Source organism: Sturnira hondurensis, unplaced genomic scaffold (assembly GCF_014824575.4).
Source record: "Sturnira hondurensis isolate 20B ecotype Veracruz unplaced genomic scaffold, ASM1482457v3 Scaffold0004136, whole genome shotgun sequence".
Lineage (NCBI taxonomy): Eukaryota > Metazoa > Chordata > Mammalia > Chiroptera > Phyllostomidae > Sturnira > Sturnira hondurensis.
The window spans coordinates 20145261-20260583 of NW_028076767.1; the positions used below are offsets into that span (position 1 = coordinate 20145261).

The following is a 115323-nucleotide window of genomic DNA, read 5'->3' on the forward strand; positions in this document are numbered from 1 at the left end:
ATTTCTGCTCTTCATTATTACGTTTCTTCACTTTCTTTGGATTTACACTGTTTTTCCTTTTAAAAATTCTTTGACACTGTTCGTACATTTTCCATATTTCTTCTTACCTAATAAGGCTATACATTTTGTAAATGCAACTTTAATTATCCCCTTATCCCACCTGGAGTTTTTGTATGTATTCTCATCCTTGGTTTGATGCACAGTTTTCGTTTCTATGTGATTTTTGTCTTTGAGTAATAGGTTATTTAGAAGAATATGTAAATGTCCAAACATTTGGAGATTACTTGGCTTGTGTCCATAGTCAGGAAGCATGGTTTGTATGAAATTGACTAACTGGTATCTATTAACATGTGTCTTGGGGTCTAGTTGTTAGGTTGGTTTTGGTAAATGTTTCTTGTGTGCTTGCAAGTAACACACTGGGTTCCGCATTCTATCAGGGTCCATTGATTGGGATAATATTTTTAAAATTTTTGAAAGATTTTATTTATTTATTTTTAGAGAAAGGGGAAGGGAAGGAGAAAGAGAGGAGAAGAAATGTTGATCGGTTTCCTCTTGCACGCCCCCAACCCGGGACCTGTCCTGCAACCTAGGCATGTGCTGTGACCGGGAATGGAACCTGCAACCTTTCAGTTCGCAGGCCGGCCCTCAATAGACTGAGCCACACCAACCAGGGCTGACTAGGATTACTAATAGTATTAAGATATTCTATGTATTTTTTGGCTGTTTGGTCTATCATTTACTACTGAAAGAGGTCTTAAATCTCCTACCATGCTGGAGAATTTGGCGGTTTTTCCTTATGTCCTGTCACTTTTGCATTATGTATTTCCAACCTTTAAAAAAAATCCTCTAACATGCAAGCTGAAACTTACATCTTTCTTGAAACCTGGTCTCTTAATCATAGAGGTGGTCCTCTATATCCCTAATAACGACTTTACCTTCAAGCCAATTTGTCTGATTTTCTGATAGATTTATATCTTTTGGTTAGTTTTTATCAAGTATACCTTTTGGTTAGTTTTTTTTAACAAGTATACCTTTCCCCCCATCTTTTTGCTTTGGTGCCCCTAAGCTCTTAAGTGTCTTCTTGTAAATAGCATCGAGCTACATTACATTTTTCTTGGCCAATCATCTGTTTTCCAGTCCGACTTTTCAGCGTGTCCCATGCTCCTTGTTTTGCATCCACAAGTTAATCATCACTATTCACGTCCCAATTAAGTGCTTGTTTAGATGACTTACATGCTTGTCAGTTTAGTTGCTCACCATTTCCTGACCTAATTTCTTGTCTTTGGAGTTCTGCAAATTCACTACAAAGTGCCTAGATGCTGACTTTATTTGTATTTATCCTTCTCTGGATTTTATGTGAGGATCTTCCTGGTATTTGATGAATTTTGGAAACTCTTCTTAAGGAACTGCCTCTACCATATTCTTCCTTTTCTCTCCTTCTGGAATTCTGATTGGACATAGGAGTCTTTCTCACTATACCACTCCGGTCACTTCATTTTTTATGTTTCTTCACTTTGTTTCTCCAGTTAATTGCTTCTGGTTATTCTCCAATTCAGAGGTTCTCATCTGCTGTGTCCAACCTGCTTTCTTGCCTCACCTTTTAGACCTGCATATTAATAGCTCTATTTTTCCAACTCTTGGAATTTCTTTTAAAACCCGTGTTCCTTTTCAGTGACTTGCTCTTTCATGTTTCAGTCTCGCCCAGCCCACCTTTTTCCTTCTCTAATCAGAAGCCGCGAGGGGACTTTCTGGTTCACTGCTGTCTTCCTCAGCACCTCATTCTGTCCCTGGAATTAACAAACTGTAGTGTCAGTGACAGCAGGTACAGAGGATGCTGAGCCTCTGCCAGAGCGAGTCCGCTCCAGCAACAGCCTCTGAGCTTCCCAGTCTCTGACAGCCTGGGCTGGGGGGAGAGGAACCCTGCGTAGGCCATGACGTCACAACACTGTGACGTGCCCTGGGAGCCACCGCCCCTTCCTGGAGCCGGTCGGGAATCCAGGCTCTGGGTGCCCTGACGTCACGGTCCGGGCGGGCGGGTTTTGCGTCGGCCCAATGGGAACCGCGCGCCGGCCTCCCCTTTAAGGACTGTTGTGACCTGACGTCACCCGGGCGAGTTACCTCCCGGAGCCTCCGCCGCTGGGCTCAGCGTGAGCCCCAGAGCCCTTGAGCGAGAGGTGCAGACCGCTTGGCGCCCCTGTACCGCGGCCACATCCCCGCCCCAGAGCTCCGGCCTGTGTGCCCCACCGGGCCAGCGAGATGCCCTCCGACCGGCCTTTCAAGCAGCGGCGGAGCTTCGGTGAGGCCCAGCGGGCGGTCTGCGAGTGTGTCTGTGGGTTAGGGTGGGGGGCGCGACCCACCTACTGCCGCAGGTGACGTCAGTCCGGTGACGTCAGGCTTCAGCTTGACCTGGGGCTGGGAGGCAGGTTCGGGCCGAGGTCCGACCTCCCAACCCTATTCTGCGGCCAGGCCTGCCGGACGGCCCCGGGGGCGGAGGCTCCGGGGAGGTGGGGCGTGCCGTCCTCGGAGACAGGGGGCAGACCCTGAGGACCACCCCGGCCTGGTCTCACTGCCGACCTCTTCCCGCAGCCGATCGCTGTAAGGAGGTGCAGCAGATCCGCGAACAGCACCCGAGCAAGATCCCGGTGAGTCCCACTGTCTCCCTGTTGTCCCCGCCCGGCCCAGGCTCCGCCCCGGCTCACAAGTCCCCGCCCTGCCCTGTTCCCAGGTGATCATCGAGCGCTACAAGGGGGAAAAGCAGCTACCAGTCCTGGACAAGACCAAATTCCTGGTCCCGGACCATGTCAACATGAGCGAGCTGGTCAAGATAATCCGGTGCGTGGGCAGCAGCTTTCAGAGGGGGACTTCGGTCCTGCTGGGCCTGGGCAGCAAGCCAGGTCCTTTTGGGGCGGGGACACTGAGTCCCTATGCTGTGGAGGTTGGGGAAGTTCAAGGGCAGGGCTGTCTGGTCAGGTCAGAGGTGAGCTCTAAAAGGCTGGGATGGATGTGAAGCCGGTGGTAGGACAGCATTTCGGGGAGGGAGTCGGAGCTGCGCCAGCCCGCCAGCAGCGAGGCCCCCTCACTGTGGGCATGCCCTCCTGTCCACCTCAGGCGCCGCCTGCAGCTGAACCCCACGCAGGCCTTCTTCCTGCTGGTGAACCAGCACAGCATGGTGAGCGTGTCCACGCCCATCGCGGACATCTATGAGCAGGAGAAAGATGATGACGGCTTCCTCTACATGGTCTACGCCTCCCAGGAAACCTTCGGCTTCTGAGCCAGCAGTAGGGGGTGGGGGTGGTTGGCCTGGGAGTGGGAGACCCTGACAGGCTCTGCCCAGGGAGTTCTTGGCTCCTGAACTGAGCTGCCCCAGCTCCTGGGGGACTGGGCCAGGGTGCACCTCTTAGTTCCGGGGCACCAACCACTCTGACTCGGTCCTGGGTAGAGCCTGCCTGTCATGTTTCGGTTGCCCATCTGGGTAGCTGGGGGATGGTGGGAACAGCCCCCAGCACCCCTGCTCTGTCTGGTCTGTCTTTTTTATTTTAGGCCCCTGCCCGCCTGCCCCTCCCCCACCTGAGGCGCTGCTTCCTGCCTGGACCCACCCACCCCTGAAGGACTGGCCCCCTGGCTCACCCGGTCTTGACATGGTGTATGGATCTGTGGTCATTGTCCCTCTGCAGAATAAAGACTGCACAGGCCTGCCTGGCCCTTTGCCTCCAGCTGCTTGGGGAGTGGGGTGGGATGCTGGTGGGGTTGTCCCACACCAATATCTGCTTACCAGTATGTATCTTGGATTCTGTGGACTTAAGGTTCGTTCTGGAAACCCACACCCTTGTGTAGTGTATCATGTATTAGGGGCCCACATCATCCAGGAATGTAATGGGAATCCAGAATTGACTTCATACCAAAAAATTTATTAAGTCACCACAACCTAACAAACCCTGCTTAAGTCCCCTTTTCCTGCCAGGGAAAGGGCTCCTTTGTGTGCAGAGCCAAAAACTGGGTGTCCAGGTGGAGGTGCTCCTGGCAGCGCCCCACAGGCCTTGCTGCCAGTCTTGGCTCTCCTCTGCTGCCAAGATTGTGGCCCTGGACTTGAACCTCATCTGCCTGAGGACTTGCCTGCTGGCAAGTCTAGCTAGAGGGCTTGGCCTAGCTTCTGGCCTGTCCGCCCTCTGAAGTCCGTGCTGCCTTGTGCCCAGCCAGGCCTACTTGAGCAAGAGCATGGCCTCCGTGCCATCTTTGGCCGTCAAGTAAAGACCATGCGTGAGGTAGTACTCCCGCCGCAGGAAGGCGTAGAAGTAATCGGAGATCAACAGGATCTGGGAGGAGGGAGGGGGAGAGAGGAGAGAGTGTGAGAAGCTTGGAGGTACCACCTCCCCCTGAACCTTGGGTGTTGGGGAGCCCCTACCCAGGGACCTACACTTGACTCTGCAAGGTCTCAGTGGCACCTGAGAAGTACTGGTATGACCCTCCCTCCCTGCACCATTGTCTACACCTCTTTCTCAAGCTTTGACCTTTGAACTCCAGATTGGTGCTTCTGCAACCAGAGGCCCCTCCACCTCACCTCTTGGGTGCCCGCAGGCCTCTCATGTGACCCTGGCCACACTCCCTGTCAAACTGGCTTCTCCCACTGGGAAGCCAGGCTCCACGCCTCCAGGTTCTCAGACCACGGAATCACCTGATATGTGTCCCATACACAGCCGCTAAGTCCTATCAGTTCTTCATCCTAAATCAAATCCACCAATTTCTACCTATCTTAACAGCTACTGCCCTGGACAAAGGCACTGTCATCTCAACAGCAGTCTCGTCTCTGGGCTCCCTAAACTCAAACTCCCTCCAATCTATTTTCTGTAGCTGCCAGAGGTTGCTTTTCAAAACAAATCTGGTCATGTTAAAATAGACTTCTAAATAGACTTCCTCTAAATAGACTTCCTATGGCTTGTAGGATGAAGATCAAGCTCCCTGGGGCGCCGAGGCCTTGCACCTGGTCCCTGCCCGTGACCCTTTCCCCCTTTCTACCTCGCTCTGCTCTAGCTACACTGGCGTCCCCTCCCACTGTAGGATCTTTGCTGTTTCCTTGGCCTGGAATGTTCTGTGCCCTTTCATCTAGTTAACCAACATCTGCTTGCCCTTCAGATCTCGGGAAGGACCATCCTCAGAAAAGCCCTTCCACACCCCGCAGGCTGGGTCCTGGCCCCGTTTGCCTCTCCTTGGTAGCACAGACTCATCCAAACTGTAGTGGTGCCTTCGTTTCTGTGACTGCCTGACCACTCTGCTCCTTCCTCCCTGCACTGGGCAGGATGTGAGTGGTCCTGCCACCGTGGTGTGTGTGCCAGCTCAGTCTGTCCCGTTTGGACCACAGAATCAGGAGAGCCCTGGAAGCAGAGCCTACCATCCCCTCAGAGGCCCAGAGCAGAGCAGGTATTTGGCACGGTCACCCACGTGCATGACCTACAATCTTAGAATCCATTAATCCCAAGACCTCCAATGCCTGGAGCAGGAGGGACGGGGCCCTGCCCCCTAGAAGGATGAGGGGAGAGGGTCTCACTGCTGCTGACACCACCAGCTCCCAGGCACTGAGAGGCCTCTCAGACCATCAGCACCAACCACCCCTGGGCACTCAGACAGGGAGGCCAGACCCGAGCAGGGGGAGTCTTGGAGCAGGTCTGAGGTTCAGCTGGCCAGGGACCCCAGCCTCTGACCCTGAGACCCCAGGCCTGGGCAGCCTCTCTCACACTGTGGGTAGAAAGGAGGGCCTAGAGTGGCCCACAGGGGAAGCTCAGGGCTAACACCAGTGATGGTTTCAGGACAATGACACCACTGGAGCCCATCTGGAAGGATGATGGCAATGAAGGCACAAAGGGTTCAATTGCTGGTCTAAGGCTATATACAGGGAGAGCTGGACTCACGGCCATGACGCTGCGAGGCCATGTACTAGGGCCCAGTCCGCCAGAGGACAGAGAACTCAGCCGCTGGGTGTGGCCCCACGGCAGCCCCAAGCTGCCCTGCGGGGGTGGTTGTCGCAGCACAGGCTGGCCTCACACCCTGCTGCCCCTTCTCACCCAGGCCCAGGGTTCCCGGTCTGGGCGCTGGGGGGGCCTAGGGCTGTGGTTGAGCCAGTGGGGTCTAACCCCCAGGCCAGGTCAGATGAGGGGCCGGTGCAAAGTCACAATTCACAAAAGAAAAGGAGCCAACTCCAATGTCGCACAGTAGGAAGTTAACCATATGAAGTCATTTTTTGCAGATCAGAAACAGTTGGATATTGCCAATTCCATGTAGTTCAATCAAATATAAAGGGGGAAAGAACCAAGAAATACAAATAGAGTAAGATGTTATTCAGAAGTACTAGAATAAGTAACTTAAGACCTTAGGGAGTTATTCTTTTTCCTTATAAACCTCAACATTTTCTATACGGGGAGAGCATGTATACGTATGTATTACTGTATTTTTCAGACTATAAGACGTAGTTTTTACCACATTTTTTGCTTCAAAAATTTCTTCCTATTTTCCTCCTCTGAAACCTAGGTGCATCTTATGGTGCAGGTTTTACAGGAAGAAAATAGGGGGAAAAACTTTGAAGCAAAAATGCAGTTAAAAAGTGCATCTTATAGTCTGAAAAAAACATGGTACATTTATGATGTTCATAAAAACAAAAATCCAATCAGTAACAATCAACCAATACGAGAAGGAATGACAGACAGATGGGGGAGATTCCTTTTGATGTCCTTGAAGAATTCCAGATAATATATGTAGATACCCCGCCCCCCACCCACGAGAGGTAGAGCTTCATTTTTGCCCACTCCCCACCCCCTGCCTCCGAGGGTGGGTTACACTTGGTGACTCACCCCAAAAAACAGAGCAGGGAAAGAGAAGATGGCAACCTCACCCTGCAGGAGCCTGGAAACAGTCCTGACCAGGAGACGAGGGGAGCAGCAGGAAATCGTGCGGCTGGCACGGACTCCCTGCCTGGGTGTGTCAGAAACCCCAGACCTGGTCTGACAGCAGAGCATCAGACAAACCCGAAGTGGGGACATTCGACAGGCTACCTGGCCAGTGTCCAAGACTGTCCGGGTCATGAGGAGCTAGGAGAGTGAGCAGAGGACACAGGGGAGACATGCCAACGAGATGTGAAGCAGTCCTCGGCCTGGATCCCACGAGGACGTGACAGGGAAGACAGGTAAATCCACGCCGAGTCTGGAGGTTACTTAGTAAGAACGATGAGCGTCAGTTTTCTGTCACTTTCGACAGGTGTGTCGTGGTGACGCAAGACATTGCCGACGTGGGAGACTTTGCTGGTGCGGGCATGTGAGGACCCTGCACCATCTACGATTATTCCAAAACTTAAAAAATGTGCTATTGTTATGTGCAACAAGATAGATGAGCCACAAAAATATTTTGCAGGGTGAAAGAAGGCTTTGGAAAATGTGCATTTAAGATCTGTGTTTTTCACTGTATGCAAATTTCACGTCAGAAAAATGTGAACAGGTGTTGAGCTCTGCTAATGATATGTATGTTGAAATATTTAGCAGGAATGTACTGAAGCCTGAATTTCACTTTGAAATACATTTTACTGAGAGAGAGACTGAGAGATAGATAATTACCAGTAACACACAGAGGAAAACGTTAATGATCAGTCTAGTGGTCTCTATGGGGGTGTTCAATATTCAACCTTTCAACTCTGCTACACGTGAACATCTTCGTAATGAAGTGTTGGGGAAGGGTGGCGTGGAGGCGAAGAGCCCTGTGTGCTGGCCTCGTCTGTCTGGAACAGAAGGTCCCTAGCCCTGAGTGGGTGCCCTGCTCCTGCCCCAGGGAGAGGGCATCTCATGGACACCAGGCTGGCACGGAGGCCTGGCTCTTTCCGAGGGAAGCCCCTGCCTGGTCGCAGGCTGGCTGAGACAACCTGGTCTGACGTTTAAGTTCTGCACTTGGGCTGAGGAGAAGGGATTTCCCAGAAGGCCTGGGATTCAGCCCACGCAGCAGCTGCAGACCCAGGGCCCCTTTGCCCAGTCTGGGCAGGGGACGGTGGGAAGTCAGTGGCTGTGTGACCCTGTGCAAGTCATTCTGTCTTCCCTGAGCTGCCTTTTCCTCATCTATTATGTAGATGACAAACTCCAGTTTATTACCCGCAGTGGTGGCCCCCCGGTCCTTGCTCTGTCCCTCTGTGCTGGCGGAGACCCGCAGAGCAGTGTTCTCGAAAGCTGCCCTCACTGACTGGGGCTGAGTTCCCTCCTGCCATCTGCCACCAAGTCCTGCCAGTCCCCTTCCTCAGACTTCCGACTCAGCCCCCTTCTCCCTTCCACTGCCTCCCTCGTCCTCCTGGCCGCCAGCGGGCCTTTAACACACACGTGCACACACGTGCGGGCGCACACAAGCCCTTCACTTGCCTGCGCAGAAGCCAAAGGCTCCTACTTACCCTCTGAGAGGCATCGTCGCCATCTCCTGCCCTCAGAGTCTCCCCTAACCCACACTCGGTTATGTGACCCCCAAAGTGCAGTCTCTTCCTGTTGCCCTCCCCACCAGATGGGATGCCACCTGCTCCAGGCCCAGACCCGGCTCAGGGCTGGTGCCCCAGGAGTGGTTTGCTGGTCCCCATCCCCTCAGCACTGTCCCCGGACATTCCTCTTGGCAGCCATGAGGGCTCCAGGCTCCCCTTGGGGCTACGACGAGGAATTAATGGGGCAGCTGATAAACCGGTGATCAGAGACAGAAGGGGTGGGTCAGAAGTCAGAACATGCTCCGTTACAGGGTGGCAGAGAGGAGAGACGGGGAACCAACCCGTCCTGCGCATCTGCTGTGGGCCAGGCCCTTTATAAGAAGCGCATCGCTGACTCTTCCTGGGGCTCTGGGCTGGGGCTTACGGGCCCCCGTAGAGGTGAGCACACTCCAAGGCCACCTACAGATCTTGCCTGGGGTCACAGAGGAGTAAGCGAAGCATTTAGGCTGCAGCGCCCCAGCCTGCCTGAGGCCCAAACCCTGGTTCTTCCCATGGCCCACAACCACCTTGATTTGGGGTGCCAGAGGGGCTGAGTCCTGCGATGGACTCATGTGAAACCCATGCTGACGTTTCACATGCACTGTCACTCTGGTGGAGGCTGTGCTCCCATTCCCAGCTGTCTCTTGGCCAAGGAGACAGTTTTTTTGGAAAAGGCACAAGTGTCTGGGACATCCGAGCCAGCAGAGGCCTTTAACAGAAGCGCAGGGCTCAGGAAAGCAGCCTTGGCCAACACTGACCCCTGGGAGGCAGCCTCCTGGAGGGGAGGTGCTGTCACCTCAAATGTCCCAGCTCCCCAGGTCTCTTGCTCCTGTGGGAGATGCTGACACTCGACAGCCAGCCACACCTGGGGGAGCTCACGGGGATTGTCACCACTGGCGATCAAAAGGCAGAGCCCTCCACCTGCACTGCCTGGGGATGTAGGAAACTGGGAGCAAGAGGGGCTGAGCCATCTTGCAGAGTGTGACCCCACAACGCAGACACGGCGGGGGGAGGGGGGGGAAGATGTGGTGGACAAACAGCTCCGCCCTCCAGCTCTAAAGATGCGAAATATCAGGGAAATCACTGGATCCCCGTCTTGGGGTCTGGAAGGTCACAGAGTAAGGTCAAAGCCAGCTGCGATGGCAATCGTTTTGTTTCACAAAAATTTATTTGAGCCAGACAGAGCAGGTACTCCTGGAAGCAAGATCTCAACAGAGAAAACTGCGTCCTGTGGCAATCACTTGCTCTGTGGCACTTCTCAGTTGACAAACGCTTTCCCTGTCCTGCTGTAGACTGACTGAGTCCTCACAGCGACCCTTCTGGGCTGGACAGGCTACCACCTCCCCTTGCCAGGTGTAAACAGCCTCCTTCCTCCCTGCGCTCAGATTCCAGCTCACATCCCTCACCTCTCTTCCCTTCCGGGGGGAGTGGTGTTTTCAGAGAGTCAATCTTACCACAGTTGCCCTCGGCTGAAAACCAAAAGCTAGCCTGGCCCCATGGCTCTGACTGCTGCTGTCCTGAAATGGTCTCGTTCCTATCAGGTAGCACTCGCCAGCCCTACAAAACTACCTCCCACCCTGGCTGGCCACCACCCCACCCCAAGCCCCACTCTGACCCCTATGCCACACACCCTGCGGGTCTCAGCACCTAGAGCCCGGTGAGACCCTCAGGAATCCACAAAGAGACGGTCTCCCTCCAGAAGCCTCCTTAACCGATCCAGCTGAGTGCCCCTGGCTGTGCTTGTCCCATCCACAGCACCGCCCACTGTCCGGGCCCTGCCCATTTCCTTTCCTCTCTCTCCTACTGACCGTGGGCTCCTTAGACGCAGGGCTGTGTCTCATTCACCCATAGTAGAGTGCCTGGCACATAGAGGGCATCTAGTATCTGCTAATAAATAAACTAGGCCCAAGGAGTTCTGAGACCCGTGTGAGTCCCGTGAGCCAGGATGGCTGCGCTGGGAGTCGCTGTGGAGTTCGGGCCTCCTAAAGCCCAGGCCGTCCGGCTGGCCGTGCCCCTGTATCTAAACCAGGCTTTTCCTGCCACTGTGGTCGTGGGCAGAGGATAGGAAGCCTGTGACAGAAAGGCTCAGGATGCTGGATGCTGAGCACTGAGCTAAGGCTGGATGATGGGAGGGACAAAGGAATGAACCAGGGCCCTCACAAATGCCACTGCGGAGGAAATCAAAGGAAACACGCACACCCAACTGACAAGGGCTCCAGCCCGCGCCACAAGCGCCCCATGTCCAGAGGAACAAATCTTCCCGCACACAGACCGGGATCAGCCAAGGCCATACACGACCCACAAGAATAAACTTGGGATGGGCCCCATCTGTCCACCAGTGGGGGCTACAGTCCACCCAGCCACTGCTGATCTCCCCCATCTGTCCCTCAACATTGCCTCACTGGCGCCCATCCCCAGAATGACACACCGGGGCAACTGAGAGGCAATTCCAGGAGACAGGACTGTGGTTTCACTGTCCTGGAATAAGTAAGTCTCCAGAGCAGGGCCCACGAATCAGAGGGCCGTGGTGCCCAGGCCCCAGGGCTCTAGGTCTCCTGGAGACAGAAAGTAGGGTGGCCAGAGCAGGCCCAGGGCGGCCTCCCACGGGGAGGCGGTAGCAGCTTGTGGCATGTTCCAGACCCTGCTGGGAACGGGGTGGGTGGGGTGAGACAGAGCAGGAGTAGGGTTCTTCAGAGGGAGGAGGGGAAGGGGGCTCTGGCTCGGACCCCCAGGAATCCAGCAGAGCCTGCCACAGGCCCAGCCTGGACCAAAACGGAGACTGGAGCTGGGAGGTTAGGGGGCACAAGACTGTGAGATCCATGGTCATAATGTGGTTTCTGATCCCACTGACTCTTCATCAATAAGCAGCCACTGAATACTCCTTGGTGCTGGGGGTACAGCCGTGAAGGAGACACAGTCTCCTGAGGGAACGTGGTACAGGGCAGCACCCTCTGGACTAAATGCACCCTCTGGAGTTTTGTGACTTCCAAGCCTCAGCTTCCCCTTCCTCAAGAGGGGATAAGAAGTGCCTCCCTCATAAGGTGAATTAAGTGAATTCCTTATCATAACAAAATCAAGGAAAACAACTTAAAGCAGTGTTAGTAGGGGAAGAGTTAGGTCAAGTGTGGCGAGTCCACGTGTGTGAAACTTAAAAAGGAGCTTCCTCTCTCAGGTAGGAACGAGGGAGATCACCAAGGTGTTTTATTTAAAGGGAAAAATCATACTTCCATCGTGTTGCTAACGGTAAGACACACAGACAAATAAAACCCCTCTCCACAAGCACCCGCGGAAACGCACAGGGAAACATCCAGAAGCCACACAGACACGTGATCCAAAGAGGTCATACGAGCCCCGCCCCCAGCAAGCTCTTTACACATGAGCCACTGTTATAATTTGGGGGGAAGAGTCCTATGTTCCCTGTTTTTACATTAAATTAGAGTGAATGGGACATCTTACCTTACTCTTTTTTAGAAGCTAAATGTTATCTTTTAAAAAAAGACTACTTATTTATTTTTAGAGAGAGGGGAGGGAAAAAGAGAAACATTGATGTGTGAGAGAAACATTGACTGGTTGCCTCTCTCACACCCCCAACTGGGGACCTGGCCAGCAACCCAGGTGTGTGCCCTGACCAGGAATCAAACCAGTGACCTTTCAGTTCATAGGCCGGCCCTCAATCCACTGAGCCACACCAGCCGGGGCTGTTTATTTTTTAAAGACAGATAGACACATCGATTTGTTGCCTCACTTTTACTCATGCATTCATTGGTTATGCTTCTTGCATGTGACCTGACCAGGGATTGAACCCACAACCTTGGTGTTATAAGGATGACACTCCAAGCAACTGAGCTACTTGTCTAGGGCTTTAAATGCTAAATTTAAGTACATTCCTTTTTATTTATATGTCATCCCTGAAGTCCATTCTTTTTTTGTAGGTCACTGATCTGCAGAAGAACAGAAGAGGGAGAGGGACCGCTTTCCTTCCCTGGGTTTCTGGGTCTGAATGGTTTCCTAGGAATTTGCTCGGGGTATTTGAAAATCATATTTGTGCTATTTCCCATGTCAACATACGAATAACGGCAACAGAACCCACACATTACATGTCCATCCTTTCAACACCCTGAGTTGGGAGAAAACTGCCACCAAGAGAAATTCAATCACTTGCTGAAGGTCACACAGAAAGGAAGTGGAGGGGGACCTCAATTACCCTGTCTATCTTGGTCCTTACACATACATACATACATACATACATACACACGTAAACACACACACCCTATGGATAGTTTGCTGTTGTCATTTCCTGGTTACTGACTCTGAGGCACATATTAGCAAATGATCCGTGCCACTGGCTGAAAAATACTTAATGGCCCCAGGGGAAAGGATGGGGCCTAAGTCATAGTGGCTCACCTACTGGTAAAACTAATGACCGACCAGTAATTGTTGTATTACAGGGTATCGCAGGGACCGACTCAAACAGAGCAGGACTGCCGTCTCCCGGCCCAGGTGTTCTCCATACTCCTGATTTAGCACCAATGGGCCCGACCTGGCTGCCTGCCGAAAACCCACATTAGTCTGGTTCTCAGGACTTCCCTGGTCTGTCTTGCCCAGGGAGCGTGGAATGAGGACCAGGTGACTCAGGGGGAAACAGGGACCAGGTGCCCCAGCTAGAACTGAGAAGAGCCCGCTGTGGGACTGAGGACATGTCCCCGAATGCCATCCATTGCTATGGCAGTGCTGTGGGTCAGACGGAAGCAGAGGCTGGTGTCGGCTATGGAGGGAGGACATGCTGGGGTTTCACTGGCCAGAGATCAGACCCCCTCAGGTTCTGGCAGAAGCTGAGAAGGGTTGGGGCTAGAGAGGCCACTCACTGACCTTCGCCATCAGGGTGACTTGGCTCCCATCCTGCGCACCTCCTAGACCATCTCCCCTGCCCCTCCTTCTCCACATCTGAAAGGTCCAGTTCCTGCTCCTCATTCCCTGCAGCTCCCCCTGACCACTCACCAAAGGAAAGGTGATCTGTTCCCTCTAGATTCCTCTAGTGCTTGCTCTCTGCACATCTGGTCAGTAATCACATGGTGTTCCCCCTGGCTATCTTTGGTTCATTCATTCATTCAACAAATATTTGCTCAACAACTGCTCTGTGCCGAGCACTGGTGGCGGGGGATCCTGCAGTGGGCAGGACAGCAGACCTCTGCCTTTGTGAGGCTCACAGGCTAGTGGGGGAGACAGAGAGAGAAGAATATATAATATAAAATTACAGACTGGGTAAGTGCTCTGAAGGAAACAAACAGGAGGCTAAGAAAGACAGTGGGGCAGGGGTGCCGCGTGAAAGGCCTCTCTGAGGAGGTGACATTTAACACATACTTAAATTCCAAATGCCTCCTATTTGCATCCTCTGGCTCCCAGCAGGTGCGAGGGCAGGGGCAGGTATAACCCCCACGAGGAGGGCTACTCTTCTACCTTGGCTGATGCTCCAAGACAGTGATTCGACGCGAGGGCCTGCCTTGGTGAATCAGGGCCCCCATCTGACAGGCCCCTTTAGTGACCTGGCAGTGGCGCCACAAAGCCCACGGCCGGCAGTCCCAGAAAGCACTGACCCCACAGAGCTGTCTCTGGCTCAGAGCCACAGGACCCAGACCCCAGGAGGCCAATGGTGCTGGAAGCCCAAACAACCGCAACTGACAGGCACCTGGACCACTGCTGGGAAACCGGGAGGGTGGGCCTGACCTGTCCGACAGGCAAAGTGGCAATCCCTGCACTGACGTACAATGCACATGCCTCTGCCCTGCAACAGTATCTACCCTAAAAATACTGGCATGCGTGTACAAGAGTGTGTGGAGGGATATGCAAAGTTCCATTTACATCAAATGAAGCAGAAGCCACCTCAGTGCCCATCAGCAGAGGGCCTACACAGTCAGACACCTCATGGTACGCCACCATGGGATGTCGGAGCCATTACAGTAGTGACCTCAAGATGAGATCACTGAGTGAAAAACAGTAGTGTGGGATGTCATGTCTTTATATAAACAGAAAAGCTCTTTGTGTGCACATATGTAGCGTGTAAATGCAGAGGAGGGCTGCAGACACACACCAGACTGACCCCAGTGATTGCCTCTGCTCTGGGTGGGAAGGGAGGGGGCCCAGATGGACCTTTACTTTTCATCCTGTGTGCTTTTATTCTGTGTGATTTCTTTTCCCCAGCAGTAATAAATTCATATAGCATAAAACTACACTTCAAAAGCAAAATAAAAAACAGTAAAGGCAATGCCAAGAGTTCAGCCATTTTTTCCCTATAGCTCAGTCATTAACACACTCCATCTACCTGGCCTTTGGTTCCCACCCCCAGCCCCACCCTTCTCTCCGAACACTTCCGTTTTTCTCACCTTCCGTGGCACCTGACCACTTGCCAAGATCTCCCACGCCATTCAGAGACCCTTGTTCCATAAAGGCGCCAAAGGAGCCACGTGAAAAAACTGTTATCTGGCAAGTTCCACAGGTGCCTCATAATCACTGCAACTGCACTCCTGACCCACACTCGACACTCGTGACCTGGCAACAAGCCGTGGGCCTTTTCAGTGGCTCCCCCACGTCCGGGGCAGGCCCAATGCCCTTGCGTGCCAGTCATCACTCTAAAGGGACCAGTAGGGAGATTTCGGCAACACAGAAGAGCCAGACAGCCTTTGGATTCCTTCGAGGTATGAAGCTGGATCCTGCAGAACAAAGTGCGAGGTGCTGAGCACCCACCACCAATAACCACCGTGTGACAGGCAGAACGGAGCTCTGGCCTGGCCCCGCCCAGGCCCTCCATCTCTCTTCCTGCTCCTCACAGATGAAGATAAATAGCTGGGCTGGACATTAATTGTTCAGAAACGTCCACACAGGAAATACCAGGCCCATCACTCACAACCACTCACAGCAAAAGCCCTAACTCCCCTTTCCCAGCAGCTGACCTCGGAGACAAGACTCTCCCTGGGGACTATTCAGTGCCATCATCAGTCCCTCTGGCCAGCTCTGCTTCCCTCCCAGCCCATACGCACAGGAAACGCCTGGCTGTGCCAAACAACTGAAACGGTAAGCGGTTCAACTGATTCGCACAGGAACCTGCACAGTGAGGACAGAGCTGACCTGAGAACACAGCACAGGGGACAAGGTTCCTTTGGAGAAGTTTGCTAGACCACCGGCAACAGAATCTCTGGGACAGCTTGTTAAAATGCAAATTTCTGACCCTGCTTTCCACATCTTCTGAGTCGACATCTGTGGAAGTGGGATTAGAAAATCTGTTCTGTTTTATTTTCTGACGATCAAAGCCAGGTAATGGTAACAGTCATAGCATAACTATAGAATTTAAAACACGTTAACTAGGAATCTGCATTTTAAGCACGCCCAGTGATTCTGATGCTGAAAATTGTGTTCTATAGCACCAACCGGGCGCCCTGGGCCAGAGCGGGCGGGGCTCCTTGCCAGCGCTTCTCACTTGGTGACCCCCACGGGGCCTCCTCGCCCACTGTTCCCAGCCGCGCATTTTGCACTCCAGACGCACCCAACAGCTAGAACCACTTCTCGTCTCCCTGTCTTTGCTCCTGCTATCCCTGTCCCCAGAGTCTGAAAAGCCCCTCCTCCCCCCGCCTCCCCACCCTCACGCAGCCCAGGCACTGCTACAGGAAGGGGGTGGCCTCAGAAGCCAAGCCTTCCCTGAATTTTGTTCTAGGCTCCTCCAGTGACCTTGGGCAAGAGGCAACCCCTGTGAGCCTCGTTCCCCTTTGTAAAACAGCTGGTGAAACAAACAGGCTGTGAGAGTTGGGTGAGGCAGGAGCCCAGTACATGTTAGCCAGAGTCAGCCCCCCACCCCTCCCCCACTGCTCTACTCCTTATCTTCTCTACCAGACTGAGAGCTACTTGAGGGGAGGAAATGTCCCCTCACTCACACAGAAACTCAGGGCCTAGGTCAAAATGAACCCCTGTTCCCACACTGCCCTTAACTCTTACCTGACCAACGTTGAAGGTCAGTGTGATGGCGTAAAAGAAGTTGGAGTTGGCACTTCCTGCGTAAATCCAGAGGTGCCACAGGACAGGGAAGAGCAGGGAGCAGACAATAATGATGCAGCCGAGGACAAAGATATTTCGCAAGACTGCAAAGACAGACGGTCACAGTTATTAGCCCAGTGCCGATTCTCTGTGATGGTCCCGCAGGACAGAGGGGCCCAGGCGGCCCAGGGAGCACCCAGTAGAGCTCGAAGGCAGAACACCCTTATTCAGAGGCTCCTGGGTGCCAAACTAAGACCCCTGAGTCAATGGCTCCCAGTGCCCAGGGCTGGCAGGAGGTCCTCTGTGCCTTCCACTGCAGGCTGGCTAGCCTGCAATGCCGTTAGCAATGCCATGAGTACCTCGGGGCACTGGGCAGCAAGACCCTGCCCTCTACCCACTCCCTCTCCCTAAGCAGGGTGCTGTCCACATGAGATCACGGATGGCAAGGGCAGCACGCACCCCGATAGCCAGAGCCCCCAGGGGTGTAGCGCTAGAGCCGGAGTCTTAGAAACATGCTTTCCCTTCTCCCTAATTCACATCTTCAGTCTCTTGTCTTGCTCTTCAAATGTCCCTCACTCTCCTTTAGATGATGTAAAAACCTGGTTTTGCCACGCTCCCTCTCTACTACCGCCCTACCAGCCCCAGAGGGAATGGGGAAGGCCACCAGGCAGGCGGGCAGGTTCAGCGGCGGGAGAAAGAGGCAGGACAGTGGGGCCAGGCCCGGCCTTGGAGAGGCCTTGGCCAAAGTCCCTGCTCTGCTGGCGGGTTCCTCTGAGGCTCAGCCCCCCACTGCTAAAGCAGGACTAAAATGCCAATTTTGTAGGAGAGGTACATGAATTAAACAAGGAAACCTGGGAAAAACCTGGCACAGATGGATTACTGCGTTTTCTATTTCTGCTATACCACAAACTTAGTGGCTTAAACAATATAACTTAACTATCTTGCAGTTTTGGAGGCCAGAAGTCCAAAATGGGTCTCACAGGCCAAAAACCAGGGTATCCTTCGGGCTGCAACCCCTCTGGAGTCTCAGGGGAAAGTCCGTCTGCCTGCCTTTGCAACAGGCAGAGGCTGCCTGTTCTCGGCTCACGCACCACTTCCGTCTTCAGTCAGCGGCGCCGGAGTAATTCCCCTTCACATTTCAATGCTCTGAACTCCTCTTCGGCCTCCCTCACCACTTTTTTAAAAACTAAACTTTAGTTTTTAGAGCAGGTGTAGGTTTGCAGCAAAACCGAGAGGAAGGTACAGAGGTTTCCCATAAACCTCTGCTCCCTCCTCCTTCAAGGGCCTCTGTGATTGCACTGGAGCCACCTGGGTATCCAGGGCCCTCTCCCCACCTGAAGGCCCTCTGCCAGGTAAGGCGATGTGATCACAGGTTTGAGGATTACGGCATGAACACCACTGTGGGAGGGAGAGGGGGAATTATTCTGCCAACTACTGTGCTTTTTCCCCCTTTTAATTCAATAGGGGATATCTGAGAGTAGGGTTATATGCTATTTTCATTGCTTTCTTTACACCTTATTGTATTTTTAAGTAAACCAACAAATACTTATTTAATTTTTTTTAATTTTAGAGAGAGGGGGAGAGAGGGGGAGAAACACTGATGTGACAGAGAAACATCGATCGGTTGCCTCTTGCATGCACCCCGACTGGGGATCAAACCCACAACCCAGAATTAAACCTAAGACCTTTTGGTTTATGGGACGATGCTCCAACTAACTGAGCCACACTGGCCAGGGCCTAATAAATATTATTTTAAATAAATTAATTAAAAGAATGACTTGCCCTGGCTGGCATAGCTCAGTGGATTGAGCGCGGGCCTGCTAACCATACGATCGCGGTTCGATTCCCAGTCAGGGCACATGCCTGGGTTGCAGGCCAGTTCCTAGTAGGGGACTCACAAGAAGCAACCATACATTGATATTTCTCTCCTCTCCTTCCCTTCCCCTCTAAAGATAAATAAATAAAATCTTTAAAAAAAAAGAATGACTTAAAAAAACCTCAGCATGGGGTCTGGTTAACAGCAGGTATTTAATGAGCAGTTCCCTCCCCCAATGTGATCCTGAGCTGCAGGAAATTCCTTCTAACTCAAAATTCTGGGAGATCGAAGGAAGAGGGAAACTCCTGACCCTGAAGGCTGCACATATCAGCTATGCAAAGACTTGGTTTAAATCCTGTTCTGGGGGTTTCATACATTGGAAGGGAGACTGGATTACACACACGATTCTCAGTTTTGGTTGCAAAATGAAATCACCCGAGGAAGCCCACCCAGGCTCAGTAAATCAGTCTCTGTGGGGAGGCAGGGGCCAGAAATCCATACTACGCTCTATAAGCTTCCCCGGTGATTCCAATGTGCAGCCAAGGCCGTGAGCCACTGGATCCCAGCTGCAGACCCTTTCCAAATAGGAGGCCCACAGCAGTCTGCAAGAGATCTCAGTGTCACAGGGAGAAATATCAGGACAGGCAGTTAAAGCCGCATGTTTTCAATTTAAGGTTCATTCTTTATTGAGAAATGGCAGGTGTTATTCTGTTGCTTGTTGTTGCTGTTGCTAAAAAGTCCTTTCTTTCACGAAATGGAGATGAATGGCTGGTAGTTGACTGTTTTAATGTCTTCGGCAAAATGACAACTTGGCAACTCTTGTCATCAGAGTTTTCTGAAATTGTGAGGTCTGTGAAACCTCACAATTTAGAAACACTGGCCTGGAGGGCTTCCAAGGTCCTCTTTTTCTCATCTGACATTTCCACAGTTCAGTTCTGGGTTTTTAAAGCTAAGAGAGGTTAAAGCCTTGACCCAAGCCTTCCTGAGACCTCTCTTTTCTCATTTCTCCCAGAAACAGGAGTCTGGGAAAAGGGGTGTGTGCACTGAGAATTACTGCTGCTGCTGTTAAGCTATATCACAACCTCAAGATGTAACAAATCTATTAATCATTGCTTCATTCCAACATCACTATTTACATTTCTCAGTGGTTCTTTCTTATCCTCTGGAAGTTATTTTGCTGAAAAGAATATACACTATTCCTAAAATAAAAACTTCTGTGGCCTCACCGACCCATTGGATCTTTATTCCACGCCTCCACCACTCTGGATTTCCGACCAGGCGACAGGAGGTGAGCACGCGCACAGAGACCGAGAGAGGCTCACATGCGGCTCCTGGGTGCAATCTCGAAGAGCTACAAAGACACATTCCCCTGTGCCTGGAGGAAATGTCACCAGTATCCAGCTGGCTCCTGGCCTGTGGTGACCTTTGTAGGAGTGAGGAGCTGCTGCTCACTCTCACTGGCTGACAGGCGAGTGGATTCAAACTATATGCCAGAGCAGATGGAGCGAGGGACCCGGGGCACAGGACAGCTTGTTCCAGGCACCGGGAGGTGTCAGAGATGTCAGAGATGACCAGGGCCTAATGAGACGAAAGGGTTCACCCTTCTTCAGACTTGCTAGGCCAGATGGAATCAGACTCCCCACTATGTGCACTGGGAGGCTTATCTAATCTCTGGCTCTACTATTGACAAACTGAAACTTCAGGCAAGTCACTTTCCTCCCCTAAGCCTCAGACATTCAGAAATAAAACTGCACTTATGAACCCCATCCCAATGGGAGGAGCACAGAGGGGATTTAGGGACTTCAAAGGTCATAGTGTCACTTCTTTTCTTAAAGTGGGTGCTAGGTACATGGGAACTTATTATATTGTTAATCTTTATAATTTATATACATATTTTATCAATACCCTTTTATCTTTATACAATAGTAAAAAATAAAACACAAAATCCAGCCCTTTGGTAACCAGCTCTTTCAGCTGGACCACTGCAGGCGGGCAGCGGCCCAGCCAGCAGGCTGCTCCCTAACACTGCAATCGCGTGTCTGTGTGACTCATCCTGGCCACCACCACAGAGTCCTGGTGCCTGGGGCCTCCACTCCGGGGAGAGCCCATGTGCCTCTTTTCCCCAGTGAGCAGGACAGGACAACAAAAAGGTGAATGTGTGAGCAGGCATGTTATAAATGGCAACTAATGTTTAAACTGAATTCTTTTTTTTTTATAAAGATTTTATTTATTTATCTCTAGAGGGGAAGGAGAGAGGGAGAGAAACATCAATGCATGGTTGCCTTTTGTGCGTCCCTGCTGGGAGTTGGCCTGTAGGGAACTGGCCTGCAACCCAGGCATGTGCCCTGACTGGGAATCGAACCGCGATCCTCTGGTTCGCAGGCCCGCGCTCAATACACTGAGCTACACCAGCCAGGGCTTAAACTGAATTCTTAACCACTTTAAAAGTCTGAATATATTCACCCTAGCCTTAAAGACTTCTCAAAGCCTCCGCTCACAGGTTCTCAGGACCAGGCTGAAGACACGCCTCGCTGGATGTCCTGACTTGCAGTTGTCACGCCCCGACAGACACTCCAACAGGAGTGCTCTTTGCTGCGGGAGCTCGGCACCGAGGGAGAGCGGCCAAGGCGCTCTGCACGAGCTTCAGACCGGCTGACAGCACCCTGCCTGCCCGCCAGCTACAGCATCTATTAGATCATCCAGGTTTCCGGAAACTCATCCTTATTTTTTTGTGCCTCATCATCCCAGAGGGCAGAAAATAGCTTATTTCAAGTTTTGAAAAATATGTTTGTTCCAATGACTCTGAACAACTCTGGCTACCAAGCCTTGAAGCTTTGATCATGGAACTGTGCCGGAGTCCCCACCCCTACCCCTTCATCTTTATTACTTCTGAAAATAACTACAGTGCCATTCATATTTATAGTTTTTCAAACTTAAAACACTCATGAAAGATATTCTCCCCCCTTGCCACATGAAAAAAATGGGAGACTCAGGAAGGTTAAACGATCTGCCTAGAGACACGCAGCCGGCAGTGGGAAAGCCGGGTTCAGGCTCCAGGCAGTCTGGGTCCAGACCGTGTTCAGCGACACGGGATGGAGACATTACCTGAGGGAGAGAGAGACTGGGTGGGACAGACAGCTAAGAAAAAATGACTCCACTTTCAGGGAAAGAGGATCAAGGTCCCCAGGAGCCACAAACTGGGGTATGTTCATGTGTTTGGTGGCCTCGTTGACTTGTCATTAGCCACTCTCTGCCAAGGGGCCCCAAGCTGACCCTGAGCTCACTGTACTGGGTGACTCTTATCTGTGCAATGAGGATGTCACAGGCAGAAGATGCCACTTCCTCCTCCCAGTCAGGCAGGACCGGTCATCACCCGACCAGGCCACCACCTGCCGAAGCAGGCCTGCTTGGCCTACCCACTCAGTTGTTTACCGTGCTTAGAGGCCCACTCTTACAGGTAGGTTTCCTACTGGCAGCTGGTCAGTTTCACTTCCTGGTTGACACCCAGTCAGCCCCAAAACAACAATAAAGACTCACTTCCTCTGAAGCCTGCCCTCCTGAACTCATTGCTGACACCTTGCTGTACACCCACTGTAGACAAGGAAAAGTCCAACAGCTGCCTTTCCTTCTGGTTTCAAGAATCAAGTGGTAATGGGCCACTGACACTGCCTATTCATTAGAGGTTTCAAAACCCACCTGCAAACGTTTGCCGCATTATTCAGTGTGTCGGGTTTGATCCCGGGTGCTGGGGCCACAGAGGCGAGTGAGTCATGAGCTGCTCTAAGGGAGCCACAAATACTGAAAAGAACCCACACAGGGGCTGAAAGCCCAACAGAGGAAAACACGGGGGGCCTAGGAAGCACAACTAGGTCACCACTAAGTCACCTTCTGAGAAGGGGATGATCAGAGCTCAAAGGGGTCGTCAAGGTAGGTAGGCAATCTGGTGCTGCCCATGCGCTTTCTGTGGCCCTCTGGGTGCAGCTCTGGGAAATGGTTCAAAGCCCTCGGTCTAGCGTGGCACTGTCCAATACAACAGCCTTCCCCATGCGTGGCTTCTTAAATTGAAGTTACTCTGAGTTAAAAATTCAGTTTCTTAGTCACACCAGTGGCTACATTATTGGTCTGTGCAGGTACAGGACATTTCCAACATCACAGAAAGTCCTATTGGACAGCACCAGCTAGAGGCTCACAGATCTGGATTCCAATGCCCAGCCCTTCCACTAGCCAGACCTGCGACCTTGAACAAGTGGCTCTACCTTTCTGTACCTCAGTTTTCTCATCTGCAAAATGGGCTACTTTCCTCAAAGGCTGGTGTGAGGATAAAAAGAGCTCGCACATGTAATACTCTCAGAACTGCAGTGAGCAGGGACACAGGACACAGTACTCGGTAGGTGGTAGTTACTTCCATTTCCACCACCAGTCCCCAGCACCCGGAGGCAGTTATTGTGCCTCTCTCCTGCTGCGGCTAGCACAGCAGATGCCCAACAGCTGTCCACCAACCCCTTTCTCCTGGCTGTTTCACCCAGCGCACGGGCCGACACAGATCTGCCACTGGGGGTCAGAGGCGGCAATACTCACATCTGTAGAGATGGTTCCACACAGGGAAGAAGGCCATGTAGAGGGCCACGTCCCCCACAGTTGGGTAGGACTTGAAGATGGAGATGATGGCGATCTGGATGAACATGAAGAAGATAGGGTGCTCCCTGGGGTAGGGCAGGATAGAGAGACAGATCAGTCAGGAACCAGCCTACCCCTGAGATTCCTGACTATCCCTCAAACCCCAAAATACCCTCCAGGGAACTTCAGGAAGGGCTGTATTTCCTACTCGCAAGACAGTGGGGCCAGGCCAAGGAGCAGAGCTGCAAACTGTAGGGACTCAGCTGCCCAGAGGTGGTGAGGGGGGCCCAACAAACACAAGAGTAATAGCCCACAGAGACATTTCCCATCAACCTCCCCACAACCAGCTCCAGGCCTTCCCCTAGGAACCACCCAGGGAAAAAACAAATGAAGTCAGAGGCTCTTTATTACTGGGCTTCAGTGAGTGCTTGGCAGAGTGTAATTAGGCAGCCACCCTGGCCAGAAGCCCCTCTGACAACTGGACTCAGGACAGGAAGTACTTCCTTGCTGATGCTTTTTTCTCTGACAGTCGGGTCAGTGGGGTCTACAAAGCCTTTGCTACAATGAGCTCTTTTCCAGAAAGAGAACTGAGAGCTGTGCAGCTTTTCAGCTCTTAAAGGCTCGAAGTGGAGTTCTCATTACCTTCAACTAATAACAAAATAGTCACCATTTCCTGTCCCCTTGCTCTGCTAAGTTCTATGCCAGGCTCTTTTCTTGCAACATTGCATGTGGTCCTCACCACACCTCAGCAGTGCCTCCAGGCAGACAACGCTGACATCTGCACTGTGCAGATGTGGAAATGAGATTCAGAGAAGGTGAGTGAGCTAGTAAGCGATGGAGTGGTTTGTCTCCAGAACTCCTAAGCACCACCTCCTAAGCACTGCCTGCACAATGACAGCTCTGATGGCAGGGGGCAGGGGTGAGGAGGCAGCAAGGACAGGCTTAGTCTCCAGTGCTTCTGACCACATGCAGAGGGAAGCCAACAGAGGCCAGGCCTGCGCCCTCATCTACATTTACACAACACGCACGCAGCCTGCATGTGCACAGCTCCTGGACACCTGGCTCACAGAGATTTTCTTCAGAGGTTATGGGCACTCTGGCCTTGTCTTGTCAGAATGACTCAGTAGGTGCAAATCTGAGATAGGACAGAGGTATAGACACCCAAACAGTCCAGTCCTTCTACAGAGCAAATGCCTCAGTAACTCTGCTTGGCAAAGTCACACTGTCCTGCAGCTTCTGTGAAGGGTTCAGCTAGCTCAGCAAGCATCTTTCTAAAGACACTCCAAATCACTTGCTGCAGACTTTGTAGGTAGCTGGTAACATCTGAACATTTCTATGAAAAGGCCAGTGAAAATGTGGTGCCAAAATGCTTGGAGACCAGAACCTCCTGCAACATTGCTTGGGGACAGGTGGCCTGAAGGGCCCTGTTCCCACAAAGCTGGCACGAGAAACGAACACTGCAGAGAGCTTCATATCTGGGCACAGGAGGGCAGCAGAGGGGAAGGTCAGGAATCTTCATATCCTCTGTCCCCACAACCCTGAGGCCTGGTGGTGACTGGGGTAGGGGTGGGGGGTGTCACATGACGGTGGTGTTGTTGTCTACCCAGGAACTACCCACGGCCTTTCCCCTGCAGACAACAAAAGCTGCTGGAGAGCTGGCGACACAGTGAGGAAAGGTGCTCTGGGCTCCCTGCTTCTCTCAGCCCAGTGGCCAGGCCTGACAAGAACCAGGGCAGGGAATGTGGACCACAGACAGCTGGAGAGCTGGCCTGGGCAAGGCTGCCAGGATCCTGGAGACTGCCAGGCCAAGCAAGGATGGTTTTCTGTCAGATGCCAGGCCCAGGCTGTCATGAGAAGGAAGCATCAGCACTGAGCTTTTCCAGAATGGAAACCACGTGCTCTAGTCCACTGGCCATGAAAAATGGCAGAAAGATTAGACAACGCAGGCTCTTGAAATCTAAATCAAACTCCCCCCCGGCTTTCCTGGATCATCCAAGCATATCTGTGCCAGTTTTCCCTTCTGTGAAGCTAGGATAATAGAACCATTTCTAGGGTGAATGTAAATGAACTCTCTCAGGAGATCAGGGGGCTGAGGTACAGGGGGCTGAGCACAGGTTCTGGAGCCAGACAAACCTGAACCCTACCTCCATTCCTTACTAGCTATGTGACTCTGGGAAAATCACTCCACTTCTCTGAACGTCAGTTTTATCAACTATAAAATGGGAGTGATAATAAAATAATGCCTATGTCCATGAGTTGCTGGAAGGATTAAGTATGAATACTTTTCAGAAAGCTGAGGAAGATGCCTGGGAGGGAGCTGGGCTCAACATATGTCAGCTCTCTCACACTGCACAAGAGAGTCCCACGGACAAACCTCTTGAGAGAAGTTGGTCAGAAGATTAAACAGAGCTGCCGGTGGCCAGCCTCCCACTAACACATCCTGAGTTCCCTTGGGCTAACTGCTACTGGGCTGCTGGCACAGGACACCCAACAAGATTCACTTTTTCCAGACATCCCCTAGCCCCAACCTCTGGGGTTAGGGGATGTCTGGGCTCAGCAGCAGTGAGGGCTCATGTGCTGCCGAGTGAGCCTAGGAGAAACACTAGGGTGCTCCCTGCAGCCCGCACTCATGTCAGACTCTTGCTGGCCCCCAAGGTGACTGAGGGCAGGATTCCCTGGGTGAAGATGGCATAAACCTGGTAGCAGGTGCTCCCACTTTGAAGGGCACCTGCAAGGCTACAAATGGTTCTGTGAACAAAGAAGCAGCAGGTCCAACCACTTACTTCAGCTTTATGGCTAAGGGGATGGTGTAGAAGAAGACGTTGATCTGAAACACACACACAAAGAAGAGGCTGAAGTGCTCAAACATCTCCGCAAAGAAGTACCAAAAAAGACCGATGTTTGGAGTGAGATCTGGAACAGAAAGTCTAGAGTGAAAAACACAAGGGGAGAGAAAAAAGAGCAAAGTTATAAACAGTTTGCTTTGACCTGGTTTTCTCCTCAAGACTTTGGTCACTACTGGGCAATCAAGGGTGACTATCCCCATGGAGATCAGGATGTGAGGGGGTCTCTAGGCACCCTGGACATAGGTAATTAACAAAAGCCAGGGTCAGTGAATGACAGCCTACAATAAATACATTAGCTAAGCCAAACTCTGGCATGCACCAAAGATCTGAAACAAGGCAGGAATTCATGCTAGAACTCAAAAGACCAGCCCCTACTTAACTGCCAAGACATACATGTTTACAGTCAGGAGATACTCAGTAGTATAACAGAAGAGGAATGGTTTTCACGTAAATGATATCTATTTTGGGCATTCCAAAGACTTGCCTAGAGAAACAAGCCGAACCAGCTACTCCTCCTCATTCCTGCTCAGCATCCCCACAGCAGGAGCCACAGAACGAGCCCCCGCTACTGCAGGGAGACTTGTAGGGGCTGGAGGAACAACCAGTAGGTTCGAACAAGAACCCCAGACCTCACTGGACAAGGAAGAATTTAACTGGAAAACTTCTTGTCAAGTTATAGCAGATAAAAATTGGCTGCAATTTGGGCTCTTCTAAAAGTTTATTTGAAAAACTACAGACTTAAAACCGATGTCAATTCTCAATTTCAAAAGGGGAACAAATGGAGCATGAAGAAGGATAAACAGGCAGAGGCTCATGGTCAGATTTCACTAACACAGGTTCCACCCAGGGCAAGTCTTTGCCTCCTGCTGTGACTGCACTTCCTTGTCTGTGAAATGAAGTAAAGCACACAACCGTGGCCCAGCGGAACACTAGGAAACGCTTTTCGCTCCTACTCAAGGCATTACGGATGCGCTGCTCAAGGCAGATCCTGAAGAGCTGAAAGTTACTAAGTCACTGTTGTACTCAGCCAGGATTCAACACAAATTAGCAGTCCAGAATCCCAAAGGGGAGTCTGCCACTCCAGATCCCTTCCCGACCCTGGCAGGTTTGAGTATCTGTCACCTCACTGGGCTATGAGTTCCCTGAAGCTTGGGCAGTGGCTGCCCACTCCAGCATACCATACAGGCAGCGTTTAGAAATGCCTGCAGAATTCATACCGCAACCCCCTTTTGATTTCCTCTAAAAAGTATGACACATGGAAGGTGGCTTTAGTTTAAAGAGACCTTCTTTGCAGTAGAAGAATATATCCATCCCTGTTTGGGATTGAATCAAGACCTTCTGGACAGAAGCTGGTAGTTGCTTTCGGTGTTCCTAGAGGGTGCTCCTTAATCTCACTAGATCACACATATGCTCTAGACCAGTGGCTCTCAAAGGGTGTTCCCTGGACCAGCATCACCTGAAAACTTGCTAGAAATGCAAATTCTTGCTCCCTACCTCAGACTTACTTAATCAAAACCTCTAGCTAGAGGTGGGGACCAGCATGAGGTGGGTGTTACTAAGTCCTGAGGGTAATTCTGATGCACACTGAGGTTTGAAGACCACTGTGTCTAGGTGCTCCCTGGGGACACTCACAGTCTGATTCCAGCTGGACCTGTGAAAACTAAATAGCTTCCACAGTTTTCTAACACGGTCATTACTTACATGAAGCCATAGACTGCAGGGATGAAATCCCAGGAGCTGAGAAGGAAGAAGGAGAGGCAAATGATTACCACGAGGCTTCCCACATACATCATGGCATACTCCCAAAAGAAGATCCAGAAGGCTTTGCTCCTCACTTTCACGGGAATGTACTGCCGCTAGGAGAGAAGGCAGAACAGTGCATTCAGGGAGGTCAAGATTGGAGGGCAGTAATCAGCGTAAACTACAAGATCTCTCCTGCAAAACACTGGAAATAAAAAAGCTGAAAATTAAAGGATTGAAAAGATACACTATGTAAACAGTAACTAAAAAAAACTAGTATGGTTATACTATTAATAGATAAAATAAACTAATGTAAAAGTAGTACAGAAGATGCTCCATAACGGTAAGATTCAAGTCATCAGAAAGATGTAACAATTCTAAATGTGTATGTACCTTAACAACACAGTCTCAAAATATATAAAACAGACATGAACAGATCTACAAAGGAAAAACAGACAAATCCATCATCAGTAGATAATTGAACAGACCCAACAGAAAAAATTCAGTAACCAAGAAGCATATATGAATAGCACACTTAATAAATATGATCTCATAAGATCTTACAAAATATACTTATATAGGACAGTATATTCACATTCATTTTAAGTATTTGGGGGCATACATAAACATTTACCACTTCCCTGGCTGGTGTAGCTCAGTAGATTGAGCATGGGCTGGGAACCGAAGGGTCACCAGTTCGATTCCCAGTCAGGGCTCATGCCTGGGTTGCAGGCCAGGTCCCCACCAGGGGATGGATGAGAGGCAACCATACATTGATGTTTCTCTCCCTCCCTCCTTCCCTTCCCCTTTCTCTAAAAATAAATAAATATAATTAAAAAATGTCAAGGAATCTGTATCACACCGATACAATTCTGTGATCATAATGCAATTAATCAAAAACATTAATAAAAAGGTAATCCAAAATACCTTTGAAAAATTCTAATCCCTTTTCCAAATAACTCAGAGGTCAAATAAATGATAAAAAGTTGTGCCCTGGCTGGTGTAGCTCACTGGATTGAGCTCGGGCCTGCGAACCACACAATTGCGGTTCGGTTCCCGGTCAGGGCACATGCCTGGGTTGCAGGCCAGTTCCCAGCAGGGGACTTATGAGGGGCAACCATACATTGATATTTCTCTCCTTTTCTCCTTCCCTTCCCCTCTAAAGATAAATAAAATCTTAAAAAAAATAGATAAAAAGTTGTGATGTTAGAAATAGTTATAAAAATATCACATATCCTATTTGTATAATGTAGATAAAAGAGTACTCTGAGAAAAAAATACAGCCTTATATAACTATATTTGAATAAAAGGCTGAAAATTAATAAGCTAAACATCCATTTTAAGACATTAGAAACAGAATAACAAAATAAACCCCCGAAGAAGGAAGGAAATAATAAAGGTAAAAGTAGAATTTGTTGAAATTGAAAAGAAAGCCATAATATAAGGAAGTAAGAAAGCCAAAAGCCAGCTCTTAGAAATGACTGATGAGATTGATGGGGCTCTGATAAGACTGACCAAGAAAAAAAAGAGAGATCAAGTAACTTAGGCCAATGTGTTTAAAAAACTGAGGAAAAATGAACACAGTCTATGAAACATATAAATAATTTAAATGTTTCCATTAAAATGCCATTATTGCCCTGGCTGGTATGGCTCAGTGGATTGGGAGCTTGCCTAAGAACCAAAAGGTCGCTGGTTCAGTTCCCGGTCAGATCACACACCCACGTTGCAGGCCTGGTCCCCAGAAGATAGTTTATTCAATAAATGGTGTTGGGAAAATTGGGCAGATATGTGCAGAAAAATGAAACTGGACCATCTTTTTATACCACACATAAAAATAAATTCCAAATGGATCAAAGACTTGAATGTTAGACCAGAAACCATAAAAATCCTAGAAAACATATGCAGCAAAATCTCGGATATTGCTCATAGCAATTTTTTATTAGATACATCTCTCCAGGGCAAGGGAAACAAAAGAAAAAAATAAACAAATGGGGCTACAATGACAATGATATGGAAGCAGCCCAGGTGTTCATCAATAGATGAGTGGATAAAACAAATATGGGACATTTACACAATGGAATTCTATTTGGCCGTAAAAAAGAAGAAAATAACAGTATGGATGGACCTGGAGAACATTATGCTAAGTGAAATAAGCTAGTCAGGGTACAACAAATACCATATGATTTCACTCATATGTGGAATCTAATAAACAAACCAAACTAACAAGCAAAACAGACAGACTTAGATGAAGAGCAGGATGACCGCTATGGGGGGTGGGTTAGAGGGTGGAGGGATTGAGCAAAAAAAAAAAGGACTCATGGACATAGACAATAGTGTGGTGATCACTGGGGGGTGAACAATATAAGAGGACTAAATGGCAATGGGAAAAATACAATAAAGATTAAATTAAAAAAATAAAATGCCAGTATCATACAAACTAAATACATAAAAAGTGGAAGTCAAAGGAGATGACAATGACATGTTATAAATGATCCTTGAATGGATCCTGAATCTACCTCTCCCCAAAAGTGCTATAAAGGCCACGTACACACTTGAGAATTTGAATTTGGAGTGTATACATTAAATAATAAGAATCTATGAGAGTTCAACTTCTTGGGTATGCTAATAGTGTTGTGGTTATATAGTAGAATGCTTGAGTTCTTAACCGTTACCTGCTGAGTATTCAGAGTTGTTATGTCTTATTGTCTGTCACTTCCTGACAATAAGTCTGGGAAAAATGATATATCTAGCCCTGGCTCGTGTGACTCAGTGGATTGAGCACTTGCCTGCAAACCAAAGGGTTGCTGGTTCAATTCCAGTCAGGGCATATGCCTGGGTTGTGGGCCAGGTCCCCAGTAGGGGGTGCGCAAGAGGCAACCATACATTGATGTTTCTCTCCTTCTCTTTCTCTTTTCCCCTCCATCTAAAAATAAATAAATAAAATCTTTACAAAAAAGTGATATATCTACATTAAGATATAGAAAATGTGGCAAAATGGTAACTGGGGAGTCTACATAAAAGATATTTATTGTTCTAGTCTTTCAACTTTTCTAAAGCATGGAAAAAAATTAGGGGAAAAAATTTCAAGAAGAAACAGACAAATTTGAACGGCCCCACATTTAAGAAATTGAATTAGTAATGAAATTTTTTCCCATAGAGAAAAGAGCAGGCCTAGCCAGTTTTACAGGAAAGTTGTACCAACATTCAAGAAACAGGTGACTGTACTCTTACACTAACTCTTTCACAGCAAATACTATAAACTTGATACCAAAATCATTTAACCAACACAAATGCAAAAATACTAAATGAGATATCTAATATAATTCAGCAACATGAAAAAGATCATGGTAAAGTTGTATTATGACTAGGCTGAGTTAATTTCAAAAACTCAAAGTTAGTTCCACATAAGAAAAGCTATTAACATGTGTATCACCAACAGGTTGAAGATAAGAAATCACGTTAGTATCTAGATACATGCAACAACCACTTATGATAAAAACAAACAAATGGAGTCAGTGAAGTGGCAGGGTAAACAATTAACACACAAATAGACTTCAAGTGCAAAAATGTAAGCAATTAGAGGACACAATGGTAGAGAAAACCTCATTTATCATAACACCAAGGAAAATAAAACTTAGATTTAAATTTAACAGGAAATATGCAAAACTTATTCAAGGAAAATTTTAAAGCAATACTGAAAAACACGAACATCAACTTGAACCAATAGTTATCTCCTGTTCTTAATTAGGATGATTCAACATTATAAATATGTCAGTTCTCCTTAAATTAAGGAGAACAATTATTATTGTATGCAATAATGCAACCCCAATAAGAATACAAACCAGCTACTTTATTATACAAGACGATGTTTAAGTTCACATGGAAAAGCAGACATGAAAGAATAGCTGGGAAAACAAATAAGGAAAAATCATGAACTGTTGACTCGTCCTACCAGACGTTAAAATACACTATAAAACCTCTATAATTAAGATAGTACACTACTGACACATCAATTGACAAATAGACTGCTGGAATAGAATAGAAAATCTAGCATTAGACCAAAATATAGAAATTTAATATATGATAAAGGTGGTATACCACTGGGGTAGAGATGGACTTTTTCATAAATGGAGCCAGGAAAACTTAGGTAACCACTTGGAAAAAGAAAAAAGTGGACCTATATCTCAGTAGACTATTTACTGCAATAAACTCCAAGTAAATTAGGAATATAAGTATTTTTAATGAAACCATGAAATACTAGAAAAAACATGGTAAATTTGTCTTTAACCATGATGTAGGGGAGCTCAAAATCCAGAGGCAATAAAAAACTGATTAAGTTTGCTTACACAAAAACAGAAAGTTCTGCATAACAAAATCACCATAAATAAAATGAGAACATACGTCCATACAAAAACTCATACATGAATGTTCATAGAAGCATTATTCATAAATTGCCTAAAATTAGAAATAAGCCAAATACCTACCAACTGGTGAATGAATATTATAGTATATAATGGAATAATATTTGTCAATAAAAAGGAATAAAGTACTAGTAATACATGCTACAACAGAGATGAACCTTGAAAACATTATGCTAAGGGAAAGATCACATATTTTATGATTCCACTTACATGACATGTGCAGGCAGGATAGGGAAATCTATAAAGACAGAAAGCAAAACAGGGCTGGAGGTGAGAGGAACATTGGGGAAAACAGAGAGTGACTGCTCAAGGGCATGTAGTTTCTTTTGGAGTGATAAAAATGTTGTAGAGTTGGCCCTGGCCAGTGTAGCTCAGTGGATTGAGCGTGGACCTGTGAACCAAAGGATCGTGGTTTGATTCCCAGTCACATGCCTGGGTTGCAGGCCAGGTCCCAGCAGGGGACGCACCAGAGACAACCATACATTGATATTTCTCTCCCTCTCTCTTTCCCTACCTTTCTAAAGATAAATATATAAAATCTTTTTTAAAATGTTGTAGAATTGATTGTGGCGATATCTCCACAACTCTGTGAATATACAAAAAATAAACTATACACTTTAGGTAAATTGTATGGTATGTAAATTATATATTTTTTTAAATATTTATTTATTTATCTTTAGAGGGGAAGGGAAGGAGAGAGGAAGAGAAACATCACTGTATGGTTGCTTTTCGTGCATCCCTTGCTGGGAACTGGCCCCTGCCGGGAACTGGCCTGCAATCCAGGCATGTGCCCTGACTGGGAATCGAACCGCGATCGCGTGGTTCGCAGGCCTGCGCTCAATCCACTGAGCTACACCAGGCAGGGCTCTGTAAATTATATCTTGATAAAAAGTAAAAGCTGGTAGAAGAAAAACAGTATAAATAAAGTCGAAAGACTGAAAAACTGGGAGAAAATATCTGCAGAGTTAGTACTTTTAACACATGAAGGATTCTTAAAAATTGAGAGAAAAGGGAACTAAATCTAATAGAAAAATGAGAGGGGGGAAATGAACAGACAATCCACAAACATGAAAAAAATGTCCAAACGCACTCGTAGTTAAGAGAAATGCCAGTTAAGACAACACTGAGATATCATTTTTCAAGGTCAAACTGGCACAATTTTTACATGTGACGGCACATTCTGTTAGTGAGCCTGTGGGAAAACAGGCTCTCTCCTATGTTACTAGCGGGAATAGAAAGTTTGTACAATCCTGCTGGAAGGAAATGTGAAAAGGCCTAATAAAACTACCTATGCACTTATCTTTAGATCCAGTAATTCTACTTCCAGAAATCTATCTTTAAGATATACCTCCAACAATATGAAAGTACACATATGCAAGTTTACTCATTACAGCATTAATTGTAATTGCAAAATATTAGAAACAATCTAAATTCCCATACACTGGAGAGAAGTTAACACAATGGAGTACTATGCAGCTGTAAAGAAAAAAAAATCAGGAATATCTCTATGCTTCAATAATTTCAAGGAAATAATGTGAAGTGAAAAAAGCAAAGCACTAAAGGGTATCTAGAGTATGTTATCATTCATAGAAGAAAGAAGGGGATATAAGAAAATATACATGTATCTGTTCATTTGTGCATAAGCAATACAGAAAAGGTAAACCAGAAACTAAAGAGAAGCATCACTTGGGGTGACAGGGAAAGGAGAAAGCAAAGAACAAGATGGCAGGGATGAGGAAAAACAATACTCTGACTATGTCTTTTTGTATAGCTGACTCTTAGAATCATAGTAATATTCTGGTCTCTTCACATACCCCAAAATAAACAATAAAAAGTCAACCAGGATGTAAGAAAAATCCAAAATGAATATAAACAGTAATAAATATAACTATATTACAAATTAGTAACATAGCCACACTGAAGGGTCACATGGGAGTAGAAAAGAACTAAAGTTAGTGACCTGAGAAACAGTTACTTCACAGAATACTGTAAGGTTAAAGACAAAAAGAACTATATATATGATACACACACACACACACACACACACATATATAAACTGTCATATATACATATGACACACACATATATATGTGTTTTATAACAAGTCATCAAGTGTGTTTCCTGCAGGGGTATGTCTCACAGCACTCCCGAACTACTTTGTGTGCATACTAGAATTGAACAAACAAAAAATATGCTGCAGACAAGGAAAGTTAGGTTTCCACTGTTAAGAGAAAGAAGTTATAAATAAGGAAAAGGGAGAGACTAAAGTAAACCCTATAGTGTGGTACTGGAATGATAGGTATCAGTATAAACAGAGAGAAAGGTACAGAATTACAAAGGTGTGTATGTGTCCGTCAGTATCCATACATTGCTTCATAGCGTGCGTGCTAGAAGCAATGACTCCCTAACAACAAGAGGCACACCTCAACCTTTGGTTGCTAAACAGCATTCTCCAATAACAGGAATCAAGAGTCCTTAAAGTTGCACTGATTTCAGGGCTGAGGTTTGGAAAATATAAGATGAGCCTGGAACACCTTTTGGTACTAGGAAAAAGAGAAGGAAATGCTCAAAAATAGGTGGGCCTTGTTAAAAGAACATGAGACAGTCTGAAGGAGCACTTACTGGCCAAAAATAGAAAAATTGAGCAATAAGCTAATGATAGGATCCAATTTTTTTCTGAAATGAAATTCGTATAACATATAATTAACCATTTTTAAATGTGCAATTCGGTGACCGTTTTGGTCATGTATAACTCATCGGTTCTTTAACAACTGTTTTTGAAAGAAGTTTGAGGCAGGTGAGGTTAGCTCCTCTACAATCTCATCAAACAAAGCAAGTTCCAGAGTAGATTCTGGTATACTTTGCAACACTAATTAAACAAAAATTCATTAGCAAGCAGGCACAAAACAATTCACACACTCTATCCTAGAAGGTCAAGTAAGTCCCAGCCCTCTCCCCTTCTGACTGTTTAAATTGCCACTTGCAAGAAAGATCCACTCAAGGCAGAAGTGACAAAATCCCAGAGGCAGAGGTTCTGCTCTTGGAGTCACATTAGAAATGCTCCTAACTGAAGGCTAGACAAAGAATAGGTTAGGAATTAAGCCTCAGGCACCATCTCCAAGGGAAGAAGTTATAGGCCTTCCTAGAGTCTCTGTCTTCGTGCAAGTACAGAAAGTACCCACTTCTTTTGAATACTCCAATTTCACCAATGAGAGCCTACTTCTAAAATTTATTTTGCTAATTAGCAAGACACTCACCAATAAAAATCCAAAAGGTTTCTGGCAGTCACATGCTAATTAGCAAAGATATAGCTTAACCTATAGAGAGCAAAGCACTGAGGATAGCCACCTGTGGAGTGTGGCCTTTCTGATGCAAGTTAGATGACCTTACAGTAGAGTGAGATGATGCTTCATTAAAGCTACTCATTGCCATTTAAGTTGAAGCAGCTAATTGGCACACATATACTACCAGATGGTCTGTGCAGAACTATGTAAAAATTATAGACATCATAACTCCTTGGTAAACACTTTAAGGAGGATTGGAGGCTAGCCAAGAGATTTAAACTAGAGATACCATTACTGTTAACAGATATGAGGGGTAGGGGATCTGATCAACTGTTTCTAAGCTTGCATACTTCTAATATCTCTGCTCTTACCCCTCTTTAAAACTGTATGCTCCCCAAGCCATATGTGGCTATTTAAATTTAAATTAATGGTCCCCGCTAGTGTGGCTCAGTGGATTGAGTGCCAGCCTGTGAACCAAAGGGTCTCTGGTTCAAGTCCCAGTCAGGGCAGGTGCCTGGTTTGCAGGCCAGGTCCCCAGTATGGAGCATAAGAGAGACAACCACATACTGATGTTTCTCTCCCTCTCTTTCTCCCTCCCTTCCTCTCTCTCTAAAAATAAATAAATAAAAATTGTAAAAATAAATTTAAATTAAATGGCTCTGGCCCAAATAGCTCAGTTGATGAGAGCATCATCCCAATATGGAAAATAATTCTACAAAGTGGAGGCAATCACAGATAAATTCAAAGAAGGCATTCAGGTTCTGAGTCTCTTCTCAGAGTTCTACCTGCCTCTGGTCACCTACTTTGATCTACACACCCAGGACATGAGGTTCCATGCTTCACAAATCCCAGTAGCAACCCCCAAGTCTTGGTTTGCTACCATGTTCTCAGGGCTTATTGTACCTACAGTGTTACTGTTGATGTTTGGGTGGAAATGATTTATTTTTCCTGGCAAATCTGTGATTATAAAATGGGCAGTAGCGCCCTGGCTGGCATAGCTCAGTGGACTGAGCGGGGGCCTGCGAACCACACGATCGCGGTTCGATTCCCAGTCAGGGCACATGCCTGGGTTGCAGGCCAGTTCCCGGTTCCCAGTACCCAGCAGCGGACGCATGAGAGGCAACCATACATTGATATTTCTCTCTCTCCTTCGCTTCCTCTCTAAAGATAAATAAATAAAATCTTTAAAAAAAAGGGGGCAGTAAATTTTAAGTATAATTTTTGTTGGTTTTTTTTTATTTGTTCATTTTTAAAGATTTTACCCAGTGGCTTGCTCCTTCAGAGAAGTTGGGCCCACAGGCAGCAGCCACGGTGCCCAGATGAAACGACGGCATGATTCTAAAACCCCACTTCCACAAGGACTGGCAGTGGCATGTTGCCATATGGTTTAACCAGCTGGGTGTAGAAGATTCGCAGACACAAGTCCGGCAAGCCAAAGCACATGGCATGGCCCACAACCATCTGGCCCACAGTGAGATGCCCCATGTGAGATAGCACACCAAAGTGCAAGCGGGCAGGGCTTCAACTTAGGAGTTAAAGGCAACAGGCATCCACAAAAAGGCGGCCCGGACCATTTGGATCTCAGGGGATCCCAGGAGGCGAAACAAGTCCACTGAGTTCCTATAGGCCAGAGTGCAACAGCAGAAGGAATACCGCTTCAAGTTCATCTGCCCCCCAGAAGGGAGACAGCTCTGAAAAAGACCTCAAATTGGCCACCCAACTGACAGGACCAGTTATGCCCCTATGGAATGTCTACAAGAAGGAAAAAGCCAGGCTCATCACAGAGAAGAAATTCAAGGCCGTTGCCAGTCTTCGCATGGCCTGCACCAATGCTCTGCTCTTTGGCATCTGGGCAAAAAGAGACAAGGAAGCTGCAGAACAGGATGTTGAAAAGAAAATGAAAATGCTGTTGGCAATTTGTGATTTAGAAAATAAATAAATAAATAGATATTTTGTTATTTAGTTTTACAGAGAGGGGAAAGGAGAAAGAGAGGGAAATATCGATGAGAGAGAAACATTGATTAGTTGCCTCTTGTGTGGACCCCAACTCGCAACCAAACCTCTAGCCCAGGCAAGTGTCCTGATGGGGATCCAATGGGGAGCCCTTCACCTTGCCACACACGATGCCCAAGCAACTGAGCCACACTGGTCAGGGCTAGTTTTTGTTTTTAAGATTTGTTCTTCAAGGCCCTGGCTGGTGTAGCTCAGTGGATTGAGCTTGGGCCTGCGAACCAGAGGATCGTGGTTCGATTCCCAGTCAGGGCACATGCCTGGGTTGCAGGCCAGTTCCCAGCAAGGGCCAGTTCCCAGCAGGGGATGCACGAGAAGCAACCATACATTGATGTTTCTCTTCCTCTCTCCTCCCCTTCCCCTCTAAAGATAAATTAAAAAAAAAAAGACTTGTTTTTCAGAATCAGGTTTGCTTTGGGAAACAAAACCCTGAAAATATAAAATAATGTGGAATATTTACTGAGTCTACTTAGAGAAACAGAACTTGTACTTAATCTTCAAGGACTACTCCTGTTACATAAAGTGAGACACGTCTGAAATTCTTAAAAGAGAAACTCAAGCCCTGGCTGAGTGGCTCAGATGGCTCAGGTGGCTGGAGCATCATTTTGTACACCAAAAGGTTGCAGGTTCGATTCACAGTCAGGGCACATACCTAAGTTGCAGGTTTGATCCCTGGATGGGGTGCATATAGGCAAAAACCAATCAATGTCTCTGTCACATCAATGTTTCTCTCTCTCTTCTTTCCTCTCTGTCTCTAAACATCAATAAACATATCCTTGAATGAAGATTTTTTAAAATTTTAAAAAGAAAGAAAAAACCTCAATCCTTTGATGGTTTGTTATTTATAAACCCTAGAGCCAAACTTAGTCTACAGGTCCAGACTGCAAATTTCCCAATGAACAGATGAGAATTCATTTTACCTACCTCTTTTGCTCAATAGCAAATGCTGACTTAAAATGCGAAGTATGTAAGTAGAAGGGTTAAAAGAATGGTGCTTAAACATTCTGATCAGTTTTTAAACCTTTTTATTGTAAAATAAAACACAGAAAACCACATAAAACAAATATATAGCTTACTGAATGATTATAAGCAAACATCCTTACAACCCACTACCTAGATTAACAGAAGGACATTTCCAGCAATTCCCCAGGTCTCTCTCTGTGTACTGTCCCAACCACAATCTTCTCTTCCCTTCAAAGTAAACCCATATATCCTGGCTTTTATATTAACACATATCATTCCTTCCTTGCATTTTTCAAATGGTTTTCCACCGAAATGCACATGCCTTTACACTATAGTTTAGTGTTGGCCTTTTAAAAAAATTTGATTCAACTTTTATTTATTTTGAGAGAGAGGAAAAGGGAAGGAGACAGAGAGGGAGAAAAACATTGTATGCGAGAGAAACATTGCTCAGTTGCCTCTTGCACGCACCCAACCAGGTACCTGGCCTGCACCCCAGACATATGTCCTGACTGGGAATCAAACTGGTGACCTTTTGATTAGCAGGCCGGCACTCAATCCACTGAGCCACACCAGCCAGCACTCAATCAATTGTTAAATCTCTTCTAATTTACAGGTCCTCTCCCTCACCTCACTCCCACCCATGTCTTTTTTTTTTCCCTTCCTTACAATTCATCTGTTAAAAAACTTGGGGCATTTAACCTATTGAACATTCCACAATCTGTTTTTTGCTAATTACATACTTTGTCCTCAGTATATTTTACAAATGGCAGCTGTACCCAGAGGCTTGATCAATTTTGGATTTGATCACCTCAGCAAAACTTTGGCAGCAGTGTGTTATTTCACCAGGAGACATCATTTTTGTTTGTTTTATTTTATTTTATTTTTTGTCCTCACCCAAGGACATTTTTTTACTGCTTTTAGAGACAGAGGGTTTAGACACAAGGGAAGGGAAGGGAAGGAGAAAGAGAGGGAGGGAAACATCTATGTGAGAGAGAAACATTGACTGGTTGCCTTTTGTACACACCCCAACCAGGGACTGAACCTGCAACCTAGGCGCGTACTGTGGCTCTGAATCCAACCTGCACCCCTTTGGTCTGCAGAACAATGCCCAACCAACTGGGCCACACTGGCTAGGGTGATTTTTGTTTGTTTTTGTGATGTTAGTACACGTAAGGATTGGCAGTGCCTAGATCAACTAGGGTTACAAAATTACACTATCCTATCATTTTGTTTCCATTTATACGCTGGAGTAATTTCATAAAGAGAAATTTCCTCTCACTTACTATATGATTCCCTAGTGGTACAGAAAAGGCAAAATAAACGCTTAATTTTTTTCCCTTTTATTTATCCAGTCTTCAAGATAATAAATTTGTTCCCTGTCAATTCTCTTAATTTGACTAATTAGGTTTTCTTTTAAATATCATTATGAATGCCTGGACTGAAACATATTCATAGGTTGTGGTCCATTTCAATTATTTTCCTAAAGCTCAAATTGCCCACCTTTGGTCAGTGGCAGCCTCTTCAAGCTGGATCCTGAGTCCTTTTGAGATGGCCCCAGTAGCCAGCCTTTGTTAGCTTCCATGTTACCTGGCATGACAATGTTCCAGGATCATTTTGTGCATGACCCGCACTAAACCTACAATCAGCCATTCTTCTCAGAAGCCTTGGTTCCTTTCAATGGGTAAATGGTATTTTAGGATCACAATTGGGCCCCAGGGGTGCCTGTTGATACTGGGTTGGTCACTGTTTCCAGACCTTTTAACAGACATAAACAGATACACACACATACTCAAATACCTACAGGGACCAGGCAGGTGACCAACGAAGAGAGATGAAGCACAGGGATTGTGGTAAAAGACAGTGTGCTTTTTCTAAAGGAGATAGATCTTCAAATTGTTCAAAAGAACCTGAAAATATAAACTTTTAACATAAAATTTTAGAACACTGACAATTAATTTAAACATAAAACACTATGGTCAAATCCATGGCCAGATGTGATCCACAGTCCATGTGCACTCCTGACCTGAAAAATTCAACCAGTGTTATAGACTCAGAGTCACACTGTTGCTAACGTATGAAAATATCTGGGGAAGTAAGACGATTCTCAGATTCTTTCAGGAGAAAACAAACTATAATAAGGAAGGAGGAATGCATAATTATCTCCCTCTTCCCAATTCTCTAAATCACTAGGAAGAAAAGCCTTTTCTTTTTCTATACAGAAATCATTTTCTTTCTAGAGTAATGTTGTAAAAAGAAAAAAAATCAACTACTAGAATAAACTCAAAGAAATTCTGTAAATAAGGTCTTAACAAAGGGAACTCTTTCAAAGCACTAATTCAAAAAGATATAGGCATCCCTCTGTTCCTTGCAGCATTATATACAACAGCCAAGATATGGAAGCAACCCAAGTGTCTATTAACAGACAAGTAGATAAGAAAGTTGTGGTACATGTATGTACGAGAATACTACTTGGCCATAAAAAAGAACAAAATCTTACCATTTGTGACAGCACAAATGGACCTAGAGGGTATTATGAAATAAGCCAAGCAAAGAAAAACAAATACCACATGATTTCACTTACGTGGGGAACCTAAAGAACAAAATAAACAAACAAAACAGAAACAGAGTCATAGATACAGGGGACAAACTGATAGTTGCAAGAGGGGAAGGTGTTGGGGATCTGGGTGAAAAAGATGAAGGGATTAAGAAGTACAAATTGGTAGTTACAAAACAGTCATGGGTATGTAAAGTACAGCATAGGGAATTTAGTCAATAATATTGTAATAAGTACGCATGGTGCCAGGTAGGTATCTGAAATATCTGGGGGATGGGGGAAGTGGGAGAGGGAGGAATCATGTTGTAAATTATATGATTGTTGAACCACTACGCTGTATATCTGAAACTAATATAAAATAACACTGAATGTCAACTGTAATTAAAAAACAAAACTAAAAGGAAAAAAAAAAGAAAGAAACTCATCCTGGCTGGTATGGCTCAGTTGGTTGGGTGTCATACCACAAATTGAAGGATAGCAGGTTCGATTCCAGATCCAGGCACCTCCCCAGGTTTCAGGTTTGGTCCCTGGTCAGGAGGGTGTGTACAAAAGACAACCAATCGATGTTTTTCTCCCTCTCTTCCCCCTCCTTTCCCTCTCTCTAAGGTCAATAAGCATGTCCTTGGGTGAGGATAAAAAAATAATCTATTAAAAAAAAGAAACTCAACAAAGTTTTTTATACCTAAGCTCTTAGAGTCTAAGGATGAGACCCAGGATAAGTCTCATTGCAAATGCATGATCATGACCTTACCCTCATTTTTACTTGTTCTAAAAAGAAAAGAAGCTAACAGCATTGCCACATCACTTAGATCCCTTTTTGGAAGTAGCAGAGACAACAGAAAGCTGCTGGGGAAAGAGAAATATGATGTGAAAGTTTTAAATAGCCCCAAAGAATGTCTAGGGCTGGGCCTCATTATCAAGAAAGACTTGGCTGTGTTTGGCTCCTTTTGTAGTACCATGTAACCTACCCCAAACTCCAGAAAGTACAGAAATCACAGGATTGCCTTGGCTAGTGTGGCTCAGTGGACTGCGTGTGGGCCTGCAAACCAAATGGTTACAGGTTCAGTTCCCAGCCAGGGTACATGCCTGGGTTTCGGACCAGGTCCCCAGTGCGGGGTATGTGAGAAGCAATCACACACTGATATTTCTCTCCCTCTCTTTCTCCTTCCCTCCTCCTCAGCCTGGAAATAAATATATAAAATAAAAAAAAAAATCACAGGATTAACCTTTTCAGTTCAAAGACAAGAGAATGTCAGACTATATTAAAGCAAAAACCCTAACAGCACTCACAGGTATTTTCCCCTGGTTTCTATCACTTTCTTTCAAAGAAAATAAGAACCTCAAGCCATCTATGGGCATCCAAGGCTTTAGGGATCCCAAGCACAAGGAAGGAAGGAACTAGGAACTTCCCTGACTGCACCATGAGCCTCCCACTGCCAGCCTCACAGCTCGGTCTCAAGGTTCTGCGCACTCTAGGGCTATTTTATTCTGTATGCTTTCAGATCATAACATTTTAGGCTGATCTCTCATTTGGAAACTAGGCCCTAAGCCAAGGTCAGGAGAAGAGTAAAGTTGGGGGAGGAGACCAGTGGGCTCAAACTACCATTCTCACAGGTGACTCACTAGGGAGCCGGGTACAGCAGCCCCTGCCTTTGATCCTGAAGCCTTCCTGGGTGTGTCCCACTAGGGAAGAGAAAAACAGCTTTGTCTCTGGCACTGGCTGGACATTAGCTTGTCCATCTCCTACCCTCTAAAAATTCCACCTGTAGAATGGAGGCAGGTTTGTAGTGACAAAGAAGTAAGTACAAACTAACTTTTATAGTTCCTTTGACTATAGAAAATGAAAAAATTTTTTTCCCTCATTACCCCTTGTACCTTCAAACTGATGAGCCTGTACTTTCTATGAACGTTTGAACACTAATAAGCATAACTAGTATCTACTGAACTCTTATCATACTCTATTGTAAATATTTGACAGGTATTAACCCTTTGAAGTAGCTACTATTATATTATTCCCATTTCATACACGAGGAAACGGAGGCATAGAGTAGTCACTTGCCCAGAATCACAAAGCCAGTAAGTATCTAAACCAAGACAACCTCACAGCCTGTACTTCTATTTCCTTTTTACTATAAAATTTTCAAACACACAGGAAAGTTAAAAGAATATGCTAATCAACAACTTATCTGTCATCTAGATTAAATATTAACACCTTGCCACATTTTTATGTGTAAATAAATTTTTCTGTGTATACATTTGCTACATCATACCTCTCCCCAAAACACTTCTACTTGTAGCTCTTAAAAAATAAGGATGTTCTCCTATATACCACAATACTATTACCACATCCAAGAAATTACAATTCCCTATCATCATCTAATATCTAATGTATTGTTAACATATTCTAAAGGTCCCCCAAACATCCGTTTTAGCCAAACCAGAATCCAATCAAGATTCACCTATTCCTCTTAGTCATAATGTCTTCTTAGTCTAGAACAGTCCTCTCACCTTGTCTTTTTCATGACAATGACTTTCCTCACTGGAAGATTTTTTAAAATTAATTTTAGAGAGAGGAGAGGGGAGAGAGAGACACGTTGATTGGTTGCCTCCCATTCATGCCTGTCCGGGGATCGAACTCATAACCTTCTGGTGTACGACATTTCAACCAACTGAGCCACCTAGCTAGGAACTATAGTTCCTTTTAAAAGGCAAGGAACTACTTAGTTCTTTCCTTCTAATTATTAATATTCAGAGTAAGAAATTGGTAAAATAGCCACATCTAATGATGATGTATACTTTTTTCTCTCCTCACCCCTTTGTTGAACATAACTATGGACATGTGGACTTTCACTTACTCAGTGTTTTACAATTACGTGATGCTCAGAACATCCTACATATAAACAGCAGGAGCCCCTCTGAGCTGGTTGCACTGTTCTTTTGACATAGTACCATTAGTACTTGAGGATATTACATTGCTTTCCATCTTTTTTTAAAATATTTTATTTTTATTTATCTTTAGAGGGGAAGGGAAGGAGAGAGGAAGGAAACATCAATGTATGGTTGCATCTGGTGCATCCCCTGCAGGGAACTGGCCCCTGCCGGAAACTGGCCTGCAACCCAAGCATGTGCCCTGAACTGGGAATCGAACCGCGATCGTCTGGTTCACAGGCCCGCGCTCAATCCACTGAGCTACACCAACCAGGGCTACATTGCTTTCCATCTTAACAAGATGTCCCAGTCAGGCCTGCACACTTATGTGTGACATTACACAACCTTTCCTAGAGGAAAGCCTGTGCCTATGGAGGGCTCCAAAAAACTGTGAGAAAAATACAGTGTTAAGAGCAGATGTGTCACTTCCTTGTGGGTATCGAATTCATTTTAATCTGGGACTTAAAAGATTATCAGGTCCAGCTACCCATGCCCGACGAGTGGCCGTTGAACCTGTGGCCTAAACTTGGGATCCACAGGGAACTCACCTCCCTCGAGACATCTCAGGCTGTCACGGAACTGCTGCTTTACACTGAGTTGCTTATAGCTCCCACCCATTACTTCTTGAGTAGGAATCTCTAAAAACTCAGGCTAAAAGGGTCCACTTAATGGTCTCTGAGCAATTCAGCCCTAAAGAGTAATTTCCTCTTCCGTTCCCTCCCTTGTATTTAAACAGGTGGGTTTATTTCCTGGATATGACAAATGATTTTCCAAATGCCATGCTATGACTCACAAAGCCCTACTGCTTTTTAGGTCACTTCATATACTTACATAAAAACATGCAGCCCTGGTCAGGTAGGTCAGTTGATTGGAACACCACCCTGTACACCAAAAAGGTTACAAGATCCATCCCCAGCTGGGGTCCGTACGAGAGGCAACCAATCGATATTTGTCTTCCTCTCTCTCTCTTTTTAGCCCTTCCTTTCTCTCCACATCAATAAAACACATATCCTGGGTAAGGATTTTTTAAAAAGTTGAAATAAAAACACGTAGCCCTGGCTGGTGTGGATCAGTGGATTGAGCGCCAGCCTGTGAACCAAAGGGTCACAGGTTCAATTCCCAATCAGGGCACATGCCTGGGTTGTGGACCAGGTCCCCAGTATGTGGTGCACAAAAGGCAACCACACACTGATGTTTCTCTCCCTCTTTCCTCCTGTCTAAAAAAAAAATAAGTAAAAAAAAAATTTAATTAAAACATGTAAATATAGTATGAGCTGGGATTTTAATTTCTACATAAATAAGATCCTTAAGTTCATCCCAAACTCTGTCGCTCTCATATAGATGGCTGCCAAGCACTGCTCATTCCATCTTCTGGAATTTTGTATCCAGTCCCTCATCTCTTCATTTCTCTTAACACGAGTTTGGGACCCCAACTGACCCTCTGACTTGATCTGATGTGATGATCTAAACTTTCCCAGCCTCAGCCCCTCCTCACTCCAACCCACCACAAACCCTGCTGCCAGCACAGGTGCCCTGCGGCACTCCCCAGCTCAGCAAGCTCCGGCTGCTTTGTATCTGCAGAGGCTTAGTGTCCAGTGCACTGAAGGTGCTCAGTAAACATTGGTAGAGGGGGGAAATGAGGAAAATGACTGGCTGAGATGCTAGATTTCACTGATCACTGTTGTCAGGAGGAAATTTCCTTGAGTTTTAAACAAAAGGTATTTTACACAAAGCTTTAAATAGCCAACTTCTAAATATTTACACAAATATTTAGAAACAGGCTCAATAAACATTTAAAATTTTTTAGTCAGTACATGTGTATGAATAAATATATTTTAACAATATTTATTTGACAAATAGTTGCACAAAAATTCTGGCTGCATGCATCCCCCTTAGTGCTCAGACTTTCTGAAGTCTGAGCACTTCTTTCTGAAGAATAAACTGTAGGAAGGGAGGAAGGGAGGAAGGGAGGGAGGGAGGGAGGGAGGGAGGAAGGAGAGAGAGAGAGAAAGGTAAGAAAGAGAGAGAAATATAAACAACACACTGTTCTGTGGAAAATGCTTGGATTTAAAAAGCATCTAGAAAGAAAATCAAAGCGTAATACTTCACATCTGTTAAACTAACAATCATAAGTCACATTTAAAAAGTCAATGGCATCCTGGGAGGAAGTGGTTCACTTCACATTAGACATTCATGGTGGTGCTGTACACTGGCTCATGCTTTCTGTTAAACAATCTGGTCCTGCATAATAAGAACTATAAAACTTCTTACACCTGTGGGTCCAATGATTCAACTGGAAGGACATACCTTAAAAAATAATTTAAAGAAAAACAAAATGTCTATACTATTTAGATTAGTGACAACCAAGGCACATTGCAAAATACCCAAAGAGGAAAAAGACCAACCTAACCACGTATCATTATGTACATCAACACTTAAAATGACAACCATATGGTCTCTCTATACTTAAGAACAATGGCTCTGAAATGAAACATTTCTTGGTTTGAATCTTGACACTGCCCCTTCTATGCTTTCAAGAAATGTTTCTCTTCTAATAATGGACTTAGACCAGCCAGGACACACAAGCAGTTCCTTACTCTTGAGGAGACGTGTGTATTCTTGTTTGAGTAGAAAAGAGAGATGATTAGAGAGCAGTCTCTTGCGTCACACAGCCTGAGTTCACATCTTAGCACGGTCACTTGCTGCCCATATGACCTTGGGCAACAAGGTCACTTGCTGACTAAACCACTCAGCATTCCAGCTGCAACTCATGTGCCTAATATGGCTAATATTAGACCAACACATATCTAATAATATTGCCTACCCCATAATGTTCTTAGGAGGTTGAAATGAGATGATGCCTGTGGAGTGCTTAGTGTACTGCCTGACACGTAGTAAGCTCTCAGTAAGTGTTAGCAATCTGTATTCTTCCATTAATATTGATTGATCAACCACCATGGTCCAAGCATTGCATCGCATGTATTCACTACATTTACTCCCTACAAGAACCTTACAGGGTGAGTGTTGTTATACAGAAAGGTTAAATAAATGAGCTCAGAGAGGGATCTCTGTGTATAGGAAATGAAAAGAGAAATGGTTGGTAGGTCCCAACTACAGTACATAAAATGAAATTATATCCATAATTACAGCTTAGTAATCACCAGGTCCACTTTGTTTAAAGTTAGTCAAGTTTCTCTGTATTTTTAAGTAGAAGCAAGTAACTGAATTGGGGACCCAGTCCCATCACTTTCATTGAGCCATGCCCTGCTTTCTTCCAACCAGAGACCAGGCCATGTATTAAATGTCACTTGAGTGCTGGCTTCTGACCAGCAGGTGCTTACCTGGAGGAGATAAAGGAGTCCTGGAACAAACAAGGTGAGTGGGTACAGAGACTGGTATGTTGCTAAGGCAAGAAAAATAGCACTGAGGAAGGTACTACCTGTAAAGAGAAAGAAATGTGTGGCACAATCCAGTCTCATCAACTAGGAGTAGAGCCAAAGGGTCCCCCAAACATGATTAACTTGCCATAACTTTTCAAATAATTGCCTGCCAAATATCTCCTGATACACACGGTGCTATGGAAACTCACACAGAGAGCCTCTTGGCTTGAATTCCGATGAAAAGAAAATAAGGAAGTCAAAACCATTTACCTTCAGTAACCTGAGATACCGTAGGAATATTTTTGTCACATTTTCAGACCCAGGAAGACTTCACAAAACTTCAGCACAAAGGTGAATAAAGGAATCAAGTCTATTAACATCCATGTCCTATTTAAGTTACCAATTGATTAAGCCTACAGCCCATCATTATTTTTATTTTTATTTCTTATTTCAAGAGTACATTTATTAAAGCTGGGGACAGTGAAGCAAAGGAAGGGCTTAGGAGAGAAGCAACAGGGGAGAGCCTAGGTGGGGTGATTTGGCTCCCTACAAATGTCACAGGAAAGATGTGAGTCATGTGGGCTTGTATGGACTCACTGAGAAGTAAAAGTCTTTGTGACAGGAAGTGGGCCAACTCGAGGTTAGAGTTTAAGAGAAAGAGAGCAAAGCAAAAGAACATGCCCAAGAAAAGGAGGGGTGCAGGTATATTCTGAGGAAAGCACATCCCCATCACTATTTTTTTTTATTTTACTGTTTTATTTTTAGATAGAGGGTGAGAAGGAAGAAAGAGATGAAGCGAAACATCAATATGTGTGAGAAATATCAGTTGGTTGCCTCTCGCATGCACCTAACTGGGAACCTGGCACGTGCCCCTGACCGGGAATCCAACTGGCAACCTTTCAGTCTACAGGTCAGTGCTCAATCCACTGAGCCACACCAGCCAGGGCCCCAACACTATTTTTATAATACCCTTCCTTGCATGCTATCTTCAGGACATGTGTTTATTAATTTTTCAAATTTCATTAATTTTATTAATAATGTTCTCATTCCTTACATAAAATGGGCCACTATGGAAACATTAAACATGATGTTATAAAAAATTTGCAATGATATGGAAAATGCTTACAATTCTTTTAAATGAAGGTTATAAAGGAGATATATATGATGATTTCTTTAAAAATATGCATAAACAATTTTATTACCCAATGTCACCCCAATAAATTCAATAAAAAATAAAATTAAAAAAATACATGTATAAACATATTTTTAGAAACGCCTAGGCCACAAAGTTCACAGTGGTTATCTCTGTGTTATAGAATTATGGATGGTTTTTCATATTTTTGCTTTTCTATATTTCCTGCACTTTCTATAATGAACATGCTTTTTGTCATAAGAAAAAAACTGACTTCTTTCTTCAAAAACAAACAAACAAATAGCTATTCCCTTTCAGATGGTATAAGACAACACAGTACACTAAAGCCAAGGCTACAGAAGCCTAGTTTATAATAGAAGTTTAAAAGGAGCCTAGAAATCAGTAGAGTGTAATTGTCCAAGGCTAGTGTCCTATAATGACAATGTTTCATAAAATGACAGTATCCACAGTCACTCTTATTAGCAGTTGGGGTCAACTGTTCACTGGAGCTAACAGACATCCTCTTAACGGTGCTTCCTAAAAGGAGAAACTAGTTACCCCACTCAGTCTGAGCAGTTCCGCCCTTTCCTGACCCTGCTCCAGGGACAGACAGAAGGATTTTTTTGCCCGACAAAGTACTATATCTTCTTGAAACATCTAAGAGCCATCTGGAAGGGTGAGGGTTATAAATGTGACTACTTCATGGGAAAAGGGGTGGAAAGTAAAGAACTCTGAGTGTGGCATCCCTTAAACCAAAGAAACTCACCATCTAGGAACAACCCCTGGTGGAAATGAAATGGAAGGCAGGCAGAGAAAGGAGGAAGCTGGAAGCAGAAGACAAGGGACAGAATTCTAAGGGGTGGGCTGTCTTGCCAGGTTAATTAGTGCCGGACGTGGTATCCTGTACCCAGGGTACTTGTAAAGAGAATGAGCAAGGACAGGTTCACGCCCAGCAAAGCTGTGCCACCAGCAGAAGCCCCCAGAGATCCGTTCAGCCACAGACACCTAGAACTAGATCCAGGTCAAGTCTGAGATAGGAAGATGGCAGTGGTGGCACTCTAGAGCCCAACAGCTAGGACAGGGTCAGGACCCCTTGACTTGGCCAACAATCTGAATGACAGATTGTAGGAAACTGGCTAAGAGCAGGAAGAAAACTGGAAAAAATACTTTTCAATTAAACATGTTTTCTACAGAGATTGGGCGAGAAGAGGCCCATGCGTCTGTTACCACCAGAGGGAGGCTAATGTTCCAGCTGCATCCATTCTCACAAACATGGTGAAAACAAACACATGACTTTCACCTCCCTCTCTCCAAGATAACACCAGAGCGAAACAAACACGGCCACCTCCTGTCCTAATTGCCTGCAATCAGTAATTACTTGTCTCGAGCAGCTATGTGTTGTAAGGCCCAGGAGAAAAGAAAGGGCTCATAGCCTAAAAGAAAACGGACAGGCGAGTTTTAGAATACATATTCTCAAGATCAGGAAGCAGCAGCCTTCCTTCCTTGGAAGAAATAATTAGGAAAGAAAAATCTGTTCCTTCTGCTATTCTCTCTGCCAGTAAGTGACATCAGCAACTGCCAGACACCCCGGCTACTCCCCACCCCTCCAGGCCCACACTCCTTCCACCAGCCACCATGCCTGTGGATCCCCCTCTGGAACACCCACCACTGCAGCTCTTGCTCTCACTGTCTCTTGCCAGTTGTCAGCAGCCTCTTCTCCTGCTCAAAGGTCTCCCAACCCCCTCGCATCTAGTCCATCCTCCATAGAAGCACAGAAGGATTCTTTTAAAACACAGTTTAAATTGTGACAAGCCCTCTATAAAGACTTCTGATAGTTCCACTTCATCTACTGGGTTAAGTGCAAACACTAACAACAAACAAGACCAAAACCCTTCACCCTCTGAGTTTATTTCTCCAGTTTCACCCCTCACCACTCTCCTACACATACCCCTTCGTCCAGCTACGCTGGGCCACACCTCGATTTCTAAAAAATCATGCCCTTTCTTCTGTGTCGATTCTCAGGCTATTCCTTCTACTTAAGGTGTCCTTCTCTGCCCTTGTTCTGGTAGAGACCTATCCTCCAGAGGCCAGTTGAAATGTCACGTCCTCCATGAGGCCTAAGCAGAGATGGTAATTATGGTGATTATAGCTAACATTTATTCATCACTTGCTTGGTGCCAGGCACCTTCCTCTACATCCAGAACAGTGCCTGACTCTAACCAAAAAAAAAAATAGTAACAGTAGCCCTGAGTAAACATGACAAGAACCTTGTGAAAGCTCTATTTTTCTACTCATTTTATTCTACCCATTTTACAGGTAAAGAAACCAAGGTACAGAAACAGAAAGGTTAAGTCACATATCACTTTAAGTAATGGAATCACTCAGCTAATTTCAGGGCCCTTCCTCTTGGTTCATTCAATATTCTCATTCAATACTGACACAATTTTATAATAATTTGCTAATGTTTACTCCCCCCCCATTTGTCTGTGAGCTTCACAAGGGCAAAAAAACCTCTTTTAACTTTGAGTCTCCAGCACCTAGCACAATGCCTGGCCCGTGTGTTGAATAAATGAATGAATACGATCTAATGATACAAATGATATCCTTTTTAAAATGCAACCATATTAAATAAAACCAATGTTCTTTTTTAGAAATGAGATAAAATTGACATACAACATTATATTAGTTTCAGATATACAACATGTTTAATATTTGTAGTTGCTAAATGATCACTACAATAAGTCTAGCTGAAACCAATGTCCTTGAAGAAGGAAAACTCATGGGGAATGAAACATGGGCAAAACATAAAATAAACCTGACTCCTGATAAACCAGACTGCAGAATGGCAGTTGAAAACTTGCTTTGGCCGGGGACAGGGCACAGAGAACACTCTTGGTGGTGCAGATTACTGGATGGCTGAGACCTGCAGTTTGGGGATAGAAATGTGGTACTGCAACAGTCAGGAGCCTGGTGTGTAGGGCGCTGGGCAGATGTGGATGGGGCAGATGAACAGTCTGAGCAACAGTGAGCCCTGGCTGGTGTGGCTCAGGGGATTCCGTACTGGCCGGAGAACCAAAAGGTTACCAGTTCGATTCCCAGTCAGGGCATATGACCCGGTTACGGGCCAGGTCCCCAGTTGGGGGCCTCCAAGAGGCAACCAATTGATGTATGTCTCACACATCAGTGTTTCTCTCTCTCCATTACCATCTCTCTAAAAATAAACAAATACAGTCTTTTTTAAAAGGTGAGGGGAAGTATGCAGGCACACAAGAGACTCGCAGGGTTGCTGTTTTGCAAGAAGCTAGAAGGAGCGAGGAAAATGGGTTACGAAGGCAGAAGAAGGGTAATATGTGCTTGAAGTAAAAGATGATTTCAACCATTTTAGACAAACTGTGCAACGAGCAAACATTTCTGAGGTGCCAGCTCTATGCCAAGCCTGTGCTGAGTGCCAGAGGCTGGTGACTCAGACAGGCTCTATCTTCAGGGAGCTCCCAGTAAACAAGGACAAATACAGCAGGCAAGAATGAAGGAAGCATATACCTGGCCCATCAGGAAAAGCTGACACCTGAGTTTAGAACAGTGAGTAGGTGAAGCCAGCAGTCCAAGAGAACAGCATTTGCACAGGGCAAGAGAGCGTGGCGTGCTCAGGCTGGGAGGGTGGGGAGTGTAATCAGCTCAACAGGGCAAAAACAGGGTGAGAACTGGGAGGAGTAACTGGAATGGGGGCAGAGGGGGCCCTTGTGGATGTTGATAACATTCTGTTTCGTAATATGAGTGTTGGTTATATGTCATTTTGTGAACTTTCATTTAAGTGTACACTAATGATTTGTATTTTTCTGTATACTTTCCTGTATATGAGGGTATTTTTTCTTACATGTTTAAACTTCAGTCACCTTCAAAGTACTCTGCATTTGATACAATACACTTAGTAAGACTTTTTCCCCACAGCTCAAAACAGTTTTTTAACTCGTCGATTTCAATGCCTTTTAGTGCTTTTACTGTTTTTTTTTTTGTTTCACCTTTCCACATTCACAAAATGCTTCCCTTTGAGGATATTTTTTTCATCAGGGAAAGAAAAAAGGCTCTTGGGGAGAGATCCGGTGAACAGAGAGGGTGGGGCATGGGGTTCATGCCATTTTGGGTCAAAAACTGAACACTCGGAAAAAATAAAAACAACAACAAAAAACAAAAACGAAAATTTAAAAAAACTCTGAACACTCAGCAGGTGTGAGCAGGTACACTTGTGAATCGCCCACCATGAAATTGGCATTGAAAAGAGTCTTCAAGAAAAAGATTTCACTGAAGCCAAAGACAGACTCTCACAACCCCACCAGCTGGTACACTGGACACTGCCAGAACACCCACCCAGCAGGAGGAACCTGTACTACAAGGGGCCCACCCTCCAGAAATAATTCCAGGTTTTAGGGGGCCCCTCCTTGTGTATGCTATATTTCAATAAAAAGTTAATATCTAAAAAATCTCATTTCCTCACATCTTTCAGAATAGCTATCACCAATAAACCAACAACAAGCACTGACAAGGATGTGGAGAAAGGGGAGCCCTCCTGCACTGTTGGTGGGAATGCAGACTGGTGCAGCCACTACAGAAAGCAGTATGGAGTTACCTCAAAAACTTAAAAGCGGAACTGCCTTATGATCCACTTTGGGGAATATATCTGAAGAAACCTGGAACACTAATTTAAAAGAATATATGGACCCTTATGTTCATTGCAGCATTATCTACAATAGTAAAGATTTGGAAGCAGCCCATGTGTCCATCAGTGAGTGAGTGGATAAAAAGCTGTGGTACATTTACATGATGGAATACTACTCAGCCATAAAAAAGAAGGAAATTTTGCCCTAGCTGGTGCGGCTCAGTGGATTGAGAATCGACCAGCCTGCAAACCAAAGGGTTGCCAGTTCAATTTCCAGTCAGGGCACATGCCTGGGTTGTGGGTCACGTCCCCAGCTGGGGGTGCAGGAGAGGCACTCACACACTGATGTCTCTCTTCCTCTTTTCTCCCTCCCTTCCCCTCTCTCTAAAAATAAAATAAATAAATTTTTTTTAAAAAATAAGGAAATTTTACCTTTTGTGACAGTATGGATGGACCCGAAGAGCATTATGCTAAGGGAAATAAGCCAGTCAGAGAAAGACAAGTATCATATGATTTCACTTACATGTGGAATCTAATGAACAAATAAACTAATAAGGAAAACAGAGACAGGCTCACAGAGAGAGAGCAGGCTGACAGTTGTGGGGGTGGGATGGATCGGTGGAGGGTGAGTAGAGGGACTGAGCAAAAAAGAAAGAAGAGAAAGAAATCATGGACACAAATAACAATGCAGTGACTGCGGGAGTGGAGGAGGGTATAGGGGGGTTAAATGGTGACAGATGGAGGCTTGATTTGGGGTGGAGAACATACAATATAGTATACAGATGATGTATTGTAGAATTGTGTCCCTGAAACCTGTATAATTTTGTTAATCAGTGTCAGAAAAAATAAAAATAAAAATTGCAGTCGGCAAGTAGATAGGGGTCAGATCATGGAGAGCTTAGCTTGCACAATCATCTAAAAACATCTACCTACAGGCTAAGACAGCACATCTGAAATAATGCCTGAAATGGCAACCTCATCTGGGAAAGAGCTAGGGCATCCTACCTATCTACCAGGAGTGACCATGCCAAGGGGATTGTGAGATTTACCCAAAAAACAAAAACAAAAAACAAACATAATCAACTGTTTACTTGTTAGTACAGCCTAGATACCTAGACACTAAATTTTCTGTACAAGCCCTGGTCTTTGACCTTATCATAGGAATATAAACTAAATCAGTCAAATGTGTATGTACACTGGCCAGAGTACCAGGGAGTTTCATTATCCACCTAATCTAGATTTGAATATATTTCCTAACTCCCTGTTTGTGTCAGGGCAGGGGCCAAAACAAGCCTCAGCAAGACCTGGGGTAATGCTCTGCTTCCAGAGACTGCACCTTGAAGTGATCTGGGCCAAGGTGGGTGGCATAGCTGCAGGAGAGCACAGGAATGTAGGTGAGGTGGAGTTCTGGGGGCTGGCTCAGTGTCTAGACTTCAAGTGGAATGAGCAGAGACTGCGTTCTGTACCAGGATGGGCAGTGGGACAGACTGGAATGTGGTCAAGAGGGCTAAGGTCCCATAGGACATTCAGAAGAGGAAGTTGCACATGGGCCTGAGCACAAGCGAGACTGCTGGAAAGGAGGAGGTGATGATGGGGCTTGGCCCAACGCATGCCATTCCTTGCCAAGTGTGCTCTTTTAACAGGGCAAGCTCTCTCAGAGTTGTCCATTCATATCAGTGATGATGATAATTTATCCAGCACATACTCTGTTCCAGCCGAGACTGTAAGCACTTTAATTTAGTCCTTCCAATAACTCCATGAAGTGGGTACTATTACTATCCCCATTTTACAGAAAAAGATACTGAAGAACAGAGAGATTATATGCTCAGGTCACAACTCTAGTGAATAATATGAATAGGGTTTGAACACAGACAGTCTCGTTTCAGACCCCATATTCTTAAACTGCATCATTATGCTACCTTCTCCTTTTTTAAAAAAAAGATTTTACTTATTTATTTTTAGAAAGAGGGGAAGGGGGAGAAAGAGAGGGACAGAAACATGGATTGGTTGCCTCCTGTGCATGTTCCAACCAGAGACAAAATGCGCAATATGTGCTCTGACCAAGAATAGAACTGGTGACCTTTCGCTTTGTGGAATGGTGTCCAACCAACTGACCCACACTGGCCAGCACTGCATTCTTCTTGATCTCAATCTTGCTGTACCATAAAACTCCCAATAAGCAGAGCAACTATATGCTGAGCAGGTTCTGCCAAGGAAGCATGTTCGGCATTTTACAGTGCTCGCTTACTCCTCCACTAATCCAGGAAGCAGATAGTATCTCTGTGATCAACCTGAAGTTCTTCAGGCTGTGCGAGCTGCCTGAGGCAAAAGAGCTGGTGACTAGAAAGAGCAGGTTTTGAAGCAGGTTAAGGTGACAAACTCTACCCCAGCCTGCTTGGTCCTGGGGTCCTTGGCTTCTCTATGACTCTCTTCATGGGAAGGGCCTTACCCTAGAGCAGTGATTTTCAACCAGAGTGCTACAAGAATTTTTAAAACGTGCAATACCTACTTTGTAAAGGGCACTGACCTCTTTTTCCTTAGACTATCAAATAAAAAATATGACAACAGCCAATACAACTACAGCTGTCAGGTATGAATGTCCTATCTTGAACCATATATATATAGGTCATATAACAGAGTTGCACCTTATTAGTCATGTTGCATAATTAGGTTGCATCTGACTGGTTAATTCTTGGTACCAGAAATCCTCATATACAAAAACAGGCACCTGATTTTTTAAAAAGTCACTTTGGAAGCCCTGACCAGTGTGGCTTAGTTGGTTTGGTGTCTTCCCACAAGGGGAAAGGTCACCAGTTTGATTCCTGATCAAGGCACATGCCTGGGTTGAGGGTTCCGGGTTCCGGCCTGGGTCAGGGTGCCCAGGAGAGGCAACAGATAAATGTTTATCTCTCCCTTTGATTCTTCTCTCCCCGTCTCTCTCTCTAAAATAAATAAATAAAATCTTAAGAATAAAATAAAAAGTCACTTTTAAAAAAGGGGTAGGTAATTACTATTAATATTTTAAAATCAATTAAAATTACACCTATTTTTGACCAAAAATATGTATTTTTTCTTGGTGAGCCACAGAATTTTAGTAATTAGTTTATGTGTGCCAGGAGATGAGAAAGGTTGAAACTCTCTGCCCTAGAGGCACTGTAGAAGGAGATAATGGATGGGATCATCAGGCCTCAGGATCAGCACTCCGCCATTGTGCTTCCAGGCTGGGCTCCATGAAGAAAACCTCTCATTTTAACCTCTTCCCAGTGCTCCCCAGGAGGCTCAGGGACACTATCAATTCTGAGGGATCTTTTTAAAAGGAAGATACTAGCCCTGGCCCATTAGCTCAGTTGATTGGAGCATCATCAATATGCCAAGGTTTTGGGTTGATCCCTGGTAGGCACATGCAAGAGACAACCAATGAATGCAGAAATAACTGGAACAACAAATCGATGTCTCTCTCTCCTTCTCTCTCTCCTTCTCTCTCTCTTCCCCTTCTTCTCTCTTCCTGTCTGAGATCAGTAAATAAGAAAAACAAATAAATAAAAAGGAAGATATCATTTCATTTTTAAAGATTTTATTTACTGATTTTTAGAGATAGTGTAAGAGACAGAGAAAGAGAGGGAGAGAAATATTGATGTGAAGAAGAAACATTAGTCAGTTGCCTCTAATACATGCCCTGACAATACATGCCCTAATACATGCTCCTGTGGGTTCAGGAAACTGAACCCACAGCCCAGGCAAGTGCCCCAACCAGGAATCGAACCAATGACCTTTCACTTTGCAGAACCATGCCCAAACAACTGATCCATACTCATCAGGGCAAGGAGGATATTATTAAAAGTAACAACCAGACTTCCAGCCAAGATGGAGGCGTGGGTACACACACTGAGCCTCCTTGCACAACCAAAATTAAACACAACAAAAATTTAGAAACAAAAAAACAACCAGAACTGATAGAAAACTGAACTGTACGGAAGTCCAAAAACCATTCATCCAGACAGGTAAGAGGAGCGGGGGACAGCAGTGGTTGGCAGACCCCGGCATGGGAAGGCAATGAGCAGATCCTGTGACGCGTGCAAGGCAACTGGCCAACCATGGTCACACATTCACGCACAGATAAACCAGGCGAAAACAGGCAGTGAGAAAGACCTCGTAACTCAGGACCCCAGCAAAGGTAAATAAAGCCTAAAAGCACCAATTGAAAACACTTGCGAGGGTTGAGGTGCTAGGAGAGACTCCCAGCCTCAAAGGAGAGTTTGTTGGAGAGACCCACAGGGTCCTAGAACATATATAAGCCCACCCACCCGGGAACCAGCACCAGAAGGGCCCAATTTGCTTGTGGGAAATGGCAGAAGGGACTGAAATCCAACAGAGAGTGGAGCAAGTGCACTGTCCCCTCTCTGACCCCGCCCCCACATATAGCATCTAACCCAGCAACTGGGTTGCCCCGCCCTGGTGAACACCTAAGGCTCTGCCCCTCACTATATAACAAGCATGACCAGACCCCCCCAAAATGGCTCAAACAGAAGAAGAGATCAAAGCCCCAGAGCCAATACTTTCAAGCAACCAAGAGATAGCCAGCCTATCAGATGCACAGTTCAAAGCACTGGTGATCAGGATGCTCACAAAATTGGTTGAATTTGGTCACAAATTAGATGAAAAAATGAAGGCTACACTAAGTGAAATGAAGGAAAATGCACAGAAAACCAACAGTTATGGGAAGAAAACTGGGACTCAAATCAATAGAATGGACCAGAAGGAAGAAAAAATGACCAAACAGAAAAGAATGAAGAAATAAGAATTCAAAAAAAGGAAGAGAGGCTTAGAAACCTCCAGGACATCTTTAAATGTTCCAACATACAAATTATAGGGATACCAGAAGGGGAAGAGGAACAGCCACGAGTGGAAAACTTATTTGAACAAATAATAAAGGAGAACTTCCCCAGTCTGGCAAAGGAAATAGACTTCCAGGAAATCCAGAAAGCTCAGAAAGTCCCAAAGAAGGTGGACCCAAGGAAGAACACACCAAGGCAAATCATAATTACATTACTCAAGATTAAAATGAAGGAGAGAATTCTAGAAGCAGCAAGAGATAAGGGAAAATAGACAAGAGAAAGAGAAAATATTTTCTCTATTTCCAGCAAGAGAAAATAGACAGTCACTTACAAAGGAGTGCCCATCAGACTGTCAGCAGATTTCTCAAAAGAGACCTTACAGGCAAGAAGGGGCTGGAAAGAAGTATTCCAAGTCATGAAATCCAAAGACCTACAACCAAGATTGCTCTATCCAGCAAAGCTTTCATTTAGAATGGAAGGGCAGATAAAGTGCTTCTCAGATAAGGTCAAGTTCAAGGGGTTCATCATCACCAAACCCTTATTTTTTTAATATTTTATTCATTTTTATTTTTAGAGGGAAAGAGAAGGAAAGAGGGAGAGAAATATCAATGTATGGTTGCCTTTCATGTGTCCCCCACTGGGAACTGGCCTGCAACCCAGGCATGTGCCCTGACTGGGAATCGAACCTCGATCGTCTGGTTCGCAGGCCCGTGCTCAATCCACTGAGCTACACCAGCCAGGCTCACCAAACCCTTATTATATGAAATGTTAAAGGGACTTATATAAGAAAAAGAAGATAAAAAACATGAACAGTAAAAAGACAGCAAACTCACACTTAATTAACAACCACACCTAAAACAAAAGCAAACTAAGCAAACAACTAGAACAGGAACAGAACCACAGAAATGGAGATCGCAAGGAGGGTTAGCAACAGGGGAGTGGGAGGAGGAGAGAAGAGGAAAAGGTACAGAGAATAAGTAGCATAGATGGTAGGTAGAAAATAGACAGGGGGAGGGAAAGAGTAGTGTGGGAAATGTAGAAGCTAAAGAACTTATGACACATGGACATGAACTAAAGGGGAGGGAATATAAGTGGGAGGGGTGTGCAGGGTGGAGGGGAATGAAGGGGGGAAATGGAACAACTGTAATGGCATAATCAATAAAATATTTTTTTTTAAAAAGTAACTACCAGCACCACCATTTACTGAGCACTGAGCACACGCCCCCACACCATGCTAAGTGTTTCGTGTGCATTTACATTCTCATTCATTCTTTACATTCAATCCCCATGTTATAGATAAGGAAATGGAGGCCCAAAGACTTAAGTGACTGGCTCAAAGTGATGCAGCCAGGAAATGGCAGAGCTGGGATTAGCTACCTGATCTGTCTGACATCAGAGCAGCCTGAGCTCTTAATCTTGCTGGACTACCTCCGACACTACTGATTCTTCCTTTTCCTTGGGAAGCAAGTGCTGTCACAGAGGCCTCTTTTAGTGCAATAAGAAAGCTGGAAGGGTCCTTAGTGGCAAACCTCAGATTTCTAGTCTGGAACACTTCACTGTTGACAAATACCAACAGTGAACAGAAGCAGTTACCTATCAACATCTGTCTGTTTTCCTTTTTAAAGCCTGATGAAGACTACTTCACAGGGACAGAGCATTTTCATTAGATCACCGAGAGGCAGAGTAACCTAGACCAGAGCCCCAACCTTTGAGATGAAACCCAAGCTGCTCCACTAAACCAGCATCAACCCTGCCCCGCAGACCTGTGTCTCCCAGCCAACACCCCAACAAGGACATCACAATACAACGGTCTGAGCCTTGTCCCAGCCTGTGTCTTTCAGTGTGTCCCAGTCAACCCTGGGCTGCCACAAAAGAAGCCGAAAGACAGAAGGTAGAAGGAGTAAAGACAGCAAAAAAGGCCACTCTGTTCGGGGGGCACCTGCTATATGGGGAGAGAGTTGGGAAGTGTACTACCACTGTCCCTGTCTTCTTATCAGTCAAGTTAATGTGTTTTTACTCCTGTGCTCATAGAAGAAACTTTGGGGAAAAAAAGATATGAAAAAGAAATAAAAGCCACATACGAAGTAACTTTACAGAAACAAGTTATCTTTTGAAATCTATATTCTATTTTTGTTGCACTTTAACACAGTTGAGATATTTTATTAAAATATACAATTTTGTATTCTGCTTTAAAAATAAACATATTCTCACATAATCTACAACTATTTTTAAACATCATGTGCATGGGCACACTATATATGTTTAATTTTTAAAATTTATTTATTTTAGAGAAAGGGGGAGGGAGGGAGAAAGAGAAGGAGAGAAACATCAATGTGCAGTTGCCTCTTGCCCCCAACCAGGGACCTGGCCTGCAACCCAGGCATGTGCCCTGACTGGGCGTCGAACCCTGTGGTTCACAGACCAGTGCTCAAACCACCAGCCAGGGCTATATTTTTCTTAACTATACGAACAAAGCATGTTTACTTAGCCATTCCTCTCTCTATTCTAAAGAATTTTCCAATTTTTCCAGTCATCATAAATAATCCTGCATTTAATAACTTCACATCATAAAAGTCTGTTTGTATTTCTGCATTCCTTTAGAACAGAATCTTCAAAAGTTTAATAAATGAAAAGTACATTTTAAGACTATTGCCAAATTGCTTCCCAAGAGGACTAAACAAATTCACTACATGCTGCCTTGTGGGAGAATGCCTATTTGATAGCACCTTTGCCAGCTCTGAAAATTACCTTCTAAAATCTTTGTCAAGTTGACTACAGCCAAGAGTGCTTTATCCAGCAAAACTTTCATTTAGAATGGAAGGACAGATAAAGTGCTTCTCAGATAAGGGCAAGATCAAGGAGTTCACCATCACCAAGCCCTTATTATATGAAATGCTAAAGGGACTTATATAAGAAAAAGAAGATGAAAAATATTAACAGTGAAAGGACAGCAAACTCACAGTTATTAACAACCACACCTAAAACAAAAGCAGCTAGATCAGGAGTGGAACCATAGAAATGAACACATGGAGGGTTAGCAACAGGGGAGTTGGAGGAGGAGAAGGGGGGAGAAGGCACAGAAAATAGCATAGATGGTAGGTAGAAAATAGATGGGGGAAGGACAAGAATAGTGGGGGAAATATAGAATCTAAAGAACTTGAGACACGTGGTTATAAACTAAGGGGGGGAGAATGGTGGGGGAGGGAGTGTGTGGGTGGAGGGGAATGAAGGGGGGAATAGAACAACTGTAATGGTATAATCAATAAAATATATTTTTAAAAAATAATAAAAATAAAATCTTTGTCAAGTTGAAAGGGGAGAAAAAAGCCACTTCTTTGTTATTTCAATTTGCTTTTCTTTATTAATTATCTATGGAGTTGAATATTTTATCACATTTTTCAGTCATTCATATTCCTTTTGTGAATTCTCCCAACTGTTTTCTCCTTTAAATAGTGAGTTATTCCTTTATTAATGTTAAGTATGTGGTACAAGTGTAAAATGTAAAAATACAACTTGCAGATTTTATAAGTTAACTAACCTCCTGTATATACTGTTAGTAGGGATTACTACCAATATACGCAAAGAGTTAGAGTAATTCAGAGGCCTAACTAAAACAGAATTCTCCAAATATTTTAACAGATTAGAAATGTTATTTGTGGTGGTCTCTACAGCTGCCAACAATGGGAAATGACAAATGTCCAGCAAAAGGGAAGGCCTGGGACCCCATGACAAAAATACTTGAGGAACAGAGTGGAAGTAGGGGAGGGTGATAAAAGACCTGTACTTATCATTTTATACACTTCAATATCTTTTATCCTTTCTTAAAACTGTTTATGCAATTACAGTTGTTCCCACTTTTTCTCCCCTTCCCTGCCTCCACCCAGCGTCCCCCTTTCCCTAAGACAATAGCCGTGTCGTTGTCCATGTCCATAGTTATGCTTAAACGTTCTTTGGTTCACCCCACCACCATCTTTCATCCAGTCTTCCCACTCCCCTCCGGCCACTGTCAGTCTGTTCTATGTATTTATGTTGCTGTTTCTAATTTTGTTTGTTAATTTATCATGTTCATTAGATCCCACATATAAGCGAGATCATGTGGTACTTGTCTTTCACTGACTTGAACATCTTTTATTCTTACCAAGTACTTGAACTACTCCTAACATTTTTAAAAATTTAATTTAGATTGAAAGTAACTGACAAATATGTAACCAATGTCACATATGATTCATATGAAATAAATGCTTAAAAGTAAAACAAAATTGTGTGTATAAAATTGCAAAAATGTCTATAAATTCATCAGACAGTGATATGGAGTGACACAATAAAAACTTTTTTGTGTTTTGTGGGACCAAAAACAATACGCCTGCAAAAAGACACATATAACATTTATAGATGGTTCCCCCACAACAAAACCTTTTCCATTGACTTAAAAGGTCATAGGCAAGATGGTTTTTAAATGGCATAATTTCCCTTTTTGTGAGACATCTATTAAATGCAACTTCAGAGGGCATGTCTTTAGCTTTTCTATCTTTGTGCTTGCTATTTTAAAGGTGACATTTTCAAAGTCCAGAGCTCAGTCCCTTCTGCCAGGCTACAGCATATAGTCCTTATTTTAATGGGCACCAGAAACCTTGACGAATCAGACTGAGTCTGGTGCTCTGAAAACCGGGACTGACGCTCTGAGTATTCAAACAGTAAAGAGTCTTCACTATTTCAGAGTTGTTTCTGACAAAAAGACCACAATCTTCAGAACAAGATAATTCAGGTTATACAATATCCAGTCATTTTAAGTAATGATAAGTTAAATGATAAGTTAAAACCAGGTGGCCAACAGAGAGACTATCCACAACCACAACCATCCCAAGAGAGATGATGTCTTGTGAAGACCTAAGTCATTCCCATATGCTACCCTAGAAAAGATAAGTAAAAGCTTCTATATACAACTTTTTATTCTTATTTCCTGAGTGTGCAAACTGTTTAGCAACAATGTGTGAAAATAAGGACTCTCATACATTTCTTATGGAAGTGCAAATTGGTAAAACTCTTGAAGGCAATTTCAGTAATCCTACAGAAGGTACATACCCAGTGACACAATTTCTAGGACTTTACTGTAAGAAAATAGCTGAGCTCTGGCTGCATAGCTCAGTTGGGGGGAGCGTCGTCCCATACACCAAAAGGGTGCAGGTTCTATTCCCAGTCAGGGCACATTCTTGGGTTGCAGGATCAATCCCCAGTGATGACATGTACACAAGGCAACAGATCAATGTTTCTCTCTCTCTCTCTCTCTCCCCATCCTTCCCTCCCCTCGAAAATTCAACATATCCTCAGGTGAGGATTAAAAAAAATAAAGAAAATAAATGAACATGGATGTGAAAATTACTGTACATTAATTAGAAATTAATGTATAGTGGCCCTGGCTGGTGTAGCTCAGTGGATTGAGCACAGGCCTGTGAACCAGAGGATCGAGGTTCGATTCCCAGTCAGGGCACATGCCTGGGTTGCTGGTCAGTTCCCTGCAGGCCAACTCCCAGCAGGGGACGCATGACAAGCAACCATACATTGATGTTTCTCTTCCTCTCTCCTTCCCCTCTAAAGATAAATAAATAAAATCTTTAAAAAAAAGAAATTAATGTATAGTAATTATAGTAATGTACAGTAATGTATAGTATTATTTAAATAACTAAAAACTGGAACATGAACTAAAAATTTAATTAGTAGAAGTTGGTTAAAAGAATTTCTACGCATTCTTCCAAATAATGGAATAGTGTGTAGCCATTAAAAGTGACAGACTAGGTGTCTATTGACACATGTGGTAGACTGCATTGTTGGCCCCTATTCTCCACCCCTCCCTAGGTCCAGGCCCTTTGCCATGTAACTCTGAAGCGCCCTTCCCTGTGGGCAGGATGGATGTCTCCACCCCTGGGCTCAGATGTGTGTTATGTTTTGATCAATGGGATATTAGCACATGTGATATAACGAGAAACTTAGAAAGTGCATGCCTGACTGGGCTCGCTCACAGTTGTGCCTCTGCCGTCACTATGACAAGAACACACCTAAATTAATCCTTTGGTCCAGGAGGATGACAGACATATGGAGAAGAGTTCAGTCTAGATTAGCCCCTGATGCATAAATGAGCCCTGATGAAACCAACAAACTGCCTAGCCATGTCCAACCTAGATTAGCTGACCTGAACTGACTTACAGATGTATAAGCCAATGTTTTTGATGTTTTAAGCCACTGAGTTTGAAGTGTTTTTTTTTAAAGATTTTATTTATTTATTTATCTTTAGAGGGGAAGGAGAGGGAGAGAAACATCAATGTATGGTTGCTTTTCATGCATCCCCTGCTGGGAGTTGGCCTGCAGGGAACTGGCTTGCAACCCAGGCATGTGCCCTGACTGGGAATCGAACCGTGATCCTCTGGTTCGCAGGCCCGCGCTCAATCCACTGAGCTACACCAGCCAGGGCTGAAGTGGTTTGTTAAATAACATTTTTGTGGTGATAGTTAATAGACACATTATTTTAAAAGTCTGAAAAAATGGGGGGGATAGAATCTGGAGATGAACACCCCAAAGCTAGTAGACTTCTAGTTAAAAATGGTATATTGATCATGTGTATCGTCTTTCTTTCCAAAAACCTTGCCAAAATGGCAATAAAGGAATAAACTAGTCTTAAACCACAAAGAACAGGAGAGGAGATCATAGCAATGGAAATTTCATACAATAGTAAAAACATAAGGCAGATAGGAGAGGGATAAATGACTGAGCAACAGCTCAGGGGCTGGCAGGGAGGAATACCAGTAGAAATTAGGCCAACTCGCCCCACAGAACTTCTGAGAAATTCAGCACCTTGAAGGTACCAGATACTATGGAAGGTGGAGGTAAGGTAAAGAGATGAAAATCAAGCTAAAAGTTTGTATACAGACCAGGCAGAACCGCGGGTCTCATGTCGACTATGTGCAGCCAGGCAACTGCCCCTACATATTTCATTCTTCTAACTTTCTACTCCATCCCCAGACAGTACAGTACTGGAGAATGTTAACTAAAGAGGCACAGGTCTAGGGTATACTGAGCACAGAAATGTGCTGAGGGGACGTGTGGACTGAAGAGTAATGAGATTACACAAAGTCTATACATTGCAATCAGCCACCACCTCCTTTGTTGTTGAGCTCACAACCTCAGCAGTTGGTCACATGAAGCCCTGACCCTATAGCAACTCCAACTCTGTTATCCGCAGGCAGGAAACTGGAGAGCTCCTCTCTGGAACACTACATAGTTTCAGAGAAAAAGAAAACCTGTAAATAATGACATTTAGGGATACCTCCAACAAAAAGGCCAGCCCAATGCCCCGTGTCCCTACAGTGAGAATGGTCCATTAACAAGTCCTGCCCATGCAGAGTCTCCAATCAACATGTTAGTTCCTCATTCTTAAACATAAACAGACAACCAAGGACCACTATAGATAAGAGAAAACTCTACCACATGAAAAACAGAGCCCAAAAGAAACAGAAACAGGAAAACAAAGTGGTGGGGGGATGACCAGGAAGGCAAAAAGACCATGTTTGGAACTGATGAGAACTGGGGGGGAGGAGTCAGAGAGGTAAGGAGGAATATTGTGGTGATAAAAATAATAATAGACTGCTTCAAAAAGAAAATAAAACAAATGGAGAGCAAGAAAAAACTTAAAAATATAATAGAAAAAGAACAAATTCCATAAAAGAGTTGGAAGATAAAAAACAAAGACGTAACCCAGAAAAAGTTGGAGGAAGTAAAAAAGATGGAACTATTAATAGGAAATAAAATATGCAAATTAAATTAATCAAAAAAGTCCAATACCTAATAGACATTCCGAAGAAGGAGACAAGAGAAAACAAAGAATTTTAAAAACAGTATAGAAAAACCTTCTAGAACTAAAGGATACGAATTTCTATATTGATAGGATCTATCGAGAGCCCAGTATAATGAATGAAGACCTCTGTCAAGACATAGCATCATGAAATTTCAAAACACTAAGGATAAAGCAAAGTCCCTAAGTCTTTCAGAAAAAAAAATGGGCTACTTCATATAATGGCATCAAACTGATCAATAACAACCAGGAGGCTAGGAGACAGCATAGCAATGCCTCCAAAATTCTAAAGGAAAACTTTTTCCAATCTAGAATGCTATACTCTGCCTCAACTATTATTTGGTCCTGACTTAGAACAAAGACATTTTTCAGACATAAAAGAACTCAAAACATATATTTAACACACCTTTTCTTTTTAAAATTATTTTATTGTTGTTTAATTACAGTTGTCTGCGTTTACTCCCCAAACATACCTTTTCTTAGAGAACTGCTAGAGGAACTATCTCAGCAAAACAAATGGGAAAAATCAATGAAGAAGAGAAGAAATCCAGGAAAAAGGGATACAGTGGAGGAGAGTGATAAAAGTAAGTTACACTATGATGGCTTTGCACGAGGCCCAGATAACGACCAGGACAGATTGGAGCAGGATAGAAGGTGCACGAAAAAGGTCTCCGGACACATGGACAAACCTAAAGGGCGGTAGGATCCAGGGTGGGAGGTGGGGGGTGGGTGGGACAGGGTGGGGGAATAGGGGGGGCGGGCAGAAATGGAGACAACTGTACTTGAACAACAACAAAAAAATGAGGAGACTTCTGGCTAAGATGGAGGCATAGGTAGACACACTGTGCGTCCTTGCACAACCAAAAGAAGGACAACAACAAACTTCAAAACAAAAAACAATGAGAACTGCCAGAATATCAAACTATACTGAAGTCTGACAACCAAGGAGTTAAAGAAGAAACATTCATTCAGGCTGGTAGGAGGGGTGGAGTCAGGCAGCTGGGCTGAGAGGACTTGCAGGAAGGCTGTGGCTGGTGGACCAGGCGGGGCGGGGGGGGGGGGGCAGCTGGTGGACAGGGCGGTCCCACATTAGCGTGCAGATAAACTGGGAGAAACAACTAGGGAGTGAAACAGACTGTGCAACCCAGGGCTCCAGTGTGGTGAAATAAAGCCTCAAAGCCTCTGACTGAAAAAATCTGTGAGGGTTGAGGTAGTAGGAGAAACTCCCAGCCTCACAGGAAAGTGTACTGGAGAGAACCACAGGGTCCTAGAACATATACAAACCCCCGTCCCCCAGCGCCCGGGAATCAGCACCAGAAGGACCCAATTTGTTTGTGTGTAGCAGGGGAGGTGACTGAAAACCGGCAGAGAGCAGAGTAAGCACCATTGTTCCCTCTTGGAACCCTTCCCCACATACAGCATCACAACTCAGCAAAGTGGGTTGCCCCACCCTGGTGAACACCTAAGGCTCTGCCCCTTATCATGTAACAGGCACGCCGAGACAAACAAAATTGCCCAAATGAAAGAACAGATCAAAGCTCCAGAAAAAATACAACTAAGCAACAAAGACGTAGCCAACCTATCAGATGCCAGTTCAAAACATTGATAATCAGGGCCCTGGCTGGTGTAGCTCAGTGGATTGAGTGTGGGCCTGAGAACCAGAAGATCACGGTTCGATTCCCAGTCAGGGCACATGCCTGGGTTGCAGGCCAGTTCCCAGCAGGGTCCAGTTCCCAGCAGGGGATGCACCAAAAGCAACCATACATTGATATTTCTCTCCTTCTCTCCTTCCCTTCCCTTCTAAAGATAAATAAATAAAATTAAAAATTAAAATAAATAAAGGAACTTATCTAAGAAAAAGAAGATCAAAAATATGAACAGTAAAATGACAACAAACTCACAGCTATTAACCACCAAACCTAAAAAAAAAAAAAACTAAGCAAACAACTAGAATAGGAACAGAATCACAGAAATGGAGATCCCATGGAGGATTATCAGTGGGGGTATGGGATAAGAAGAGAGGGGGAAAGGGTATAGAGAATAAGTAGCATAAATGGTAGATAGAAAATAGATAAGAGGAGATTAAGAATATATAGAAAATGTAGAAGCCAAAGAACTTATATGTACAACCCATGGACTTGAACTAAAGGCAGGGAATGTGGGTGGGAGGGGATGTGCTGGGTGGAGGGGAATAAAGGAGGGAATGGGACAATTGTAATAGCATAATCGATGAAATATATTGAAAAAAAATGGTCTCCAGGAAAATAATAGAACCAATAGACTATTTGATGTTTTTAGGTATTTTTAAAAAATAAGGCTCTGGTTAGAGTGTCATCCTGATACGACAAGGATGCAGGTTCGATTCCTGGTCAGGACACATACAAGTCAACCAATGAGTGAACAGACAGGCGGAACAATGAGTCAATGTCTCTCTCTCTTTCTTTCTCCCTCTTCCTCTTTCCCTCAAATCAATAAATAAAAAATATAATATAGTTAGCCATTTGACAGATCTAACAAAGAAACTGGGGGAAAAAGTGATTGGTACAAAAAGACTAAGCAAAAACAACAAGCAAGCAAAAAAGAAAAAAAAGAAAGAATTACTGACCTGAGGAAAACTAATACAAGAGAAAAAAATAATCTTAGTTACTATTTTGCCTAGCAGTAAATAATACTACAGTGTCATAAAATATAGGTACCAACTACTGATTTAATCAAAAGAGTGACAAATTCCTTGAAGAAAATGAGGTAAAGGTAAAGTGGAGATACCGGTATAAAAGCTAAATCTTTATTTCCCATGAGAATGGAATAATGTCGAAAATTTATATTTCATTAAATAGCAATATGAAATCTTATTTAGAAATATGAAAGTAGCCCTGGTCAGGTAGCTCAGTTGATTAGAGCATTGTCCTAATATGCCAAGGTTGCAGGTTCAATCCCCAGTCAGGCTACATACAAGAATTAACTAATGAGTGCATAAATTAAGTGGAACAACAAACTGATATTTTTCTTTCTAAAATTAATAAATAAAAAATTTTAAAATATGGAAGTAAATACTAGCAAAACAAAAGTTAGAAGTAGATGATTTGAAGAAGTTGAACTACGGGTGAGAAGACAGAGGTGGAGGACTGCTATCTCACTATACACCATTAAAACACACTTTGAAAAAATAATGTTAACAGTAACTTTCTGAATAGTAGAATTTCAAGATATTTTAACTATTTTTTTTCTCTTGGCTTATCTAAATTTTCTATAATAATCTAGTATTGTGTGATTTTTTTTGGTAGTTCTTTTTCAAACTGAATTTATTAGGGTGACATTTGTTAATAAAACCATACAGGTTTCAAGTGTCAAACACTGTAACACATTACTGCATATTGCATTGTACACTCACCACCCAGTCAAGTCTCTTTCTCCCACCACTTATCCCCCTTTTGCCCTCTCCCGCCTCCCCCACCCTCTTTTTTTCCTGGCAACCACCATACTGTTGTCTATGTCTGTTTAGGTTTTTTTTTTTTTTTTTTTTTTACTTAATCCCTTCTACTTTTTTACTCAGTCGCTCAACTTCCTCTGTTTATGTATCTATGAGTCTGTTTCTATTTCGTTTGTTAGTGTGTCTTTTTTAAAGATTTCATTTATTTATTTTTAGAGAGAGGGGAAGGGAGGGAGAAAAAGAGGGAGAGAAATGTCAATGTGTGGTTGCCTTTCACGCACTCCCAACTGGGGACCTGGCCTGCAACACAGGCATGTGCCCCAACTGGGAATCGAACTGGTGATCCTTTGGCTAACAGGCCAGCACTCAATCCACTGAGCCACACCAGCCAGGGCTGTTTGTTACTTTCTTTTGTTCTTTAGATTCTACAGTGAAATCATATGGTATTTGTGTTTCTGTGACTGGCTTATTTCACTTGGCATAATACTCTCTAGGTCCATCCATGCTGTCACAGAAGGTGAGATCTCCTTCTTTCCTTATGACAGAGTAATCCACTGTGTACACCACAGATTTTTTTATCTGTTCACACTTTAGTAATTTTTAAAAAAGGTTTTTAAGTGTGGCAGTGTATTTTTTAAAAATCCACAGCATAAGTGTTACAAAACACTACACAAATCAGGGCTTTGTATTTTTGGTGGGGGTGGGGAGGGTGGTCTTACCTTTTATTGTGGTCAAAATGAAGAAAGCAATGAGGGTGTTGTTGATGGCACAAGTAGACTTGGCAACACAAGATAAGACCGTGTAGGGATTTAACAGATAGCTGGGGAAAAGCACATATATTTAGTATTAGTAATCCTGATCAACAGACCAGAAAATCTTGGCCACTAGAGCTAGAAAGTTAAAAAGATTTGCTAAAAGCATACTCAAGGGAAGGCATTATCTTAGAAACGAGTTCTCCTAAGTAAAAGAGAATGGAGTGGGATTGAGGCCAGTAGGTAAAAGGCACTGAACATGCACTCTCTATTCAGTACTATGGGGTCTATTGAAAACCCTCTTATTTAATCATTACAAGATCCTGCAAACTAGCAATAGCATTATTCCCGTTTTGCAGATGAGGAAGCTGGAACTCGGTGCTTACTTAATTCACATGCCCAAGATTTCCCCAACTGATAAATACATTCAAAATTAGGTCTTTCCAGTTTGAAAGCATATGGTCTTTCTACTACTTCAGACTTAAAATGAAAAAAATTTTACCCATTTCCCCACAACCATATATTTTAGGAATAGTTATACCCAGAAAAACACTTTTTATTCAGCCAGGTTCCTAAACTGTGCCACAGGCTAACAACCCCATTCGAGAGCAGCTTAGACTGAGCCCTCTTGGTAGTCAAGCAGTATCTGCCCAGCCAGACCCCAGGGCCAGAATAAGTTATCTGCTGACTTCAACAAGCTAGTTGCCATAGAGCTTCGCAGGATATTTTGAACTTCCACTGGGAAGAAATTAAGCTGAAACATGGAGTCTTTTCCTGAGACGAAAAGGAATGACTGAGAAAATGAATTTGAAATGTAAGTGGAGAAACCTTACATACTCATACTGGATTATTATTTTTATTTCTTTCTACCTGGCTTCCACAAAAGATGAGAGGCAGCTCAAATAAGAACAGATAATAAAAACAACAGTAAAATAAAAATAAAAGTAAAGAATCAAGACCAGGGAAGACATAAATGAAAAAGAAAGCAAAGGCCAGGGAGAGAAGACCCACTGGGCCCTCTACGGCACTGTAATAATCAGCTTCAAATCTGGCTCTGTGTTTCCTGGCAGACAAAGTGAAAAGAGAGACCAGTTACATAATTCTGATTATCAGATAGGAAGAAACATAACAGTGTCTCAGGGAGATTATAATTATTATTTAAAAATAAAGACCTTAAATCCAATACCTCCCAGGGCTGTAAGATTAGCAGTTCTAAACACAAAGGCCTAGAAATTGTTGGTGGGTTTTTTTTTCTCAGCAATTACAGATAGGTTTATTACACAACCTTTAAAGAAATGGCTGCTGCTATTATAAGACTACCCTCAGGAGACATATTAGTCCATAAGGGAGTCATAATGTTGTTAAACCTCTGGTTCTATTAAGTAGCTCCCACCAATATTTCTGAAATACAGAGATGAGAACCGACACCTCAAAACCGGTAGCGGGGATGCATTTCTAAGTAGAAGGTGATGTTCAAGAAGCAGCTACCTAGCCAACTGCCTTGAACACTGAACAGGAGATTCAAACACAAGGCAGAGGGCTGAATAACCTGTCCTCATAAGGCCCCTTCTAATTCTGAAGTTCTAAGGTCATGTTTTTGCATAAGGAAACTTGTCCATCTTGTTTACTATATAGTCCTAAAACTAGTATATTATTAATATTCGATATTATTATTATTAGTTGACTATTATATCTTAAGAACATGAACAGGAATAACCTGAAAGAATTAACCCTACTGGCTGCACTGAGCCCTCCCACGAATTCTTTTGCAGAGCCTCAGTAAGTTTCACTCTGCCCTTTTGGTTATCCATCTGGGCACATGGCATGGGTCCCTCTGGAACTCTACCTGTTTTCTGAACTGCAAATCTGGGACTATATTATACATAAAGGAGAGAAGCTACTCAAAACAACCACCACATAAAGATCAGAATTTACTCAACCTATATACCACAACTGAAGAACTCCTTCTTTCTTTTTTAAAGAAACAAACAGTGGTTATAAGTAGGCTGGAGCCCAGATCAGCATCGAGTGAAAAAGCATTTGTGAAGGGCTGATTGTGCACGTCCCTGTGTGAGGCTTTGTCCCAACAGAGACAGAATGGCTCTGTCTCTTTTGTTGGCCAGAACCCCAGTTGTGCAACAGAACTACAGCAAACACTTGATGACTAAGACTGCAAACCTCCAAAAATACAACAAACAACATGAGAAAGCCTCATCAGATTTTCCTCGCACTTGTTGGCACTGAGCCATGTTCTGTCAGGGAATACTTACAACAGGGCCACTTTCAGAGGGATGTAATGCATTTCCATAGGCGTTCGGATGAGTTCGGCCACATCTGGGGCATACTGGTCTAGTTCAAGGAGGAGTTTCTGCTTTTTAAACTGGGAGGAGGGGGGAGACAAAGCACATGAAACAAATTACTTCCCATTGCTTTCAGGATGAAGATGAAAGTCTTTCCATGACCCGCATGGCCCTCCCTCTCCAGGCTCATCACACACTCACTCCCCCTACTTCTCACTTTCTGGGTTCAAACACCATGAACCTGACATGCCCCTTCTTGCTCCCAAGCCTGTACATTTAACCTGGAACAACCTCTTCTTCTTTCCCTAGTGAACTCCCTCTCACACAGCCTTTAGATCTCAGTAGAATAATCACTTCCTCAGGAAGACACACTCACTCCCCCACCCTGACCAGGTAAAATCTCCCCCTTACACACATTTTTTACAGCACTGTTCAGTTGTAACTTTTTTGTTATCCAAACAACTTTTTTATTCTTTTAAGTTAAAATAGGTTCACAGCATGTATTATTCTTTACATATTTTTTACGTATCTTAGGTATTTAATAATGCAAAATTTCTCAAGTTAAAAAAAGAGCTTCAAGAGCCATCTTTTTGGTTTTTTAAGAATTGTTTTAAAGATTTCATTTATTTTTAGACAGGGGAAGGGAGGGAGAAAGAGAGGGAGAGAAACATAAATGTGTGGTTGCTTCTCGCATGCCCCCTACTGGGGACTTGGCCCAAAACCCAGGCCTGTGACCCAACTAGGAATCAAACTGTGACCGTTTGGTTTGCAGTTCAGCGCTCAATCCACTGAGCCACACCAGCCAAGGCAAGAGCCATCTCTCAAAAGGAAACCAAAGGGTCATCCCAGGAAAACCCCAGGTTTCTTCCAGGGTTTAAGGTAGAGGAGTAATCAGAAAAACCTGAACAAACTTTGAAACCCTCCCTTTAATCATCGCTGAGAGTCCAAGTTAAGTGGTGGGAATTATCATCAGTAAGATTTATGCTGCCATTCACAACTGGGTTATTTAATTAAAAGAACAAAATTTAAACCGAGGTGCTTTGACCAGAGAGAAGGTGGCTGGCTCAGCCAACAAAGAGGACAAGCTGCAGCAGCAGTGGCAGAAGGACAGAGGCCCCACCAGTTAAGGATTCTGGAGTCCTATTGTACAACGAAGGCCACCTGAAGGGAGTGAGGTCCACAAAGAAGGCTGTTAACAGGAAACAAGGGGGTTGTACAGGGGCAGCCAGAGACAGAGGGGAATGCAGACCCATTTCCCAGGCTGGAAGCTAGCCAGCAGGACTCCAGAGAGATGGAGGTGGCTAAACAGGCATAAGTACTCTGAGTAAAGGTGACAATGTGCCAACAACGAAAGCAAAGTAATTCCTTGTAACCCCAATCTTCTAAAATACTTTAAAATAGATTTTATGATAGGATAGTCTCCAGGAGAGAAGAGCGTCAGGCCAGCAGTCCCAGATTCTTTGCCACCTCTGTTTTTGTCCCCCTCAGTAGCACCAGCACAGCTGCCACTATGCCCAGGGCTTATAGGCTCAATATTGACTCAGTACCCCTAGGCAAAGACGAGATTTCTTTTACAAATCCCCACTGCACCCACTTAGAGACAGGAAACTGGCTAAAATTCTAAGAAAAGTTAGATACATTCACACAAAGAAAATATTTAAAATGTAAAAATAAATGAGATTAAGGAGTGCAATTTAAAACCTAAAGGTAAATATTTCTAGATATACTCAACAGCCTTGACAATGATGAGACTTAAAACTACCACGAGAGGCGAAAAGTGACCTAAAGGGTAATTACCTAAATCTGTTACCTCTGTGACCATTTATGCTTGTGCTATTTCAGTAGAAAATTTTTAATTAAAAAGAATCTCCAGGTGGAGCCTTCTTCCTTTCTCTCCTTATCTACTCCCCCATGCAGCCCTTTCCTGTTCCTTGAAAGATTTGATTTGTCTTTATTTGAAGGACATAATTTCCCTTCTTCAAATAAGGAGCTTTTTTCTAATCATCAAAGCTGTGCCTATACCCTTTTGCATCCCAAAACCTACGGGAGGGGGGTGAATACGCCACCCTCTGCTGCATTTCCAACTGTTAGCCTCAGCATGTTCCAAATTCAAGAGCCTATCCTCCAAATTCACAATGCTGTAATCACATTAAGCTTTTCATCTCTCTCTACCAAACCACATGCAGCTTTTTCACATGAATTCCGAGTTCCAAACAGGAAGCACACCTCAGCAAAAGACAACTAGACTAATGCTGCTTTTGTCATGTAAGGTAGATGTAAACTGTCACGAGAATTAACTGGTCACAATCAATCACATTCATGTTCACAGGCTAACAGCTGGAGGTGGGGAGCAGATGGAGTCCCCCATTTCTGCATCACATTTCTGGGAGGTATCCTGAGTACAGACACATCTACACTATCAGGGATTAAAGCCTCAGATTCCAGCAAGATTAAAATGCTTCCAGATTATATGATATAGGCCCATTTTGGAAAAGTGGGAAAGATTTGAAGGCATGTTCTGATATTCTACCCAAACCAACAACAGTTTATTAGCATCATCAAAACCTGCCATTTAGAATGAGTTAATTTTTAAATTGATTTCAGAGAGAGCAAGAAGGGAGAAAAATAGAGATGAACATCGCTTTGTTGTTCCACTTATTTATACGTCCATTGGTTGATTGTTGTATGTGCCCTGACTGGGGATTGAACCTACATGCTTGGCTTGGCATATTGGGACGACATTCTAACCAACTGGACTACTGGACCAGGGCTTAGAATGAGTTAATTTCTGACACAGCGTAAGTGAAACTCTTATTCTGACAAGAAACCAAATGTTCCAATAGGCTGAATTCTGAATGTGGAGAAATGAAACTATTCCAAATTTTAACTCTGTGTCAGTGATAACAGACGGTCTCAGTGTGCTAAAAAAAACAAGGTATCAACAACAGCTCATGTGGTTTTTGTCTCCCTCTTTAAATCACACAAAGAAAAAAACCTTGAAAATCTCTATATGTGTTCATATAAACTCAGAAATAACTATAAAATCAATTAAAATTATTTGTGCTCTAAATTAAAGGATGTCTCTCCTGTTGACATCAAATTCTGACTTTAAGAAACTAACTGAAACTTAGTTTCTTTACTTCTCCATAAGGTTCTCCCCTGCATTAAAAACTGTTTTAATTAAAATATGTGTGGTGTTTTTATGAAAGTTGAACAGAAACAAAAGGAATATGCACACTGTTAGCATCCGTAGTCAACTTTCATTAAAACACACCTTGGTTTTCTCTTTTGGTTGAAATCATCTGGCTGATTGTGGCTTGTTTTTTTTAAATACTCACCCGATGATATGTTTATTAATTTTAGAGAGAGAATAGGGGAGGGAGGGAAAGATCAGTTGGTTGCCTCCCATATGCACTCTGACCAGGGATCAAACCTGCAACCTTTCGGTGTATGGGACAGCGCTCCAACCAACTGAACCACCTGGCCAAGGGCTGACTGTGCTCTTAAATGAAAGCTACCAACCCTCCCTTAGATATTCATATATACCTCATATATACCCCTTATAGACATATGCATGCATATATGCGTACAAACACACACACAGGTGGGTATAGATTTTTTCTATTTTTTTCTCTAGTCTGTTACCTACAAAAATTTCAAACTAGAGGAAAGTTGAAAATTTAATTAAACACCTAGGTCCACCAATTGTTAATATTTTGTTACATTTCCTTTAGCTCTCTCTACAAACATGCACACATTTTTTTCTAAACCATTTGGAAGTTGTGGATATCATGACCCTTCACCCCTGAGTATTTTTAGCTTGTAACCTCAAAGAACAAAGATTATGGTTTACACAGACAATTTATCTTGGAGAGGAAAACAGCCACTGCTAATTTATCTCTGAATTCCTCTGCTTATGAATTTCATGCCTAGTTATATCATCTCTGACCTTCCAGGGAATCTTGTTAAAGCTTTTCACCTCAGCCCTAAATTTTCTTCTCCATCTTTTTGAAGTATAATTGATATATAACATTGTGTAAGTTTAAGGCATGCAACAAAATCATTTGATATTTATACATATATCTGGTGAGCAAAAGTGAGCTAAGGTTTACAGTTCTGAGTACAAGAGTTTGTCCTTTTTAAAAATATATATGATCATGCCCTGGCTGGTGTGGCTCAGTGGATTGAGCACGAGCCTACGAACCACACGATCGCAGTTCGATCCCCAGTCGGGGAGCATGCCTGGATTGCAGGCTAGTTGCCAGTGGGGGACTCATGAGAAGCAACCATACATTGATTGATATTTCCCTCCTTCTCTCCTTCCTTTCCCTTCTAAAGATAAATGAATAAAATCTTTAAAAAAAAAATAAAAATAGGCCCTGGCTGGCATAGCTCAGTGGATTGAGCGCGGGCCTGCGAACCAGAGGATCACGGTTCGATTCCCAGTCAGGGCACAAGCCTGGGTTGCAGGCCGGTTCCTTGCAGGCTAACTACCAGCAGGGGACGCACAAAAGGCAACCACACATTGATGTTTCTCTCCCTCTCTCCTTCCCCTCTAAAAATAAATAAATAAATAAAATCTTTAAAATAAAAAATAAAAATAAATAAAAATATATATGATCAATTATACTATTACAGTTGTCCCAATTACAACCCTTAACCCCCCTCCATCCAGTACCCTCCATTCGCTCAGGCAATCCCCTCCCTTAGTTCACGTGCATGGGTCATGCATACAAGTTCTCTAGCTACTCTATCTCCTATACTGTTCTTAATATCCCATCTATTCTGTACCTACCAATTTGTACTTCTTAATCCCTGCACCTTTTCCCCCATTCTTCCCTTTCTCTGTCCCTACTGATAATCCTCCAAATGATCTCCATATCTATGATTCTGTTCTGCTTGTTTGCTTAGTTTGTTTTTTGGATTTAGTCATTGATAGCTGTGAACTAATTGCTATTTTAACGTCTGTAGTTTTGATCATCTTCTTTTTCTTAAATAAATCCCCTTAACATTTCATTTAATAATAATAGCTTGGTGATGAACCCTTTAGCTTTAGATTTATTGGGAAGCACTTTATCTGCCCTTCATTTCTAAATGATAGCTTGTTGGATACAGTAAACTAGGTTGTAGGTCCCTGCTTTTCATCTCTTTGAATACTTCTTGCCAATCCCCTCTAGCTTGCAAAAGTTTCTTTTGGAAAAATCAGATGATAGTCTGTCTCATGGGTACTCCCCTGTAGGCCAGGTCCCCAGGCCAGGTCCCCAGTGTGTGGCGAGTGAGAGGCAACCACACATTGCTGTTTCTCTCCATCTCTTCCTCCCTCCCTTTCCTTCCCTAAAAATAAATAAATAAAATCTTTTTAAAAAACCCAAGCAGTTGGATCTTTTACATGCATGATCTTTGGTTCTTTATAAGAGACCAACGTGCTACAAATTCACCAAATTCCCCTGTAGGTAACTCTCTGCTTTTTTCTTGCTGCTTTTAAGACTCTCTCTTTACCTTTAACCTTTGGCATTTTAATTATGATGTGTCTTTATGTGGTCCTCTTTAGTCCATCTTAAGATTCTCTGTGCTTCCTGAACTTGTATGTCTAGTTCCTTCACCAAATTAGAGAAATTTTCTTTCATTATTTTTTCAAACAAGTTTTCAATTTCTTGCCCTTCCTCTTCTCCTTCCAGCACCCCTACAATTTGAATGTTGGTACATTTGAAGATGTCCCAGAGGCTGCTTAGCCTATCCTTGTTTTTTAAGATTCTTTTTTATTTCTTGCTTTTCTGATTGAATGTTTTCTTCTTCTTTATGTTCCAAATCATTCATTTGATCCTCAGCTTCATCCACTCTGCTGTTGGCTCCCTGTAAATTTTAAATTAAATTAAATTTTTCTTAATTTCCCTTAGTGTAACCTTCATTTCTGCCTGGGTCTTTTTCATGCTTTTGAAGTATCCAATGAGTTCCTTGAGCATCCTGATAACCAGTGCCTTGAACTCTGCATCTGTTTGATTGCTTATCTTCATTTTGTTTAGTTCTTTTCCTGGAGTTTTGTTCTGTGCCTTTGTTTAGGCCATATTTCTTTGTCCCCTCATTTTCGAAGCTTCCCTGTGTTTGTTTCTATGTATTAGGTACAGCCGCCTTGACTTCCTGTCTTAGTAGTGTGGCCTATTGTAGAAAAGTGCACTGGTAAGTTGCATGGGGCAGAGCGTTAATCACCTGGGCGGAGCAACCCATGAGAACCAGATTGATGAAGTCTCCAATATGGTCCCACTGCTCTGTGATTCTGTGTAGGCTAGGGCTCAGAAAGGGGACAATGCTGCTGCCTGGCCTCTGCAGTTTTATCTGGAGCTGTCCCCCAGCACTTGCTCTAATGCCAGACACTTCAATTTATCCCCATATGCCCCTGGTGCCCTTATAGCTGTTGCCCCCATGCTAGAGCCCAGAGGGGGAAGTCTGCATAAATCCTAAGTCCATTGCTGGCCATTTAAGAGGAGACCCCTGAGAATCCTGAAGTTTCTTCCACTGCTCCAAAGCCCACTGTTTTTTCACAGTTAGAAGTTAGGGGGACTTACCTTCCTGGTACTGGAACCCTGGGCTGGGTGGTCTGGTGTGGGGCCATTGCTTCCAGGTATCCCTCCCAATTTTTATCCACCATGCGGGTATCTCAGCGTCTCCGTGCCTCTCTGTGCATCTCCACCCCTCCTAACTGTCTGGTTAAATGTGACTTATTTAATTCCTTGGTTATCGGACTTCCATACATCTCGATTTTCTAATGATTCTAGGTAATAACTGTTTTGCAGTCTAGCTGTAATTTTTGCTGTGGTTATACAAGGAGTCGAGCCATGTTTATCTATGCCGCCATCTTGACTGGGAGTCTCAGAGTTTATTTTTATATTATTACTTATTAAGTATGCTATTATTTTCCATATGAACAACTATAAACCTACTTTTTCCCACTCCTATATATTGCAAAGCAATTACCACAATAAGGTTAGTTAACATACCACCTCATTAACATTCATTTTTGTGTGTGGGGAGAGCATTTAAGCTCTATTCTCTTAGCAGCTTTCAAACATATGATATAGTATCATTAACTCGTATCTCTATGCTACATGTATATTAGATTCCCTAGAAGCTACTAATTTTTTAATTAAAAGTTCATACCCTTTGACCAATATTCCCCCTTTCTGCACTGCCAGCCAACTACCAATCTACTCTTCTACAGGTTTGACTTTTTTAGATTCCACATATAAATGAAATAATACAGTATCTGCCTTTCTCTGTTTGACTTATTTCACTTAGCATCCACATTGTCACAAATGCTCCAAGATGTGTACTCTCTCTGCTTTTAGTGATACTAAGTCCCTAAAATGTTGTTCTTAATCCTTTAGAGGAGGAATTAAGGACTCTTCCAGCACTGATAACAACTACGGAATTAAGGACTCTTCCAGCACTGATAACAACTACGGACTCTCTACATGAAAAAAAAAGACATGCACATACACACGTATAATTTTTCGTATCTCTCAAGGGTTTTATAGTGGACCCCAAGTAAAGAAACCTCTCAAGTCTAGATATTCTAACAATCTCTTTTTGATGTCTAAAATTCTAGAATTCACCAGCTTTATGAGTTACTGATGACCAATGCCACAGAAAGGCAGACTGCTATTTCTGGTTCTATTACTTGGTAACAGATGTGAAAATGAATCACAAACAGACATCACCAATGGGATGCAGCCTTCTCTCACCCCAGTCCAAATCTTCTCAGTGGCTTCCAGCCAATCAAGGAGGACTACAGCCAATTTTTAAAATAACTACATGGAGAGTACGTACACATGGTTAATCTGTTAACTCTCTCGGAACCAAGAAAAATGAAAATGGTCCCACTATACAATTCCCCTTGGCTATTACATATAGACTAAAACTACAGTTTATATCAACACTTTCAACAGGTGTTTAATATGTGTCAAGTTTTCCAATTAAAACTACTCTCTGCAAGGAAACAGAAACTACACTGGAAATCCAATTTTACCTTGGATACACATAACAATGAGTTAAAAGCTATATTAATTTTCCTCCATAAAAATAAAAAACTGGTAAAAGAAATGGAAAATTTTTAAGGGTCCTCATTAATATAATTGTAGTTCAAATCCATTTGCTGGAAAAAAGTCTGAATTGGCACAGGTAAGTGAATATTAATCTACCAAGATTAAGCAAACCTTTCCCTATCTAAGTAAAGCTGTCTTATTTGTTTGGGTTTGGCCATTCTGGGGCTGGCTGAATAAGCCAGAAGCTTCAATCCCACTTCTTAGCATTTTAAAACAGTTGGATACAGCCCTGGCTGGTGTGGCTCAGTGAACTGAGGGCCGGACTGTGAACCAAAGGGTCACTGGTTCGATTCCCAGTCAGAGCACATGCCTGGGTTGCAGGCCAGGTCCCCAGTGTGTGGCGAGTGAGAGGCAACCACACATTGTTTCTCTCCATCTCTTCCTCCCTCCCTTTCCTTCCCTAAAAATAAATAAATAAAATCTTTTTAAAAAACCCAAGCAGTTGGATCCTTAAGTACATGCATGATCTTTGGTTCTTTATAAGAGACCAACGTGCTACAAATTCACCAGTTTTTTTCCACTCACTGACTACTCACCACAACTTTATTGAAGTCCTGGATTGCAAAATACAGGGCAATGGCAGTGAGTGCATCAGTTATCTGTCAAGAAAAAGAGAAAAAACAGGAAATGAAACCAATTAGCATTGGAGAAATGGAATGCTGCCAGGGCCTGAAGTTTCTGGATGGCGGTAGGCTATCAGTACTGACCTCTTACAGCCAGACAGAACCTCAGCCCTCCCTTTGAGTACCCAAAGACAAAGCCTCTTCAGGGAGGTAAGACTGAAAAATCTGCTCTGTAACTGTAAGTTTCTAAGTTTTCTGTAAAGTGGGAAAAATACCCACTGCCTTATAGGCCTAATGTATGTCAAGTGCCAGCACATAGTAAGTACTCAATAAATGGTAGCCATTATAATAATTAAAGAAGAACCCAGAGGACCTTCTACTTTACCCAGATTTTCGACCCTAGATTAGGCAAGTGTTTCAAATTACTATGCTTTCAAAACTCAGCCCTATTGTCTCAAATTCCTGTCCCTGAAAGTCTCATAGGCCTCTGTTACTGTCACAGAATCTCGTGGCAGAATGATCAGGAACTTGAGGATGCCCTCAACACTGACATCACAATTAGAGCCAATCATAGAATCTTGGAGCTAGAGAAATTAAGGCTAAATATCAAATTTTAAAAGTATGACATTGGAACTGCTCAGATGTCATAAAATCCTCTTCATACTTCCACAATACAGTTGACCCTTGAAAAGTTTGGGTTTGAACCGTGCAGGTCAACTTATACACAGATATTTTTCAGTAAATACCTGTGCTGTCAGCCATCTGGGGTTGGAAGTGCAAGCATGTGAAGGGCCAACTGCATACAATGATTTGCGCCATTTTATACAGGGACTCGGACATCCGAGGATTTTTGGTATCTATGGAAGGGGCAGGGAAGAGGTATCTGAAACCAATGCCCTTAGATACCGAGGGACAACTTAAGTTTGAGGGGAGTAAAAAATTATATCATATGCTTATCTTCAACTGTGCGGGGTGGGGGTGGCAAGGCTGGCACCCCTAGTCCCCTGCATTGCTCAAGGATCAACTGTACAGTTATAGTTCTAGAAATTCAAATTTGAAATAGGGTTTTGCTTTTATACTCTAAGAAACTCCTAAATTTCTAAAATAGATTTTTCTTTAAAAAAGATTAAAAACAATAAAATTTAAATTGTATACACATTGATTTTATGTGGAAGTTTGCTTACCATAAATACCAATTCAGCATAATCAATCAGGAAATGAAAGAGGTATATTATTAATGGAGTCTGCAGGAGAAAAACAAACAGGCAAATTAAATCTCACGATTATCAGTTTCCAGAGTAGGGGGTGGGGTTAGAAGCTATTCTGTCAGCAAAAATTTCCTTCCTAGAATACTGTTCTATGCCAGTTGGCCAGTATACATGAGGGAGAATAATTTTGCATAACTGGATCATTTTGTGCCACTGGGAGTATCTGCTAATTGAGTAAAAGGAAAAACAAAATCCAACAAGTTAAATATCTGTTTAAGAACTGTAACATACTAAAGGTATAAGGCGAACTTTAGTTCTAAGATATATATAATAATAGCCAAGGGGAACTACATAGTGGATCAAAATTGATGAACTCATAAAATAAATTGGGAAATGTTTTTTCCTCTCTTCTGTTCTCTGAGATGTTTTATAGGATTGGTGTTATTTCCTTCCAAAGACTTGGGAAAATTCATTCGCCATGAAACCATCTCAACCTGAGTTTTCCTTAAAAGAAGATTTTGAAGTGCATATTCAATTTATTAACTTACTTGTTTGTTTATTTATTTATTTGAAAGAGAAACATTGGTTTGTTGTTCTACTTATTTAGGCATCATTGGTTGGTTGTTTTTTGGGGGTTGTTTCTTGTATATGCCCTTTTGGAAGATCAAACTTGCAACCTTGGTGTATTGGAATGATGCTCTACCCACCTGAGCTACCTGGCCACGGCCCAGATTCAATTTCTTTTCACAGATAAAAACTATTCAAATAGTGTTAGGTGAGGTAAATTGTGGTTTTCTAGGAATCCACCCAATTCATCTAAATTTTCAAATTTCTTGGCAATAACTTGTTCATAATATTTTACTTTTTAGTATCTGTAAGAACTATAGTGATGTTGCTTTTTATTCCTGATATTGGTAATTTGTACATTCTCTTTCAAATATTAAATTTTACTGATTTTAAAAAAAAATTATAGAGAGGGGAAGGGAAGGAGAAAGAGAGGGAGAGAAACATCAGTTGGTTGCCTCTCACACCCACAACCAGAGACCTCACCAGCAACCCAAGCATATGCCGGGACTGGGAATCAAACTGGCAACCCTTTGGTTCTCAGGTCCACACACAATCCACTGAGCTACACCATCGAGGGCATTGCCAAAGATTTCTTAACTTCATTAGTGTTTCAAAGAACTAACTTTGGGTTTGCTGATTATTAATCTTTGGTTTCTATTTCATCAATTTCTGAACTTTAGAGTATAATATACAACTTTTCCTTCAACCTATTCCAGGATAATTGCTTCCTCTCTGTCTATTGACACGTAGATAATTTTCAGAATTTCTTCTGCCCTAATAAATTCATTTTAAGGCAATATATTTTTCTTATAAATAGATAAATAACTGTAGATTCAGTTGCATCACAAGTTTTGATAGTTGGTTTTCAAAACCATTCTGTTAAAAATTTTCTAATTTCAATGAAATTTCTTTTTTGAAACTACTTTATTTTATTTGAGTTGAGAGTGAAAGGAAAGGAGAGAAAGAGAGGGAAACTAATCTGTTGTTTCACTTACTAATCCATTCATTAGTTAAATGACTACATTTAAATGGAGAACATACTAATTGATTTTAGAGGGAGGGGAAGAAATGGTGAGAAAGAGAGAAACATTGATCAGTTGCCTCTCCTACACGCCTACAACCTAGGGGACAGCACTAAACCCACAACCTAGGCATGGGCCCTGACTGGAAATCAAACCCATGACTCTTACTGAACGAAGCTCCAACCAACTAAGTCACACCGGCCAAGGCTCGTCTATTATATTCTTAATTTTTATGATTTTTCCAGTTTTAGAATTTCCATTTGACTCATTTTTATATGTTATAGCTCCCTGGTGAAATTCTCTGTCTTATCATCTCTTTTTTGAACTTACAGTCATTGATCGCAGTTATTTTTAAAATCCAATTTGATAATTAATATCTAGATCACCCATGAATCTCTTTTTATTGCCTACTTTCCCCTGTCATTTATTATGTTTGGCAATTTTTGACTCAATGATAGACATTTGTGTTTGAAAAATTGCAGACATTCTAGATGAGGTTATTTTCCTCCAGAAAAAAATTCTTTAAGCTCTGTTAAGCAATTAGAATAGAATTATATCATATTAATCTAATTAGAGATTTAGCTAATTAGAAGCTGGATTCAATCTTTGTAAGACTGGCCTATAAGGTAGTCTACCCTCCTTCCTCAAGTGTAGACCTTCGGATGTCCCAAAAGCCAAGTCCTCTACCAGAGCCATCCCACCTCGTTAGCCACGCACTCAAATTTAAAATCCCTCAGCACCAGGAGATTGCCGATAGCTCCTTAACCTTTTACCAGCCAGTTTCCATTCTGTTTTTCTGCCTCTCAGCCTGTACCTGTTTCAAACCGGTAAATGCATCAAAGAGAAAGCAGCTCAGAATGTCAGTCTCACTTTTTGAACTTTCTTCTTTGGGACCTCAGCTTTCAAACAGATGTTTTTTGCATTCATACTGCTTTTGTAACAGTTCTAGGGAAGAGGGCTGGTCTGCTACTACAAGCCAGTTCACTGAACCAACCAGAATCATAGGAAAGTGCACGACTTAGTTTTTAGGGAGCCCATGCTGGTAACTCAGGAGCACCTCTTCCCAACACCAACCACACGCAAAAATGCCTTCTATATTGTAAAGGTCATCGACAACCTTTTCAGTGAGAACAAACGAGTGTGCTAGAAAAAACAAGGCTTTGGGATCAGACTCAGGTTTAAAACCAGGTTCTACCTGTGTATCTTTGGGCAAATCGTTCTCCCCTCTGAGCCTTAGTTTCCTCCGCTATAAAGTAAGAATAGTGGCCTATTTCACAGGGTTCTTAGGAGGATGAAATAGTAATGTGCACAAAGTACTTAGCATACAGTAAACCTCAATAAACTAGCTACCTGAGATCAACTTTTTACCTCTTTTTGAAAACAGGGGCATCAACTTTGCCTTTGAAAGTTCTAAATGAAAAAAAAAAAGTTCTAAATGCATTAAGCTTTTACAACTATCTACTAATGGATTCTTTTTTTTCTCAGTTATCTTTGTTAGTAAAAGGTAGTAACTTGATATTTATATTACCAATAGCCTCCTTTCAAAGTATTTTGATACTTCAGATAGTTTAGAATGGCTCTAAATCAGTCTCAGAAATATCAGAACAGTTTTCTAAAAGCCTATCAGTAAATAGGCTGGTTTCCATAATGAACTAATATGTATGCAATAGTTTAACTGCATATAATCCTATTATAGAGAAGCATATATAAATTGAGTATAATTTGTCTTTATGCTACAACTCCACTGGGTGACTACTCCCAATCAGGGTAAGATGCACATGAATAAACTCACAATTTAACTACCGGTGCTTAGTTAAACATAGAACACAGACACATCTGTTGAAGGCAATTACAAAAATCTAATCTGTGGCTGCTCAATTCCCTTTTCTCTCGTGTACAGATTTTCCTTCTCCACTTTCACCTATTTTTACCTCTCTCTAGGAACTAGATAATAAAATCTGTTGAAGATTAAGAAACAATGCCAAAGCAATGATGAACTTTCTTTTCAAAAGTGTTCTTTTCATTTGGCTTGATATAATTTTATTTCTTTATATTTTATTACTTAAAGACAATAAAATATAGCTGGCTCTAGATTTATGAACATCCAGCTTACAAAAAAATTAACCCATAATCAGGAATGAGGAGTGAGGGATTCTGAGTTTAAAGTTGTCCCCAATGTTTTCAGGGGGAAGCATCTGTTCTTGCCCCCTAATTCAGAGTTCTTGAAGGTTAACAGTCCTAAAGGGGTCATTTTTATACAAGTATAGAGATGTAACATGGTTCTTGTAGCTGGAAATTACGACCTCATGCCGTTACCCTCCTTTACACACATACACTTTTGAAGAAGAGTAATGTGTTCTAGGCTTCCTAACTGTATCTAAGAATGCATTTTCCCAGAGAAACAAAATTTTAAACTATGATTAAGTGACTACACAGAGCTTTTCCATTTATTCATTCAACATATTCTTTCTAAAAGGACTACTTCACATCTTCCTCTCTCCACAACCTTCAACTCCCCTCCCACTTCTTACTTTCAACCAACAGGCCTATATCTTATTCCACTAAGAGAAGCAATTAAATGAGGACTACCTTATTTTCCTACTACCCAGTTGACCAGATTCCTGTATCTATACCTATGCAATATTCTCACATTAACAGTGATGTATTTCCTTTTTTCTTATCTAAATCCTCCACCTAAGAACTGGATCCCATTCCTTCTTGCCTCCTCAAAGAACTGCTCATTCAATTATCATCTCTTTTTTCACATTATCAACTTCTCAATCCACAGGATTATTTCCATCAGCCACTAAATATCCAGATCCTCATATTTAAAAAGTCTTCATTAGCCCTGGCCAGTGTGGCTCAGTTGGTTGGAACATCATCCTGTAGACCAAAAAGTCATGGGTTCAATTCTCAGTCAAGGCACACATGTGGATTGCAGATTCATTCCCCAGTCGGTGCGTTCAGGAGGCAGCTGATCAGTGTCTCTCTTACACTGTTTCTCTCCCCCTCTCTCTCTCTCCCTTCCCCTCCTTCTAAAATCAATAAGCATTTTCTGGGGTGAAATTTTTTTAAAAGTCTTTACTAGACATCTCCCTCTAGCTACCCCAGCATTTCTCTGCCCTCCTTTAGAGCAAAACTCCTCACAAAGGTCGTCCCGGCCTCTGAGTACTTCAACCAGTCTCTTGTCCTTACAGTCCACTGAAAATACTGTTGCCAAAGTCTTCAAAGATATCAATTTTGGCGTATCAATCATGAATCTTCTGGCCTGGCTGGTGTAGCTCAGTAGATTGAGCGCTGGCCTGTGAACCACACGATAGCGGTTTGATTCCCAGTCAGGCCACATGCCTGGGTTGCAGGCCAGTTCCCAGCAGGGGACTCACAAGAAGCAACCATACATTGATATTTCTCTCCTTCTCTCCTTCCCTTCCTCTCTAAAGACAAATAAATAAAATCTTTTAAAAAAAAATCATGAATCTTCTGTCCAAATTTCCCCACTTTGCAATAGCATTTGACATCATTTTCAACTCCTGCCTGGAAACACCTCCATCTGGCTTCCAGGTACTACACTCTTAACTTTCCTCCTTTTCATCTTTATTTGCTAGCTCCCCTTCCCAACCTCGATGTATTGGAATACTCCAGGTGTCTGTATTCTTCTCTTTATGTAAATTTAGTCCCTATGTGTCTTAGTTATCTATTCCTGTGTAACACATTATCCTAAAACTTAGCTTAAAACAACACACATTTATTATCTCACATAGTGTCTGAGAGTCAGGAATTCAGAAGTGGCTTAAGTGGGTAGTTCCGGCACCGAGTCTCTTATGAAGTTGCAGTCTCTAAAGGGGTTTGAATATCTGCTTCTAAGCTTACTCATTTGGCTGCTCACAGGAAGGTTCAGTGCCTTATCACAAAGGCCTCTCCGTAAGGTTGGTCACGACAGGGCTTCAGCCAGAGCAAGTGATCCAAGACACTGAAAGTCTAAGATGAAAGTTGCACTGTCTTTTATAACCTAATCTAGGAAGTGACATACCAGCACTTCTGCCATATTCTATTGGTCACACAGACCAACTCTGGTACAATGTGAGAGAGAACTACTTGAGTGTGAACACCAGAAGTTGGAAATATTTGGGGGCCATCTTGGACGCTGGCTATCATATTAGATGATTGCATCTAGTCTAATGTTTTCAAATACCATCTATAGACTTATCCCAATTTTATACCTCTGGCCCAATTTTATACCTCTGGCCTCTCTTCTTGCATTTCACACTGGTATAGCCAATTGCATCAATACTGCCATTGGGATATCTACCTGCATTTTGCTATGTATAATGCATACTTTTTAAAGATTTTATTTCTTTATCTTTAGAGGGAAAAGGAAGGAGACAGGGAAATATCAATGTATGGTTGCTTCTCATGTCCCCTGATGGGAACTGGCCCCACAACCCAGGCATGTGCCCTGACTGGGAATCAAACCAGTGATCAAACCAAAGGATTTCGGTTCACAGCCTGTGCTCAATCCACTGAGCCACACCAGCCAGGCTGGCCTAAATTTTTGAGAGAAAAATAGGGATGCACATTATACATGTGTAGTACTAATTCTATATCTATATAAATGTTTTAATTCTTTTCTTTATGTGTATGCATTAAAAGTGTAACTCTAGAAAACAATAACAATACCTGTATGCAAAATAATATCCTGAAATATAATCATCTATTTTACTTCTAAATATAAATTAAAAAACACTGAAAACAAAACACTTTTTTGTGAGAGTTTGGACCAAACACATAGGTACGCACTGTACATGGCAAAATACAGTAATAAGCACTTCAAGCCTAACAGGATGAAATTTGAACTATATTTTCTACCCAGCTAAAATATGTTCCTCCCTTAGTATGCTTAATCTCATTAAACACTACCACCACTCATTCAACTGCTCAGGACAAAAATCTGCTATCTTTGTATCCTTTAATCCTCTCTTGACTTTATATCTCATATCAAATCTATTTACAAGTCTACCTCTAAAAAATATAACTATAATCTAATCAACGTTTAAAGAATTTAATCATTTTTCACCATCTTCATCATTACCACCCTATTCCAAGGCACACCATCCTGCTTAGACTGCTGTATACGCACTCTAGTAATTTCTCCCCCGTTTCACATCTTGCCCCTAGAGTCAATTTCCCTCACAGTATCTACAACAGTATTTATTAAATGTAAAATAAATATGAGTACCTCTCTCCTGGTTTAAAAGTCTCCAGTGTCTTTCAAATCACAGTAAAAATACAATCTACTTTTTATTGTGGAACACTGGAGTCAGCGAAGGATCTTAGGATGGCTGGGTGAAAACAAGCCATGCTCTAAAAGGCAGTGACTGAGCTTCGAAGGCCATGATTGAGGAATACGAGAAAGAGCTGGAGAAGATGAAGAACATAATTCCATCTGATCAAATGACCACTGAGGATGTGAATGAAGTCTTCCCAGAAACCAAATAAGACAAGAAATATCCCACCTGGCCTCACCAGCCTGTTGAGAATTTATAAACTTGAGTCTGGGAGGAAGCTCTGGCTCTCCTATTACAAACTGTGAACAGTAAAAATAATTATATTAGAAATAGATAGATAGAAAATCCAAATTCCTAATTATGTCTATAATAGTCCTACAGCCCTGGCTGCATGACTCGGTTGGAGCATTGTTCCTTGCACTCTAAGGAAAGGTTGTGGTTCGATTCCCAGTCAGCGCATATTCCTAGGTTGCGGGTTTGATCCCCAGTTGGGGAGCATACAGGAAACAACCAAACGGATATTTCTCTCTCGTACTGATGTTTCTCTCTCCCCCCACTCCCCTTCTATCTCTAAAATCAATGGAAACATGTCCTTGGATGAGGATTATTTTTTTTAAGTCCTACATAATGTAGCCTCTAATTTTTCTCAAAACTTACCTTTATTATTTTTCTCCTTGCTCATTCTGCCATAGCAACACTGGTCATCTTTCTGCAACTCACAATGCCAAGCTCATTTCCAAGTCAGGGCCCTCATACAGCTTGCTAGCTTCATTTAGCTCTCTTATTCAAATTACACTTCCTCAGAGAGCCTTCTCTGAACACGCTATCTAAAACTGTAACACATATATGACTGTCACTCTTTACCCCTTTAACCAGCTTTAATTTTCTACATGTGCTCACCACTCAACTGATATCTCACTTTTTAAACTTTAGCTTTGGAGAAAAGTTAGTATAAAATACACTGTACATATTTAAAGTGTGCAATTTGATCAATTTTGACCTATGTAGACATCCATGAAACCATCTCCACAAGACAGTGAACATATCCACCATTCCTAAAAATTTATGAACTTTACTATTCATCCCAAAGAACTAACTTTGTTTCCATGATTTTCAATTGTTTTTTCTGTTTTCTATTTTATTTTTTTCTACTCACATCTTTATTATTTCTTTTATTCTGCTTTGGTTATTTTCTTTGTCTAGTTTCTTCAGGTAGAACTGAAGTCATTGAGTTGAGATCTTTCTTTTCTCATATAAGCATTGAGCACTACAAATTTTCCCCCAAGGACTGGTTTAGTGACATCCTGCATATTTTGATAGGTTGCATTTTCGTTTTCACTCAGTTCAAAATACTTTTTAATTTCCTTTCTGATTTCTTCTTTAATTCATGGGTTATTTAGGGATATATTACTTAGTTTTCAAATGTTTGGGGATTTTCCAGATATCTTTCTGAGGTCAATTTCTTATTTAGTTCCATTGTGGTCAGAGAATATACTTTGTATGACTTCAATCCTTTAAAATTTGCTCGAGTCTCGTTTTATGGCTCAGAATATGATCTACCTTGCAAAGGTTCCATATACACTTAAAAAGATCATGTGCTTTGCTTCTGTTGCATGGAATGTTCTATAAATGTCCATGAAGGCAAGTTGGTTGATAGTGTTGTTCAAGTCTTTTATATCTTTGTTGATTTTTCAGTCTACTTGATCTATTAATCATTCAGAGAGGGGTACTGAAATCTCCAGCTAAAACTGTGGATTTGTTGATCTCTCCTTGCAGCTCTACCTGTCTTCATGTATTTCAAAATTCAGCTACTAGGCATATAAATATTTAAAATTATTATGTCCTCGTGATGAATTGACATATTTTTTTCATTCTCACCCAAGGATATGTTTATTGATTTGAGAGAGAAAGGAAGAGAGAGGGATGCAGAGGAAGAGAAAGGGAGAGGGAGAGAGAAGCATTGATGTAAGAGAGAAACATCTATTGGCTGTCTGCTGATGGGGTTGAACCCACAACCTAGGTATGTGCCCTGACTGGGAATCAAATCCACAGCCTTTCAGTGTATGAGACAACATTTCAACCAACTGAGCCACCTGGGCAGGACAATGAATTGACATTTTTATTGTGATGAAATGACCTTTCCTTATCCCTGGTGATATTCTTTGCTCTGAAGTGTTTCTTTTTTACAAACTCACTATCTGTTTCTCACACAAATATAAGTACCCTGAGGCCAGGGACAATATTGTTCTGTACCCCTAGCACGTTGCAGCATTGCTGGCATTTGATACATACTTAACAAATTTTTATTAAAGGAAAGAGAGAAGGGAGGGAAGGACTGGAATACACAAGCAGGTATAGAGCTACACACTAGTATCAAAAAAATAAGTGATGAAAAGGTGCCAGGACTTGTTTTGAGGAGCATATAACAGGTGAAATGTGTACAGAGGCAATTTTAAGAGTGCGATATGAGCCATGAAAAGGATAAGCACAAAATACTCTGTAAAATACAGAAGGAACATCGAACCTTGTCTAAGGTGATGAGTGATGGCTTCCTGGAGGGGTAAAACCAAAGCTAGTATCAGAATAGAGAACCAACCACAAAAAGAGGGAAGAATGGCCCTCTATAAGGAGACAACAGCATGAACAAAGACACAAAGGTAATAGAGAATATGTGCTGAAGCCTAATGAAAGTATGTCAGGACTCTCTCGGGGGACTCCTATCCTGTCTAGAAAACCCACTGCCCTGGGCCCACAGCACACTGAGCCCTCGTGGCTAGTGGGCTACTCTTTGTCATGCCCGGACTACCTGTTCCCAGTAAACGGACTGAGGGCTTATTGAATCTCTTAAAATATTCCTAACCTATTTTTACTAGTAGTTCTTGATACCGCAACTTGATTAGACAGTAATACAAAGACAATGGAATGTGAATGCAAAAGACAGTTGTTATCTCCATGAGTACCAAGTTAAATGCTTTAGAAAAACTAGATCGAAGAACAGCAACAAAAAATTGTTCTCAAAGTAGATATGAGGTGAGCAACTATAAAAATTGGGGTTTATGTCCGGGCTGGTGTGGCTCAGTGGATTGAGCACCCACCTGCAAACCAAGGGGCTGCTGGTTCGACTCCCGGTCGGGGCATGTGCCTGGGTTTCAGGCCAGGTCAGGTCCCCAGTGTGGGGCACTCAAGAGACAACCACACATTGATGTTTCTCTCCCTCTGTTTCTCCTCTGTCTAAAATAAATAAATAAAATCTTTTAAAGAATTTTTTTTTAAATTGGGGGTTAAATTGCCAAATTAGAAAACTACTACTTTAAAATAATATGGTCAGTGGGAAGAGGGAGAAAAGAGAGGAAAGAAATGTGGTTGTTTTGGTGAGTAGGGCCCACAGGGCATTATCCCAGAAGGTGTTTGGATTTCATCCTGAGGTCTGTGGTGAGACCCAAAGATAGCAAGCAGAATAGTGACAAAATCAGATTTACATTTTAGAGAGATGGCTCTGACTGCAGAACAGAGTAAAGGAGCAAGACAATGCAGAGAGATTTGTCAGAAAGCTGTTGGAGTAACACAAACAAGAAATAATGGTAAATTAAGAGTGATTTTATGATTCTTAAGAACTAATTTTATAGGTAAATAGGTTTTTGTGGGCTTTCTAAGAAACCAACATCGCTATCACAACTTTCATAGGAAAGCATGTCCCAAAGAATCAATTACATGTCAATTAGCATACAACCTATTCATACACTGGGAACTGTTTACAATTTACTTGCCATTAAAAATAGTAACTTCTACAAAGTCTCATCTGCTTCCAAAAGTACAGTGAATCTGTATCATTTCCATTCACTACAATTGTGAAATCTTCTTGTGTGAAAGACATCTAAAAAAGGGCTATTTCTAAATATGATTTTCAAAAATATATTTTTTAGTCTTGACCAGTGTGGCTCAGTTGGTTGGGCATTGTTCCACAAAGCAAAAGGTTGTGGGTTCAATTCCCAGTTGGGACACATGCCTAGGCTGCAGGGTTAGTCCCCAGTTGGGGTGCATACAAAAAGCAACCAATCGATGTTTCTTCCTCACATTGATGTTTCTCTCTCTCTCCCTCTCTTCCCCCGGCCTCTCAAAAAAAAAATCTTTTAAAATATTTATACTAACTACAGGTTAGGCTTTGGTACCTATGACTATAAATTACTCCTAGTACCCAGAAAAGAAAACAAGAACACTTACTTCATGAAACACTGCTCCTGAATACGGAGACACTCCCAAGTCCAACAGTGAGAGGCCTTCAACCACTGAAAAGTAAGACATCCAAGTTCACTCTTACTTCAAAGACACATGCAGATGGCCATAAACCAGTGTCAGATACTCCCAGGACAAAGGGCCTTATAGTTTATCTAACCCCCTTTACCTCATTTCCAGAAATTGGGTTCAAGTCTTGCTTTGAACATTTGTTATCATGGGGAGCTTTCTTCCATAGAGTGTCCCTTCCCACTGTGGCAAACCAGTCATTATGAGAACATTTTATACTGAACTGTAAGTTTCCTTTGATCTCCTTGCAACTTCTACCTACTCTAAAGTGTTTCATTTATATATACTCTGCTCCGATACAAAACATAGATAACAAATTAGAAGCTTGTGAGAAATGTTCATAGGTGGGGAAATGAGCAGTCACTCTCATATGTGCTTTGAGTGACATTTGTATTAACTTTTCTTCAGGGCAATATGTACTTTTTAAGTGTGTGCTTTTTAAGGCAATTTATCTTACAGAAATAATTGGACAAGTACTCAAATAAATATGTTCATTACCATGCTCAAGAATAGTGAAAAATGAAAAATAATCCCAATGTCCATTAACGAAGATTTATTTAAATTATGATGTGCGTTTTTTGTGTATCTATATAGATGGATAGACAGATACACTTTACAGTTAAAAATTATACTACAATATAAATTGAACAAATAAAAACAAAAGCTCTTTCTTACAGATAATTGTATGTATCAAATGCAGAAAGAAAGATGGGAACAGAAAACCACCATTCGGCAGACCCCACAGTAATAACTGTAAAATGCAAATATCACCAATGAATACTAATATTAGTGGGTAAAAATATAATAAGAAGCAGAGTATTTACAAGGGAAAAAATAATAATTTTATGTGAATAAACCTGACATTCACTACCTTAATCAAGAGACTGCAGTTTACATCACCAGTAATACAAGGTGGAGCAAAAGTAGGTTTACAGTTGTTCATATGAAAATAATACAATAATTAATGAATAATAACACAAAAATAAACTCTGTGTTTCAAGTACTCATAACTGTAAACCTACTTTGCCCCTCCCTTTATGCTGACCAGTTGACATTGTCAACATCAAATACCTCCTGATATGATTCACGGAGATGGGCATAAAACACTTCTGTGGTATTTATGCCAAAAATGTGGTATCCTTGCTAAAAACACATAATTCCCATCTAACCATGAGAAAACATTAGACAAACCCAAACTGACAGTCAAACTAACTGGCCAGTACTCACTAACAATGTTAAGTCTGAAGAAGCATCCCAAATTGGAAGAGACTAAGGATATATACCAACTACATGCAATATAGGATCATGGACTAGCTCTTGGATGAGAAGAAGGACATCAGTGAAATGACTGTTACAATTCCAATGAAATCTACAGATTAGTTCATAGTATTGTATCAAAGTTAATTTTTGAGTTGAGGTCACTGTACAATGGTTAGGTAGGATATAGGATACCCTATATCCAGAAGAAGCAGGATGAGAATAAACAGGATGTTTATGTATATTATTACAACATTTTTAAATATCTAAAGTTATTTCAAAACTGAGTTAAAATTAAAAAGTATATTACAGATATATATTTATTGAAGGAAAGAAGTCCATGAAATACTCTTAAAGAAAAGCAGGTTATATAACAGAGCATATTAAATATGACAAAGTTTTATTTTAAATATTTAAAAGCATTCATTCATTTAATTATTTGAGAATATGTAGTTAATGACAAATGCCTCAAACTAAACATAAAACATAAAACATAAAAAAATAAAAGTAAACAAAGAAATTTAACGAGGACCACCTCTGGGTGATAAGAGTACAGAAGATGTTTAGTTACTTTTATCTTTTCTTTATTTTCTGAATCTTTAGCAATGTACATTCATTATTTTATAATTATTAAAAAGAAACAAGGCTGCAGGGCTGGGTAAAAAAGGTGAAGGGATTAAACACACACACACACACATACACACACACATACACTTAGAGACAGAGACAACAGTATGGTGAGTACCAGAAAAAAATGGGGTGGGGTAGAAGAAGGTAATAGGGGGATAAATGGTGGTAGAAGGAGACTTGACTTGGGGTGGTGAATATACAACACAATATACAGATGACATATTATAGAATTATACAACTGAAACCTATATAATATTGTGAACTGATGTCAACCCAATAAATTCAATTAAAAAGAAAAAAGTAAACACAAAAAAATAATTTTAAAAGAAAGTGAGTGAAGAAGGATAAGAAAAAACAGACTGGAGCCACAAAAGCCTGTAAAATGTATAAGCTTATATATGCATACAATATCTCACAAGTATATATAACCAACTAATATATGAGAGAAACTGTTCCCTTCAGGGAAAAGAACTGGGTGGTTATAGGAAAGTGGTGGAAAGGTGCCCGTTAATCATATAGCCTTTTGCATGTTTGATTTCTGAACCATGGGACTGAATTACCTGTTCAAACATAAATATATAAAACAGAATTCAAGTTATAAAGTCTGTTTAAAAACTATATATTGTTAATGAGTGGCCATAAGTATGGCTTTAAACTTTACAGACCTCCCCCCCCAGAAGAAAACCTAATTAACTGCACAATTCGTGGTGACTATAAAATAAAGCAAATCCCATGGCTCAAACGAATTCTAACTGGTCCTTACACTAGGACCAGAAAGAAACTTCCCTCCAGGAGCCACATAACAAGGCTGTGTAACACAGCTGTGAAGCCCTTCACTAACAGCGTTACTAGAGACTCGTGGAGATGATTCATCAGGCCACTTCACAGGGCAACTCTCAGTCTAAGTCAACGGCATCCTATCAGAGAAGTAAAAGCATCCTACGTAGCAACAGTAACAAGCTGTCAAGGAACATCAGTCTCCAATGGTTTAATCCAGACGAGGCCTCTTGATTATGTAGCTAGAGAAACAGACTGCAGCACTTTCAGACAACAGTCTAAAACATAATTTCTCTCAGATATATTTTGCCTAGATATTGTACACTAGTGAATTTGTAACTGTGTTCTTTGGCAAGTGCCTGGAATGTGGCTCTGCTGTCTTGATTATGAAATATGAACCCATATTACTTAATAGATAATTAATCTGGAGAGTTAACCTCACATAAAAACATTTAAAAAAAACACACCACCTTGTACTCCCATCATCTATAACATCAAAAAGTGTAGGAAGAACACAAACTCACCATATTTTTACTTAAATACATTAAGCTTTATGATAAACTTTGTACAATGACCTTACTTTTTCTTGTTTTAGTGCATGTGATTAAAAGCTTGGGCATGGTCAGTAGTGTGTTTGGGAACATCTGAGCTACAGACTACCAAAATCCTCTAGATATATATATAACAGTGACTCTATTCCATGTGTAAAAGAATAATCAGGGCCCCAAATTCTACTATATATAACAATGTTTCACTATTTTGCTGGAAATATTTTAGGGTAAGCTTCACAAAATGCCTATTTGGGTAAAAAAACATTTTAACCCTTATTAAAAAAAAAGAATCCATAGCTTTAAGCCATTCTTTTTCCTAGAATACCCCTCCACACACACACACACAAATAAAATCCATGAAAAGTATATCAGAGCAACTGAATAACATTTCTGTTTCATGGGATTGCCCAAGAACAAATGTTTTTGACTAGTTGACCATTAAAGTTCATTAATTATGATCAACTATTCTAAAATGTAAGGTGTTTTAATAAAGTCTCTCAACTATTAAATTCCACAAAGCAAGAATTCTTATTTAGTTAACTTGATGTACTTTTCTTGAGGTTAATAATAAAAACCTATCATCTAGTAGGTTTGAGCTTCTCCTATCAAAAAGGGTATATTCCCTGGCTCAGTGGGCTGAACAGCTGCCTACGAACAGAAACGGCACGTGCCTGGCTTGCAGGCTAGGTCCCGCACTGGGGGCGTGCAAGAAGCAGCCAATCCACATTGATATTTCTCCCCCTCTCCTTCCCTTCTCTCTAAAAATAAATAAATACATTTTAAAAATTCATTAAGCTCCACACTTATTATATGGGCAATGTATATATAGTACTTCAGTTAAAAAAAAAAGAGGTTTTTTTTAAAAAAAATCTGGCGCTCTCCTAGCACCCATCCCATTTCTCTCTTGCTTTGGACATTTCTCGTCTTTCAACATTTCTTAAGCCTGTTTACCTCCTACTACCTGGAACTCTACTTTCCCTAATCTCCCTTTCCAAACTCTACGTTCTTCAAGAGTTAGCTCAAATCCCTAAACCTTAGGAAACTGGAAAAGGAGAGCACACTTTCTTCAGAGTCAGAACTCCAAGGAAAGACCTGGATGGACACTGGACGTACACTTTTCCTAAATGATTGTAAATGTTTGTTTCTCCCACTAGAAAGATCTGTGGAGCCTTCGGCCCAAGTTCTGTCTCCTTGTAGGAGCTAGTACAGGACAATGTTTAATGAACATCTTAAATGAAAACAGTAGAAAAGCCTGCATGGTAAGTCCCAGACTGAGAATAGGCGTCCAAGCACCTCACATAACGCTTCTTGCTTAGGCAAGATTGGTCCCCTGACCAGGGACCCCCCACACACACACCATCCCGTAACCCGGGGAGCACCACTTGCGACCCCGCGTTAAATCCCATGCCCTTCTCAATTCCCACCCCACCACCCTGCATGCCCTTTACATATCCCGACCCTTCCTCAGACCGTGCCCCTGGCTCATGACACGAGTGGGACACACCCCCTCCGACAGCATCCCTCAGGTAATCCGGCTCTCAGGGCCCAAATCTCACCATAATGCCCCACGACCCCACCCCTCCGCAGCCGCGTCCTTAGGCCCCGCCCCGCGCCCTCTGAGGACTCAAGAGCCGGTCAGAATCTTGAGCTTGCGGCCAATGCCAAGCCTCTCATTCACGGAGGCCAGGAGAGCACAGACGGTATTCGGCTGCCTACTCAAGCCAGTGGCCTCACCTCTCTTCCAAGAGCTCAGTGGGGACACCACCTCCACCCGCTCGGAGATGAACTCGGCCAGACTGGAGCGGAATAAGGCGGCCCGCACTGTCACGGCCAGCACCAGCACAAGGGCCAAGGCAGCCGCCATGATAGCTGGGGCGGGCGGGCCGGCAAGGGAGCGAAGGCGAGGCGGAAGAGCCTCGCGACCCAGGCACCACTTGTGTAGTTCTGCGACCCGGTGCGCCTGGATGGTACGATCGGAGCTGCCAGACACAGGACTACCACTCCCAGGTAGCCTTGCGGCCACGCAGGAAGCGAGGACGGAAAGCGGGGCATCTCAAATTTGTAGCAAAAGGTTGGGGGACATATCCTTTGATAGCTAGTGAATTGTGAAAGCACTCAGGGGTCGAAGTGCTGCTGAAAGCAAATAGGTGAAGGCGGTTACCTTCCTAGGATTGTGAGCCAGTTTTAGAGAGAGATGTTAGTTTCACTCTTGTGGGTAAATTTTGTTTTGCTTTTAAGATTCCATTTATTTTTAGAGAGAGGAAGGGAGAAAGAAAGGGAGAGAATCGTCGCTGTGAGAGAGAAACATCAGAACATCAGAAACACAGCAGAAACATCCATTGGTTGCCTCCTATACCAAGCCCTCCCGGAGGCATCAAACGGCAACCCAGGCAGGCGCCATGACCCGGAATCGATCTGAACTTCACTGATCAGGACGTGTATGTGTAATGGTTAAATGTTTGTCTATTTTTAAATCCTCACCTATGGACATGCTTAATGATTTTAGAGAGAGGGAAAGAGGGGAGAGAGAGATGTGATATGTCAGACAAGGAACTGAACCACAATCTAGACACATACCCTGATGGGGAATTGAACACAGGACCTTTCAGTGTCCCGCGCAAGGCTGCAACCAGCTGAGCCACACTGCACAGGGCTCCCTTTTGTTTTTATTTATTTATTTAATATTCAGAGAGAGGAGAAGGGAAGGAGAAAGAGAGAGCAAGAGCAAGACACATCAATGCGGGGTTGCCTCCTGCACACCCCTCACTGGGACCTGGCCCACAACCCAAGCATGTGCCCTGAGTGGGAACTGAACCTGCAGCCCTTTGCTTCACAGGCCCGCTCTCAGTCCACTGAGCTATACCAACCAGTGCTGTTTTTAAAGAATATTAAATATGTATTCATGTATTTACAATTGTGTATTGAATACCACCTGTTGCCATGCACTATATTGGATTCTGAGAATATATTTTGGAGTAGTAAACAGACTTATTAGCCCTGTGGCCTTGAACATGTTATTTAACCTTTCTGTATCTCAGATCTCATCTGAAAAATGTACTGGTTGTTGACTCCTATCAGCCTGCTAGAAACGACTGAGGAATTTTCTAAAAAGTTACCAGTTGCACCCTGGCTGGTGTGGCTGAGTGTATTGAGTGCCCGACTCTGAAGCGAAAGGTTGCCTTTTCCACTCCTGGTCAGGGCACATGGGTCAGCAACCTGGGTTGCTGGCAGGCCCCCAGGTTGGGGCAATGGGTATCTCTCACACATTGCTGTTTTTCTCTCTCTTTCTCCTTCCCTTCCCCTCTCTCTAAAAGTAAATAAATAAAATCATTTTTTAAAATTTGCCAGTTGCTTTTAAACACATCCATTATCAAAAATTAAATCATATAAACTTACAACAAAATAAGTTGTATTAAAAACAAGATGCCCTGATGGGTGTGGCTCAGTTGGTCCGGCAGTCCTGAAAAAGATCTGGGGTTGGATTCCCAGTCAGGGCACATGCCTGGGCTGGGGCGGAGGCAACCTATCCGTGTTTCTCTCCCTCTTTCTCCCTCCCTTCTCCTCTCGCTAGAAATAAATAAATAAAAATTTTAAAATAATTAAATAGATAAATAAATAGAGATAATTATATCTCAAGGTTCTGTACTTGCTGTTGAGGAATATTGCACTAACAGAGTTATACCCCTGCTTTTATGGAACTTGGAGAGTCATTGCAGAGTCATAGTTTTAAGAATAACACAAGTAACAATAAAATCACAAACCGTGATGACAGAAGAAAGAAGGGAAGCAGAATGCTAGCAGAGTGCAAAAATCAGCCCTGTAGCTCATAGCTTTCCTGACCAGTGGGAGGAGCAGGTCTCCGTTGGAAGAGGGGCTCATGAAAGAATAGAGAGAGGCGCTGTCATCCTTTGAGCCCTGCTCTGCCAAGCATTGTGCCATGCTTTCAACACACGTTAGCTTCTGTAGTCTGTACAGCCTTCCCGATATTTTAGGGTTTGTTTTTTTTTCTTTTTCGTAATGCAAGTACCTGTCTGAAACTTTGCCTAAGGAACCCACTTCAAAGGCTATCTCGAGTAAACATTGCCAGCCACACAGCTAAAGAACCAGACAGCCTCCCTGAACTGAGGCCCCTTTGTTTTAGAGATATTGGTTGATTTCAATAACTTACCATTGGGCTACCTGTTTGTTTTGTTTTGTTTTCCTCTCTCTTTTCCAGGGCTTTAGATTCCTGCTGTTTAAATTCACCAATAACATGAAAGCCCATGAAACCCTAGACCACCATCCTCAACCACCCCCCACTCCTGCAAAAAAGCAGCACCCCAGGCCTGTGAGCTTACTCTGCTCTCCCTCTCTCTCCCACCCCCCCCAACCTTGTTGTGCTGTCCCAAATGTGTTGTGTAATTTGCTAGTCTTGCAGGTCTTGTAAGTAATAAACCTTATCTTTTCAAAGTTTCCTGATGATTATTGCTAAAGAGCATCTTGAAATCATAATAAGAACCATTAGGGCTGGTCCAATTAAAACATTGTAATTAATAGGCTTAAGTGAGACCAGTAGAAAACAAGTGTTGGTATTTTCTTTTTACATGAAGGAGGAGACATGTATTACATCATCTTAGAGTAAATATTTCATCATGAAAAGTGGAGGAGATTATAACACAGTGAAGACTGAATGAGATTATGTAATGTAAAATGCTTAGCATATATTAAGTGCTCAATACACATGGTTAGGTGATTTATTATTATTTGCATCATCCTAACAAATGACTTAAAATTCTTCCTAAGGTAAGGATTGTCTTTGGGAACAACAGTGATTAGCCATTATGGGTAGTAGATTTAACCCAGACCAGTGGCTCTTAAACATGAGTGTGCATGGATCATAGCCCTAAATGTAAGAGCTAAAGCTTGAAGACTCCTAGAAGAAAACACAAAAGTAACTCTCCATGACCTTGAGTTAGGCAACTGTTTTTTAGTTGTAACTCCAAAGCACAGGCAGCAAAAGAAGAAATAAATTGGACTTCATCAAAATTAAAAGCTTTTGTACTCCAAAGAACACCATCAAGAAACGAAAAGAGCCCTGGCTGGTGTGGCTCAGTGGACTGAGCACCAGCCTGCAAACCAGAGGGTCGTTGCTTCAATTCCTGGTCAGAGCACATGCCTGACTTGTGGGCCAGGTTCCTGGTTGGGATCATGGAAGAGGCAGCCGGTCAGTGTATCAGTTATACGTGATGTTTTTATTCTTCCCTTTCTCCCTCCCTTCCCATCTCTCCAAAAATAAATAAATAAAAATCTTAAAAAAAAATTAAGATAGTTCCTCTAACCATTTTTTAAAAAAAAGAAATGAAAAGACAAACCATGGAAGAGAATATCTATGGGAGAAAATATCTGTAAATCATATATCTGATTAGGAACAATTATTCATAATATATAAAGAATTCTTACGACTCAATAATAAAATGACAAATGACGTGATTAAAAATGGGCAAAGGATTTTAATAGTTACATTTCCAAACAAGATAAATGGCCAATAAGCATGTTGTGACAAGAAGCTTAGCATCTTTAGGTGTTAGAGAAATATAAATCAAAACCATGATGAGATACATTGCTTCCTACCCACTAGGATAGCTACAATAAAAGACATAATAACAAGGATGTGGAGAAATTGGAACTCTCATAACGTCGCTGGTTAGGATGTAAAATGCTGTAGTCATTTTGGAAAATAGTTTGGTAGTTCCTCGAAATGTTAAACATAGCTCTGGCTGGTGTAGCTCAGTGGATTGAGCACGGGCCTGTGGAGCAAAGGGTCGCAGATTTGATTCCCAGTCAGGGCACATGCCTGGGTTGTGGGCCAGGTCCCCGAGGGGGGCCATATGAGAGGCAACCACACATTGATGTTTGTCTCCCACTCTTTCTCCTTCCTCTCTCTCTAAAAATAAATAAAATATTGTTTAAAATGTTAAACATAGAGTTGCCGTATAACCCAACAATTCAATTCCTAGATATATTCAAGGTAAATGAAACACATCTACACAAAAATTTGTACACAAATGTTCATAGCTTATTTATAGTTATTGTTCATAATTGCCAAAAAGTGGAAACAACCCAAATATCTGTTTTGTTTGCCATGGATGAATAAGCAGAATATGGTATGTCTATACAATGGATTAAATTGGGCAATAAAAAAAGAATGAACTATTGATACATGCTACAATATGGATAAATCTTGAAAACATGCTGGGTAAAACAAGCCAGTCACAAAAGACCACATATTGTTGTTGTTTTTTAATCTTTTATTTTATTTTATTTTATTTATTTATCTTTAGAGGGGAAGGGAAGGAGAGAAAGAGAGAAATATCAATGTATGGTTGCCTCTCATGAGTCCCCTGCTGGGAACTGGTCCGCAACCCAGGCATGTGCCTTGACTGGGAATTAAACCGCGATCATGTGGTTCGCAGGCCCGTGCTCAATCCACTGAGCTACACCAGCCAGGGCGACCACATATTGTATAATTCCATTTATATGAAATATCCAGAATAGGCAAATCTATAGAAACAGAAAGTAGATTAGCGGTTGCCTAGTGCTTGGCCAGGGCGAGGATAGGGGTAGGGAAGGGAATGGGAAATGACTGCTGCAGGGTTTCTTTTCATACCTTATTTTTGGGGGGATGAAATATCCCAAAATTATGTTGTGATAATGGTTTTACAACTATGAATATACCAAAAACCATTGAGCCATACACTTTAGGTGGATTTTATGGTATGTGTATTATGTCTCAAAATTTAAGAAAATGACTGAGCATCAGAATCACTTAGGAGATGTGTTTTTAAATGTAAATTTCCTAGCTCTGCTCTAGAGACTGTGACTCACTAGGTCTGGGATGGAGCCCAGGCACCTGCATTCTTAATTTCTCCAGTATATTTGCTGGTGGTTCAGGAACCATATTTTGGAAAACATTACCCTGGAGACATAACTATCCAGTAGCATATGCAATAAGAAGATGAAAATATTAATAATACCTAGCAAGTACTGAATATTTACTAGGTACTAAGTATTATTTTAAACAATTTACCAGAAACTGTTTTCTCATTTAAAATATATACTCTTATGGGGACTATCATGTCCCTATGACCACATGCACATGAGGAAACTGAGGCACCAAGAGATTTAGTAATTTGTCTGAGTCACACAGCTAGTAAATGGCATAACAGGATCTGAATAGCAGCTCCAGACACTGTGGTTAAGTTGCTCTGCCTGAGAAAATGAGGGGAATTGTGGTTGGGTCGGGTTGTTTTGTTGTTGTAGCTGAGAAGGAAGGGGAGAGAACTGAAAGGAGGAAGATAATAAAGAAACAAGCAAGGTGGTTTTCTCTCCTGAGAAATCAGAGATCCCAGATAATATGTGGGTTACGTAGGAGGAAGACTTTGAGGCTCTGAGATATGAACTAACCAGCTTCAAGCCACATACCTGGACAGTTTTCCCTTTGACATTTATTTTTTTTAATATTTTATTTCTTTATCTTTAGAGGGGAAGGAAAGGAGAGAGGGAGAGAAACGTCAATGTACGGTTGCCCCTGGTGCGTCCCCTGCTGGGAACTGGCCTGCAACCCAGGCATGTGCCCTGACTGGGAATCGAACCGCGATTGTGTGGTTCGCAGGCCTGCGCTCAATCCACTGAGCTACACCGGCCAGGGCTCTTTTTAACATTTATTGAACACCTACTCTTGCCAGGTCCTGAGTCAGGCTGTGGACATACAGTCTATTCAGTATATTTATTTTACTGAATAGAGCAAAGTGATTACGGGAGAGAGTTGCCTACAAAGGAGGGCCCATAAGACTGTCAGCTGATTTCTCAAAAGAAGCCTGCAGGCAAGAAGGGGCTGGAAAGACTACTCAAAGTCCTGAAAGTCAAGGACCTACATCCAAAATTGTCCTATCCAGCAAAGCTATCTTTTAGAATGAAAGGGCAGATAAAATGCTTCCCAGATAAGGTCAAGTTAAAGGAGTTCATCATCACCAAGCCCCTGTTACATGAAATGTTAAAGGGACTTATCTAAGAAAAAGAAGATAAAAAATATGAACAGTAAAATGACAACAAATGTGCAACTATCAACAACTAAACCTAGAAAAAAAAACAACCCTAAAATGAAAATGAAGCAAACAACTAGAACAGGAACAGAATCACAGAAATAGAGATCACATGGAGAGTTATCAGCAGGAAGGGTGAGGGGATAGAATGAGGAAAAAGGTACAGGGAATAAGAAGTATAAATTGTAGGTATAAAGTAGACAGGGGGAGGTTAAGAATAGTATAGGAAATGAAAAAGCCAAAGAATTTACATGTATGACCCATGGACATGAACCAAGGGGTTAGGGGGAATGTTGGTGAGAGGGGCAATGCAGGGCAGAGGGGAATAAAAGGGAGAGAGAAAATGGGACAACTGTAATAGCATAATCAGTAAAATATACTTTAGCCCTGGCTGGTGTAGCTCAGTGGATTGAGCGCGGGCCTGCAAACAACATGATTGTGGTTCAGTTCCCAGTCAGGGCACATGCCTGGGTTGCAGGCCAGTTCCCAGCAGGGGACTCATGAGAGGCAACCATACATTGATATTTCATACATTGATATAAAGTATATATACATATATATATATATATATATATGTATATATACACTTTAAAAAGAAACACAAGAACAGAGTGGAAAAATCAGGGTTGGTATAAAAGCAGAAAAAAAAGGATTAAAGATGCAGCATCATCTTGATCTGTGTTTAACCCTGCAGATTTTCAATCAGATGACAATAAATTATATAAAAACTTAAACACAGCCCTGGCTGATATGGCCCAGTTGGTTGGAGCATCATCCTGTAAACCAAAAAGTCATGAGTTCAATTCCCAGTCAGAGCACATGCCTAGGTTGTGGGTTTGGTCCCCAGTTCGGACATGCATGAGATACCCAATCAACGTTTCTCTCTCACACTGATATTTCTCTCCCTCTTTTTCTCCCTCCCTGCCCTCTCTCTAGAGTCAATAAGCATGTCTTTAGGTAAGGATTAAACACACACAAAGGATTAGACACACACAAAGGATTAGACACAAAACTTAAAAACAATAACAAGTCAACAAATGGAGGTGAGTGGAAGTCAGTGGCATGTAGGAAAAAATAATTAAAGGCATTCTTAAGATTGAAAAAGTAGGAAGGGCCCGATCTAGTCCAATGTACAGACTGGGAAACTAAGGCCTAGAGAGGAGCAGCACCTGCCCTAGGATCACACAGCAAGTCAGTAGTGGTATGGGGCCCAGAAAACACCCTTTAACTCCTACACTAGCTGATTCTTGTTTCTGGGCTGCATCTCTGGTGAGGCCCACTGGGAGTCCCACACCAGATCCTTCCACAACCCTCAGACTGGAGTATTGTAAGGTTCCAAGGGAACCAGAGATGTGGCCTTACATAATACCCTGAGGACATGTGTCTTGGCAGAGCCATTCCCTACACCATCATGTGGACAGAGAGCCTGTCAAGAATTAGGCCCCTCCTGGGAAGCGTTTTGGGGAAATTAGAAAAGACTGGATCTTTGTTCTACATTTGAGCCACTGGGTCAGCCTTGCCTGAAGGCAATTATGACCGACCATTTTAACCAAATTCCTTTTCTGGTTTAATCTGGTTTGAGGTGGGTTTTTAGTTACTTGCAACCAAAAGTTCTTAACCAAAACAAGAGATGGAACTCAGCCTCCCAAAGGACTCTGCTATACTTCCCTGGTTTCAGTTACCATTTATATGTTGATGGCTCTCAGATCTTTACTTCCAGATTCTCTTGTTAAAATTTAGACATATATATTAAACTACCCCTTAGACACTGGCACCCGGATATCCCAAAGCCACTTTAAATTCCAAATATCTAAAACTTTCCTCCATCAACTCACTCTTCCTTTTTAATTCCTTCTCTCTAGGAATGGCACTGCCAATCTTTCAGATGCTCAGCCCAAACCTGGGAATCAGTCTTGATATCTCTCACTTCCCCATCCCTTATATACAGTTCACCTTCAGACATTGACCTAAATATCACTCAAATCCACCTTTTCCTTACCATTTTCACTGCCACCACCCTAAGCCATCATCATGACTTCTCACCTAGAGGTTTACTATACTTTATCAACCAGTCTCCTACTGCCACTCTTTATCCTCAACCCATTCTCTACCCCTGACTCCCATTGTTGGATGGAAGAATGAATGAATGAACATTACTAACCTTTCACTTAAAACCCTTCACTGGCTTTCCTTTGCACTTAGTTTAAGGACCAAGTACTTAATATGGTTTACAAGGGCCAGCATGATCTATCTCCCTACCTGGCTTCTTCCCCCACTTTTCTGCCCTATTTGCCCCTGAGAAAATAAATTACCAATAGTCATTCCCTTGGTTCATTCTACTTTGTACACCCCACTGGCTACTCCCAACAGCATTTGTCCTCACTTGGCCAAGTCCTACATACCCTTCAAAGACCATTCTTAAAGTTTTCTTCTTTAGGAAGACTGATTCCATCAAGGAGTCAGTTCTTTCTCTTCACTCCTAAAGCACTTCACAGCTACTTCTGTCCTGCACTTAATGATCACCATCTGATAATTCTGTTACCTGAAGTCACTGGGAGTCTGATTCTTTGGTTTCTTGTGTCTGCTCAGTCTTACTCATGGTGGATTTTTTCCGTGTGTACTTCATCAGTTGTTTCCTTGCAAATTAGCTAATGTTTGGAAGGGCTTTAGGAATTCTGTGTAGCTTGCAGTGGGGAGCAGAGGCAGGGGAGGGAGGATAGACCCAAAGAGTATTTGTCTTTGTTTCTGCTAAGCATCTGAGAGTTTTGGAGTAGCCTCAGGGATTCTCAGCCACGCAGGTGATGTAAATGTGAACCCTAGACACATTAAGGGCAGGCATGTGGTTTCAAATTCTCAGAAAATAGTTTTTCCCCCCACCTAAAGACGGAGTTGAGTTCTCTTGTGCTAGTAGTCAGATGTTTATTTCCCACTAATCTACTCTTTCCCTGTGGGTGTAGAAGACCTTCAAAGGTCCTAGATTTACCAAGGATCTCGGTTCCAACCCCAAACTTCACATAAACCCAAGACTTCAGCTCCCGAACTGTCTGTTAAAATCCAAACTATTGCAAATCCAGTTGTACATTTAAAAGGATGTTTATTGTTTTTATTTCCGGCATTTCCTTGTGTTATGTAGCAGGAAGTTCCAGATATTTTCAGAAAGGAAGTCCAACTCAATACTCGGTAGACAGAATTGTCACTGGCTGTTGACTTATCTATTTTCTCCATGAGTATCAAGCTCTGAAAGAGCAGGATCGGGATCTGACTCATCTCTGGCTCAAGACACCCAGCCCTAGACTTATCCTGAGTAAGTGCTCAGTGTGTTTGCTGAGACCAAATCTCCACTCAGACACCCCTAGAGATGGGGAGCTCACTTTTCTCCTGAAGAAGGCTTTCCTTTGGAAAGGATTGTGTTACTTGGGTGACCATCTGGCTAATGGGGGACACCTTCCCCTCATCTGTCTGTGTTCATCCTTCCCAACACTCAACTTGTCCACTCAGATTCTGTAGGTGGGGGCAGGGGCAGGGGAGTCTCTGGGCCTGGATGATCCCAGTGATAACTAGAACTTTGAACTTTAATTCAAAAGGAAACACATAGGGCCAGTTCTTTTTTTAAAAAATTATTTATTTTTTATTGGTTGATTTTAGAGAGGAAGGAAGAGTGAGGGAGAGAAAGAAACATCGATTTGTTGTTCCACTTATTTATGGAATCTTCGGTTGATTCTTGTATGTGCTCTGACTGGGGATCAAACCCACAACCTTGGCGTATTGGGATGATGCTCCAATCAAGTGAGCTACTCAGCCAGGTCGGGCCAGTTCTAAATGTACACCCAAAGTTCTTATGCACCATTAGTAGAAATCTAAACTGGCACAATAATTCAGGAAAGCAATTCAACATCATCTATATAAATTTGAAATATGTACACTTATCATATTGCAACTCACTTCTCCAAGCCAATTCTCTTCACACCATAGTCACTGGAACATTACGAAAGCAAAACAATTGAAAACCACCAAAATGTCCATCAATTAGTGATCAACTAAATAAGCTACAGCCATACAATGGGACACCATAAGACTAATTTTTTATTGTTTTGTTTTTATGCAGTAGCTCTACAAGGACACAGAACTCCAAATCATATTGCTGAGCGAAAAGGGGGAATCTGTAGGACAGAGCATATAATATAATACATTTATGTAGAAGCCAACAAACAAACCTATAAGCAGTATAAATTGTTACCTCCTGGAATCTATTTGACAAAATCCATCAACTTTTACTTAAGTTAATAAGCTACTTTTACATAAGCTGCTTAAACTTTTTAGATAACCTCAACCGACTAGTCCCCTTTTGTAGATAGTCATCTTACAAATAAACGTGCAAAATAATAAATAAAATATTTTATTGAGCACGGGCCTGCGAACCAGACGATCGCGGTTCGATTCCCAGTTAGGGTATATGCCTGGGTTGCAGGCCAGTTCCCGGCAGGGGCCATTTCCCAGCAGGGGATGCACGAGAAGCAACCATACATTGATGTTTCTCTTCCTCTCTCCTTCCCTTCCCCTCTAAAAATAAATAAATATTAAAAAATATTCATAGCAGTGTTGTCTGTAGTAATAAAATATTGGAAACAACCTTTCTGTCATTAGGAGACTGGCAAATATCATGCATACATACAATGGGATGCAACACAGCTGTGAAAAATAATGAGGTTTTTCTTCCTACTGATAAGGAAAGATCTGCGAGATATGCTGAAAAGTAAAAAAACAAACAAAATAAAATAAAAAGGGGGCATAACAAGATCCCTGTATATGTGCAAAAAATACATATATGTACACATACATTGGATTTTACATGCACAGAACGTCTCTGGAAGGAATCACGGCAAGCTAGAGTTGGTAGTTACCTCCAGGGAGGAGACCGAATAAGTTGGGAACTGGGGAGGGAGGGACACCTGCGTTTCACTGTATTTCCTATTGAAGCTTTGGAATTTTGAACTCTGTCTCTGTAACTAAGTAAATAAAAATCTTAAAGCATAATTCTAAACCTAGAAGCAAAACAAACCCAGTGAAACCAAGCACTTCCTATATGTGTATGCATATGTTGTGTACAAATAGGAAAGAAGGATACAGTCCAAATTAGGGGCAGTGGTGGAGGGTCCCTGGGACTGAATGAGGGGTGGTCAAGGGTGAACTTGACTTTATCTGGATTGTTTGAATTTTTTGTTTATAATTGTTTAGAAATTATAAATGTTGCTTGGATTTTATACAAGTATTTTATGTGAATTGTTGCATCCTTTAATACATGTTAATTTCTAAAAACAGACTTTAGGTAGATAGAATTACAACCACCACCAAGCAAAGGAGCGAGGCTATTTCCTTCTGAAAGGACGATTCATGTCGTGAATCCTTTGTCCCACCTGCTTTATCCAAGGGCACCCTGGCTTAGGAGGCACCTGGGCTACTCCTGGCACCATTCCAAAGAGCCTCACCTGTCACCTTTCACCTGCTTGGCTACCTCTCCCTTCTGTTCTGGGCCGAGAACCAGATCCAATTGGCTGTAGGGTCATATTTCCAGAGGTCCTCATCAATGTGAGGTTGAGCAAGGCCAGTCCCAAAAAATTGGGACAGCTGGCTCTGACATCTTACCTCTCTGTGGTAACCCTTCAATGCCCCACCACCCTTTCCCCTACCTCCCAAAATGCATTCCACTCAGTCCATGCAGTGGAGAGAGGTTATCTGAAGAACCCATCCAACTAGGTATGTAGGAATTTCGTATATGATCTCTGGAGTCAGGCCGACAGGATTCATGTCCTAGTCTGTCATTTAGCAGCTGTCAACCTTGGGCAGATAACTCAAACTCTCTGTGCTTCAGTTTCCAAATCTGCTCAATGTGGATAATAAAAATAGCTCCCTCACAAGATTCATTGTGAAACTGTAACGAGAGATTACGTGAAAAATCTTCAGAACACTTCCTGCAACAGTAGAAGCAATCGATAAATATTAGCCACAATTATTAATACTTGTGCAGATACTGTTTTAAAAGGACAGAACTAAAAAGCTCTGAAGGCCCCAGCAGAAGAAAAATTAAATCTGGCAAGACAGTAAATCACCTGGATATAGAGCAAGGAGGCATTAGTCACTAACTTTCTAATCTGACTCAAGTCAGGAACAGTTGTTATGACAGAGGAAGTTCTCAAACCAAAAGTGTAAGGAAAATGATGTCCTAATCAAAGTCTGTAACAACTTCATTTTGAAGATAAAAAACACCTGACCTGGGAGTTATGAACTGCTGACTTTGCCCTCTTCAGATGAGTTGGTCGATGTTGATTTTCTGCATGAAGGTCACTGGTCATATTGTATTTTCTCAACCAAGTTGAGGAATTATATTCCAATGTTACCTTTTTATTCTTTTTAATCCAACCTCGTTGAGCTGTAATGAGTGTTGACAAATATATACTACCAAGTAACCAATCCCACTATTGAAATATTGGACATTTCTGTCACTGCAGAATATTCCCTCGGTCCCCTTTGTGGTTAATCCACATACTCCCAGGCAGCTATTGACCTGCTTCCTGTCAGTATATGTGACCTTTGCCCATTCTAGAAGTTCATATAAATGGAATCAGATGGTATATGCTCTTTTGCATCTGGTTTCTTCTGTTCAGCATGGTGTTTTGAGGTTCATCCATATTTTTGCAGGTATTAGTAGTTTGTTCCTTTTTAAAATGCTTAGTAGTAGTCCATTGGATGAATATACCACAAGTCTGTTAACTTTATATACTAAATTTTGAGAGAATACGGATTGACTGTGTTTGGACTCTAGGAGAGAGTAAATCGATAAGAACTGGAGGTAGAAGCCTCAAGTTCCTGTCCTATGCCTTTCACTCACTCATTCTGTTACTCTGAGCAAGTCCTTCTCCCTCATTCAGGCTTCAGTTTCCTCATCTGTAAACTTAGAGCACTAAGTGATGTCTAAATGACCATTCCATGTGATTCCATTACAGGTAGGAGGGTTTATTCTCCTGTAAGGCACATTACTTTAAGATTCACAAGTAAGGGCCTGTCTGTAGGAGCAGAGTAGACCCAGTGAATTCCTCTGGCAGAAAGGGAGGGCGAAATCTGCAGAAAATCAGACAAGCAATGGAGAATAAGCAGGGAGTCTCCAGGCCACTCCAGAAATTGACAATAAATATTTACACTCTATTCAGAAACTTTATCCCTGGATTTTCTACCAAAAGCTCCTGGAGGTAGACGCTTGGCTGGAATCAAGGGAGTCAGGAGAAGGGTCAGGAGGATCTCATGGAGTAGGAGGGGTTCTGAGGACAGAGAACAAACAGACCATGATGAAGACTGAGGCTGTCATTCTGGGTCCAGAAGGTGGGTAGGTAAAGTCAAGGGAAAGGACGGAGAGAAGAGCTTGATCCAGAGAATGGATCAGGATCTTTGAAGATACCATTGAGCCCAAATACCTCCATAACCCAAATAAATCTCAGGGCCTCACATGACTTGGGCTTAGCATCTTCAATGGCAAATTCAAAAACTATATTATAAGGGAAACTTATTGAAAACAAACTAAATTTTCAGCTACAGAGGACTAATTCAATAACGTCAGTCCATCCTTGCTATGATATGGTGAAATACTATGTGGCTGTAATGAAGAATGAGACAGTTCTGTGGGTACTATTAGGAACTCCTCCTTAAGTCGTATTGTTAAGTAAAAAAACACAAATTTCAAGGTAGTGTACATAGTACACCATCATTTGTGTTCAAAACAGGGAGATCATATACACATATACATACATGTACATGTAGAGAACATTTCTGGTAATTCACACAAGCTGGTAACAGCAGTTGTCCTGGGGAGTGGAAGTTGACTGGAAGGTGCTGGAGGTGGAAATGGAATGGGAACCTACATCCTTTTGTTCTGTGGGATTTTGAATTATGCATTTTTTAACCTATTCAAAAATTTAAAAAATGTATTCAATCCAAGAACAATAGTCCAACTCCCAAAAGTAATTTAAAAAAAACTCTAATATTTGTTAACTCTCAAAAGACATGAAAGGTCTCCAAACCATGTCAACACTGTTTAAAATCTCTTTTTTTTCCTAATCTTCTCACACCCCACTGCTGCCTCTCAGTGTCTCTTGCTCACCTAACCCATCACTTTCCCTCAAAACTTGTTTCTCCTAGGCCTTTTCCCATAGCCTAATTTTTTCTTCCTTCCCTCTTTCCTCTCACTTCGCTATCCTCTTACTCCAGTTCTGCATCTCAAAAGTCTAGAAAGCAGCGAGACAAAACTCTCCTTAAGCTATGGGCAGAAAAAATAAAGAGCAGACAAAGGAATTTCCCATCATGCTCCTGTCATATAGACAGAACAAGGCCCATAGAGGGACAGAGTGTCACTCAAAGTCAAATAACAAGGCAAAAGCAGAACCAAGACAAGGATCAGGGCTCCTGATTTGAAATTATATACCAGGCCATTCAATCCATTTTCCCCAAGGCAAGCTTCTACTCATCTTTCAAAGTCTCACTCAGATGGCCTCTCTTCCAGGAAGCCTTCCTTGAATCACCACCTGCCCAGCATTTTTTTTCAGATCCTCCTAGCACTTTGGCCTACCCGATGTCCTAGTTCTTATTTCCCTGTATTATATTGTCTCTGATTATGTTTCTGTTTATATTTAAATGAGAGTCACAAGTACAGAAAAAGTACCTGTCTCCAAGAAAGTAACTAGGCATTTCTTTCTTTTTTTTCAGTTAAGTACTTCTGAGAGTGTGGTGGACTGAGAGCAACAGTGCTTGAAGAGACTGGCAGACAATGTATTTGGGAGCTCTGTGGAAGGAGAGGTTACTTCCTCCCAGAGAAATCTTGGACATCTTCCTGGAAGAAGTGCCATTTGGCTAATAGATATCCTGGAATTATATCCCGCATATTCAAATTACTCATTTTCAACTATATGACTTTGGCAAAAGAAACAAAAGAAAATGATTTTTCCCAATCACAACACTATTTTTATGAGGTTCACAAAATTATTTGCACTAAGACAAAATATATCATAGTGAGATTAGTAACTCAAGCTGTCTTAATTTTTATGCCAAAAACTTTTTCAGCCCTGACTGGTGTGGTCAGTGTGGTGAGTGGCGACATCATCCTGCAAACTGAGAGGTCTCTGGTTTCATTCCCCGTCAGGGCACATGCCTGGATTGCAGTCCAGGTTCCTAGTTCGGGATGTGTGAGAGGCAACCAATCATTGTTTCTCTCCCTCTCTTTCTTCCTCTCTTCCTCTCTCTCTCTAAAAATAAATAAATTAAATCTTTAAAAAACTTTTTTAACATATATATTTCAGTTTTCAATTGTTGTATAACAAACCTCCACACACTTAGGGGCTCAAGACAACACCCATTTAACTAGGGGGTGATCACTTCATATGGTATATAAATGTCTAATCACTATGTTGTACATGTGAAACTGATATAACATTTTATGTCAACTGTAATTTAAAAGTTAAACATCTTTAGCCCTGGCTGGTGTGGCTCAGTGGATTGAGCACGGGCCTGTGAGGCAGGGGTTTGCTGGTTCGATTCCCAGTCAGGGCACATGCCTGGGTTGCAGGCCAGGTCCCCAGTAGGGGACACATGAGAGGCGGCCATACATTGATGTTTCTCTCCCACTCTTTCTCCTTCCCTTCCCCTCTCTCTAAAAATGACTAAATAAACTATTAAAAAAGTTAAACATCTTTAAAATAGCTAAGATAGTGCCACACTACATTAAAAAACACCTGTATTTGTTAGTTCACAGTTCTATAAGTCAGAAGTCCAGGCACCGCTTATCTGGGGTTTCTGCTCAGGGACTCAAAAGGCTGAAATCAAGGTGTTAGTCAGCTGTGTCCTTATCTGAAGACTCAACTAGGGGAAGTTTGGTTTACAGGCTCCCTCAGGAATTCATTTTCTTGTGGTCATGTTACTGAGGTCTCCATTTTCTTGCTGTTAGCTGGGGTCCACTTTTGGCTTCCAGAGATTCCTCTTGGGTCCTTGCCATGTGGCAGCCTCCATAACATGGCAATTTGCTCCTAATGTGGGAGTGTTAGGCAAAAATACTGTACACTTTCCACATATAGGCTTTATAACTTTTATGCTATTTATTATTGTACACATATGCACATACAATCAATATTTCTAAATATTGTTGAATATACAGAAACATGCGCTGACACATTAGCTCAGTGATCTTGGACTTCAGCAGGCTGAGCCCAAATTTCCTCATCTGTAAAATGGGGATAACAACAGTGTCCATCTTGGAGGGTTACAGGCACATAGTAAATGCTCAATAAATACAAGCTGCTGATTAGTCCTGCAGAATAGGGAGGCTCAAAACACAGGGAGATGAGGTGGGTGAGTGGACAGGGTTCCGAATGAGGGGAAAACTACAAGAGTGAAAATCACAGAAGCAGGAAGACTGGCAGTGGTTTGGATATGATCATTTGCACAGGTGTGTGTGTGTGTGTGTGTGTGTGTGTGTGTTTTGTGTGTATTGACAGACCAAGCAGTGGATGAGGGCAGCTTCATTCACTTCCTGTCAGTACTTAATAAATGCTTACCATGTACCAGGTACTATGAGATGCCTGGACAGCAGTATGAATTGCACCTGAAGGAGGTAGGAAGGCAAGGAAAAGGTGTGAGCAGAAAAGGGCAGTGCTCTGAGCTTCAGGGAATCCATTTGCTTCTAGAAGACTGGTTGGGAACCCTACTGCGGAGGGAACCCTGCTGTCCACTCTCTTCCCCTCAGCCTGAAAGCTGAAGGGATGCAACCATTTCCCTTCAAAAGTTCCAAATGTGGGAATTCATACAGGGCACTCACACCAAAGCAGCTTGCTTGTGTGCTTGTCCACACTCACAAGCACATCCATGGAACACCAGAGTTACCACTCCACCCTCACACCATGAGCCAGTGGGCTAAAACTAAGCCAGGCCTTTGGCTTCCTGCCACCTG

At 42.8% G+C, this 115323-nt stretch overlaps 2 protein-coding genes across 4 annotated transcripts; one reads left to right on the top strand and one right to left on the bottom strand.

Moving 5' to 3' along the window:
• The first annotated feature begins 2026 nt into the window (after positions 1 to 2026).
• Positions 2027 to 3701, top strand: MAP1LC3A (microtubule associated protein 1 light chain 3 alpha). Of its 2 annotated transcripts, XM_037043904.1 has the most exons (5): positions 2028 to 2296; positions 2587 to 2642; positions 2726 to 2832; positions 3109 to 3278; positions 3541 to 3701. In XM_037043904.1, the coding sequence occupies exons 1-4, from the start codon at positions 2257 to 2259 to the stop codon at positions 3269 to 3271; spliced, it is 366 nt and encodes a 121-aa protein (XP_036899799.1). In that variant the 5' UTR covers positions 2028 to 2256; the 3' UTR covers positions 3272 to 3278; positions 3541 to 3701. The 2 variants fall into 2 exon arrangements, with proteins under 2 accessions (XP_036899798.1, XP_036899799.1); XM_037043903.1 differs by having other exon boundaries at positions 2027 to 2296; positions 3109 to 3701.
• A 188-nt stretch (positions 3702 to 3889) lies between these two features.
• PIGU (phosphatidylinositol glycan anchor biosynthesis class U) lies at positions 3890 to 98212 on the bottom strand. Of its 2 annotated transcripts, XM_037043902.1 has the most exons (13): positions 97993 to 98008; positions 92963 to 93027; positions 88970 to 89040; positions 81844 to 81903; positions 80633 to 80695; positions 71968 to 72077; positions 69665 to 69765; positions 47013 to 47110; positions 27473 to 27627; positions 25709 to 25852; positions 22887 to 23011; positions 16454 to 16596; positions 3890 to 4313 (listed from the first exon to the last, which is right to left on the bottom strand). In XM_037043902.1, the coding sequence occupies exons 4-13, from the start codon at positions 81844 to 81846 to the stop codon at positions 4200 to 4202; spliced, it is 1056 nt and encodes a 351-aa protein (XP_036899797.1). In that variant the 5' UTR covers positions 81847 to 81903; positions 88970 to 89040; positions 92963 to 93027; positions 97993 to 98008; the 3' UTR covers positions 3890 to 4199. The 2 variants fall into 2 exon arrangements, with proteins under 2 accessions (XP_036899797.1, XP_036899796.1); XM_037043901.1 differs by lacking the exon at positions 88970 to 89040 and having other exon boundaries at positions 97993 to 98212.
• Between the last annotated feature and the right edge of the window lie 17111 nt (positions 98213 to 115323).

Excerpts from the sequence above, each read along its gene's own strand:
- MAP1LC3A (XM_037043903.1), top strand. The coding sequence starts at position 2,257 with ATGCCCTCCGACCGGCCTTTCAAGCAGCGGCGGAGCTTCG. Across the intron at positions 2,297-2,586 it reads CAAGCAGCGGCGGAGCTTCG|CCGATCGCTGTAAGGAGGTG; the intron begins GTGAGGCCCAGC and ends CTCTTCCCGCAG. Across the intron at positions 2,833-3,108 it reads GAGCTGGTCAAGATAATCCG|GCGCCGCCTGCAGCTGAACC; the intron begins GTGCGTGGGCAG and ends TGTCCACCTCAG.
- PIGU (XM_037043901.1), bottom strand. The coding sequence starts at position 98,122 with ATGGCGGCTGCCTTGGCCCTTGTGCTGGTGCTGGCCGTGACAGTGCGG. Across the intron at positions 80,696-81,843 it reads ATGCTGAATTGGTATTTATG|ATAACTGATGCACTCACTGC; the intron begins GTAAGCAAACTT and ends TTTTCTTGACAG. Across the intron at positions 16,597-22,886 it reads GTGGAACCATCTCTACAGAT|TCTTGCGAAATATCTTTGTC; the intron begins GTGAGTATTGCC and ends CTGTCTTTGCAG.